Genomic DNA, 117,770 nt, shown 5'->3' with positions numbered 1-117,770 from the left:
AGAGACTCTAAAACTTTTGGTGACCAGGCATTATTTTGATTAGTGCAGTATTTCATTAGAGTTAATGAGGTATAGGGTCGATCGAGGTCGCATGTATATAGGCCTAATTGGGTTTTAGGTAGGAATTAGGGTGGTTAAGGTCAAGTCAAATATTGGTCGACGGTTTAAGTTAAGAATTCAGTTCACTTTATTAGTGTAGGACATTTAATTATTAGCATTTTTCTCATAAGGCCTAAAATTAAAAACTTGTTGCATTGCCCTTTGGGTGCAAAAACATGGGTCGGTCGGTCGGAAAAAGACCAGGAATTGAAAATGCAAGCTCTTATACCAATCATGTGAAAGAAAATGTTTTGAATAAACATAATGATAAAAATGTTGACAGGAAACCGCCTACTAATTGATATATTTGGTAAATTAGTGTATCTCTTGCCTGTTGAGAGATACAAATGCACGCGTCGCGCACGTGTGTGTAGTCCCATATACATCTTTCTGTGTACAGTGATTCTAACTTTATGAAGACTTGGCCAAATTTCTTATCATTTTGATGATTCCAGAACCTTGCAGTACATCTATGCTAGATGATCAACCTTTTCTGATCGATTTCACAATGTTTCTTTCACAATGCAATCGCATGACCATAACTGGTCTTTAGCTTTAACTTTGTTTTTGTCGCCCTCTTTGGGCCGATATTTTTCAGATTTGAATGTTTTGTGTATTTTTTTCGTTCTTTTCCCGCCCTCTTTTGGCTGATATTTCTCAGTTTCTAATGCGTCATCATTCCATTAATATCTTTTCACCTCATAATTATCCATGGATTGCACGAGTGATAATTTTGGAATAATTTCATTTTATGCATTTATATCCCATTTAAACAAACAAAATACATATTTTGTTATTCAGTAGTAAAAAAAAATAATCTAAAAAATCTAACAATTTTTTTTTTTTTTTTTGAATACCGACCGTAGATTTTCAGATTTTTGGGTCGGTCGCAAAGGGCAATGCAACAAGTTGTTATTTTAGGTCTAATTAAGTGTCATAGAACCAAAGATTTTAAACAGTAAGGCCAAATAAAAAAACAAAACATGTTTAGCGTCCTGTTTTTTCGAAAAATAGGAAGGAGGAGGCCCTTTTTTTTTTTTTTTTTTTCTTTCAAAATGGCCACTCAAAATGGCCGCTCGGTTCATTTTCCCTCACAGTCGGGCTATTTTTCAAGATGGCTGCCGACATTTTTTTTTTTTTTTTTTAAATCAGATTTAAATCATAGATCCATTTAGCAGGGTTTTTCATGTTTTTTTCTTTAAAAAAAAAATTCAAAAAAAAAAAAAAAATCAAAAAAAAAAAAAAAATTCAAAAATTTCAAAAAAAAATAAAAAATTAGGAGGCGGCCCCCAAAAAGGAAACGGGCGGGGACGCTAAACATGTTTATTTTTTACATGGCCTAAGTTAACCGGTAGTATATTTGACCCTTCCTGCTATTTGAGCTACTGATTGCAGTTTTAATTGGTAAATATACTTTTTGAAATCATAGACATGCAATAATGTTGTTGTTGCCGACAAATGTATTTTGTAAAGCCTTCATTGAACCTGCTATCAATAGATCCGTGTTAATCAACTTGCCAAAGTGTATAAATGCTCTAAATGACCTGACAGTATTGATGCTTGCCTGACATAGCATCAACTGATATGTCAAGATGGGATGTGATATATCAGATGAACCAAATACATGCAACAAAAAGGTCTGTTTTATACCAGTCTTTGGGTGTTGGTTGGTTATATTATTCATATTGTGTGTTACTTGAAGATTCATGTTTGACAAGTATTTTTTAACCTGATATCTATTGCAGTATAATATATTACAAATTGTAAATTGATATATGAAACGAGATTCAACTTCAATATAAAAAAACATTTGAATAATAAAGAGGGCTCATAGCCTGTTCGAGAAAATAAATAGTTTGAACTCTTGTTTTTAATGTCTTGTTTATGTGTCATCGTTTGTTTTATTGTACATGGACTTTAAACACATATTTTTATGCAAGGTCAAAGCAAAACCATGACATTTTGTCTTCAAAGTCTTCATAATTTCATTTCCTAAAGCAGATTTCGCTTGATAAGCTTATTAAATAGCCAAGCAAACAAAACAACAACAAAATAGAAATAGAAATAACTCACTGATAGATCTGTTGAAGAGATGCATAAGTCATGTCTAATGATACAAGGATATATGTATTCCTTCTGCTGATGGTGGGGGTGTATACATGTATGTTACTCATCATGGGCAGTTTAAACAAATTCCTTTATATTGTTATAGCAGCTTAAACGTGGCGAAGACTTCTTTCTTTCATTCACAATAGCTTTAGTTAAATAAACGTACGCTGACCTACACAGTCATGTATCACTAAATTTGTACAACAGCCTTCTTATCATAACAAGAGAGAAAAACATACTTTTATAATAACTTCTATTTATTATTTGATCCGTCCACGAGACCAAGTAGACCAGCCCTTTTCAATCTGTATTTCCTCCAGATTTCTTTGCCGGGCTTATCCAATGGGTCAGCTCTGTCTCGGAAGATTCTTTCCCTCCCTAGACGCCTACCAACTTCTTCCTGCAGGAGTAGCAGTATCGGTGGCGAATCTAGGGCCACCCCTGCCCCCCCCCCCCAAAAAAAAAAAACAAAAAAAAAACGCCTTTTTGAATTCGGGCCTACGAAGTTGTGTGATCTAATGCAAGTTAACATTTAATATTTCTTTAATCTTAAGTATGTTGAATATTAGTTTAAATCATTTGTATGCGCCTTGAGCATCTCTAGAGATGGATACATGTATGTTGCGCTTTATAAATATTGTTATTATTATTATTATTTCTTCCCATCCGTGATGATTTGTAGAATGAAACAGCTTAGCTAATATCTATATTTGGATCATACCAATAGACGAGCCTCGGAATTGCTCCTAATTCATTAAGGACAAAGAAATCCCATGGTCTGAAGCGGAAGTAAGTGTCATAAGAAACCAAATCACTTGACTGTACAGCTTGTGATACATGTACTAGAAACTCCCTCATTATAACGTGTTATCATCATCCTGACTTGATTTGCCTTAGCTGTGTATCTAACATTTAGTCATGAATTCAATGGTCGTGATCACTCTCATTTTAAGTACCTCAGTGGTCGTCTCCGTGGTCGAATCGGTACGTCATCGGGCCGACATCGATATACCGAGCCGGTAAGCCCATTTAGATAATAATTTTGTGTACATGTTTTCTTAAAAGATTATGTGTGATGAGCTGAGATGTATAAAGAAAGAAGGTTGCCATTTTCTACCTTCCAGTACCACTACTGATTTACTGCTTTTATATTTGTTAGTATAGGGCTAAATCAAAATCCCTTTACATGAGGCAGGCCTACACAATATATTTGTCAATTGCCTCCTGAATAATGTGTGTATGCTTAATACATAATACAGATTCCACACAGCTCCCATAGTCGAAGAGTTAATGCCATACAGATCTATAACTGAAAAGCGTTACTTTCATGTCGTTTCTTAGTATTGACTGATATATGAGTGTTTTTCCCCTTCTTTAATATACGTGTGGACATTTCGATTAAATATTCTAAAAATGTTATCGTACTCTATTCTTTAAATATCTTTTTTCCCTGTTCACCACTGTGCTTTCTAGTGACAATTAGTAATCAAATTTATCCTTAACCCCCCCCCCCCTCTTGGAATAGGCATGTGCATTATAATGTGCCTGTTTTTCTCGTATACTTTATAGCCTCATTTCTTTTTATCATAGTAAAACTTTGTATTGATTTCTAAAAGCGTTCTTAAAATCTGACAGAAATTGCAATTGAGTTGATTCTGTAAATAAATTTCGGCACATTAGCCTAATATTCTGGCAAAAACTCGAATAATTATTGTCATAGCTGGTTAACTTTTTTCTGGTGTGTTTTGTGGCAATCCAGTTTCTTGCAGTAAATAGCATTTTCATATTCGTATTTTTTTCTCGTATAATTGTATAATCCTTCTATTTTATTCCATCTATTGACCCGTGTCTTCCAAAGTGACCATCTTCCAGAATGGGGTCGTCTCATACTCGCATTAAACTGGCCGCCGACAGTCTGTAGTGGATTTGGAAAGGTAAGACATCGCACGGCAGTTGCAAGGCATCTGCACGACGGTTTTGAGTAATTCACCTCAAGTATTCTTGCATGTTAAGGGAGTATTTTTGTGAGGAGGGTGCAGGCTCCTACGAGGGATCGTAAGGAGGTCGTGCGAAACGTATAAATTGGCTAACCATCTGACCACATCTGCAGACACGCAGATACGTGCATAAAAGACGCACGGCGGGTTGTGACCATAGAATTAATGAAATTATATAAACGTACCTCTTTGACACTCTAAACTTGAAGAAAAAATAAGTGAATTGTGAGTATTTGAACAAAAGGTGTAAACAGAGAAATATGATACTGTAATATGAAATGCAAGAGAGAGGTTTTATGGAGCACGAACAAGGAAATGAAATGATAATTAATTAATAATTAATTGTGAAAAGTAATAGTAATTATGGACCAAGTGAGTTATTTTCGGACGGGTAAAATCCGCTCATCATCATTGTGGCACCTATTTTATTGTCATTAATTAACAGGTTTATTATTGATCACATGATGATAATTTCGATTTCATAATCATGAACCGGAATAATTAAAGGGCAATCCAACCTTTGGAATAAGTTAATTTGTATGAAAGCAGAAACATAAGAAAAGCAAACCAGTGAAAGATGAAAGTTTGAAATAAATCAGACCAATGGTAAGAAAGTAATGAATATTTGAAATATGAGATCACTAAATATTTACGAATCTCAAATCGGAAATTTGGTCTGCGAAATGTGACATGACTATTCCCTTTTTTCTTGTACAAAAGTATATTACAAATTCTGTCGTTTTCCTAAGTGCCTTCTCCATAGGGGCACTACCCAAAATATGTTATGGGTAGCATAATATTTATTAAAGGTCCTCTGGAAAAGAAAGACCCCCCTTTTTAAATTGACATTTTAATCATTTTGTGGGAAAGTTTTCAGGCACGCCACAGTGACATTACCGATTCAGCCAATTTGAAGTACCCATACTAATATTGATTAAACTTTCAAAAAGTCGTAACCTTCTTATTTATTGTCCGATTTCATTCAAACTGTCACCTTCCTACTTCTCAAATTTTCTGTTTTCTTACAGTCTGAAGTAGTTGTCTTTTGCTTCAATACTCATCTGTTTTGTATATCTTTTTTCTTTTGTCAGGACTGTCTTGTATCCAAAGTAAAAAACAACTGGACCATTCATGGATTATGGTAAATTATAACGAAACATTTTTTATAATGATTGTTATTATTTACCATGGGTAGCTACGTCAGTGTTAATACTGCTCTTCCTGTGGACCCTGCAGTTGTTAGTATGACCCTATAGTACTGCCAGGTTACCTGCTGTGAAAGGGACAACTGTGGGCAAAAACTCCTTGTCCAAGGATGTAAGCACCGACCAAGGATCGAACCCTGTATTTCTTGTATGAGACTGTTAGAGTTGTACATCCATTAATGGTATTTCCTCCAAGTCTGGTGTCAGCGAATTATGACTTTCTGCACATTGAAACTTTAACTAGCCCTGAATATGTTTCAGGCCAGTATTTTACTATTGGAATGTTCATTCATTCTTGCCGTTGTACTCTCGGCCGGAGCTATAGTTGAATGGGATATGTGCACACAATTCTTCTAAAAAAGTCATCATATCATTAAAACGTATATCAACATGGATTCATGTTTTTTTCTATGATGTTTTGAGAGAAGGCACTCAAAGACTTGGGGGAGGGGGTGGTTCTAAAATTATATGCTTTGACCTAACTGACCTAATAACATATGTAATTATTCAGCTATTCACACTATGATTATGGCTACAGGTAATGAACTCTATCGTTGCCTACAATATTATTTAGAACTAGCATTAAAGGGTGGACCAGTCTTGCTCTGAAAATAAATGCCAATGTACGAGGCAACTTGTTACAACTAGAGGGACACATCGGGAGAGCTATATACCATTTATCACCCCCAGCCTTCCTTCATCATGTTGTGCCCCACCCCTTCCCCTGATAAAAGAAGACCGTAGTAGTCATCGTTTCCCTAATTTGATATGCTTACCTTCAACATGAATGTCATATTTACTATCAAACATGTTACTACAGATTCTGACACGATCGCAAAGACTTTCGAAAAAATTAACCCGAGTCAACTTTAGTAGCCTTGTCCAGCGTTTTTCAACCGGGTGCCGCCTGACATCTCTAGGGGTGCTGCGAGAGAAGTGTTTGCTATATGAACAAAATTCTTTGGAATAGCTTCGATTTCGCGAAAACCAATATTAGAAACCGACAGACTAATTTCATGAGGAAATAGTAATGAATAAAAATAAAATACTGAATTGCGTGAACATTACAATAACGCATTTTGTTATCTGAACATGATCCCTGTTGGTTATGCAAAAATGGTATTCATAATTGTCCTTAGGTTAATTTTTCGAAAGTATTTGCGATCCTGATATTTAATGAATATTAGTCTTGATCGTAAAATCATTTTATGAGTGTCCCAGGTTTAATCTTATACTTTGACGAACTTTGAATTGATCAATTCTATTTCCCTTTTAGGCCGAACCAGGGTTCTTCAGCCAAACCAGTTAACTGCAACAACTCTTGGCATTTCGATCCTAAAGCAATAAAGGTAATGGAAATATTGATTCCTTTTTATTGTATCATAGGCTGTTTATATTCTTCTTCTATCTTTGCCATGCTGCTCCTTTCAAGGTGAAGCAACAGGCGTACATGGCGGGTGCTGGAAGGGGGGGGGGGCTGCAGCCCCTCCACGTTTTTTTTTTTTTGCAGTTCCGATATTCGGCTGCAAAAAAGAGAAACAAAAATATACGCGAAACATTATTTTTTACACGATAAGAGTGATATCTGTGGAAAATGTGTGATCCCCTTTTTGCGGAAGGGTAATCACATGCACCCCTCCTTGATAATATACTGTCAATATGCCAAGTCAAGGGAATAATCTACTTTAATAAAGACTCATCTTTAAAAAATGTATAGTTACAATATCTTCCTATATATATATATATATATATATATATATATATATATATATATAATAATTGAAACAGTTGAAATAAAAATCATTGAGAGAGTTTTCTTCTTCACTATGACAGGTTTCAATTTTCTTCAGAGAGTGAATTAAAAACAAAAAAATACAAACAAATGGAACAAAATATATACCAATAATGCATATGAGCGCATTGCGCTAACATTGCTCTTTGCCTGGTAACAGAATAATCATATTATATTGTTATATTGTTACATCATAGATCGCGAATTAAAAGTTACAAGTTAAAAACAAATTCATTTATATCATTAATGCAACATACATTATGCATGCAGATTCATATAACAAACACATTATTCTCGATGTCGAAATAAGGTTTGTTAAACTCTGGCTGAAATACATTTATGAAATAATTTCACCAAATTCTGGATTTATTCCTTTTGCACATCTTGATATAATTCTGTTTACTCACATTTAGGATTTGAAATTGTTTATCTCTTATGTGCTGACGATGAAGTGTCGTTCTATTAAAATATCTCCCGTCTCTCAGATATTATTGTTTTCCACAACCATTACAATTAGACAAATAAGCAAATTTCTAGATGTGCAAGAATATGTGTCCTTTAATTAAACGTTTTTGTTATTTCCATTACTGTTAACAATAATTGTATCAGTGGTGGGCACGTTTTACACCACTTAGCGAAACATTTGTAAAGTTCCCCCTTGTCTTTGTTCCAATGAGGCTGTGGTCTATGGGCGGCCAAAGGGGCCAATATTAACATTCACAAAAACAAACAAAGATGCATACAAACAAACAAAGAAGCATACAAACAAACAAAGGACAGAGCAAAATAGACAAAGTACCCAGAAGAAGGACCAATTAACAAAGAATAAATCAAAGGTCAGAGCAAAATAGACAAAGTACAGGTCAGAAGAAACAGAGGGCGTTTTGGTTACAGTAAGCAAATAGACATCAGGCACGAAAACGAGAAAGGACAAACTCAAACAGACATCACATCATCGTAGTGGTCAACACTTTTATTCTCTTGTGGCCAAGATGATTATGTACTCAAAGCGTCCAAGTTCACCTTGCAGAACACCATTAGGTCGCTTGGGAGTGACGTCATACAGCCATTTGTATACGTCATCGATAAATTCGTCTCGGTGTTGGACGGGAATCTGAGTGACGGGGTCGAAGAGGCATCGCAGTTGAGCTGGAATGATAACATAGATAATGCTGATGATGATACTGGTAATAATAATGGTATAACAGTAATATGAATAATTATGAAGATGATATTAATACTACTTCTACTACTAGGCCTACTAGTGATAGTAATATAAATAATAATGATAATAATAATAGTAAAAATAATAGTAATAATAATAATAATAATGATAATAATAATAATAATTATAATAATGATAATAATAAGAAATAATGATAATGATAAATGATAATGATAACAAAACAAAAATAAAAGTAATAAGATACTAATTAATAGTATAAACCCAGGGCGCTAAACAGAAGGACACACAATGTCAAATGAATCAGAGAATATTGCAAAGGTCATAAGGATTACAGGTTTAGGGTAAGGTAGGTGTGGGGGGGGGGGGGGTATACTAAAAAAAAGGCCGTTACTTTACATGAGAAGATCGCAAAGAGTTTCGAGAACTGATCTCAAGTATAATTTCGATACCCTATCCCTTTATTAGACATCATGGTAGTATTACGCAATACGTCGTTTTAATGTTCCCACAATGTAAAAGGAAATGGACAAGGCTAATAAAATTACTTAAAGTTAACTTTTCGAAAGTCAATGCGATCACGTTTATACACTGTCGCTCATAAAGGTGGAATATTTTTGTTTTACCCCAATTTACGGAATTATTTTAAAAATAATTTAAAAATAATAGATCTATATAAAAGTATACATTCTCAGATTTTATTGAATAATAATATGCAAATGTGTGTTTTGCGTGACTGCTAAAGCATGTGTATGCTTCTATGCTTATTAATTAGGGGACCTACGCCCTTAAGTCATAAATGACAGTAATGAGGATTAATGCCCCACAAAAGGGCACTTATATAGCACATCGACACGGTTTTGATCCTGGGGCCTCACAGTTACGAGGCCATTGCTTTGTCACTGAACCATGACTGTACGCAGCGGGGGCTAGGGTAGGGGGCAGTTTCCATAAATAAAAAATACCACAGAAAATGCAATAATTTTTCAATAATTTATTGCATTTTACCCCGGTTCCCAACATAAAGAAATCCTCTGTGTGCTCATACCTTGAGCCAAAATACATGGCCATCCAGAGGATTTGTTTATGTTGGGGACCGGGGTAAAATGCAATAAATTATTGAAAATTTATTGCATTTTCTGTTTTTTTTTTATTTATGGAAACTGCCCCCTACCCTAGCCCCCGCTGCGTACAGTCATGGTTCAGTGACAAAGCAATGGCCTCGTAACTGTAAGGCCCCAGGATCAAAACCGTGTCGATGTGCTATATTAGTGCCCTTTTGTGGGGCATTAATCCTCATTACCGTCATTTATGACTTAAGGGCGTAGGTCCCCTATTTGATAAGTATAGTAGCATACACATGCTTTAGCAGTCACGCAAAACACACATTGTCAAATTATTATTCGATAAAATCTGATAATGTATACTATAATCTAGATCTGTTATTTTTAAATAACTTTTTTTATTAATTCCGTAATTGGGGTAAAACAAAAATATTCCACCTTTATGAGCGACAGTGTAAATTAAGAAGAAAATGTTCTCAAGCTTACAATTTTTGACATTGTTACGGGAAATATGAACTGGAATGTTCAAAATGTCTGAAAAAATATCAAACTGTAAAACACTGGTTTCTCTTGTTTCTCTAATGATTCTACTCTTTTGTTTAAAATGGGGGTCCTAGTCACCTTTTAACTTCGTGGCATATACCACAACATACGGTAAAAGTTTTACAATGTATTGAAATTCTAGACACTGCTAGAAAGAACATCTTTTAAACAAGGTCTGCCTGTACAATACAATACACAACAGGCATAGCTCATAAACTGTCATATTTAATGACAAAGTCTGACTGCAATTATTATTATTTTTTAATTAGATATATTCAAGATCCCGTCGTACTTACCCTTTATCCATTGCTCATTCCATTGCACCCATCGTCCGGGGTAAATCTGAACTTTTTGTATGATGAAACCTACTGATCTCATACATTCAAGAAACATTTCACTATCTTCCCTAGGGAAAACATGAGTGTCGTAGTCCTGTCATGGGGAGGGGAGGGGAGGGGGGGGGGGGTGCGGAGTGGGAAGAAATAATTAGAAGGAGCGGTAAAAAAATTAATGAATAATACAACAAAAGAATTATAACAAATCAATGACGGCTGAATACTTCTTGTTGCAGATAATAAACTATGTCAGTGAGAACTTATTGAATAGCAACAACAACAAATTGTAAGCAAATAATAATCAGTAAAAATGAAATAAAAGACTTGCAAACAGAGAAAATCAAATTAATTATCAAAGCTCCTTTTCGCTGTGAACCCGTGTCAGAAAAACCTGTAGCTAATAATGCCTAAAGCTTCTACAGTAATAATAGGTGTATATTTAAAGCCACAACGCAATTCAAATTCAGTAAACAAAAAAATCATTAAAATATAACTTTTGTATGTTATAATTAACACCAAACGGAATAAATAAGAGAAACTGTCTCTTTTGTCTCTTTTTATGAACTATCGTGACTTTGGTTCCATTTTTTCATATATATTTTTGATTGCACAAACCATGAAATGATAAGCTGTACTAATGTTTTACCTTAAGAAATGAACCCCATCGCGGATGATTTCGAATCCACATATCGCCTGTTTCACCGTAGCAACTCGTTTTGCCATGGAGTTGGAATTTAAATGGGAAGCCGAGGATGAATGTTCCACCCGGCTTGAGACAGTGGTAGATATTCTTGAGTGTTCCCTCCTCATCCTTGCACCAGTGCAGTACTGCAAAACAGATAATTTTGTTGAACTTTTCGCTCCAATCGCCATGGTGATCACCGAAAGTCTGCGCGTCATCTTCGAAGTATTGAATATTTGGCGCCGAGTTTTCCCGCCTAGCAAACTCTATCATTCCAGGCGAGATGTCAAATCCTGTTTAAAAAAACCAACAGTTATCTCAATAAATAAGGAGTCTTGTTTTAGGAAACTGAGATGTCTATGCTATGGAAAAGTTTTTGCAGTGACATTGCAGGGGTATTGATCCAGGAGTTCAGACGGAGGAGGAGGGGGGGGGGGCAGTTTTAAAGTTAGCCCAAACAATACTATACATAGGAAATGCTTCTCATGAGTCTCACGACGCAGCACAAAACGTACGACCATTCGGTAAAATGATTGCAATCACTAAAGTCAATTCGACAACTAATGGTCGTTATTTTCCCACTAAAAGACATTTTCAAGCCCTTTCCTTTTGAGGGAATGTCTAAATAAACATTATCTTTCAAATGACATTGAAATTTAACCTTTTCATTTTTGGCCTGCAAATAGGACATAGTACATTTAAAACATACCCCTTTATTCATGAAACTATTAAGTTTTGTGTTTACTAAAACAAAAATTGTTTGACTGTCAACCGATCATCTTGATTGAACTGAATCATCTTGTTTGTATCATTTCCCGAAAGGTTGTTACAACCCGACCTGAAGCTATATGACCCGATGATTCGGAGTATAGGCCATGGTCAGTGAGAAGTGGTTTGTTTGTCGATCTAAAATCTGACCTGAGCGCTGTGTACAAGAAGCCACCACAAGTATTACTAGAACATAGAATATCTATCTTGTTAACTCGGATACATTTTTATAAACTTTACTAGTTAAATAAAGGGAAAGTCCACCCTGTTATTAAAATGATTTGAATGAAAGCAGAAAAGTGAGAGACACAGATTGGTAAGAGTATATCCGATTAAAAATGTTTTGATTTAGTTATGGAAATTGAATTATTTGAAATGAATTGAATTGAATGCTCTACCTCCAGTTTCGTTAAATTCAGATTTTATTATGCCTGATCTTACTGGTTGAATGTAAGCCAGGGCCCTCTTTTACAAAAACTCGTAATTAATAACAAGTTGCAAAAACTGTTAAAATGAAGCTAGTGAAATCCTTGAATTTGATTGGCTGGGAGCGAAGTTTTAATAGAAATGCGACACTGGTTATTGATAACAAGTTTTACAAAAAGGGGCCCAGAACAATATGTGGAAAGCGATGTTACAGAGGGTGCAGTATCAGTTGGGGAGTGCGCGCTAATTTTTTTTTTGGCCGGGGGGGGGGGGGGGGGGGGGAGGGGGCACGTCCCTGTTTTTCTGTACATTTTTGGCGAATTTGGGGCTGATTTCAACACATTTGTTTTTAGCCGGGGGGGGGGGCATTCCCCCTGTGCCCCCTGGATCCGCCACTGAGTATACTTATTTAGTGCATGATTGGTTTTATAGGCTGTTGAAAAGGGAACAAGTGAAGAGGTTTTAGAATAGGAGTGAAATGTCATGACTTTTTGAGTTTGTCGCAAGACGATCATTCACCGTTTTAAACTTTTTGCAATCGGGTTGTACAGTTGGGTAATCTAATAAAGGGTGATGATCTGCAATTTTACAAGTTAGACGTAACAAAGGCATCTGGTGGATTGAGCCAATGTCTGTTTGCTCGATTGTTCCGCAGATCATAATCGTTGGAGCAGAAACATGCCCTTAAACAAATTATATGGAAAAGGACATCCTGTGAAAATTAGGCGTACAGGAGAACGATATCATGGAAAGATATGAGAACTAAAATTGAAAATATGGCATATCGCAGGGCTTGAACACAATATCCTGTTATGAATGGTTAAAGGAAAACAAAAATACTTAGGCCACATTTAAGACATCAGAGTCTCTTGAAAAAAATTATTGGAAGGAAAAGTGAAATGTATACCGTACCAATTAGAGAGAAACCAAGAAATAACTGGGATGGGAACATTAAGACATGGAGTGGAATGGTACTGCAACAGTGTACTAGGATGGCAGAAACAGAGATGTGTGGAAAAAAAATCGCAATCGACTTCGAACTGGGAGAAAATATCTTGATAGATAGATATTATCAACATTATTTTAAGTGTTATCATAATCATCTACATCATCGTCATCTTTATCATTGTAAGAACCAGCTTCTCATCAATAGATTGTATATTCACAGGTAATTGTGTTGTCCATTAATCATATTAGGTTGAAATGACTTCTTTTAGGGCCTTAAATCTCCTATAGGCCTATAACAAATCCAACATTATCCAACTTACCAATAACAGAGTTGACGAGTGGAGATAAATACTTGCACTGCTTCCCAGGGCCGCAGCCGACATCGAGTACGTCATCGGTGATCTCGAAATCGACCAATTTGAAAGCTTCGTCCGGGAACTTGTTCTGCAAATACACAGAGCTGATCGAATCGTATTTAGAGGCTAACTCTGAAGTACTCACATTCATTTTTACCCTTGTTTTATTCTGTACGAGTATAGCTTCAAGAGTTTTGTTATGCTGTGTACGTGTGGATACTATATGAGTTGTGGGCAAATTAACAGAGCGTTTCGACTACCTGATGTAGACTGAGACGTAGATCTGCGCGCATAGCGAATACGTTAAGCATTGTTCTACGTCTATGTTATATACGTAGTGTTTGTAGAGTGAACCATCGATGTAGCGAGAGGGGTGTTTTGGGTGTCCAAGGAGTGTTCATCCCCCCCCCCCCCCCCCCTGTTGAGTTATATTGGAAAATGTGACAGGTAGCCAGCATCAACATCCGCGTTATCTAAACCCCTTCGTTTAAAGGCCCACTGCACTACTGGTAGCTACTTGCGCCCTCTATATAACAAACAATGCCTAATCGGTAACCATTGGTCCCCATGATCCTCTTTTTCTTATGTTAACTAAGAGCTGAGTTGATGAGATAACCACCTGTCCAGTGACCTTGCAGAGCGGTCTAATCCCTCCTGTAAACTACGGCAGATAAGCTTTAATGATGACATAAGTTTGTCATAAATATTTCTACTTCTCATAATCTACTGTGTAGAAACTCCAGAAGGTTATGAGTAAGGAATGGACTAATCTTAGCGGGACTTCGACAGACATAAAGTTTTGGTAAGTAAAAGATGTTCCATTTAATTATTGATGGAATACTATATTCATTCAGAGAGTGAAATGGTGGGGGAAGGGCCTAGGTAATAATGCGTGACCAAATTTTGTCGACATTTTAAAGGGACTTGGTACCATTGTTCAGATGAGAGAAATGGTTCGAAGGTAGTCACGTCAATGCTAAATGTACAATCAAAGATAATATGAAAATTTGAGTGAAAATAAACCATTATTAAGGATAAAAATTGGGAAAAACTTATCTGATCGATTCCTTTATTCTCCCAACTATATTATTACAATTAAATTACATTTTAGGTTAATGTAAATTGTCGTAAAGCAATGAATGGGCTTTATATACCATTCCAGACATTTAAATGTTGACAGATTTTTGAAAGCCTGTCTTTTGTCTGATTTTCATGGGAAAACGGTTGGGAAAATTCAAAAAATTACTATTAGAGTTTGTGGCTCAGTGACGGCTTCAAAGAAAATCATAAATATCTTTGTTGTTTGAGAATTTCGTTCAGGATTTTTTGCATGTTACAGTAGACGGAATAAAATAAACTAACATTTCATACAAAAACTACATTTTTTCATTAACATTCAACAATGTTACCGAGTCACTTTAAACAAGACTGCTGCAGACAGATCTCAATGGAGACAAGCCTTAAGAAAGCATGCAGCAAGCATGACATTTCTAGTAAAAGAAAAATGCGCGTGGCACCCACCCTTATCTTATTCCTTGGTATTTTTGGAAGAGTATTAGCATAGATGCCACGCATTACCCCCAAAATGCCGTCCAAAGTATTTTAAAAAAAAAAACGTTTCGGTGGGTCTCCTTAAAAGGCCTCTAGTTCCGTGTTTTAGAGAACATGTTTTGTATATCTTTATTCTGCATGTTCTGGATTTAAAAAAAAATAGCGACACACATCAATAACTCATAATTTCAGGCAAAAATTTCAGAGGTACAAACTACTAGACTCATAGCGTTAAGAATTGTTTTATGAATATAGTACTTAAAAAATTAATTGGAATCAAATATTGATGTATTAATAAATATGATTCTGTAATCCTCAGCATTGAGTCAACAAAATATTTTCATATTGTGGTACTGTGGTGAAAAAATGGTTTAAAAAAGGAAAAGGTACTTTAGGGGTACTTTTTAAACACCTCTAAAGTGCATTTTTTTTTACATAGGAAAACTGTCCCCTTTTACCTCAGATACGTGTCCCTTTTTAATAGGTGCCCGTTCCACATTCGTATAAGTGCCCCTTAACACCTCTGATAAATGCCCCCTTCACCAATGATAATTGCTCCCCCCCCCCCCACTTTGATAGTCGCCCCACCGCCCCTGTCTTGATTCAATTAAATAACCGTTTTTGTATTAAAGAACAACGAGTCAATTTGTAATTATGAATTATTGGCATTTTCGACAGTCATCTGTAAAAAAAAAAAAATCTTTATATTTGCATACAATTTTGATCTTCTGTAGGAACGGCTTCAAATATATTTTCGAGTGGGCCCTTGGTTTCATTTATTAATTTTCCAATTCTAGTGAGAATTTAAAACTATGAAGCCCTGCCCTGATATACAATAGTTCAAATTCATTATCTGTGCATTCAAATTTACATACTTGTCAGTCGAATCGACATGCTTCTCACTAAATTTGTAAGTGTTATGAAGTCAAAAATGAACGTTGACATTCTTTCAAATTCGGAGCAAAACATTATATTTTAGTAATAAATGCACGTGGCATCCATCCCTATCTTATTCCTTGGTATTTTAGCCTGGATGCCATGCATTACCCCCAATATGCCGTTTTTAAAATAAATAAAACATCACGTCTTGCCTGGTTAACTATCATGAAATAAGCTTTGATCATCGAGAAAATGAACGATGGATAAATGTTCCTGTATGGCATTTAATCACTCAGGAAATATGAATGGATGAAACATGGAACGTGTGCAGTCCAGCTGGCTTCCCTGAACACACAGTACAAGTACTTTGCGCGTGCTCTCAAACTCAAGTCGGAAATAGATGTGTACGGGTAAGTATTATGTAGATGGTCGAACCCATAAACAATAACAATATCAACAAAAAAGACCTAACCGTCAACAAAGACGACACAGAAACGAACAAACCAACTAACACACAGAATACATTAAACCTATTGACGGAGAACTCGTTGATTTGGAATTGGTTTGAAGTCGATTAGGCGGAGTGGATGAGAACTGTAACCGAATGGAATCTATTTGCATGACGATACGGGATAGTAAATAGTTCATAATTATCATTAATGTCTTTATCATCTTTCGTTCAGGTTTCGTTGTTTAAAGGCATCGTTTAACAATGTTAAATCTGAGATGCATGGCCCTACGTCTTATCAGTGTCTGTGATACGGTGTAATATTGAATCCCTAACACAATCGCGCTTCAAAATAATCATGAGGACTTGAGTGCCTCAAAAAAATAAAAATCTTTGAGTGACCGGTTTTACCATACTCGTTTTCTCCAATAGACTGTAGTGTTATAAAAACTGTTAGGAAAACGCAAAATGTGATTTCGATTTCCTATTATTAATATCTTGATAATCAGGCAGGCGATCGGCTTTTAAAAGTCATTGGATTCCTGACTGACCTAAAGGTTTATAATCATGATTGCAACATGAGCTAAATCCAGTATTTTGTTTCAGAATCTAAGGCAATCTTACCGAGTCACTTTAATTAACGATTCAAGTTATCATGAGTATTACTGCGATTTTTGTCATTGATGTTTTCTTAATAAATATTGTTGATGACTGCTCACACCACAGGATGCTTGCTCGAGCTGATATCAGGCCTTCGCGGACTCTCTTCTACCCGTCAGCTTCGGTTCGGTCAGCTATCCAGAAAGGAGTAGGTCATAACATAGGGATATACTGCACCGCTGGTGACAACTATACTGGAAGAGACGGAGATGAAGCGGGGATGAGGGAGGAGGGAACGAGCGCGAAGGTACAGAATGAGGGGTTATTAAAGGGGCAGCGTGGGTGAGAGGGAGAAAGGGGTAGGGAGGGAGGGGTGAAAGGGTGGATGAAGTGATATGGCGGGGAGGAGGGGGTGCAGGGAGGTGAGGGAGGTGAGGGAGGGAGAGGAGGTAGGGAGGGTGACATGGAGGGAGATGGGCCGTATTAAAGGAGGGAGGGAGGTAGGATGGGGAAGGAATAGACATACAAGTAGTAATAGGGGGATAGACGAAGGAAAGGGATGAAGGAAGAATCAAGGAAGGGAATGTGCAGTGAGAGAGAGGGTCTATTTTGACTTATTATTATTGTTTTATCTCATTTTGACAGGCCTTTAACGTATTGGAGGAGGTTCGGATCTGTTATGACTTATCCTTTAACATCGTCGACTGCAAGAAGATGTTCGGATCGCAGTGTAACTTCAAATACAAGATACAGATTCCACCCAAACCATGATCAATTATTTTCGAGCCATTTTTGGACGCCTCTCTACTCTAAAATAGATCTGTTTGGAAATCAGTTTCAATTGGCTGTTTCTATGAGAGGAAAAGTAAATGAACGAATGAATATTACACAACGACAAAGGAGAAACGCACTTTAAAGGTCCACTAAACTACTTGTAGCTACTTGCGCCCTCTATATAACAAACCATGCCTAATCGGTGACCATTGGTCCCCCATGATCCTCTTTTTCTTATGTTAACTGAGAGCTGAGTTGATGAGATAACCACCTGTCCAGTGACCTTGCAGGGCAGTCTAATCCCTCCTGTAAACTATGGCAGATACGCTTTAAAAACTTTCAATTATGTGCACTAGTAAGAGAGAGAGAGAGAGAGAGAGAGGGAGGGAGAGAGAGAGAGAGAGAGAGAGAAAGAAGGGGGGGGGCGAGAGAGAGAGAGAAAGGGAAATATATCTATTTAGAGACATGGAAACAAGTGCCTCTTGCGCCACGCATCTTTGATTGAACGAATGCCCGTTTTTGTTTCTTCAAGATATTATTAAAACTACATTCACTGAGACTTCTGAATCTGAAAAATGATAGATTGCCTTGCTCTCTCGCTTCTGTTCCCTTGGAATTCGTATATTCCCCATCATTAGTCTGTTTGAAATGCGAGAAAAGGTATTCTGACGATGTGTCGCTTTGTATCCTAGCATGTGTAGTTTTGCTCGTAAACAAGAATAAAGTTCACAAAAATAACTTATGTTAATAATTTATGCTAATGTAACATGTATAGTACTGTATTTTTAAAATAAAAAACTGTATAAAGCAATTAAAGGGACAGTTCAGTTCTGTTGCAGAGGGCGCTACACAAAATATTTTTTTGTGAGATAATGAAAAACTGAGTGTCATAATAATATTTAAATGACAAAATCATCTTTGTTTGATCAAAATCGGTTCAGAGACGGCTGAAATATAACGCTGTCTAATACTTGTGTACCCCCACAAATATTAGATATTTTTATTAAAAAAAATTAAAAAAGTTGAAAAAAAAACGAAATAACGCCTTTTAGGTCGTATTTCAGCCAATGCCGATGTTGGGTTTTTTGGTGGCATTTTCGTGTTGATTATAATTATTACACACAACCAGCCGGTCCATGTATTGTTATTTTTGATTAAATGATAAATTAACGGTCACCATGTGTGTTTTTTTAAGTGGAGCTGAATTGATATGTTCGTATAGGCTCAATTTCACATATTTTAGGGTCTAAATTACCTTCAAAGCAAGTTTAGGTTCTAAAAGGGCACTATAAATGTCATAGATAAGAATAAGAGCAATAACCATGCACTTTGAAGGCGTTTGCGGTCTGAAAACAGAACTCAACTATCCCTTTAGATTTGCAAACTTGTATTTGATAAGGTATAGGCCTACTATCGGAGGTTTCGAGAGTGTGCACTTTTTGTTGTTTGCATCAGGCGCTATTTCCCAAGCTACCCTCTTGATTAGTTCTGTATAATCTGAAATATATATATGTATATATATAAACATATCAGTTGTTCTAATTGTTCTGTCTTGTTTCTTTTGTAGAACGTCTCTCATATTCGACATCCTTCCCTTTTCTCTCAGTTATATCTTCACTACGACATCCAACGATTATATTTCTTTATATCACGATTGCAAAGCCTTTCAAGAATTCACATTTTCAAGTTCAAGCTAGTTATTTGGAGGTAATGCAAAACAATTTAACATATTTTTGTTGCTTGACATGACTCATATTTTAATCATAATTAAAAAGACATCTGATGTTATAAGATGATTACTATTTGTTGAAAATTGTTGAAAATGGTAATATTCCTTAAAATCCCAATATTTCTTGATGCGTTTTGGTTATAACGGCCCAGCGCTCACGTCCATCACCTACCTTATGGCACCCAGTCAGATTATAATACCGGAGGGGGGGGGGGGGGGTCATAGAAAACAGAAAGTAATCATTTGAAATTATGCTTTTTTTATATTCATCGAATTGTGAACAAGTTCATTTCGTCCATGTTAATCATCCAGTACCAAATAACCAAGCAAAACTCGAGCTAGATGCAATAAGGGTAAGCTTAAAGACAAATAATCCGGATAATAAGGATCAGAATGATACCACTTCTCCTAGGCCTACTACTACGCCTACTACTACACTACTGCCGTTGATGATTAGGCTGATGATGATAACAAGGATAATAATAATAATAATAATACTGCTACTAATAGTAATCATCATTATCATATTTATCTTGTTCATATTCATAATAATGATTACGATGATAATAATAATGATAATAATAATAATAATACATGTATTAATGATAACAAATAACATTATAATAATTACAAAAATAACATTAGTCAGACCACCAGCAAAAATAATAGTTATAATAAGAATAATAATAAACATAATACCATGCACTGAGAGCGTCTAGTTGAAATTATGGATCGAGGTGGCGGGAATAGCACTATGTCTGTCGCCGAGGAATCCGTAATTTCACGAGTGGCTTTAAATAGTATAGTATTAATGACTGCTTTGAGAGAAATAATTGTTTTTATACGCTCAGTGGAAGGTTACAATTGGGCTATTGCCCTCGGCACGCCTCGGGCAATAGCACAATTCTAACCTTCCGCTGAGCGTATAAAAACAATTATTTCTCGAATATTAAAGCAGTCATTAATACTGCTTTAATATATGCCGAAAACAAAAGAGTCAACTTATGACACCACCTTGGCCTTTCTCTAGTTTATCTGCAAGGTTGTTTTTTATGAGTGTATCTTTGAGAGTAGACTAGAGCTAGATCTAGATTCTAGTCTAAGCAAGATATTTTTACAATTTTGGGGGTGGGCCGGCTCTATGGGGAATAAGGAGAAGAACCTGCGCTTTCATATTACACCTCACTTATTGAGTATCACCTTCAGAATCACGAGCAATATTAGTTTGCAATATTGCAGTGCAAGGCCAGTGCACAATGCCAATGCATATGGATGTGTACAATCTGAATTCCGTGCAATCTCTAGCTAGGGGAAGGATTTTAGCACTACTACTTACTAGAATCTAGGCCTAGACTTTTGAAGAAAAAAATTATGGAGAATTTAACCTACCCTTCTTGGTGCTCTGTCTGCCATGTCCCTGCTGTCAGCAAGTCTTGCATTTGATCATCATCAAGAAGTTGAAATCTTGGGAGAGTTTCTTCAGCCATTTTTGCCTTCGGTTTGAAATCACCGACCAATTCTTCGCACACGTACGGTATCCTCGATCGCTCAAACCAGTTTTTAACATGTGAACCTATGTGTATTTCACCAAGACTGAACTATTGTCCCGGTAACCATGGTAACTGGGATTTTAGAACTATTATTTTAGAACTATTACATGGGTTTGGAATTTTACTGGGAATTTTACAGGAATAGTTTCAGCTTATTATTTTTTTTTTTTAACCATAAAAATGAAACATGTACATACAAATGAGTAACATAGTAAAAATAATACGGTAAAGGACATCCTTAGAAGCAAATTGCTTGTGGTGGGGCCTTAAAAAGAAAAACAAACTATTATACAGTTTAAAAACTTTAAAATGACATGATACACATGCACGCTCACACATATACATACACACGTACATTCAAAATATCCTCCTCTGCTCATACTTGTTTACATAAATCATTAAATAATAACTGTGTACATCGTACTTTAAATCGAGATAGAGTTGTATTTTCCTTGATATCATTACTCAAATTATTTCATTCCTTAATGCCATTTAAATAGAAAGAATTTTGTGCATTTGTCGTACGAACTTTAAATAAATGTAAATCATTTTTCTGACGAGTAGAATACGAGTGAATATCACTATTAATAACAAAGTTAAAGTTTATGAATGCAATTTCGACCAATCGGATGGCTGGATTTCTTAAGTGAGGTATATAATGATTATTATATACCTCTCTTTAGAAATCGGATTGGTCGAAATCGGAGCCATGATTTTAGCGATTCCCAAAGAATTGTTACATTCAGGCAACTTTCCAGCAAATATTTACAGTGTCTCAGATTTTTGTCCCCTTTAGCATATAAAAACAACTATCCCTCCCATAGCAGTCATTATATCTATACAATGAAAAGCGATTAGAAAGGTAGTATTAAAGAGATAGTTGAGTTCTGTTGCAGAGGGCGCTACACAAAATATGTTTTGTGTGAGATATAATGAAAAACTGAGTGTCAAATTTGAAAGAACATAATATTTAAATGACAAAATCATCTTTGTTTGATCAAAGTCGGTTCAGAGACGGCTGAAATATAACGATTTCTAATACTTATGTACCACCACAAATATTAGATATTTTGAAAAATTTGAAAAAACCGTTGAAAAAAAAAAACACGAAATAACGCCCTTTACGTTGTATTTCAGCCAATGCCGATGTTGGCTGTTTTGTTGGCATTTTCGTGTTGCTTATATTACCCACAATTAGCCGGCTCATGTATTGTTATTTTTAATTAGATAAATAATTAACGGTCACCGTGTTTTTTTTTTTTAAGTGAAGCTGAATTGGTATGATCGTATTGGCTAAATTTCACATATTTTGGGGTCTAAAATTATTACCTTCATAGCAATTTCAGGTTCTAAAAGGGCACTATAAATGTCATAGATAAGAATAAGAGCAATAACCATGCACTTTGAAGGCATTCGCGGTCTGAAAACAGAACTCAACTATCCCTTTAAGCGCTATAAAATTGTGACTATTATTATCAATGTTTTAGGTAGTTGGGCTTCAAAGCTTAGGGGGTTCAAGGACTATACTCTATAACACTTTGACATTTTCTAGGTAGTTTGCTGCAATCTTTTTCAAGAAAAAGTTTCAAAATAGCTGAGATAATGTAAGCATTTAATATCTAAAAAACGGATGAAACCAACACATTTTTACATGGGTCGTTGATACCAACATTTGGGCTTCATACTTTGATTACAAAATAAAAACAACTGACAAAATGTTTAAAGCAAATTGCAGACTTCCTCAGAATATTATAACTTTCTAACAGCCTTCAGGGAAAGTGAAATCTCAACTTCGTGAAGGAGGATATGTTTTCTACGGTTATTTTGTTTTCAACAAGGAGAAAACGAACGGTTATCACTCTCATTCTCTTGTTGCCAAAACGTTTATGTACTCATAGCGTCCAATTTCACCTAGTCCAGAATCTGCACGGTCCTTTATAATTTCCCTACACACTTGATTCAAGCCGTCGAAGATGGCGTTATCAACAAACTCATAATTATGCTCACCAGCCCAGCCTGGGGACCTATTTTTTCGCCGGGCGTCCTAATTTAATGATCACGCCATCATTGGCTGGTAGCAAGTAAGTAGGGAGAGGTAGCGTTGTTGTGATGGAGATCAAAATTAAATAGGCCATATTCTGGACTAAATTTCACTGTGCAGAACACCATTAGGTCGCTTGGGAGTGACATCATTTTGTATACGCCCGGTGGGGTCACTCAATGTGACTTCCGGACCGCATGACCGTTACCAAAATCGCGGAAAAAGGGGTCAATTTCAAGCAATGTCCGCGGACAAAATATTCCTCGAAATAAAGAAAATAGGGGGGGGGGGCACAGGTGTCCCCGAAATTGATCAATAGGGGTCAGGAAAAGGGAAAAGAGAAAACCGGGAAGGGAAAAGAGAAAACCGGGAAGAAAAATTCTCGGAGCCGAGTCTTGTCCTTGAAATATGGTAAAATAGGGGTAAATTTGCGAAAGTGTCCTTACAATCTTATAAATAGGGGTATTCCAAAGTACGATTTTGTCCTTGTTTTGACGTAAAAAAGGGGGTTAAATTTCACAAAATATCCTTGAAATTGACCGCAAAAGGGGGTTATATGCATTGGTGGTAACGGTCATACGTGTCACTCTTTGCAGGGGAGTGACCCCACCGGGTGTATACGTCATCGATACATTCGTCTCGGTGTTGGACAGGAATCTGTGTGACGGGGTCGAAGAGGCATCGCAGTTGAGCTGGAATGATAACATAGATAATGCTGACGATGGTACTGGTAATTATAATGGTACAACAGTAATATGAATAATCATGGAGATGATAATGATACTACTACTACTACTACTTCTACTGGTAATAATAATAAATATAATAAAAATGATGATGATGATAATAATAATAATAAATATGATAATGATAACAAAAACTAAAAAAAGTGATAAGATACTAATTAATAGTGGTATAAACTCAAACTCAAACTGTTAATCACGGATTTATCTTGTTTTTGTAATGCTTAAAATGGTAGTATATTCACCTTTTAACTTAGTGGCATATACCACAATATACGGTAAAAGTTTTACAATGTATTGAACTCTAGACACTGCTAGAAATAACATCTTTAAAACAAGGTCTGCCTGTAATATTATGCAACAGGAATAACTCTGAAACTTTTTCATAATTTATGACATAATCTGACTGTAATTGATTTTTCTTTAAATATTCAAGATCCCGCCGTACGTACCCTTTATCCATTGCTCATTCCATTGCACCCATCGTCCGGGGTAAATCTGAACTTTTTGTATGATGAAACCTACTGATCTCATACATTCAAGAAACATTTCACTATCTTCCCTAGGGAAAACATGAGTGTCGTAGTCCTGTCATGAGGGAGGGGAAATAAATAATGAGAAGGAATGGGAAAACAATAAATGAATTTTAAAAAATATATATAAAAAACAATGACGGCTGAATATGCCTTGTTGCAAATGTAATTTAGGAAACCTATTCGTAAGGTAAATACCTTAAACAGCAACTTGTGGAATCGATCAGAAAAGGTTGATCATCTAGCATATAAGTATTGGTGTGTACTGCAAGGTTCGGGAATCATCAAAATGATAAGAAATTTGACCCAGTGTTGGTAAAGTTACAAGCACTGTACACAAAAATATGTATATGGGACAACGCACATGTGCGTTTATCTCTCACAAACCAATAGATAAACTAATTTACCAAATATATCAATTAGTAGGCGGTTTCCCGGCAAAATTGTTATCATCATGTATTAGTCAAAACATATTCTTTCACATGATTGGTAATAAGAGCTTCCATCACTGGCGTACCTATGGGGGGGGGGGGCAGGGGGCAGAGTGCCCCCCCTGACGGGCTCCAGGGGAAAAAAAGAAAAAGGGGAAAGAAAAGAAAAGAAAGGAAAGGAAAGAAAAAGAAAAAAAGAAAAGGGAAGAAAAAAAGGAAAAAAAGAGAAAAAAGGAAAAAAAGAAAAAGGAAAGAAAAAAGGAAGAAGAAGAGAAAAGGAAGAAAAAGAGGAAAGAAAAGGAAAGGAAAAAAATGGGGAAATTAAAAAAAAAAAGACCATGGCCGTACGCACCAGGGGGGGGGGGGGCAGTTGACCCCAGATATTTTGAAAACGTACAGTTTTTTTCCTGAAAATGTAGTGTAGGCCTATACCAAATCCTTCAATTCTACTTTTGAAAATGCAAAAGTACCCTCATGACCAGTTCGGTCGCTCGAACTCCCTTCACTCCTTTTGCTTTTGAGATTCTTCGAAAACTTTTAACGCATCTTTCCCCCTCCCCCACCAGAAAAATATTCCGCATACGGCCCTGAAAAATTAAGACAAATGAAAATAGGAAAATATAAGTGATATAACAAATTCGAAACTCTTCGCTGGCGCGAACTGCTTGGTAGCCTATTTTGTATTAAATGTTTTCACTGGCTCGTCCCCCTGAAAAAAAGAAAAGGATTAGCATTGCCTAGAATACAATTGTGCCTGCCCCGACGGGCCCCGACCTGCAACCATGGCAACAATAACACACAGTGTATGTACCAAATGTTACTAAAAGAGAGTAATTCATTTTTCTCGCTCGCTACACTTGCTCGCGAATAAAATGAATAGATATTGCCTTTGGAAACAATTGTGCCCACCCTTGACCTGCAACAATATCATTAAAAATGGAAGAGTTTTTTCGCCCTCTCGCCAAAAAGGAATTGAATCGCGTTAAACGCGATTGCGTCCATCCTGACCTGCACCAATAAAAACACGTTTATTTATTAATTTCTATTAAAAGAGAATTTTGTTTTTTGCTTGCTCGCTATGCTCGCTCGCCAAAATGGAATTGACACCGCTAACGTGCCCGCCCCAACCTGCAACAACCAGTTAATAATTATGTACCAAACGTTATTCAAAGAAGTTTTGGTGTGCTCGTGCTCGCCAAAACGGAATTAACATCACCTTAGACGTGATTGTGTAAGCCCTGCCCTGCAACAAGAAAATATGAAATTTATGAACCAATTATCATTACAAAAATTTTGCTCGCTCGCTACGCTCGCTCGCCACGCTCGCTCGCCAAAATAGAAATAACACCGCTTTTAATAATCACGTCCCTGACATGGAACAATGAACCCAAGTTTATGTACCATATTTTCCCTATAAAAGAGAAGTGATTTTTTTTCGCTCGCTCGCTACGCTCGCTCGCCAAATTAGAAATAACACCGCTTTTAATAATCACGTCCCTGACATGGAACAATGAACCCAAGTTTTATGTACCATATTTTCCGTATTAAAGAGAAGTGATTTTTTTTCGGTCGCTCGCTACGCTCGCTAGCTCGTGGAATTATGTGCCCACCACTAACCTGCTACAATATCATTAAAACGAGAAATGTAGAGGGTTGCCTGCCCGCCAAAATGGGATTGACATTGTCTTAAACACGATTGTGCCCGACCCCGACCTGCAACAATGAAACGAATTTTATATAGCAATTCATTGAGAGAAAGATGTATTTTGGCTCGCTAGCTAAAATGGGTATAAAATCACCCTAAACACAATATTGTTCCCGCACCCTGCATGGGACAATTGAACCAAGTTTAAGTGGCAATTATTAAAAAAGAAGTGATGAAAAAAAAAATGAAATTAACGTCGCTAACAAGTGAATGTTCCCACCCCCAACTTGCAACAATACCAGTTTATATACCAAACGTTACTTAAAGATTTTTTTTTGCTCGCTCGCTCGCCAGAAGTGAAAATTAGCATCGCCTTTTTTGTTTGTTTCGGTCGCTTGCCCCCCTTGACGGAGTACCCCAGGTACGCCACTGGCTTCCATTTAATTTTTTGAAATCGGGGCGTTTCCAATACTGGTCTTTACCTTTAATAATGTTAAATCTGAGATGCACAGCCCTACGTGTTATCAGTGTCTGTGATATGGTGTAATATTGAGGCCCTAAAAAAAAATCGCGCTTCAAAAAAGTTAAAATCTTTGGGTGACCGGTTTTTACCATACTCGTTTTCCCCAATAGACTGTAGTGTTGTGTAAACCGTTTGGCAAACGCACAATTTGGATTCGATTTCCAATCATAAATATCTTCATAATCAGACAGGCGATCTGACCTAAAGGTTTATAATTATCATTGCAGCATGAGCTAAATCCATGATTTTGTTTCAGAATCTGAGACAAATTTACCGGATTCCTTTAAGTAAATCCCGTTTTAAAGTGAATTGCACAATAATTCGCTCTGTTGATAATTGTTCCGCTGGGCGCGGTCCTGTGGTAAATGTTCAGCAGTAAACAAATACAAATTATTCAAGCCCCCCACTCTCCATCACAAATAATCATCATAAATAACGATGCACAAGTAAAGACTTAGTGCAGATTTGGTCAGATTTATTTCCTAAGCCTTTGCAGGAGCAAATAGGGAATAAAGAGCACGCTCTTGTTTAGATGGAACATTTTCTTTATTACCAAATTGGAAAACGAAAATACAAAAGGGAAGTAGACCAGGCAATGTCCAGTCATACACCCTCGAACCTGATCACATCATCGAGAACTGATATTGATGCGAAGATGTATAATCCGAGCTTATTGAGAAACCGCGCGCATCACAAGTCGAGGTGGTATTAGCGTTTGACGTTCACTACCAAACCAGCATCAACCGCTCTCCATGATTAAACGTCATCCGCATTCTCTCCATTTCAAGAACAGATCTCGTCAATATCACACCGTGCCAGCGTTCAACTCATCTTTAAACAATGAACACCTCATCAGTAGTCAACGCGAGCGATGATGATACCAACATTACAATGTCGACGATGACGACCGACTACGACGACGGCGGTGGGTCCAAACCGTCGTGTCGAATACCTTTCTATTATATTAAGCTCATCATGTTTGCCATTGCGATGTCGATGATGATCGCCACGCTCATCTTGATTCCGTGTCATCGTCGACTTCGTAAGCAACATCATATTTTTCCTTACAACCTCGTACTCTCTGATCTGAGCGGTGCCATCGCAAAGGCATGTTTCGATTGGTTCGCTGGAATCACCCCCCTTAGAGGTAAGACAGTGGATAATTATTGCCTTTCCATGAAGAGAGTTGACTTGGTAATGACAAGGTTGGCCTGTAAATACCGGGGCGGGAAATACCGGATGGTAATTACTGGTTAAAAAAACGCCTAGCAAAGTTAGAAGAAAAAAACGACAGTAACAGGAAATACGCCAAAAACATTATTTTAAAACATTATATAACCTTGGAATGTTTAGATTATTGTACAAGAACAATATTGGACATAAAAAGACAACGAAACATGACTACAGTCATGGTAGGGGGAGGGGATGATTCAACTGCTTGAAATGTTAAATTCCGCGAACGCTATATGGCTTTTAAGATAACATGTTAAAGCTACATGTACAAGAATATCTTGTACAGTGAAAGTGACATATTCCACCGAAGTGAGAAATAATATTTTTTTAAAGTCGATTTTTGCACTCTCGCAAAAACAATGCCTCCTGTTCATCCAAGCGTGAACACATACCACACAAAAAGGATACCAAATTATTTGGGATGAAACACTCTTTCATAAGATGCATGATAATGTACTGTGCATTGATGATTTTTTAAATAATTAGCAATTTTCTAGGTGTAAACTTGTTTTGACTCACACTGTATACCTTAAATGTTAATAAATTCGTAGACATTCTGTCTGATTTATGTAAAACAGATTTAACAAAATATAAGCTATTCGTTTGTTGAGGTAGTTGTTCACACTAGTTGTACGTTTTAGTCACTGTCGCTATTAACTTGCAATCATTTTCTTCCTTTCCAGGCTCATACTTTCATGTTAATCTTCTGGTTAACATCCATCATGGTATCATTTCTAAGCATCGCCTTGGTAACCGGTTACCAATTCATCACCATCCGTGTAGACCCCTTTGGCTCTCGGAACATCATCTCCACACCGCGACTGATCATGACATGTATCGTCACATGGGCATTAGGGTTCACCTGCTCTTCGTCCATTGTCTTCATCGACTTTGATAAGATCTACATCGCTATCCTCTCCTTCTCCTGGTTGACCACCGTCGCCACTGGCCTCTGTTACCTCTTCATCTACCGTTCCGTATCCAGTGTACCTTGCGGCGGCAACATCACCCAAGAACGTAAGGAGGAGAATCAGCGAGTACTCCGCACCTTCGGACTAATCTTTGGGACCACTGTCCTTTGCTTGATCTGTCCCTGGGTATTCTGGACCAGATTTAGTCTAGGTTATACCAGTGGCGGATCCAGGGGGGGGGGGGGGGCCCGGGGGGCCCGGGCCCCCCCCCCCCTTGAGAAAAAAATAATGTAAAATCACGTGATTTTTACCTTTTTGGGGGGTTGGGCCCCCCCCCCCCCTGGCGCTCAAGGGGGGGGGGGGGGGGTGCAAATTGAAATTTTTTTTGAGGGTCAAAAAAAAAAAAAAAAAAATGTGCTCACAAAGTCCGGCCCGAGAATTGTTAAAAAAGGGGTGTATTTGACTTTTCACCCAGAGATTTCTTTAAAAAGGGGGTGTTTTTTCTTTTTTCCTCTCATCTCTTTGGACTCCTGAGAAATTATTCCGAATTTAGGGGGGTACGTTTAGCATTTTTCCTGATTTAGGGGGGTCTCCAAGGCAGGAAAAGCCCGCGAAAAGCCCGCGAAAAGCCCGCGAAAGGGGGGTTCGGAAATGTTGGCAGTCCTCAGATAGGGGGTGCTTTCAAAAAGAGGGAACGAGCATATGCGTACCCTAAATAACACTAAGTGGGGGCCGGGATAGATGCCAGGAAAACATCACTTACGGGGTTCAAATAAACACCCAAAAAAAATCGGATCGCCGCTTCGCGGCTCGTGGACGATGCTCCGCATCGTCATTATTGGTCAACCCCCCCTGAGCAAAAAGCTAGATCCGCCCCTGCCATCTTGGGAAAGAATAGCAAAAAAAAAGTGCAAAATGGTAAAAAGTAATGCCCTGCCTTCTCCATTTTTTAAATTCGGGACGAAAAACACGTTATTTTTGTTATTTGGCCTAATGCTAAAATACAACAACAGAAAACAGAGGAAACAAAACTAGAAAGAAATGGCCTCCAAAGTCTCCGACGTCACTATATCATTAAAACATATAATTTAAACATGACAATGATAATTATAGCTCGATTCATCTGAAAGCTAATACTAATATCAAATTTTAATATTTTTCATTAATGAATAGACATGCAATTGAACTGTGAAAAATAGAAAGAAAGAAGAAAATGGCCTCCAATAAGAGGAGGGCACACGAGAAGAAGAGGGAAAAGAAAAGAAAACTAGAACGAGAAGAACAAGAAGAAGAAGAATAAAGACCAAGGGTATTAAAAAGGAGAAAAGGTTAAATGATAAAAAACAAGAAAATGACTGATGCATAGATAAAAAGACCAAAGTTGAAGGTGGGAAAGCATGAAGATGGGAGGGAGATGACGAGAGGGAATTCGAAGGAGGGAGAATGGGATTCGTTGGTGGCAGAGCAAGAGAGACATGAAGACAGGCATACGGAGAGAAAGGCCGGAGAGACAGAAAGAAAAAGAGAGAAGGCAGAGAGAAATACGGACAGATAGACAGAGACAATGAGATAGAGAGAGAACCAGAGAGATAAGATTTGGGTGCCGTGAGGGATGTTAATAGGTGGATTCTGAACAGAGGCAGTATTTAGAAATATCATGGATTCATGGTAGGCCTAATACTTTGATTTACACCTCTTATAAGGGTCTTGAAAGTTTGAAGTTTGATCAAGTGAGAGTATTATATAATAATTCATGTTTGCGACTGCATTAGTGAATAAACACTGCACGCACGTAAAGTCGCAATGGAATAATAAACGAGACTCGTCGAGTTCATAAGAGATTCCAAAAATCCATTTTTATCTTTCATTTTATAAAGTGGAGTTACTTTTGCTATTTTCATATCCTCTGGAAAAGTATACTCGTCAAGATAGAACTTAGAGGCTTAAATAAAACCTTTGCACCATCTTGTAGGAGTTTAGCTGGAATCATGTCTAACCCAGTACTTTTTAATACATTCAACATACGTAACTCTTTGAAAACAAATTGTTCACTGATTGGTAATAACTCAAAGCTGTTTTCACGTACACCTTCTCTTTCGTAAAAATCACGAATACAATCATTGTCTGCGCTGAAAAAGTCTTTGGAAGGGGGAGTTTGTCTACTAATTTGGCAGCCACATTTGTAAAATGAGAATTGAATTCATCAGCGATGGCCATCTTATCATGACATAATTCCCCATCAATTTTAATGACAGATTCTTGTTCTTTTCGCTTCTTATTTTTTAATCCTAAGCTTTTTAGATTCTGCCAAAGCCTTTTCGAATCTTGTTTATATTCTTCTATCTTGTTTTGTAAGTAACCGAGTTTAGCCTTTTTCACCTCTCTTTGGACCATATTTCTTAATACTCTGTATCTTTTTTTAAAGCGTCTCATCTTTTGGTCTTTTCCTCAATGTTTTGTATACTATATTTCTCTCTTGAATTAGGGACAGAATATCCTTAGTCATTTTCATCTGTACAGTCAGTTATTCCTGACCAATCAACAACAGATAGTTGAAGATTGAAAGACTCTTCTGTATATTTTGTCATGGATCTGATATCATTAGTCCTGTGATGACCTATAGCCAGTCTAATATTTTCCGTGTACAGAAAGTAAAAGAATGGTCGCTAATACCTAGCTCAATGACACCACTTTGACTTATGTTGTTTTCTTCGGTACAACCAACATGATCCAGTAGAGAGGAACATGTAGGTGTAACGTGTGTTGCCTCTTTAATGAGTTGACTAAACCCGTGAAGACTCAACAAGTCAATATATTTTTTAGCCAGTGGCGATTTGTGAAGAAGACAAATATTCATGTCTCCTAAAAGAATTATTTCGTCATCCTTCTTTAATGTATCAAGAATATTGGACAATTTCTCGATAAACAAATTGTTTTTCGGAGGTCGATACAGAACGCCAACAACAATTGGTTTTGATCTTGGTATTAGCAAATTTATTCACAGGGATTCCGTATCTCCAGTACTTATAGCATCCATAATATTAAATGCAATATCAATTCTGATATAGAAACATACACCACCTCCAGAGCCAGAGGATCGATCATGGCGTATGATTTTATATCCGTCTATTTCAATTTCTTCATCATTTATGGAATTGTTTAACCATGTTTCAGTGAAAGCAATAATAGACAGCCTTTTTCTTTAAAAATAATTCTAAGTCCCGATATCTTGTTTAGGATAGACCTCACATTAAGGTGTAAAAAATGAAGACCTTTAACTTTAAACTTTTCTTCAAATTCTTGATAAAGAGAAGTGTTTTCATCTCTGAGGTTTGGCTGAATTATTCTTGCTATCGCTTGCTTTTCAGGTGTAACGCGCGTTACCTTAAAATAGTTTTCTTTTAGTCTATCCTCACTTTGGCTTTCTTTCTCTACACAATCGTCAGTAAATAATGAGTCACAAAAAGATGGCAGACAACATGTTAAACAATTCCACTTCTTATCAGGGCATTCATAACCTGCGGTACTCTGAAAAACTGATAGCTTGACAATTAGTGTGAAACCATTTTTTACAATTAGAACAAAGAAGGCCGTGTTAATTACATTTGACTGGCTTATCACAGTTCCCACAAGGAACTTATATTTCCGACCGTCAACTATAATTTTCGGATCATCACTTGATTTTGTCAAACTTTCATTTAATTCAATACCCTTCTTACAAATTGAAGATATTTCTCCCAGTCTTTCATGTCCATCTTGATCGACTGCGCTGAAATCCAAAGATCTCCCAGAAACAGCTTCGGTGCAGAATTTTACGGGGCTGCTTTTTTCCTCATCAGAATGAAGACTCTGATTTTCTTGGTAGATGGCTTGAAACCGCCTTGCTCCAGGTTGACTGCCTGTGTCTTGATCGGACGACCGTTGAGTCCAGCCCTGGCCTCGTGTTGTCGGTTGGCCTGTCAGCACGGTTGATGAGGCGTTTCATGTTGCCTGCCAAGATTCGTTGACCGGCTCTGTTGAGGTGAACGCCATCACGCCCAGATAATAAGAAGAATTGGTAGTATTAGTACTGGTAGTAGAGTAGGAGCTCGGCACCTCCCCCAGCCCTCCGGGGTCGGAATGACCGCATGCGTGCAAGTTACCAAAAATGTCCGGTAAAGGGGTACTCGTGCGACAAAGTCCAGCCCGAGAATTGTAAAAAAAAAAAGGGGTGTATTTGACTTTTCACCCGGAGATTTCTTTAAAAAGGGGGTGTTCTTCTTTTTTTCTCTCATCTCTTTGACTGTTGGCAGTCCTCAGATAGGGGGTGCTTTCAAAAAGAGGGAACGAGCTAACGCGTACCCTAAATAACACTGAGTGGGGGGGGGGGGGGGGGGCCGGGCGGGGCACCTCCCACTCCGGGAACTCCGGCTCGTAACACAAGAAAAAGGTCTACCGGTATTGACTTTACACACCGGACTTATGCTGAAAGGGGGGGGGGGGGGGGTGCTGGGAACACGCATATATTCGGCGTTTCCTAAATAACACTGAGTGGGGGGGGGGGGGGGGGAGGGGGGTAGTAGTAGAAGAAGAAACTTCATTTGGGTTGCTATCATAGAGATAAGGTTGATATATGGTCTGTAACGTAGCGGGCGTCTTCATCAATTTGTTTTCGAGCCATGGCTTCTCTAATTCTCAGACGCCCCTTGAATACTTTTGTGAACAAGAATGTTCGTTATCAAATTAAACAAAACATCCAGATGACGGTACGTCGTCGTGCAGCTACTGACAGCAAAGCAGCAGCAGATGCACAGAAAATCGAGCAGACATGGATGCAGTATTTCACTAGGTAAATCCATTGAACTTTCCACTGAATTTTATATCTTGGTCCCACGCGTTATGAATTGTGTTTGTTAGGCAAATGTTATTCTTCTTGTTTAGCTCACACAGTCACAGGTACCACGTATCGGCACGGCCGGTATTAGATGGGCGCTGACATTTTGCGCACTAAATTTCACATTTCTGTGCGTGGATACGTTCTTTTTCTCTTCTCATCTCATGCATATTCATTCCCCCCTGAACAACTGTCGAATCGATAACCAGGATTTTTTATTGTACCTCTAGGTTCAGTTAATCAAGCTCGTTCCAAAACTATATTATTTGTCCATATTTGTTTTTGCCAAAATATTCTAAATGCGATCTGAAAATGACCTTATTTGTCACTTTACGACACTTAAAATTCAAGGGTTTTTTTAAGTTGTCATGGCAATAAAATACAATTTTTTTTAATGATCTCATGTATATATTTTGATTGCTCATCATTTTCTCCTCAAATTGATCATTTGGTTTTACAAGTCTCGTTGGGCAGATTTTAAGCTACGAGTCCTCAAAGATAAGGTAATTTTTTCCAATTTCTCCTAATTTCACACCTTTCACCCGAAATCGTAGTACATTATTGAATATGGAGCAAGATACGAGAATTGATAGTTATCATACAATTTATTATGATATTTCTGATGATTTAATTACCTAGTTTTGCAGATTTATAACGTGAAACAAATACTAAACTGAGTTTGAAAATACAACAAAAGCAGCTGATTTATATGGTATTTAGCGTGTACGCGAACACGTGTAGCCCGCTTCGGTCAGGGTAGTGTAACGCCACCCTACCGTTGTGTGAACAATCCCACGTGCAGCTAAATGTGTCTTGCGCACATTTGGAAGCATAAACACAAGTTTAAAAAAATATTAAAAATCGCTCGAATTGAATTTTATCATGACATTTTTAGATTATGTTTCTTTAGAATGTTGTTTTTAGATATGCACATGTCACAAGATTTTTTTCTATTAGATTAAAAGAAAATCAAATATTTCTTGGGCATGGTCAGGGGAAATTTTTTATCGCCTGATGAGTGATGTGTGTTATGTTATTAACTGAAGCTGAGCCAGGTGTAGACCGAAAGCTTCAGTCTCTATCGTCGGTTGTTCCACTGAGACTACGTCTGGCTCCACTAGACCTCCGGTTATAGGTCTATAGTGGAGCCAGACGTAGTCTCAGTGGAACAACCGACGATTATAGAGACTGAAGCTTTCGGTCTACACCTGGCTCAGCTTCAGTTAATAACATAACACACATCACTCATCAGGCGATAAAAAATTTCCCCTGACCATGCTCAAGAAATATTTGATTTTCTTTTAATCTAATAGAAAAAAAATCTTGTGACATGTATATCTAAAAACAACATTCTAAAGAAACATAATCTAAAAATGTCATGGTAAAATTCAATTCGAGCGATTTTTAATATTTTTTAAAACTTGTGTTTATGCTTCCAAATGTGCGCAAGACACATTTATCTGCATGTGGGATTGTTCACACAACGGTAGGGTGGCGTTACACTACACTGACCGAAGCGGGCTACACGTGTTCGCGTACACGCTAAATATATAAATCAGCTGCTTTTGTTGTATTTTCAAACTCAGTTTAGTATTTGTGTCACGTTATAAATCTGCAAAACTAGGTAATTAAATCATCAGAAATATCATAATAAATTGTATGATAACTATCAATTCTCGTATCTTGCTCCATATTCAATAATGTACTACGATTTCGGGTGAAAGGTGTGAAATTAGGAGAAATTGGAAAAAATTACCTTATCTTTGAGGACTCGTAGCTTAAAATCTGCCCAACGAGACTTGTAAAACCAAATGATCAATTTGAGGAGAAAATGATGAGCAATCAAAATATATACATGAGATCATTAAAAAAAATTGTATTTTATTGCCATGACAACTTAAAAAAAACCTTGAATTTTAAGTGTCGTAAAGTGACAAATAAGGTCATTTTCAGATCGCATTTAGAATACTTTGGCAAAAACAAATATGGACAAATAATATAGTTTTGGAACGAGCTTGATTAACTGAACCTAGAGGTACAATCAAAAATCCTGGTTATCGATTCGACAGTTGTTCAGGAGGGAATGAATATGCATGAGATGAGAAGAGAAAAAGAACGTATCCACGCACAGAAATGTGAAATTTAGTGCGCAAAATGTCAGCGCCCTGGTAATGTCGAGACGCGCGTGCATACGGCGAGCCGTGCTGATACATGAGGTAGGCACATTCATGGGGCACTAGAGGGCGCTTTGCGCGCGTACGAAAATCTGAAGGGCCTTGCTGCGGTGGGTCGGCAATAATCAGCCCAAAACTTGGATATGGGAGGGTGGAAGGATATATCTTTTTTATAATGTTATCTGGTCTTACCCTTAACCATCCTATGTTTAATCTATGTAGAAATAACATGCGAGTACGATAAGGGAAACATCGGGCCCATTACTGATGCAACTTTTAAAATATTAGCCTAGAAATGACCACCAAACGGAAAAAATTGACATTTTTTCCCAACAAATCTTCATAAAATCTGATTTATAGACAAGTCACATCTAGGTACACTCATACAAATACGTTTTTCTGAAAATTCAGGTATTATTTTTAAAGTTTCTTTCAAGTATATTTCTGCGCATTGCAGCGCCAATGTTCTTCACTGCTTCAAAATCACCCTTGAATTTTTTTTTTTGCAACGAATTTGTTACGAGGTCCGCGAGTGTTCCCCGTTCCTTGCGTGTTGAAAGTTTGGTAATACATAGTTTACATTGACTCGCGCACGAAAAAATGGTCGAAAACAAAATGTCAAATGAAGAAATAAACAAGCTTTTGTATAGTTATAAGAGTTCTACCGAGGTTTCTTTGTCGATTTAATTTATTATATAGTCTCAATTAGAATTCAGAATTATCTCACTGAAAAGTTAAGAAACCGACGATGTTCTCGATCGTAGTTATTTTCATTTTGCCAGCAGCCGATCTAGCGTTGTTTGGGCAAAAAGCTAGGCCACTGCCTTTCCGAGTCCCGCTAGAATGGCGCGCTGCGGAGCTCCGAAGCTGCGTTGGTATCGCTGCAAACTCTCAGCCGGCTAGCTCCCCAAGACGGACCATTCGCGGTATGGCGAGATTGTGTGTGTGAGGTACGATTTTGGATTCGAGAATGCACGTAATGCAACCGTGCGCGTCATATTCAGCTGTCGAATGTGTACGACCAATTTTACATGTACGATTTTTAGTACAGATACTTGGTCAGTTTTCTTCTTATATCTTTGGTTTTACAACATTTAAAAATATAATTTCTTCAAATTTGCTCCTGACTCGGTTCAGACTAATTGTGTGATGTGTTTTCAAGTCAATTTTTTGAATATATTTTTTTGCATGAATTTGCCTGACACAGGGCACACATACATGTAGGAGCATCACTATCCTGACTGTGTAGTAAAACAGGCAACACTGGCACCAGCACATTAACGCGACACATTTGAAAGCCTGCGGTATGACACTTTCAAATGTCCTACTAATTAATTAAATGGGATCACAAATAAATAAAGAATGGAACTTACAAGTTTCGTTGGTGTAAATTTCCTTGGTTTCCAGACATCTGGCCTACTTGTTTGCTTATAGCCCATCCGCAATTCAGCTAACGTGCGCCATTTTCGGATTTTATGACCTTTGTTTTTAAAGACCGTTCGCGACCGCTTACGTCCGAATATATGCATGTTGATATGGACGCGATCGGTTGTGTACACAGCTCAGCGGTAGGCTATTGCGTACGAGCGTTTTTAGAGTTTGGTATTATATTAAATACATTATACATTTCAGCCCAACTATTAGCCGACAGAGGTGGCGGAGCATTACTATATAATTCCAAAGTATAATATTCAATTTAGCAATTTTGGGGTCTTAATAATAATAATATTAATAATGATACTAATAATAAGCATTTCGAAAGTCTATCTAGAAATTTGTGCGGAATAAGAGGCCTAGGTGCTTTAAACCTGCGATAAAGCAATAAATGAAAACGTCTGCGAGATAAGAAAACTACCCGTCAGATGTTGCGCAAGAGCCACGGGTCACGAGCATCGAAATCTTGGTTTGAGTTCGTTGGTCACGAGTCACGTATGTTTTCACCGGGGCCTAGACAACTCGCCACAAAAACAACCCGCCCCAAGACAGCTCGACACAATACCCTGGACATCTCGCAACAATACCCTGCACAACTTGCTACGGTCGAGTTGTCCAGGGTATTGTGGCGAGATATCCAGGGAGGGTATTGTGTCGAGTTGTTCAGGGGCGAGCTGTCTTTGTGGCGAATTGTAGCGCATGTAGAAGTCAGTGTATGGTATGCGTAAAGTGCGCAGTTTTGATGTCATCGCAATCGAGGAGGGAATCATGCTGCCGTCTCTGTAAAAGAAGGAGGAAAAAGGGCTTTAAAAGTTAGTTTTGAATTCTTTTTTTCTATTATAAAAATAATTTAATAATCTTAAATACTGTAAAATGTAAGACAAATATAACATAACCTATGTCATGTTGTATTTGTCTTACATTTTATGATCTTAATACTAAAAAAAATCCACCCCGTGCATACCACATACATGCAGTGCTAGAGGTCCATACGCATTAGCATGGACTCTCTATGCTTTGCTGGAGTGACACAGGGGTGTCGCAAAGGGGGGGGGGGGGGAGGGGTGCGACACCCCCCTCCCACCTATCAGGATTTTGTGGTAAAATTGCGCTGCCGTCGGGGAAAATGCGAGAGAAAGAAAAAGAAAAGAAAAAAAAAAGAACAAGAAAGAAAAAGGGAGAGAAGAAATTAAGAAAAAGAAAAGGATAATTAAAAAAAGAAAAAAAATATGAGAAAATGAAACAACAAATGGGAAGATGAAAGAGAGGAGAGAGAGAGAGAGAGAGAGGGGGAGGGGGATAAGAGCATGATGATAGAGGAGGGGGTGAGAGTTAGAAAGAGAGAGAGGGGGAGGGGGGGGGGGGGTTGTTGGGTGGAGTTGTCTCGTCGAGGGAGCAAGAAAGATACACTGTCGTACATATAGATATGTTGCTGTGTCGGTATTCTCGCTCTATCCCCGCATACTACATCAATGCAGAAGTTTGAATTACTTGGTGAGATGTATAATGTTGGTCTGCTGGCGAATTTTGTTTATTTATTTATTGATTGATTTATTTATTCCGTTTTTATTTAAACAGGGTAGCCCCCTCAGTAATCAAAGTACTGTTTTCCAGGGGGCCCTGTAAACAAATGCAACATAATATGTAGATACAAACTTCTTGAAGAATATAATTAATATGAACATTATCAAAAACATCCATACATACATTTAGTAACATATAACAGAAAATAAGTAAAGAAGTCTCACGAACTGTGACTTTTATCTGCTGTGATGACTACAACAGAGACTACAACAATTAAATAATTGTATTTTGCTGAAGTTTCACCAGCAATCATTAAAAATCATTGTCAAATGTCATTGTCAACCTTACTATAATTTCAACAAAAGAAAACAGGGGTTCAAAAATTGCCTAATCGAGTATCAAACCCGAGATATTTCTGTTTTAGTGCAATGAGGACAAGCCTTGACTTTTTTGTGATGACATATTGATATCACCAAGCCAGGCTTTAAAGCCCCACTGTCCTACTTGTAGCTACTTGCTCCCTCTATATAGAAAACTTCCCCAATCAGTGCCTGTTGATCCCCCATGATCCTCTGTTTCTTATGTTAGTTGAGAGCTGAGTTAATGAGATAGCCACCTGTCAGTGACCTCGCTGTGTGGTCTAATCCCTTCTGGTCCAGTAGTATTGACGGTCTTTAAAAAAAAAGTGTACAATGTGCACTTGCAAACAATAGCCAGTTCAAGTATCAACGGATAATTGTCGACAGCTGATCACAGTAGCAGTCCCTGCAAGGACAGCATCAAATATAGGCCAATCACATTGGTTCACTGTCGCTCAGATGATGTTACGTCTCACTAATCTATTAAATTAACTAGACATTTCTAACACATTTAGCATAAGAAATTTGTAGGACATACAAGGTATTGGTAATGTACATGTACATGTAATGGAAGCATGAGCTTATAGAGAAAGGCAACTTTGCATAGATTACCAAATTCAAAGAATCAATCTTTCTCATTTTTTTCCCCTTTTCATTCAAACTTTCACCAGTCTTCTTCTAGGAGTATTTTCCTTTCTTTTAATAATAATAATAATAATAGCTCACATTTATAATGTGCCTAAATCTTTGTTTCTAGGCGCAGCACATATTATAACCCGGTCATCGGATTCAGGCTTGCCCGCAACACAATGTATGCATATTTTCCACTCCCTAAGTAGCATTCCAGCCAGTCGCCACTTTACAAGCGCCACTTACTAATCTAACCACATTAACTTTCGCATCCTACCGGGTAACCATTTAACGCCTGGGTGGAGAGTGGCAAATGTAGATCAATGTCTTGCCAAAGGACATTAGTGACTTGAACCGTGGACCTTGTGATCCACAGTCCGGTGACATATCCACTCGACCACGACACCTCTACTACTTATAGAGTAGTTGCCTGTGATGGTTGGATTCTCCTTTGAACTTATCCCCCACAGTTCTGTGTCTCCAGGGATTGATTTATCTAAGCAAGGCTCAATATAGAAAAATACATTTAAGTCCACTCCCTGGAGTGTTACTGTGTCGTGCACACAATCAGATGAGAAAATAACACACCCTCAACTGTAAAACAGAGACAGTCCTTGCCTTTCATTCTAACCCTCGCAAACATGGGTGTATTTTTGGGGGTTGCTCGATCTTTGTGGGATGTGTGCAAGCCTTCAAGGGAGGGAGGAGGACATGAATGATTGAAGAATAAAAAATATATAATAACAGACAGAATCTGGTCTTACACAGCATTTCATTAGAACTAAGAAACATGATCAGCTACCATTTCTGTGTTAAGCTTTATTTTCTCTTTTTCTCTTTTTTCTTTTGCACTATGTACTTGTTTGTGGCTTTATGGATTACTCATCTGACTGTAAAACGCTGATCTTATTATGATGTCATCAATGATCATCAGCACGGTAAGTAATATTGATTCATTTTTCTCTGCTGAAATGACAGATCTATAAATGTGGTTATCTCTTGATTCTATATACCGGTAGTGTTGATTTATGCATTATTCAGTACACAAAAGTATTCATGGACATTGTATATGTCATGATAATGCATATTGACAGTATATTGTCTAACTTCATTTATTAGTCAAGATATCCAGAGTGTTTTTATGAAAAGGAAACCCAACTTGTCCCAAACTCTGAGCAAAATAAACAAGTACATTTCGAGGGGTTAGTGACACAAAGACGTAACTCCATTTTGGCCATTTTTAGACAAAGTGGTTTATGTGTCACTGAGCATTTGGGCCGTAAGGAGTTAAGTCTAAGTTTCACTAGCCATTGACTTCAATGGGGTGTTGGGTGGAGTTAAGTCTTTGTGTTTCCTGAAAAATGGAAATCCCACGTTTTTCTGAACATTTTATTTATCAATTTATTGTAATATATAAGAGCAAAGAAATTTAATCCACTCACCTGTGTGATGCTAGAGCCTCCAATTATTGAAACAAAGCAATTTAAACCAACAATGTAAAAATTGATTTGCAATTGAGAGTGGGATCTATGCATCAACTCAATGAACCATTGATTGAAGTACCTCACTCCCATTTAATTTAATTACACTGTCCTGTCAATTTAGGTAGATTATGGATCAATATCTCATTCAAGGTTTCATAAAATGTTGAAAGATGAATATAGAAACAAATGGAATATCACTTATCTTCTGCTCCCCCCTTTTTTTTAGCATTGTACTTAATGAAATGAAATCACATTATGCACCACTTCTGTGTGCAAACTACTTTTGACATCTCTCATTTAAATTTTAAAACCATTCATGCATAACAGTATCATATCATATTTGGTATCATTTGAAAGAGATCGAATTGAACTTTGACATTTTTAAACAGTACTAATTTATCAGGACATGGTCATTTGCAAACACACAAAAAAAAAAAAAATCATGATTTCTTTTAAAGTAACACACTGTAATTGTATATACATGTACCTATGTTTGATATAAAATATAGGAACTATGATACATAATTATGATGAAGCCTGATTAGGAATGTTATGTAAACCGAGACAAAGTGACTCATTGTCTGTGGCTGCTTTGTGGCTGGTCATCCTCTTCAGTGATCATTCGTGTGAGACATTTCCTTGTAACAAGCACACTTTCTCATGACCTCTTTAGATTGTCACATCATGTCCTCTCATACTTGTAATTTTGTTTTGTTTTTGTTTCGTTTATTTCCCCTTTTATTCCCATTTATTCCATACTTCATGGTTATTGCGAGGGATTTCGAAACAAGGTCAAAGTTATTGGTGATTCAATTGGTTGAAATATGATTCTGATCTTGTAGTTGAATGCATTGGATGTTTTAAGATTATTATCCCTATACAAATTTACGTTTGTATTTTTGTCATAAATGAATCAAAGAAAACATTTAAAGAAATAAATAAACATGTGATCAGAATAAGATAGAGCCAAATCTTACTGCATGCAGTTAATTTTCTTGACATGGGTTTTAAAAAACACTTTGGAAGTCTATTTTCAAGCTGATAGTATTCTCCAATTGACTCCCCCTCTGTCTCTCTTTTTATTGTTGTTGTTGTTGATGTTGTTGTTTTTCTTTGGGGGGGGGGGGAGGGGGATGTAACAGTACTTAAGCAGGATAAAGTGAATCTCCCTGACGTAATCACCCTCGCAAATGGATTCACCCATTCAAACTCTTGAGGTTTGGGAGCTAGACTAATCCGCTTCATGAAAAGAGAGATAGCTGGAGGTGACTTAACAGTCATTGGAATGAGGAAGTACATGTTTAGCTCTTTATACTACTGTGCACGTTTAAAGGTACAGACCAGTTTTGCAGCGTGTCCACACACAAAACAATTTATCCCGAAACTCTATAACGAAACGTCGTATAAAGAATCATCTATAAATTTCACAGTGTCCACACACAAGAAACTTCATATAAATAATCATCGTATAAATTCAAGGATGTCCATAAACAGAAGAAAGTAATCCTGAAACTCTACAGTCTGGTCTCCTTTCGCTCGAGGTCACGTTAAGCCCCGCCCAGTTAGTTACACTAGTTACACTCCCCCTGTCCACACACAACATTTTCGTGATTAGGCGTGATTCTTTATCGAGTTTCAGTTCGAAACGATGCCCAAACCTGCGTTTCGTTATACGACGTATCGTTAGTGAGCGTCCACACACACAATTTCATCGTAAAACTATCGCGAAACGGTATTACTGTCGCGAAACGGTATAGCTAATCACGGAAAATGTTGTGTGTGGACAGGGGTTGGAAACGCCCCCCTCTCAAAAAAATGAAATGGAAGGTCTTATTACTAATCATGTGAAAGAATATATGTTTTGACTGATACGTGAGGATACAAATTTTGCCGGGAAACCACCTACTAATTGATACATTTGGTAAATTATAGTTCATCCTAACATCGTTTATCACATAATATCACCCATAACAACCATCACATCCAGAAGTCACTCTGACAAAATTATACAATATTTTGGGATATAGCCTGCCGAGCTACTAGCATATAGATACAGCATTTATTTCACATAAATTATCAACACTTTCATTTTTCAAAGTATGAAAACAACTTCTAACAAATTCTGTCTGAGAATCATACATATATAATGTTTTTATACCTCTTAACATTTAATCATGTGAAATCATAACTAATTAAACTGTTATGCCCTAACCCTAATTATGCCCGGGTTTAAAAAAACAGAGATAAAACTGAATCAGCACTAAACTCTGAAAAGACCCTATGGCCACCACAACCTAAACTTTGATGCAACAACGTCTCCTATACCTATTATCATTTTTTAGTTCACTCTTTAAAAAGAACTCCATATAATTTTTTTTTTTTAAAACGTGCTAGTGTGCGGTCCTTGGAAAGCTAGAATGACTTCCCTCTACACACCACACCCTTATCTCGCATCCTCTCTTTTCATATTCAAATGAAACACCTTCGACGCAACGGAATTGAATAATTCTGTCACGCATGCCGGAGAACAATTAGTGTTCACCACTTATTGGCCGTATAAACAACATTTGCCAGCTATACGATGTAACGCTGGCAAATACATCTACTGTGCACGTTTAAAGCCCTGGTCCCACCTTACCAGTAACAATGATAATAACTACCTGTATATTTGTAATCGTATATCTTACATGTACATGTTTATGTATTGTACACTCCTTTATTCTTCTTGTAAACAAAATATGAAAGTAGTTTTAAAGTAATTGAGCTAACTGAGCTATTTTTATTAAATGGATGAGAACAAAATCACAATCACTGATACTTTGTTAAAAAGAGTAATTTTTATTCTCCTAATAATTGAATACTAGGGACGTTCTTTCTTTATACATGTAGTTATTGGAAAAGTGGGATCAGGGTTTTGAAAGATTCAGATAGAAATTAGAAACTATTTAAATGTTGTTGTGATATACATGTACGTAGTCTACCGGTAGTAATAATATTTCCTCCTGCAGAGATTAACCTGTTTCAATCTCATAATTGATGCTTTCACCATCTATGGTTACATGTATATGCTTTTTAATTCACCTGCTGGTATCTGTGTAGAATAAATTTGATAAATTGCAGTGGCAGGAAAGAATATGTTCAAGCTTTGGAGTTGGAAATACAATTCAAGATACACACTTTGTAGGAAGACCTAAGATTTCATGAAAAGATATGATGAACAAAGAAAGCAGTAAGGTTGGTCTGAATGAGGAGGAAGCTTAATTAAGACAAAAAGAAATGGAGGGAGGGCATGTCATCATGGCACGAAAGTCAGTAACCCCTCATAAAAGGGAAAATGCTGACTTGATGATGATGATGTAAATAGTAAACTTGTGGAGTAGAATTATGGCTACACCTTTATACCATCTAACCAGAGAGCACGTAGAGAACTCATTTATTAATAGTAATACACATTGTAAATACATGTATGTCAAGATGTGATGTTTGTTCAGAGGTCGGTGGCCCATGAAAAGAACATTGTGTTTACTGAATGGGTAACATTGGAGGTTCATGTTCCGTGTAGAGGAATATCATCCATGACTGACTTGTCTGCAATCGGTTCAGTTCACTTTGACCTTGTCCTAGACGGCATTGTTGTAAAAATACAACAGTATCACTGACGGGTCTAAAGTACATGTAGTCTGCCAGTGTATCATTCATCACAAATATTTTCTTATGTTGATATGAATAAAAAAAAATTTTCTTCTTGGACAGAAGGCTACCACTGATTTTGTTTGCAATTTTGAAGAAAAAAGTATCTGATGTGGCCCTTTTTCAGTTCTAAACATTTCAACAAATGGGTGTGTCACAAGATTAAAAAAATATGTATCCATCTTTAAAAAAAATATATAAAATGTAGCCAATCATTTTCCTTTGCATTATTTTCTAAGATTTATATTTATTCCCCCCCCCCCCACTTTTTTTTTTACAACACAAGGTAGGGATTCATATCACATTGACAACAATAAATAGATTTAACTCAAATACACGTAGGAACATATTTCTTCTCGATTACATGTACTAACTTGTCTCTTCTTCTTCTTTACATGACATCACTACAGCATTTCTGGGGGCCAGGTGAGTAAACACATTTTAATGTTTTGAATCTTTAAGCTCCATCACCTTATTCAATTTTTCGTGATGAATTATATGTTAATGTGAAGGAAAATAAAATAGTTTTCATTTCTTTCACTTTGGTCATTATTCAGTTTTTTTTTTTTATCTGTGTGATCTATTTAATTGGAATACTCTATAGTCTACACATCAATACTAGTTCAAGAAATGTAGAACACATCTTTAAAGATGAAGTTGAGTTTTGGTCATGCGATTGCATTGTGGAAGAAACGGTGTGGAATCGACCAGAAAAGGTTGATCATCTAATATGTGAGAATTTGTGTGTATTGCAAGGTTCTGGAATCATCAAAATGATAAGAAATTTGGCCAAGTCTTGGTAAAGTTACAAACACTGAACACGGAAAGATGTATATGGGACTACACGAACACGTGGCGTAAAAATCCTACCCCCGAGTTTTACGATGTTAATGACATATTTAGAATATGAAGGCATTTGAAGAGCCATGCTTTTCAGGGAACATGTGTTATCTGATGTTCTTCCAAACTTGCATAATAAGAATGATAACGCTCACAAATTATTTTTCACCTCTTCCCAGAACTCAACCTTCTCTTTAATTGATTGAATAGATTGAATGCTAATTATGCAAATAGAAAGAATGTGACATATGAACAATTAATATTGAAATTGAAAATGCATGATAATTGAATCTTCACAAATGCATCATGGTGGAAATGTATAACAGTGAATCATGGAGATATAAATCTAAGCATTACTTAGACATTTAATTTTTTTTTAAAGCCCTTCTGCACTAGTTTGGCATGGACAGATAAGACCTCCTTGCAAGGTTACTGGCAGGGGGATATCTCATCAAATCAGCTCTCAATTAACATAAGAAAAAAGGGCATCGTGGGGGATCAACGGGTACCGCTTTAATAGGCATTGTTGGTTGTATAGAGGGCGCAAGTAGCTATAAGTAGTGCAGTGGGGCTTTAATTGAATGTTGAAGACTCCTGTTGTTTATCTTTTTGTTTAGTTGCGAACTGGGGTATACCTCTAGCAGCCTTGGCTGATATGAAAAGAGATCCTGAGATCATCAGCCCTAGAATGACAGTAGGTGAGTTCAATACTGACAGATTTATTGTCAATGAATTTTCTTTTTTCCCCCTTCAAGTCCCACCACGGCTTTTATGTCTGTAATAATATATATCTGTGAAGCGCTTTGAGAGGGCCTGCGGTCCTAAAAAGCGCTATATAAAAACAAACTATTATTATTATATATGCCCTGATACATGTAATTACACAATTTTCTTGAAAATCTTTTTTGTTGTTGTTGTTTTATCAATGCCATTTTCCTTCTTTACCCTTCTGTTGTGGCCAGCTCTGTGTGTCTATTCTGCTCTCTTCATGCGATTTGCTTACATGGTGCAGCCTCGTAACTGGCTACTGTTTGCCTGTCATGTCACCAACGAGAGTGCTCAACTAGTACAACTCGGCAGATACACCATCTATGCAAGGTAATAATCTATTCATACCTCACATCATCATGTACATGTAGCGTCATTATACTATTCTTAAACTTAGCTTTTACTTCTCATGCAAGGTAATAATCTATTCATACCTCACATCATCATGTACATGTAGCGTCATTATACTATTCTTAAACTTAACTTTTACTTCTCATGCAAGGTAATAATCTATTCATACCTCACATCATCATGTACATGTAGCGTCATTATACTATTCTTAAACTTAACTTTTACTTCTAAGGGAACAACATAAAAACAAAACAACAGAAGGCTGAGATCTAACAACTATAATGCAAATGTATACAAAGTTTCAGTGTCTCCCAAAATACCGTAGCTACTTGGCAAACATGATTAGAGCTTTGAAGTGAAAGTATTGTCAAGAGTATTATATTTGGAAAGAGAGAGGAAATGAAAAGTAATCAAAAGTTCTAAACTACAGGTTTCGTATAAATGTGTGATCCTGTAAAATATTTGTGTCATAAACAAATTATGTTTTAATTACTAACTTTGGACATCAGGTAAACAAAGAATTGACAAGGCCTTTATTATCTAGATGAGAAAGAACTAAATCAGGGGTGATATTGTAAAAGCAACATGATCTTTTTTTTAGGGGAGGGGGGGGGGGGGGGGGTGGGGGGTAGTCCATAACTTAGAATGTAACATTTCTAACTGTTTAAATGCCTTGCACCTCAAAAAGCAGGGCTGTATTCTGAAAACAGTATCTTTTATTTTAGGTTAACATGTAAATTGTCATCACAAACTCAAAATGCGCAGAAGTAATACTAATGTCTCCACAAACACAGCTGGTTTTGCTCAGACATTTAACCAATGACTTGTCCTAAGTTTTTATTTGTTAAATTTTATTTCAATTGATATATTAATTAATATTGTCTTACTAACCATAAAGATAATACTGCTTTCAGAATACCACCCCTGATTTTAGGTCTCTCTCATCTAGATAATAAAGGCATTGTTTACGTGATGTCCAAAGTTAAAAATTAAAACATATCTTACTTATCACACAAATATTTATGGGACCACACATTATACAAAACCTGGAGTTTAGAACTGTTGATTACTTTTCGTTTCCTTCCTCTTTCCAAATAGAATACTCTTGACAATACTTTCACTTCGTTTTGATATTTCACATGTGCTCTTGAAATGATTAATACTTCTATTTTGTTAGTATTACTAATTAAATACCAGCATTGCATATAAACAAGCGATGACATTTAAGCCTCGTTCAGATATGACGCTGCAATACCACAGCAGCTTTTTATGATGATATCAAGTGAGATACTCTTCATGTTTCTGTATCTTATTACAGCTCAGCGAGTAAATCCTTTCATTTACACTTTTAAAAAACCTTGGTGAATTTCTTGTGGTCATAGCTGAACAAGCCTTTAGTGAATGTGACTAGTGTATGTTGCAAATTGCCCTTAGTAAAACTAATAATCGGTTTAAAGTAGATAATAAAGTAGTTGTGATTCCCCTCCCTTAATCTGTATAGCAACATTTTCTTCAAATTGGCAATCAATGCCAATGGTGGATGAATAAACAAGAAAACAAAAGAGAAAACAAAAAAGAAAGAAAAATTGTACTCACCTGTAATCTTTTGTTTTAGTAGATCATGCAATTATTAATTTTCTCTCCTCTTTATATTCTTTTTTTTTTATCTTTCAGGAGTAAAAAGGAGACAAAGTAATGAACAGTGCATTCGTCCCCTGAAGTAAACCATATTTTTAGATACATATTTAATGTTCTGAAGATATTTTATATATTATATATACATGGAATTACACAGGCTACATGTATAGTTTATCATTATAAGATGGCTATTCCAGTGTGGTGGGAAGTTTTAGGAGGTCTCAAAAGTGTCAAATTGAAAAGCAATACAACTGTAGAAGGCATATTTTAACTGTATTTATACATTATTGTGGACTTTATGGTATGTTGTTTGGGATGAAAAAAAATAAATTGTTAAATGGTGACAGCATGGTGAGAAATTGATTTTTGTGTGGAGATGGTGATGTCTTTGTAGGCTGTATTGTACTCAAATTTAAACCTGAGTTTGGGCTTTTAATTGTTGAAAATCCAGGGTAGCAAAGTCTGAGGCTTTAGTTTTACTTTGTTATTTAACTGCTATCTTAGACACAAGATCAGGTTAGATTCAATTAGTAGAGTACAGACCATGGTGTTCACGTCTTTTGCAAGAAAGGAACTTACATTTAGAAATTGGGTTTTAGGTGTTTGAGAAATATTTAATTAACCAGTTGAATACTGAATACCTTCATTGCCATAGGCTTTATACAGTAGCCACCAGGTTCGAGAGTTGATGGGTTAATTGGTGAAAGATAGTGGTACCTGAACAACCATGTGAAACACAAACTGCATTATTGTTTTGGGGGCAGAGAGGTAGAACTATGATAGAGCTGATGGGTATCTCTAGTTCATGTATCTAGATTATGCAAAATATTCTGTCAAATAACACTTTCAAATTCACCAACATCAGCATTATTGTGCATTTGACATGTTCTGGATGTATCTTCAGTTTGAATAATGATTTGCTTAGCTCCCTATCTTGCTTGCTAGCATTGAGAAAGTCTCTTAATAATGAGTTCCTTTTTACCAAAAAAAAAAAGGAATCCTTTTTGAAATAAATCTGTAACTAAAAGCATCTTTTCTCTGTTGATTGCATCGATAATTAGGGCACCAGGGTGTGATTCATTATTCCAGAATGGTTTTAAATTGCATAATTTCTAAGTAAAAGCTCTGTAGGTCTTTGTTTCTTTAGCTAAATGGGGGTAAAAAGGGAACCTGTGTGATTAAAATCAGGAATGAGAATTTCTCCAGCAGCTGCCAAAATATGTCTTTATAGCACAAACAAGGTAATCTCAATTTCTTGAGAAGGTACAAAGATATCAAATGAATGAAGTCAGAAGATAGTGTTCTGCCACGGATGATTAGTCAGTGTTTTTAGCCCGAGATCCAATGGTAGCTGAAGTTTCATGCATTTGTCCGAAACGCCCCCATATTACAAGGTATCAGAATCATAGGAGCATCGGAGCATAGCAATGTCATAATGGATGTTTGAACATGCCAGTGTCAATACAGTTGGAGGCATACATGCAGTGAGTACAAACTTTTTTTTTGTGGGGGGGGGGGGGGGGTTGTGAATCTACATCATAAGACCATGCACATTTTAAGATTATTAGAATTGTTTATTTTATCATGTAATTTATCAAGTAATCTTTATTTTCATTATGTAATTTATCAAGTAATCATCTTAAATTGATTTTATTCTGAAGAAGTGAAAAACATAAAAGCACAACTTATAGACACCCATGATTCCTATGAACTGGTTGACGAAGGATTTCTTAGTCTTTGTATAATTGTGTAAACGGCAGTTCTTAGCCGTTTGGAATGCCAACCCTTTGTATTTTATAATTTTCTCTTTATTTTATTTTCTCACATTTGTTTTCTTTGTTTTCTTTTGTTATAGAAAATATAGTGCACAAACATTTTTTATATTTTTTTATTCAGACTTATTTAAACAAAATGTATTCCTAAGAAGTGTATGGTTTAGACACATGATGTAATTTCATCAACAATGCATATGATTATTACTAAAACTACTTTCACTGTATTTGATGAAGAATTCATTCGTACTGAAGGGGCTACTAGTATATAATCGTTAGCTGAAAAATGATCAATTATGAATCGGCAATTAACTCATGTGTGTGATTGTTCCGCTGGAGTTAACTGGTAATGTTTTTTAAAATGACTGATGGCAATTATGTGACTCAAATTAAATATATTAAAAAAAAGAAAGACGATGTGATCATTACTTATGTCTTATTTGAAATGTTTGTGTAAATCAAAATGACCTGAACGAGGAGTGGAGAGAGAGAGAGAGAGAGAGAGAGAGAGAGAGGGAGAGAGAGAGAAAAAGAGAGAGGGTGAATGCAGGGTGAGAGGAAGATACAGAGAGAGAGAGAGAGAGAGAGAGGGAAAGATTAGGGGGGAAGAGGCAGTGCAAGGGCGAGAGAAAGAAAAAATATATATAGAGAGAGAGAGAGAAAGAATTTAACAAGGCAAGTGACGAATAGAAAACGACACTAAGAAAGTAAAGAATGAGTAAGAGAGAGAGAGAGAGTGCGTGCGTGTGCGTGTGTGTATGTGTCGGATAGACAACGATGATGAGAAGAAATACTCCTCCCGTGTTTATTCGTATTGATGTATATATAGCAAACACCTTAGTACCAAGCACGAATACTCTTCCTCATCGAAACTACATCAGTCATTGATTGACAATCAACACTTCGGTGCTTAAAGGACTACATATAATATACACACAACATTAAAGGTAAACATATAGATACATCGTGCGATCGATACAATCTCTTGTGTCATATATTACAAAACTCCACAAAAAACAAACAATTATTCGTCCACGATACTGCAATTCAATTCGATTCAATTCAATTCAAGTTTTATTCATTAAAATTTATACAAATGGAATCATTCTCGTTTTTTTTTAATAACATAGATAATTGAGTGCAAGAGTAAAGATGACATTAACCAGGAATGACATAAGTTAATGTACTACTGCATGTCTCTTCTGGAATACAATACAGGGATGAAAATAAATTAAATTACTCTTAATACTTTTTACAACATTTTTTCTTCTTCTTTTCAAATAAAGAGGAAAAAGAAAAGAAGGAAAAAATACATGATGATAAAATAATATATACATATATATGTTCAACAACCCCTCCCCACGAGATGACCCCGACAATACGACCCCAAAACGACTGCATGATGTTGAGTAAGGGGGGGGGGGGGCTAGACAATAATTTTGTTGTTGCTTATGCTACATGTACATGTTTCACGTGTGTTTGTCATAACGACCAACAGTTTAGGGCCGACAAACGTACTGAATTATTAAAGCAAGGTTGGAAGTGGGAAGCATATCATCCCTGCCTTCCCTGGTATGTAGTTTAGAACTGTGATGTAGTCGTACAGCTGAAGTTCAATCAAATGACAGAACACGTAGGAAAGATTTAACAAATAATGAAGAGGAAGGATATTAAATAAGGCTACTGTTCAGTTTGAAGTGATTAAAAACCGGATTCTAAATTTCCTTTCCAAATTGAATTCACTCTTCGGTGCAATTTACATTCCCAATGTTCAAACCCTTTAATTTCGTATTTAATCTTGTTTTACCCTGTTTAAATATGATGAAGCTTGATCGAAATTAATCGTTAACAAGGGCACCACTGCAAAGTGATTTTATGAGTACAGTGCCCCCACCCCCCCCCCCCCACTATATAGGAAGAATGGTTTCTCAATAGGAAAGCTTGGCTTTTCCTCCATGATAAACGATTTCCTGATAGAGGAAATGGCAATGAACCAGTGGCAAACTTGGAATAAATTATTGAGGGTGGAGGGAGGGGGGGGGGGGGGGGGGGGGAGGGGTGGGGAGGGGGGGGGGGAGTCACCATGGCGAAAGATAAACTTATGATTATTATGCGCTTTTTAAATATTGTATTATTATTATTATTATTATGTCAGACAGATAAGAGGTGGGTGTTTTTTTTTTTGAAACGGATTTTAATTGGTTTTGATCGGAGATCGCACCTCAACCATTTCCTGTCTTTCATAGAATATCAATTAAATATTTTATTTTGTTTTTCTGTGCTCATTTTGAAATCCTTTACGTTCTTTTCTGTTTTTAAAATGCTCTAAGGATTTAATTTGACTGAAATCACCTAGTATCATACTAAACCACTGGTGTGTTTCTCTTATGTATCTGGGATCATGCTGATTGCATGGCTTTCTGCTTTTGGGTTTTGGACTGTTTTTAATAAGAAACTTATTCTTACAAGTTAAAATCATGAAAAGTCCAAATATCTGGTTTTATGGAAAACACAAAATGATGGACATAGACAATCTGAATATAACAGAGAAAATATTAAAGATGGTTTTTCAATATTATACGAGAAGTGAAAAAGCTTGTGCGCATCCCGGCGAAATTAAACATTAACTCTCAAAGAATTTACTGATGATGTCTAATCCAAACTAATATTTCGACCAAATTCCAGTTTCCTGATAAATGAGTATGACATTGATGGTGATTTTGAGTGCTCACGACCATGTGAAACTGAGAAAGACAAAACGATAAGTACTTATAATTGGACCCTTGAATAAAGGAAGACTATTTAAAGTAACCTCAAAGTCGTAGATCTAGAGCTGACGCGTCGGTGCAATGACAACATATACAATTTTAGGTCATGTCCTCTCATAACATGTACACGTGCGGAACTCTCATATGAGTCAAAGTTCTCGGTAAACAATCCAAAATGATAAACTAATTTCCTTTCCGAGTACGACCCAAACTGCGGAAAAGGCGTTTTTAATTTGTTGGAACCATTTTCAGTGCTGGTGAGCCAACACCGCTAATGACATACACGATTGAGTTCATATACCTTTACCCATTGGCATACGGTGGATTCGTGTATACACTTTGTATTGCTACATGCAGCTAGAGTCTAGAGACGAGATAGACTTATTTTGTCGAAGAGCTCTGTAATTTTGATCCAACTTCTTTCAGACCTTAGACCCGGACACAGCTGAGTGTGTTTGGAGGATTCCTAAGTCCTAAGCTATTGCAGGCAGGTGACTTGGCTATTGTGATTGTCATTCGGGGTAGCGACTACACACGGAAATAACATTGCCGGTTTCTCATCAGATCAAATCTGTCATTTAGGACTAGGCCTCCGATCTTGGAATACATACCTCTCTTCCTCTCCCTCTCTCTCTTGTCGGAGTCAAGAGTATCGTCAAACATGGGTGATAAGTTTTTGAACGAGGGGCTGAAATATTTCTTTCTGGTAAGTTATGAAATAGCTTTGATTTTTATTTGTTGGTGAACTTCAAAGATATATTCAGTGGACTTGGTGGACTTGGTGGTAGAAACAGGCTTCTTTAAGTCACCGTATTTTAATGGCTGGTGTTAAGGTCGATTTTGATGAGGATTCTTCTAAAAGAGATAATCGCGTTGATGGGTATTACAATAAGAGTATACGCGTAACAAGTTTTGAAGAGTTTAGATAATAGTTCTGAAATATAAACTATTCACCAAGATATTTGAGCCATATGTGTTTGTGTTTCTCAATGAAATATGTAGCATACGGTTTTTATACTAGAATTCAAAACTTGACATGGAATAGATCAGGGGCAGATAATTTATGTCACAACTGACATAATGAACGATGTTAGTTTGCGATTCCTGAAAGATAAACCACACTTCATTCCAATTTGAAAAATATAGTTTCATTTACACTAAAGCTATGTACAGTATGATTCATTATGAAAAAGATTATAAACGAGTAGTTTTTCAAATGGATGGCGTCAAGCAGTAATTAGTGCATTCCACACCAAATATAGCATGGAGGCCTGTCAGTTTTACATTGCCTGATAAACATACAGATAAACATACGTTCCGGGATGAAACTTTTTTCTGGCATTGTTAAATATAATGTACGCTCGTTAAAGAGAACTGAGTTCAATAACATGATAAATGTACTCCAAAATCAATATAAATGCATGGATGATCTGCATAAAGGAAATGTACACACATTCAATTTTTTCTTTATAAACTCCCACGGAAGACGTGTTTTTGTTCCCAAGCCGCGGCTTACACAATGCTACCAATTACCATGTTCCACTGACCCGAAAAGCGTTCCAAAATTATCACCGTAATAAATTCCTATCTCCTATTCAACAATAGCCAAGTAGGGCCAAACTAAAGTCAGTTTTACTCAATAACAGAAGTACCCTTGATTTCCAGGCTCTTCTGAGTTTTAAAGCATGTAAGGTGCAAATCTCTGCAACCGTATCACACTAGTTGTTTTTTCTCTTTATGCATCGTTGTATTAAGTGGTTATTAGACATGTTTATTAGTTGTGGCTAAGCGAACAATATTTTGCCTCATCGTCGAAAACTTCAGTTTTTTTTAAAGTAGGTCTACTTAAACATGTCGCACCTGGAAGAAAACTACCAAAAAAAGACGATATAAGTAGAAAAGGAATTGGGCACTTTGGGCAGCAAGCTAGATCAACATGACATAAAGTGAAAATAGCAAAAGAGAGTGAATTAATGCAGACACCAGCTTGCATGGATTGAAGTTTTAGATCTATTATCGATCAAGAGTGCACCAGAATGGCAGGAGATAGAGTGAAATGGAGAGATGTTGCAATCAACCTCCGAACCGGGAGAAGATACTCAGATAGATAGATAGATAGAGATAGATAGATCGATCAAAAGTGGTAAAGAATATCCATGTATCTGATATGTTTTCATCAGTGTAATATAAGGAGGTGGAAGCGGTGGTTAGTTTTTGATAATAGCTTCATTGATTTTTAGATGTAATATCCCACAATTCCACCACAATATGACCCACCATGATAGCGGTGTAAAAATCAGTTCGGTGCACTCTCGGCTTGTGAATACAGTATAGTATGTATGGAGCTAAAAACACTCAGTGGTATATTTATGAGACTAAATTGAGGTGAAAAGTCCTCTGGTTCTTTGTTTTGTGGATTTGTTCAACTCTCTTTTGTCCTGTGACGGATAACAATCGCCCCTGATGTCTAGTTTCCTGCTTGGCTGGGCCTTATTTCCTGCTCCTCGATCGACGGGAGGAAAGGTCCTATCTATGGACAATGCATGACGGCAGTCCTGGTGATGAGCACGTTATTATACAAGACCAGTGATTACGTAATCAGACAATTCGTCATTGATGAGAAAAATCAAGGTCTCCCTTTTATGTCAGTGCCTTGATCGCATTTTGACAGCCGTTTGAAAGGGGGAGGGGGGTTCTTTCAGAAGATTGGTTTCGAAAATTGATCAGAAAGAGATAATAGAAAAGAAGAGAGAGAGAGAGAGAGAGAGGGGATGTTTATATATAAAGAGAGATAGAGAGAGGATATATATATATATATATATATAGAGAGAGAGAGAGAGATAGGATAGATATCGAGAAGAGAGAAATAAATAGGCAATGCCTAGAGAGAAGGTGGAATAAGAAGTAGGCCTACATTGGTTTACAAACTCAACACCCCACAGTAAGCCATGTCAGTAAATACATTTTCAATTTGAAACTTCCCTATAACCCACCTTTTTAAGAAACGTTTTCCCCCCATTCGTCCTAAATTTCCCTTCCTAATCCCAAACAGGACGAAAAAAAGGAAAGAATAACATGTTAAACATTTGACTTTACACCCGACATGACAAAGCAATGAAATATTGACACAGTCAACTGATTGTTTGTTCAAACACAAGGGAAATGTTGTTCTCTGGATAATGAACCATTTTTGTTGTAATTTGACCTTGTTCCGTGGGAGCGCCGCGATGATGATTGTTTAAATTACTCATGCTGCACATACATGAACGTTGTATCCTTCATAAGGAAAATGTAATATTATCATTACTATTTTTATTATTATCATTATTATTATTATCATTATTATCTTAATTATTATTATCTTTATCATAATTGATATTATGATCATCATAATTGTTATCATCGTTAGCAATATTATCGTTGTTTTAACTTTCGGCTACAAAGTAACGGCAACGCAAAGGGAAACGGAAATACGGGGAATGATAGGAGGAAGTTTAATTGTATTTATTTTTCCAGTTATGACGATCCATTGTCTGAGTAAAGTTTATTGTAATGTCGTGCATGTCATGAACAAACAACAAAAAGAGCTAAGTAAATACATTACATGTAAAGAGAAATAAATGAAAAGAACAATCTCTAAGATCGTCAAATAAAATTGTATGTTTAAACCATAATATACAAATTCATCTTATACTAGCGTACAACGGGTGAAGGTGTTAGCATCAATAAAGTTACAACGTACCCAGTGACCTGAAACATTGTGACCTGAAACAATAACACAATTTACAAAAATCATTTACTGACTGAAAACGACTATTGGTGTATGTCGATATACTTATAATTGCACAGTCATGGGACTTGTGTAATCTGAATTGCGTGGGTTTGCCCAATAATTTAGTCTAAATTTATCAACTATAATACGAATCAGAATCCCATGTATAATATGTAGTTGGCTTTGAAGAAACAAAATCCGGATGAAACTAATGAGGAAATTTGTGGAATCATCGCGATTCTGTTACTGTATAAACTTGATAAACGAAAGCCAGGGTTTCCTTTCTAGCGAGGAAGTTCAAAGTACCTATTTAGGTATTGACTTTATAAAAAAAAGAAAAAAAAAAAAAAGATTATCATTAGGTATGTTTACGGCACCTTATCCTGTCAGGTTTACTTTCACAAGCCACTCAGACTTGTAGACACAGTCTGGGGACATGGCGACTCAAAGGCACTACTGAAAAAACAGAAGCAGAACAAAGAGGATGTTTCGGATGTATGTTTAAGTTGTGCCTAAACATATCGCATACATAATTGAGCATCGATTTCATTATGTTTCAAGAAAATTAATGTTTCTACCGACTGTTTTTTTTTCTTTTTTCACGTCCGGTGATATTGTCACTCATATTACTTTGGATCGGATAATACTTTTTATATTGAAAGCGAAAACGAAATAAAAACATAGAAAATCTCTAGAATATGGTCTTTGGAGCATATATTTAGTTTTTTCCTCCAATGTCTGAACGGGAAATCAAAATCAGATTCAAGCTCTATTCATATATATAGTTGATCAAAAATAGTAGTTGTAGAAGTTGATCAAAAATAAATTATGAAAAGTAGATATCTGTACCGTCTACATAATTGTATAGGTTCTATTATTATCTTGGGTTCTGAACACAGCTGGAGGGGGAAAGAGGGGGAGGGGGAGGCTTCTGCGCATGCCTTGAGTTAGCGCCCCATAGTTATTTTAGACAGTTAGGGGTAGTTTTTTAATTTTCAATTCCATTCCTACTTGTGATGCTGGTTGCAGATCAGAATTATTTAGCATTGTGTGCATTATTTAACAGTTACAAACAAAAAACATTCCGGTAAAATAACTTTAGCAGTCACTGTATGTTGCTGAAAGAAACTTCTTTGACCATTATACTAAATCGATTAAATCTATTCGAAGAATGGGACATTGCATTATCTGTAAATCACAATTTCTTTTGCTCGCGTCTTCACCACACTTTACACCCTTTTTTGCAGACTATTTTCTCCTGCATCCTGTTTATGTCATCGGAAGACGATAGACCAATTTTCATTGTTATTTCCACGAAAATAATCGATATCACTTCATTGTCATCCTGTGGGAATACAACGTTTCGAGTACCGGACTTCATTTTAGTCGTGTCATTGCCGGCGTACGTGACAGAATAAGATGTTTGTCTTCAGATGATTAATGTCTCTGATTTGTAGTACATAATTATACAAAGGGGTTTTCACATTATTTCGTGTCAAATTCTTTAGAATATTGTTTTGATTTACGTGTCTGTTTAAATGTGTCTAATGAAGCCGTTGGAACTTTGCTTGTCAGTTGCACAATTAAAAAGAGTTAGAACGTGACATTTTTCTGTTAAAATAAGTAATGATACAGTACTCTATAGCACACAAAGGTTTTCATGTTAAGTGTTAAACGTCTACCTTTTTGTGGTGTTGGTGGTGTTGAGGGGGAGGTGCGGGTGCCATTACACCCATGTACCTCCATTTCCAGTTGAATGAATGAAACTTGAAATCGATTGAACCTGATGTTAATAATTATATTCTCTGTAAAATCATTGAGAATCATTATCCAATATGCCTCCATCCCTCCCCTTTCTCCTCTACCTACATGTATAATATCTTCTTTACTGCTCTCAATTTCCTCAGCTTGACTATCCATGTCAATCAAGTAAATGCATGAAATAATTATATTTATACCAGGAGCGATTTTAGAAGAATAATGGGGTTCTTACTTTCATTTTCTAATTGTGCCTGGCAATTTTATTTTGTGTTAGGGGGGGGGGGGTGGGGGTGGGATTAAGTCTACCCCTCCCCAAAAGATTGCTACCTATTTTTGTAGACAATTTGTTTTGATTTGCTGGTGTTTCGAACACAGGAAGCGCTTTGAGGATTTTGCGCGGCCTACATTACAATACATTTTCTGTGAGGGATATATAGTAATGATATTCATGTATATATAGATTTTATAATTCTATCAATACAGTGTACACATTGATTAAGTAGTTAAAGGCTATATTTTCTGTTCTGTCCGTGGACTTTGTTTTGGAAATGTTATGACCTGGTCAGTTGTCTATGACCAGATGTTATTGATCAAGGTGTCAAATTAAAGAAAGATGATAAGCCATCATAATAATTATGAGTAGCTTTGACTAGTAGTTAATATCACTAATCATCCACCCCCCCTCTCTCTCTCTCTCTCTCTCTCTCTCTCCCTCTCTCTCTCACTTTTTCTCCCATAGCTGCTATGGCTGGCTGCAAACGTTGCATACTGGGTGGTAACGTTTCTTGTATACGAGCAAGGACCACAGTACTTCTACATCAGGCGTATCACCGGGGTAAGATTGACTTTTGCTTCTTATTTGCATCTATAATTATGAGACAGATCTGATTTATTTAATTTTTTAACAATTTAAATTTGCATCTATAATTATGAGACAGATCTGAGTTATTCAACTATTTAACTTTGCATCGATAATTATAAGACAGAGTTATTTAACTTGTTAACTATTTAACTTTGCATCTATAATTATGAGACAGATCTGAGTTATTTAACTTTTTAACTTTGCATCTATAATTATGAGACAGATCTGAGTAACAATTAACTTCTTGAGGGCCATCGATCTAACCTTGTTAGTTAATCTTTTTCTTCTTCTGAAAATCAACATAATAAGTCAAGCAGATTCATAAAGGGTGATACAAATATGGCCATATATGTACCGGTGCATGATGTAGATGTAATATTTTTAATGAAGAAATGAATAGCAGTGAAGGGATTTTTTAAATCATCGAATCGGCGTACGTTTTCCATTTCAGTAAAAACAAACAATCATCATCAATGATGCAATCAGTATAGAATTATAAAAAGTACAACATTCAGATATAAAGACATTGGAAGCGATATTTGAATCAGTAACAGGAACAAGGAAATAAAAAATAAGAATAGAAACATTGTTGAGACGTTAGGTGCTTCAAGTCAAGTTGGACAAAATAAAGAGAAAGATTAACGAGGCATTGAACAATTTCCTTGCCTTTTTTAATTGGAGTCAAGTGAATACATTTATAACAATTAATGTTTATTTGTATATCTCTTATTGATTAATGTTTATTTGTAGATCTCTCATTGATTAATGTGTATTTGTATATCTCTCATTGATTAATGTTTATTTGTACATCTCTCATCGTTTAATGTTTATTTTCTATATCTCTTATTGATTAATGTTTATTTGTATATCTCTCATTGATTAATGTTGATTTGTACATCTCTCATTGATTAATGTTTATTTGTATATCTCTCATTGATTAATGTTTATTTGTATATCTCTCATTGATTAATGTTTATTTGTATATCTCTCATTGATTAATGTTTATTTGTACATCTCTTATTGATTAATGTTTATTTGTAGATCTCTTATTGATTAATGTTTATTTGTAGATCTCTTGTTGATTAATGTTTATTTGTAGATCTCTTGTTGATTAATGTTTATTTGTACATCTCTCATTGATTAATGTTTATTTGTACATCTCTCATTGATTAATGTTGATTTGTACATCTCTCATTGATTAATGTTTATTTGTATATCTCTCATTGATTAATGTTGATTTGTACATCTCTCATTGATTAATGTTGATTTGTACATCTCTCATTGATTAATGTTTATTTGTATATCTCTCATTGATTAATGTTTATTTGTATATCTCTCATTGATTAATGTTGATTTGTACATCTCTCATTGATTAATGTTTATTTGTATATCTCTCATTGATTAATGTTGATTTGTACATCTCTCATTGATTAATGTTTATTTGTATATCTCTCATTGATTAATGTTTATTTGTATATCTCTCATTGATTAATGTTTATTTGTACATCTCTTATTGATTAATGTTTATTTTTTATAACTTTTATTGATTAGGTTGGTCTCTCAATTGCAAAGGCATCAGGAGCAACGTTAAACCTGAACAGTATGATCATCTTACTACCTATCTGTCGTAATCTTATCTCTTTCTTCAGAGGATCATGTGCTACCAACACGGTAAGTTTGGAGTTAACCCATTGCTTACTGGAACCTGGTGGTCCCTGTGTTAAGTCTATGGTGAATTAGATGATTCAGTAGTCAAGGGCTTAATGAGAGGCATAAAAACAACTCAGTGGTGGATCCAACCAACAGCCGAACAATCTCAGCTATACCATACACAACAGAAAGGGAAAAGTAAATGTAAACTTCATATTGGCCTGTAAGAGAGTTTTGAGATAGTTTAACCAGTCTAGTAGGTCCATGGTTTAACGCTTCTGAAAATAAGGGAACAGCGTTTTGTGATGTTGTTGTTCCTGCTTGCGAGCTCATCATGCAAAAATATATATCGATGGATGACACCTACTCTGATTTACCCCTTTTATCTGCTATGAACTCTTTTGACAATAATCCTCATACTCGGCCATGAAATAGGTATAATAATATGGTTAATTATATAGCGCCGGTATCCGTCAGGCTCTGACGCTCATGGCGCTTTACACATATTACCCTGGTCGTAGCCAAGCTGCCAAAGTAACTACCGCAAAGCATATCAGGTACCCATTTACACCTGGGTGGAGAATGACAAATGTAGTTTAACGTCTTGCCAAAGGACATTAATGCCGCGGCGGGACTTGAACCCCGTACCTTGTGATCTGCAGTCGGGTGACCACTAGTTCACTTATCCACTAGACCATTTATGACAATGTTTTTCTTAACTTCTTGAGAAAACAACAACAACAACAACAACAACAACAATCCCATTTATGAGACACCATTTCGACATGTCATTCACAGCTTTGTAGGCGGAGTGTCCGACGTCAGCTTGACAAGAACCTGACCTTTCACAAGACGGTGGCCTACATGATCGTCATCTGGACGATCGTTCACGTGGTCGCCCACGCCTTCAACTTCCGAAACCTCTACAACCACTACCTCTGTGTGACCACGAACAATGATGACTTATGCGATGGCATCTCTGCAATCGGTCGCAAGTTCACAGTTAAACCCGAGGACAATTGGTTGAATCCTATCCAAGGCGCTAAGGTTGGTTTTGATTTTATTGACAGGATTCTCCCTTCTTGAGCTACATCCATTCTACTTATAATATTTCCACCATGACATGGATGAATATACCAGAATAGTAAACAGAAATTAATAGCAATTGACATCGGCATGAAAATAAAATATAATCGTAATTCTTTCAATTTCAGTTTCTATTTATTATCCCGGACACTTCGCTACTGGAACATGTAGAATATAGTTATACCATGGAGCTGTGTTACATTATGGATGTGGGAAAAAATAAGAAAAGAAAAGGTATTTCACTTTTCAAACGCTTCAGAAAGTTTCTGGTAAGGATTGTTCAAATTAAGCTCTGTGTAATTAGAAATATTTTCACCAGTTTTTCCCACTATTTTCTTAAGCTGTAAATTTGTCTGAAGCGTAGAAGCTTTAAGAAGAATTTGGTAATCATAAATAATGAAATAAATCGATCGATTATTGAACATATTTCATCCGTTTCTTACGTCCCCTTTCCCCTTGATCCATAGAACCTTCCGGCAGGACTTGGTCTAATTGAGCAGGCCCTGATCCCAATCGCTGGATGGTCTGGAGCTGTTCTCACCTTAGTCCTTATACTCATGTTCTCTTCTGCTACAGAATTCATCAGGTCAGAATTAGCGATTTATTTCAATACATTTCAATCAATTTAATGCTATTCGGTTCAATTTGTTTTGTGTTATACCATTAAGTTCATTGGATCTCACTAATAATCGCCGTCTTATGTCCCTTTGCACTACCGTATTCATCAAATTATTGCATTTGATTTAAAAAAAAATATATTATAACATATCAAATTCAATTTCATTCATTTTTACATAGGTTATTGATTCATTAGGTTGAGGTCAATGAAATCAATTTTTTTTTACAGTCAATATGTTTTAATTTAAACCGATTAAATTCTTTATTCAGATCTGAAATATAAATTAAGATCATTAAAACTTTTCTCTTCCTTAATAAATGAAAGTAACTGGGCCTAACCTAAAATGAAGGCCATTGGGACAAACTACACATTCGGTCTTAAATTCACAAATTAAATCTTGTAAATCTATATAATTATCTTGCTCCTCATTTTAGGCGTTCTTATTTCGAGACCTTCTGGATCACCCATCACCTCTTCATCGTCTACTTCGCCATGTTGCTTGCCCATGGTGTCGGGTAAGTTGGATATGCCTTTACCCAGGCGCGTACGCAGGGGTGGGGGGGGGAGGGGGGGAGGGGGGTTAACCCCCCTTGAGTTTTTTTTTATAATGTTTTGTGTATGTTTTTGGGAACCCCCCCCCCCCCTTTTGAGTTTTTTTATTTATTTTTTTTTTTAAATAATTTTTTTTTTTTAATTAAAAAAATTATGCCAATGGCTGACCTAAAAAAGTGACCCTACCCCCCCCCCAACGAAACAAAAATGTCAAATTTTCAAATTCCGAGACCCCCCCCCCCCCCCACCTCGCTTATTCATATAAAAATGCAAGCAAATATATAAAAAGGGTATAAATAGTTTAAACAAAGTCAAAGAAACTGTAGATTCTATTAAATAAATGATGATGATAGATTTAAAAAAGAAAGGAAAACGCAGGTCACAAACATTACATTGATTCAGAATCGATTTGCAGGCAAAGTTTCATACCATACTCGATACGAGAAGTCCATCACAAAAACATTATCATGTGATGCTTCTTTTTAATCCTTATCTCTCTTCATTACAAAATGCAATGGTTTTTCTTTCGATCTCCCAGAGGCATCATCCGATCTCAGACGAACCTCGATCGTCATGACGTAGTATTCTGCTCTGAAAACCTTGATCTATGGGGTCCCACTTCTGAGGAGTGTGAGGATCCTGTATTCAAAGATGGATCAGCTGCAGTGAGTACCTCAATCATATCATTTCGCATTTTATAGTCTGTGGCGGATCCTTAGAGGAGGGTGGATGGATAATTCATATGTCCACGGCAAGTGTCCCAATCTTGCATACCTCAAGTACATATTAAAGGGGAAGTCCACCCTGATATTTAGTTGGTTTTAATAGAAGCCAAAAGATGAGAGAAACAGGTCAGTTAAAGTTTGAGCAAAAATCGATTAAAAATAAGTAAGTTATGAATTATTGAAGGTGCAATCAATCACATTGGCAACTCTCATTTGAGATCCACTCCAATTGCCCTGTACTCAAAAGTTTATATTTTCCCTTAAGAAAATGTTCAATCATACATTCACCCTAAATATAATTATTGCAAAAATGTAAACAACCCTTGTATGAAACAATTCTATTCCGTAATCAATAACTAGGAAAATGTAAGTTACGACATGTTCTCTACAGAGCAAATTTGAGAGGAGCTCGCAAAATACGTCACAGTGTTACCAATTAGTGTTTCACTGACGACGACTAAATTAATCACAACTTTCCTATTCTTAGTCGGATATTGCTGAAACTTACACTAATTTGTTTTTTTCTCTTTTTTCTGCTCTTATTAAAAACAAACTCAATATTAGGGTGGACTTCCTCATTAAGTCCACAGAGAAAATGTGCCCCTCGTCAGCACGAAACCTATTTTGTTTTGCTTCTTTGCTTGTTAAAGAATTTGGAGTACAAGAGTATCCCCAAAATGGCAGACGCCTTTTCCAAAATATCTTTCGCACGCGTGCCCCATTAACATAAAGTTGTTTTTCTTATTGTAAATCATTCAATCATTCACTCAACCAGTAACTTAGTCAATCAGTCAATCATTCAATAAATTAATCAATCAAGCAATTAATAAATTGATCATTTAGGAACTAAATGATCTGACCCTAATTATTAATCAACGAACCGATTTGTTAACCTTCCTTCGCAGAGTTATAAGTGGGTGAGTGGTCCGCTTTTCATCTACTTGCTTGAAAGGATGATTCGATTTTGGAGGAGCTGTCAGACCGTTACATTAACCAAGGTAACATTTTATGAATGTGTTATGGTACTTTTTGTGTTTTAATGCTCCTGAATAATCGATATTAATACTATTAACTAAAAAAGGGCCCTACACTTTCATAGCGGTAAAACACACGGTGATTGTTGTTAAATCTTATTTTATATCTAATTTCATGAATAGCTGAATCATAGAGAAAAAAAAACGAAAAAAATATCATATTTTGACTTGTACAAAAGAAAATGCAAAGGGGCAATGTTACGAAAAGAAGCAACAAAAATCAGCAACCCCCAATAATGATAATAAATTCATTAGCCTTTTATCTGGGTCTTATATTTGAAAGGTTATGAACAATTTTCTGTTATATAATTATTTTTTTGTTGGGGGGGGGGGGGGCACGGGCAGGCTGCCCCCCCCCCCCATTTCTTCCAGTGCATACCTTGCTATTCCATTGACTTTGAATACAAAATAACCTTCGAATTCTGGCTTTGAATTACAGGTTGTAAAGCATCAATCGAAGGTGATTGAGCTCCAGATGAAGAAGAAAGGATTCAAGATGGAGGCTGGTCAGTACATCTTTCTCAAATGTCCCTCCATCTCACACGTGCAGTGGCATCCATTTACTCTTACATCGGTGAGTGTCACACAGGATAGTTGCCAATTTGAACATTCCAATCAGTCAATTAGCCTTCTTGTATGCGAATGCAAGATTTCAACAATTCAAACCTAAACAAAACCTCAATACTCGCTTCTCATTATACATTTTCTCTAGACCAGCTATGTCATTTGTATTTACAGTTGTACTGAATTTAATTAATGGATTATTCTTTATTTTATTTTCATAAAATGTAACGTACAGTTTACCAATTCCATTTCACAATATAACAATAAAGGCGTAGGCGATGAGGGGGAGGGGGGGGGGGGAGGGGGAGGGCTGCAGCTTTCTGATTATTTTTTATTTTTTTATATTTTTATAAAATACTAGGTCGATCGTCAACTCATATTCGGGCAGCTACATGTTTAGTGAATGCCCGAATATGTTTATGTTTAATAAATATAACAAAGCCTTTTTTTTCTTCCAGAAACTGGAAAGTTGTGTTTTCGAGCAAATGGCGTCAGTCCCGACCCCTCACAACATTTCGCTCATACGCCTATGCATACAACCATATATCATCCTTATAAATAGTTAATTTGATAACTATTACAGCATTTTTCCCAAATTGTTAACCTTATAACAACATTTCTTGACGGTTTAATTTTATGAGGGTAGCTGGATGAAGGAAAAGGGTAATCTATTTTATAATGAAAGTTTATCGTTTGTCTTTAGGCTCCTGAAGACGATCATTTCAGTGTTCATATCCGTGTTGTTGGTGACTGGACCAGGGACCTGTTCAAAGCAATGGGAGCAGACAAACCAGAACAGCAATCTCAAGAAGAACTAGCCAGGTATTTTACAGAGAAATAAGAATAGTTAAAGCTATATAATAGTTAAGAACAAATTTCGTACTTCCCCTCATTTCGCCCAAAGATAGAGTCTCGTTCTTTCTTTCTACCCTTCTCTTCCCTTATTCTCCCTCTCCTTTTTTTCCATCGCCCTCTGCTCGCTCTCTCTCTCTCTCTTTCTTCCATCGCCCTCTTCTCGCTCTCTCTTTCTTCCATCGCCCTCTTCTCGCTCTCTTTTTCTTCCATCGCCCTCTTCTCGCTCTCTCTCTCTTTATTCCATCGCCCTCTTCTCGCTCTCTCTCTCTTTCTTCCATCGCCCTCTTCTCGCTCTCTTTTTCTTCCATCGCCCTCTTCTCGCTCTCTCTCTCTTTCTTCCATCGCCCTCTTCTCGCTCTCTTTTTCTTCCATCGCCCTCTTCTCGCTCTCTCTCTCTTTCTTCCATCGCCCTCTTCTCGCTCTCTCTTTCTTCCATCGCCCTCTTCTCGCTCTCTTTTTCTTCCATCGCCCTCTTCTCGCTCTCTCTCTCTTTCTTCCATCGCCCTCTTCTCGCTCTCTTTTTCTTCCATCGCCCTCTTCTCGCTCTCTCTCTCTTTCTTCCATCGCCCTCTTCTCGCTCTCTTTTTCTTCCATCGCCCTCTTCTCGCTCTCTCTCTCTTTCTTCCATCGCCCTCTTCTCGCTCTCTCTTTCTTCCATCGCCCTCTTCTCGCTCTCTTTTTCTTCCATCGCCCTCTTCTCGCTCTCTCTCTCTTTATTCCATCGCCCTCTTCTCGCTCTCTTTTTCTTCCATCGCCCTCTTCTCGCTCTCTCTCTCTTTCTTCCATCGCCCTCTTCTCGCTCTCTTTTTCTTCCATCGCCCTCTTCTCGCTCTCTCTCTCTTTCTTCCATCGCCCTCTTCTCGCTCTCTCTTTCTTCCATCGCCCTCTTCTCGCTCTCTTTTTCTTCCATCGCCCTCTTCTCGCTCTCTCTCTCTTTATTCCATCGCCCTCTTCTCGCTCTCTCTCTCTTTCTTCCATCGCCCTCTTCTCGCTCTCTCTTTCTTCCATCGCCCTCTTCTCGCTCTCTTTTTCTTCCATCGCCCTCTTCTCGCTCTCTCTCTCTTTCTTCCATCGCCCTCTTCTCGCTCTCTCTTTCTTCCATCGCCCTCTTCTCGCTCTCTTTTTCTTCCATCGCCCTCTTCTCGCTCTCTCTCTCTTTCTTCCATCGCCCTCTTCTCGCTCTCTTTTTCTTCCATCGCCCTCTTCTCGCTCTCTCTCTCTTTCTTCCATCGCCCTCTTCTCGCTCTCTCTTTCTTCCATCGCCCTCTTCTCGCTCTCTTTTTCTTCCATCGCCCTCTTCTCGCTCTCTCTCTCTTTCTTCCATCGCCCTCTTCTCGCTCTCTCTCTCTTTATTCCATCGCCCTCTTCTCGCTCTCTCTCTCTTTCTTCCATCGCCCTCTTCTCGCTCTCTTTTTCTTCCATCGCCCTCTTCTCGCTCTCTCTCTCTTTCTTCCATCGCCCTCTTCTCGCTCTCTTTTTCTTCCATCGCCCTCTTCTCGCTCTCTCTCTCTCTTTATTCCATCGCCCTCTTCTCGCTCTCTCTCTCTTTCTTCCATCGCCCTCTTCTCGCTCTTTATTCCATCGCCCTCTTCTCGCTCTCTCTCTCTTTCTTCCATCGCCCTCTTCTCGCTCTCTCTCTCTTTCTTCCATCGCCCTCTTCTCGCTCTTTATTCCATCGCCCTCTTCTCGCTCTCTCTCTCTTTCTTCCATCGCCCTCTTCTCGCTCTCTCTCTCTTTCTTCCATCGCCCTCTTCTCGCTCTTTATTCCATCGCCCTCTTCTCGCTCTCTCTCTCTTTCTTCCATCGCCCTCTTCTCGCTCTCTTTTTCTTCCATCGCCCTCTTCTCGCTCTCTCTCTCTTTCTTCCATCGCCCTCTTCTCGCTCTCTTTTTCTTCCATCGCCCTCTTCTCGCTCTCTCTCTCTTTCTTCCATCGCCCTCTTCTCGCTCTCTCTTTCTTCCATCGCCCTCTTCTCGCTCTCTTTTTCTTCCATCGCCCTCTTCTCGCTCTCTCTCTCTTTCTTCCATCGCCCTCTTCTCGCTCTCTCTTTCTTCCATCGCCCTCTTCTCGCTCTCTTTTTCTTCCATCGCCCTCTTCTCGCTCTCTCTCTCTTTCTTCCATCGCCCTCTTCTCGCTCTCTTTTTCTTCCATCGCCCTTTTCTCGCTCTCTCTCTCTTTCTTCCATCGCCCTCTTCTCGCTCTCTCTTTCTTCCATCGCCCTCTTCTCGCTCTCTTTTTCTTCCATCGCCCTCTTCTCGCTCTCTCTCTCTTTCTTCCATCGCCCTCTTCTCGCTCTCTCTCTCTTTATTCCATCGCCCTCTTCTCGCTCTCTCTCTCTTTCTTCCATCGCCCTCTTCTCGCTCTCTTTTTCTTCCATCGCCCTCTTCTCGCTCTCTCTCTCTTTCTTCCATCGCCCTCTTCTCGCTCTCTTTTTCTTCCATCGCCCTCTTCTCGCTCTCTCTCTCTCTTTATTCCATCGCCCTCTTCTCGCTCTCTCTCTCTTTCTTCCATCGCCCTCTTCTCGCTCTTTATTCCATCGCCCTCTTCTCGCTCTCTCTCTCTTTCTTCCATCGCCCTCTTCTCGCTCTTTATTCCATCGCCCTCTTCTCGCTCTCTCTCTCTTTCTTCCATCGCCCTCTTCTCGCTCTTTATTCCATCGCCCTCTTCTCGCTCTCTCTCTCTTTCTTCCATCGCCCTCTTCTCGCTCTCTCTCTCTTTCTTCCATCGCCCTCTTCTCGCTCTTTATTCCATCGCCCTCTTCTCGCTCTCTCTCTCTTTCTTCCATCGCCCTCTTCTCGCTCTTTATTCCATCGCCCTCTTCTCGCTCTCTTTTTCTTACATCGCCCTCTTCTCGCTCTCTCTTTCTTCTTCAATATCTCTCTACATATATACATGTATCTCTCATCATCTCTCATTCGCTACGTGTCTGTGATGCAACTGGCAGAGAAATCTAATTACAGTCGAACCTGTCTATAGCGACCGCCCAAGGGGAACAAAAATGGCCTTTGTAGACAGGTGGTCACTGAAGCAGGTTTGACTGTAATTAGGTAAGAGCGTGCACGATTGTTGTAACTGAGAGTCATTTAATGAGATTATTGACTTCTCGTTTGCTAATTTTTCCCTCCATATTTGTACATTATTAAATTCTTCTTCATAGAGTTGCGGTTGATGGTCCGTTTGGTACAGCTAGTATTGATATCTTCAAGTACGAGGTTGCTATCTGTGTAGGTGCTGGAATCGGCGTAACACCCTTCGCTTCCATCCTCAAATCTATCTGGTACGTTGTTTCTTCATTTTCTACAAAAAAAATCAACATTTTGTTCTTGCTCAGGTATTGGAAGAAAAAATACAAACAAACATTCGTCTACGACATGTTTTTATCTTTAAATACACATAAATGTCATTCTGGATTTAAAAAGATCTTATTTTTATTTATTTATTTTATTTATTATTTTGAAGGTGGGGGGGGGGGGGAGACATATTGGAGATCACTTCGTTTGGAGTGAAATCAACTTTCAAAATAGCCAGTGACACATGTAGTTGATTCCACTCTTAATAATATTAATCAAACCACTTCTTGGAGTTGATTTCTCAATAATTTTATATCAATTTCCCCAAAAGTGATCTCAAATGTTCACTCTTTTGAATTCAGAGAAATAACCATTACCACAATCATCATCATCGTTATAACAAGACTGTGAACAAAGTAATCAGGAATCAAATTTCAACTCTATAACGGGAAAGAGGCATGCCAAATGGTAAAATATTTTATATCGGACTTGTCAATGGTCAACGGAAAAAAGGAAGAAAAGGGATTGGGTAATTGGATACATGATGTTCATGACTTGTTATATCGCCCTCTACAGGCTGAAGAGTGTTAACAACAGCGCCTCTCTGAAGCTGAAGAAGGTGTACTTCTTCTGGATCTGTCCCGATACCAATGCCTTTGAGTGGTTCTCAACTCTTCTCGACTCCATTGACACTCACTTCACTGAACAGGGCAAACCTGACTTCCTGAAATACTACATCTATCTCTCCCGGGGCTGGAACAATACACAGGTAGGTCAAAGTTCACATCAGGACAATTACTCACGGACAAGGACAACTACCACAGACAACTACCCCCGGATAATTACCCTGACATCAATCCCCGTTAAATTGTCTCAATTGCTCTAAGAAAACTTCCTGGTGGGTGACTTTATCAAGCGTATGCTTTTCAAAACATCTTCGAAGAGACCTTTTGAAAAGAGTGAAAGTCCTTTCCCTGTACTTTAGGCATATAAGTGTAAACTTTAGGCATATAAGTGTAAAACTCAGGCGGATAGATATGAACGAAGAAGTTTGTTACACCCATTTTTGGAACAAAAGTGTTAATCACAATTTAGGCTATGTGCTTGACTTACGAGGATTATTACATTTTGGTCTTCAAATATTCAAAATGTGAAGAACGCATCTTTGAAAACAAAAACGAGAAAAAGACCAACGTTTCAGTATCTTAAAAGGACAACATTGATTTTAAATCAAATCCCATTCTCACATTATTCGATTTTAAAGGTCATTTTTTCCGCAGTACGAATTACTCTAAAATCATAACTATCATCAATAACTGTAGAAGTAAAAGAATTCCATGAGACTGCACCTATCATTATGATCTTGCTTCCCAAACATATTAGACTCATTTTCGATTTATGTACTTCTCAAGTTAAACAGCATCTTTAACATGTTAACTCATTACTTCATTTCTCTCTACCAGGCAAAGAACATTTACCTACAAGAGGAGCAAGAGATAGACGCCATCACCGGTCTAAGACAGAAAACCCACTATGGTCGTCCTAAGTGGGACTCCAACTTCAAGATGATTGCAGAGGAGAACCCAAGGTTAGTTATTTTATTATCAATAACCATGGCAACAGTTTCACAAGAAATTACAAACTGATGGATCACAATAACCAGGCGAATGTGTATATTACGATAATTGCATTATAAACCTGAGGTATTCATGGCAAAAGACAAGGCTGTTATCGCTATGGTATTCCTTTAAGATGATGATAGTATGATACAGAGAGAAAGTGTACTAATCCATTGATCTTCAAGCCCAAAACCTGTCAGGGGCGGTTCTAGCGTTTTGCTAAGGGGGTGGGGGGGGGGGGGGGAGGGTCGACCCAATGACGATGCAGAGCGGCGAGGCGATTATTTTGTATTTATCTATTTTTTGTTTTTGTTTGGGGGGTGACCCAATGACGATGCAGACACTGTGTGGGTCTGGACCACATGATGGCATTTTCTATGCACATCGCATTTTCACTTGGCAGCAAAATGGGGGGGGGGGGGGGGTGGTACACACCCATAACCCCCCCCCCCCCCCGCCTGTCACATCATGTATTGCTAACCAAATACTAAATGACATGTTTGGGTAAAAACTAGAGGAAGCACTTTTAAAACGTTCATGTGTTCGAATGTTTTTGCTTTACCTAATATCTTTTGATATTTATTTTTTTATTTTATCTATTTAATTATTCATTATTTCTTAATGTTCCAGGACGAGTATCGGTGTTTTCTTCTGCGGTCCTAAAGCCCTATCATCAGTACTCCATGAGAACGCAAATAAGTTTACCAGCTTGACTCCTGATGGCGCTAAGTTTTTCTACAACAAGGAAAACTTCTAAGCATCAAGAACCAATGGGCATTACGAATGTAGAACTTTTAGACACCATCAGCCAATGAGTGCTACAACAGGGAAACTTCTTAATACCACCAACCAATAAGCGCGACGACGCTATCAGCCAATCAACGCTCTGATTTGTTTTCCAGAACACCGTCAACCAATCAGCGTTACGACATGCAAACTTCTACACACTGTGAACCAATCAGCGCTGCGACTGATAAAAGTCTTTTATCAACGTCAACCAATAAGGGTCATACCTCGAGCACCTTCTACACATTGTATGAATAGGTGCACACTATATCCAACGTTATAATTATCATTTCTTTATCATTCCATTTTCATCATTATAACACAGACATCCCCCTAATCGAGACAATTTGTATAAACAGTCACTATACCATGTATTGTATTTGATTGTAGTTTTATTTCTACGAAATAGAAAAGGTGTCATATTTACAGATTGTGTACTAATATATCTTCAACCGCCATATTTACGCTTAGAATGCGTTGAAAAAGTTGAGGGGAAGAAGATAAGATGTGCATGAATGTGATCTTACTTCAAATACAGTAAAGCCATTTTGAGGTATAAATTAGAACAACGTTCATATCTCCTATAGAAATTGATATAAAATTATAAAGACCAAGGCATATCATTAATAAATTTGTATCGTAGAGCTCAAAGAAATGCAATTTTTTTTTATTTATGTCAAGCTAATAAATTGATATAAATCAATCTGGTGTGATTGAATATTTCAGCATTCCAAACTAAATGGGGCCACTGGGCTTCGAAAAAATGATCTGAAGGTATTTTCATACAATACCAAACTAATTAAAGTACTGTCATGTGTATTTCTCACTCTGATGTTTTTACTATATTGTAGATTAATACCTTGTATGAAACCATTTCGTATTTCAAAGTATAACTTTGCGAATGAAATGAATGACAGAACCCAAAGATAAAGTTTACGTAAAAACTTAAACTTCCTAGAAGTTACCGAGTCCTTTATAAATGACACGAAATGCGCATGATTACTAATCACTGTGGACTGTTAGCCATGGTTGTATAAATTGTCTTAGTGTGTTATGATATGAATGATATAATTATAGTTTCTATTTCCACACTTCAGCTGACGTGTGGGTATTTCATTTTTAATGCACAATGTTAATTTCTTTTTTAATTTGTACGTTGATTTCGTTTTCCATGTGTTATGTGTTAACTACAGCGATGAACAGCACACATCTATTGCTTAAGGACCTTATTTGATTTATTTCAAATAAATATCAGTCCTATTTCAACAATCGGTAGTCTTAGTATTTTCTAACTTTTACTTCCATTGACCAAAGCTCAATATTTGAAGTACTGAGTAGAAGCACTGGTGTTTTTATACTGTAATACTTTTTACATACATAATTATCATACTTCTATCGTAAAGTTTTTTAGTGACCTTATGTAAGATGTTGTATGCATTGATTTGTTGGTGGGTAAAAGGATAGATATAGAAAGGGATTCTATTTTCAAAAAAGTTCAGTTTTATCTTATTGCAAAAGTTTTGTTTATCTCGCTGTTCAAAACTGAAAAGTTGTACATATTATTATCAGCTTTAATTATAAGTGAACTCTGCTAGTACTTTGTAGTTGACCACCATATGTTGATAGAGATACCGAATCGTACTATTAAGTATGGTTGTTACCTCTAACAGGGATACTGTTTCTATATGATATGTCTTAGCCCCAGGGGCGGTCATCAGTGAAGAAAAACTGAGGGGGGGGGATCTTTTGTCAAGGGTAATTCAAAAGAGATGCCGGGAAACCGATCAAGATGCCACGCCCACTATCACCAACGGACCCTCGTCAGGGGAATCCCGAGGCCATCATCTATTTCATCATTTATAGCGTTAACACGTCACTTGCGCATGAAAGAATCAGAGGATTACCTTACATGGAATTCTCCTGAGGGGCGTTTCACAAAGATCTTAAGTTGAACTTATATCTAAGTTGGACTTAAAAATTATGGAAAGCCATTAGCATCTATGAAAATATTTTGTAAAAGTTATATTAAAAGGCATAAAATGTTGATTCAAATCATTCATTTTTTCTATTATGGATCTCAGTAGTATTTAAGTCCAACTTAGAGTTCAATTCGACTTGGGTTCTTTGTGAAACACCCCTCTGCTCAAACTGAAACCGTTTCAGCTTATCAGGGACTATATAGCTTGATGCGAAGTGATGTCAGCACATTACAAGTGTTTTATATTTGTATGGTAAAATGGATGAATAAATAGCACGATATGATTATTACTACATGCAATTGATATTTGACTCTGTTTGGTTTGTATTTGGCTTTTGAATTTTAACTAGCGACTAATGTGTGCATATTAATAATCTTATTCAATTTGTTAATTGAGTGAAGTTGTGTTAAAACAACAAGCCACTCCCGAATTCATTTGTAACTCATTACATAGAAATAGTTCACGGGCACTTGCTAATACATGATAGAGAACCTGAGAAAGAAAGGAAACAAGAAAGAGAGAGAGAGAGAGAGAGAGAGAGGGGGGGGGGAGGGGTGTAAGAAAGGGGGGAGGGGATAAGGTTATGAGGTACGAAGAGAATTGAATATTTCACGAACTGAAGAATACAGTAAGTGAGAGAGAAGAGAAAAGAGATGATTCCAAACAAGGGAAACAGATAAAGAAGAGAGAGGGAAAGAGAGATAGAGCAAAGGGGAGAATAAGGGGACGTACATGTAAGCATAGAGAGGGATAGAGAGATAGAGAGAGAGACAGAGACAGAGAGAGCGAGAGAGTAGTAGCGGGAGAGAAAAAGAGAGAAGCAGGGAGTGAAAGAAAAAGAAACAGAGAGAGAGATCGAGAGAGATTACAAATACGTTGATATAACTTTGTTTCAATATTACTTTATTAAAGCTAATACAAAGTTTTGGTATGCATGGGGTCATGAAGTTCGTTCAGATGAACATATTGTAAGCATAATTATGCGATCCTGTAATATTCAGTGATCGTTGTCGCGGTTGAAATCGAGTCTAAACGTATGAAATTGTTAATAATAAACTATGTTGTACAGCTCCCTCTCAAGGTCAAGATATTAATTAAGCTATAAAACAATGTTTTTTGACTAAAATCGACCGATTAGTTATTTCCGTTTGGAAATCATATATCATAACTACATATTCTGAGATTTTCATGGTCGCAGCTACCATTGAACGACCGTAGGCGCTATTTGAAAGTTATCAAAACTTACCGGGAGCACCGGATAATTTTTATATTCAATTTTTCTCGAAAGCAGAAGTAGTTTAGGGGCCAAATTTTCTAGTGCTTATAATACATCCACTGGAGTATCCAATTATATCAAAATTGTAAAGAATCATTATCCACCCAATTTCAAAATTTCCGAAAAATTTGTATTACCTTTAACAATAATGATTATAAACAAAGGAAGTATTAGTATACAAAAAATACACAGCGGTGAGGGCATTAGTAAGAGTCACCCACACAAGGTACCTTTGGAACAGTCTAACAGGCTTGTTTGGACTGTTTCGAAGCTATCTTGTGTGGGTAATTTTATTAATACCTAAACAAATTGAGGTGTATTATTTGTTTTATAAGATGATGTTTTATTTGTTTTATAAAATAATGTTTTATAACATGATTAGACTAATTACCGGTCATAAGCATTATTTTGATAATGACTGGTCATTATCAAAATTACGCGTTAGGCAAAATAAATGCCTGGTCACGTGTACGCTCTCAGCCAATCATTTGATCAGGATCCACATCATCATCATCATCATCGTCATCATCATCATCATCATATGTACAATTGTATATAATTATATATACTGCTATTGTCTGGCCAATTTTGAGAACTTCTTGTTGTCTCACAATTGTTACTGTAATGCCGTAGACAGTACAGCCAGCGACGTGCAGGGTGATGTATAGTTGTAGATGCATTGAGAGTTATGGGAGATCAGGTTGGATGATACATGGGCTAGCTGTAGTAGTAAGTAGGGTATAACCTGTCTTACTAGAGCACCTGTGAATGATGTTCTAGCTGGTCTTGTACCTTAAATTACTGGAGAACTGTGCAGCAAGACCAGGTTTTTTTTTTCGGTAGGGCTAGTTCGTAGTTTAAGGTGCTTGCTATGTGTCATTATGCCATTCTCTTCATGCTCATGCAAGCTCAACTGAACCATCACCCGAATAGATCTATAACATATGTCATTTGGGATTGAACATTTAACTATAGTATTTGCCAAATGATAAACAATAACGGTCATATTCCTGAAGATCTGAAAAAGATGAGTGCGCAAGTGCGTTTACTCCATGTCAAAGTAATATGGATCAATGCCAACAGATGATATTACATGAATGCGAAATGGATATGTAGAATTTAGAAACAATATAAAAATTATGTGACTGTTGTCTAAATAACATCATTAAGAAAACAAACATATTTTATTTAAACTCTTTATTCATACAAATGCTGTTGAACAAGTATGAATTAAGCATAACAAAATGAAACAGGAACGAGAAGGATGATAAGAAGCGGGAGGAGAAGAAAAGGGAGAAGAGAAAGGACAGAAAGAATTAAAAGAAGAAGAAGAAGAAGAAGAAGAAGAAGAAGAAGAAGAAGAAGAAGAAGGAAAATATTGAGAGAGGAGCATTAGGAAGGAAGAAAAAAAAGAGGGAAAAAAGGGCAACAGGAGAGAGAGAAGAGAAAGAAGGAAAATAGGTGAAGAAAAAGAAGAGAGAGAAGGAGAAAAAGAGGAGGGAATAGGAAGAAAGTGAGGAAGGAGGAGAAGAAGAAGCGAATATATTATTCTGCGACGTATACGAGGAGATAAAAAGAGATACTCAGCCTAAAAAAATAAGAAACTGTGCTGATAACCTATTTACGTTATCTATGAATGAATTTGATTTTTATTTTGTATCGAGTTTCTCACTCTCGCCACTCTCTCTATCTCTCTCTCTCTTTTTCTCTCTCTCTTTCTCTCTCTCCCTCTCTCTCTCTGTCTGTCTCTCCCCTCTCTCTCTCTTTCTCTCTCTTTCTCTCTCTATCTCTCTCTGATCCTTATAGAGAGATTCAAATAGGAATTTGCAAAGGGAAACTTTGATCAAGGTTCAGTCGAGGGTTGGCGGAAGGTGACAGAAATCTGTCCTAGTTTTATGTGGTCTAACATCCCGTCAGCTGTAAGCCCTTTTCGTGTTCTACAGTCAACGAAATAAAAGTACGAAGCACGGAATCATGATTAATGGAGCATGTGATAATGCTTTGATATAAATAGATTTAACCGTGTAAAAAAGCAATAAGCGCATATTCGTGCATGATACGTTTTGTGGTATCTTGGTGGTATGTGATTTTCTTGAGTTACTTCGTTTAGATGATGATGATGGTGATGGTGATGATGATGATGGTGATGATGATGATGATGGGAGTTGGTGACGATCATGATGATAAAGGTTGTGATGGTGGCACTTATTATGATGGCGGTATATAGTGATAATGTTGTTGGTGGTGATGATGATGATGTTGATGATGATAATGATGATGATGAGGGTGGTGCAGATAGTGATGATGATGGGTGGTGGTGATGATGATGGTGGTGATGATGATACCGAAGGAGCTTTTAGGATTTTTAAACTTGTTTTGGTTTTGTTGTTGTTTAAAATTGACATGCTGATGCAGTTTTAAAGCGAATGGAAGGGAGAGTGGGGTGTTTCCCGTGACTTCCTCTGCCTAGGAAGTATATGGCTATAGCATCTGAAAAAAATCTTTCCGTAGCATCTTGTAGGACTTTGGGTCTGAATTGAGAGGTTATCAAAATATATGTCATTGAAATTTGATGAATTTTGAAATTTGACTTTATAGAACTTTCATTATTTTGATGGCCTACTCATTTCTCGCCTCCGTTACTAATTAAAAAGGTTCGGGGGTAGTATCATCAAACATTGGATCATTAAAATAGTGCAATATGTTTCTGGTGCGTAATTATTACATGGCGATTTCTATTTGAGTCATCATACGAATATTTACCTGAGTGAATTCTAGTCCGTAATTCTTCTTAGATAAATGCTTTCAAATTATGTTATCAGACACAAAAATAAGATAAAGTCATTAAAGAAAGAAAGAGAAAGAGAGAGAGAGAGAGAGAGAGAGAGAGGGGGAGGGGAGAGAGAGATGTTGGGGGGGGGGGAGTGATTATATTCATTTAAAAAAAGTGCTTTAGTCAAATTCAGACAATTTGTAATAAACCGAAGAATCCCAAAATTTGAAGGATTTGTCAGTTCTTAAGAAGGTCAATGAATTATAAAGTATAAACGAAGTCTGGCTTGATACAGTCTAACTACATGAGGCCCCTCTATCGGTGAACAACCTGTTTGTAGTACCTAATGACAGGGGGTGACGCATTCTTTCTTGGTTGTCCTTACTTATCTTTTGTGAAGTAAAAAGGAAAAATAAACACAAAAGAAGAAGAACAACTCGAGAAGGTCAACATCGTAAAAGAACGTTATCTATAAAAACAATGAGTCAGCGATTGTTTTAACATTTCCGAGGTACTTTTCTTAGAAAAGGTTTAAAACAAAAAGAAAAGACTTTAAACAGGCCTATCAAAACGAAATAACCTAAGCTCCAACAGCTCCTATTGTAAATGACTCATCATTGGCAGAATTCTCTATTGAGATTCGTTAGTGCATCAGATTACCTTAAGGGATATCTACTTTCAAGAACTTCATAATATTTTGATTTGATTTGATTTGGATTTATATATTTACTTTCCAGAATAATCATACAAATCAATAAACTCAGGCAAGTGTCTCCATGCTTGAATGAAACAAAGTTATAATGAAATAAGAACAAAACACATTCTGCCATAAAATAGAATAACTTTGAATATATGATCTTTTAATACATGTGTACATATTTAACATTATGTGATGTGATATGCTTTTGTTAAACAGTAAATACAACAATACGTAGATCTTTAAAAAGTAAGGACACCCATGCAATGAAAAAACACATATATTTCCTTTAAAACGGCTTGGGAATACTGTATAATAAAGAGATATAAAGGTTTATGGTTATTCGAAGAAAGAAAAAACGATTAAAATAATATTAAGCACGTCCCAGATAATTTTTTTTCCAAAAAATTCGACCTGGTGACGTAAGCCTTAGAAGAAGACACCGGTGGCGTAGTGAGTGCCCGGTGTAGATATGTGGGGAGGGGGGGGGGGGCACCAGACTAACTCGGTTTATAATGAGATAGTTAGTGGCGGAAGAGCTTAACAGAGGGTCGTATGATCTTGTTTTTAAATTGCGTTCCCCATGACTTTCTAGCCATATTTCCCCCAATTCGCTGGGGAGGGGGCATGTACTCCCAGTGCCCCCTTTCCCATACCCCAGTAGCGACACACTGGTAGAAGTCATAGGGGTTGGGTGATAGCTTACACAGTTGTGCTTACTTTATTCGACCACAATTGATAATCAAGCTCTCGTTACAAACAAAGCTCCGGATTTCCCGAGACTTATGTCAGTGACAGAAAATAGCCATGACGCCTACCTCAATTTCCTTTGTATCAGAACGAAGGAGAAGGAGAGAGGGAGAGAGAGAAGAGAGAGAGAGAGAGAGAGAGAGAGAGAAAGGGTTGGTTATGTGGGAGAAATCGTGAAAAAATATCATGGAATAAAAAGGGGTCATAATACTGAATAAAGTGTGACGAATAAAACATAATGCAGGAGATAATATATTGCTAACTTAAAGTAAGCATAGGCATGAAGAAAAAAATTGCCCTACCGATTGTTTTTAGCATGAACCAAAAAATAGATGAAAAATAAATCAATAGGAGAAATAAATGACATGGGAGTTGCCGTAAGAAAGTCGATGAGGCGCGCCTCCTGCATATCCAGCGCTTAAGTGGCGTTGCTGAATCCACCAATTGAGGGGGTACTGGAACGATCCGGAGGGGGAGGGGGGGGGGGCTACTGATGAGGGGATGATGCTGGGCTGTTCTAGATATCTTCTTGTCCCTCTTTCCCCCTTTCTCTTTCTGCCCTTTCTCGCTTCCCTCCTTATTTTTCATCAATCGATGGAGGGGTGGATGCAGTGCCCCGGTTCCCCCGTTAGCTACGACACAGCTGAGCCCTACCCAATCCACTGATACCCATCTGATTCCATTGTCTACGCCAAGCAATGTTGATACTGTATCTGGTAGCTCGATTATGTAGACAAGAATAGATAGGCTAGATGCCTGACTATGCCACAGACACAGCATCCTATCCAAAGCGGAAGGACGCATGCTCCTACAGATGATTGGTCACTGTTATTCCGTTGGAGTCTTGTCGGAAACCAAGGTAGAAATTCAGCTCAATCATCCACGAAATTGGTCTACCACAATAGTTCGCAACTTATAAGGTGCATTGGGAAGTCAGAAGCACTACGCGTACTGTTTTGAAAAGCAGTCATATTTACATGTTTTACTTTATCGGTTGGTGCGATAAAAACTGACTGTGGTACTCCCTCATACTAGTATCTGCTATCACAAACGATACATTGTGAACAAATCTTCACGTTTCTATTTTCTTTAAATTTGCTTCATGATAAGTGATCGAGTTTGCGGTATCCAATCCTAATTTGACACCTTGTCAGTGAAACTGTTTCTTTCCTGTGTGCCCTCAATGACAATGAAGAAGTTTGAATTTTTCGCTCTGTTTCTTGGAATATTGTTTGTGAAAGGGAACAGATCAAGTTGGGTCTCCTACACTGTTTTAGAACATGGGCCTGAAGACCTGACTGTCATCGCAGGCGAGACGGCACGATTCTCCTGCGACCTCAACTTGGCTGCTCGTAAAGATGCAATCTGGTGGCTCTTCGAGACGTCAGATTGCTTCCTCTACATCTCTCGCAATGAAAAACTCCGCAGGACGTGTGGTATCAACATGCATCACTACCGAATCGAGATCGACTCCATCCATCACATCTACACCATCGAAATCGACAACGTATCGGAAGAAGACGCCGGTAAGTACATCTGCAAGAACGAGAGCAGTATCCTTGATTCCGCACTCTTGGTAGTGTTGCCTCGGCTTCCTGACCCGACCCCTGTGACCCCTCTGCCGGGCGACTGCTCAGACGGTGTCTGTTGCGAGGTGTCCTACTACCCGACGGGACTTGCACCATCGACTGAGCTAGAAGCACAAGCAACGTGCATTTGGACACACCAGTACAGCAACATTGACATCCATGTCCATCTCTATTGCGATGGAAACGAGATCAGGGGTACCGACAAGGTCCTACTTGCAGACCGCGCCATCGGTAAGCTTGAGCCTAATCGTCAGACCGGATGCTCCAATTTCACCTGCAATTTGGAGATTGTTGGAGAAAGCAAAGTCAAAGATTCTTGTACCATAAATACGAATGAACCACCAACAGAAGTTGTTTTAAAGGCCGAACCCGAAATAAACTTTGTGGAAGAAGGTTTGAACGCCATCTTTTTCTGTCATATTAATAACGCACATCCAACAAGTGGATCCTTTCGTTGGTACATCATACACTCCCATTTCACGAGTGTAAATTCTATATCCAGCAAGCCGATAACCAGTACTACAGGATATTACGGCAAATTGGAACTCTCATCGGTACGACTAGACGATGATTTTGTAACTGTACAGTGTTATTTCGATCCGGACAGCAGAACTAACTACACATCAAAGAGCAACCCAGCAGTTTTGCGAGTCCTACGACGATCACCCACTCAGGTTTCTTGTTATACTAATACTGAATACTCTCTGCTGGAATGTACAGATCTTCCCGATAACCAGGGTAAAAATGATGGGTTTAAAATATGGCCTTTGTCCATCAAGGAATGGATCTTTATAGGAACAACACTTGTGCTTCTATTTATCGTTGTTTTATTGTGTCGCCCTATTGTGCATAAGCCTTCTCACCATCGGCGTTCGTTAGAACACCGCAGAGAGCGTCGACCTGACAGCGATGTGAATGCGACAGACACGACGAATCCACCTGATACACGCCATCCACGTGAGCGGTACGAATACCTTGCAGAACGTTACTACGACGAGCCATATTCTTTGCTGCGTAATATCCGAAACTTTCCGCGTCGCTTGCGTCATCACGTGATTCATCGTCACTACCTACGTAATGCGCGTCAAGCTGCGCGCCAAAGCAACGCGAGCCAGACCGATTCCGCAAACGTCACATACGGTGCCATAGATCCTAATTCGATCCAGTCTGTACGACTACGTGAGCGCGCAGTGAGTCGACCGAGCGAAACCACTGTCCTACCTGACGACATCAGCCCCAGGAACAGTTCCGATTATGACATCCTCGATGCAAACACTATGGCTGTATTCCACCCATCACCACCGTCATCATCACCACCGTCATCACCACCGGAATCACCTGTGGATGAGCCCTCAGACCCAGAATATGCAACCTCAACTCATCAGAAAGAGGTTTCTGAAACACCTTCCGCACAACGTAGTCGTAGCAACGGACCTTCTACAAGTAAGAAACCCAGGTTAGCTCCTAGACCGCTATCAACGAAACCTAGCACTGAGCCTCCTCAGATACCCAGCATATCAGCAGATGTCGACAGTCATCCAGAAAGTGATACCAAAGACCCGCATTATGTAAATATTAATAATGATTATGCATCTCCGATGGCATCGCCTGTAGAGACAGAACCACAAACGCGTGGAAATAACGATGGATATCTACAGCCGATCCAAGAAAGGACAGATTATCAGACGATATGTTGAATATATCTCTCTCATGTCATTTTATATTCTCTCTCGTACATACACGCAGTACTGTTACTTTCTTCGAGTGATCTCCTCACCATATAGCAAAAAGTAGGGGTGTCAATTTGCAAATGCATCACGGAAATGGTAACCACGGTCGCACATGCAAATACGATGGGAAGAAACTATAATTTGTGTAGCTACAGTTCCGAATGGGTTTCTTGAGGCAGTATTTGTAAACAAAATGTGAAAGAACACTAAAGATAAAGGTGAGTTCTGGTCATCCGATTGCATTGTGAAAGAAAAGGTGTGGAATGGATCAGAAAAAGTTGATCATATAGCATGTAAGTATTGGTGTGTACTGCAAAGTTCTGGAGTCATCAAAATCATAATAAATTTGGCCCAGTCTTGGTAGAGTAACAAGCACTGTACATAAAAAGGTGCATATGGGACTACACAAATGGTGTAGGGGCTACTAACCTTGGTTTCCTAATCTTTCTATGCTCATTACTCAGCCAGTATACATTTTCTACAAAAATTGTTTGGCAAAATGACATTTATTTGCAATCTTGAACATTCAGTGTAATTTTCGTTTGATTCTGTGAGAATTTTTTTTTTAACCAGACCCCTTACTCACCTTTATCTTTAAACAATTACAAGATTCACCTCATAAATTAGTTCGTGTGTAGTACCCTTAACATGTTTTTTCTTCTTCAAATATAATTGTTATGTTTAGATTCTCGTTACAGCATCATGTCCGATCATCATAGCAAGAGAAAAATTATCGTAATACCTAAATGATATATTCAAAAGGACAGACCTTATTTACTAGGGTGATCAATTACCCCGCGATATTGATCATGATGTTTCTGCATACATGCCCAGACATTTGAACAGGTACCTTAATTCTAGCTATATTCTTATTTCATAATGTGAGTTTCTCAATATTTATTACATTTCCATATCATGCGGGCTGAACGTCGGTACCAGGATCGGTGATTCAATATCTAGCTAGCCTCTCAGGGTGTAGATAATCACATCTCTTATACAATTTTTAACGATTGCATAATTTTACATAAAATGATATATCGTGGCCCGTTCGACCTGAATCATATATTTCAAAATTACAATATAACTATTTACAAATTGTAAACAAAATTTATATTAATAACTGTTAATGGAAGATAGTTTATCTAATGCCATTTTTAGGTAATGTTTCAACATTTACGATGTACTGTTTTGTTTTTATTCATAATCTATGTTTTACGTTATATTTTCATGTGTTTTGTGTGCATGGCCCTAAATAGGCAGCCATTTACATGTACATGTATATACAGAGTACAACATGGCGTAATTTCTTTAGTTTCCTAATAAAAGGCTCTGCCCTAATGTAAAATAGTGCGCCCTTAAATGGGATATCATATCGTTACTGCCCTCTCCCCTGTACTATTCTGACTTCCCAATGGTAGTGTTTGATAACAAATATTGCCTGACTGGTGCTTCAAGCCCGCTGAGAAATAGCTAGCTTAATGTATCAAACTTTTCTTTACATTCTATACACTTCTGTTATTTTTTATCGAAGTTAAAGCTCGTGTAAGCCAAAATACTGTTGTAAGACGTAGCCGAATACGTTTTCATCCATTGCCCCCTGTGACGATGCCAACGACTCCACACCGAATACAAACCGATCAATTCCTGGCCATACGAGACAATGTAAAGTTTTGTTCGGTCTGTTGTCGGACTGGTGCCAGGGTCTCGACAGTGTGACTGAGGTATAATTCTGTAAATCTGAGACATGTGTGTCAATAAATCTGGACATCCTCTTCCTCTCCCTTTCTTACACCTTGTTAAACCTAAAGGAACAAAGTGGCACGAAACAAAAGGTTGAACGGATATTTTTGCGATAATTCATATGGCGTATCTCTAGTTTAACACCCATGGTCACACTTTAAAGATCAATGTACATAATATTAATATATCATGATAATTCTGTTTACCAGGGGAAGCCTTAATCACCAGCAATGCTGTTCTTCCCAAGGGCTCTGCAATTATTTCCCCACCGATTGCCAGGTACCCATTTACACCTGGGTGAAGAATGGCAAATGTGAATTAATATCTTGCCAAAGGACGCTGGTATACGTCCGAGCTGGGATTGGAAACCTCAACCTAAGGATAGTCGACCGGAAGCAACACTATATACCACGAGATTCTAATGCAATTACATTGTGAAAGAAACCGCCCTGAAACATTTGGAAGGTTCATTATGTATCACATACGAATTGATCTAGATCTATACTGTTAAGTTTCAGGATTATCAAAATGGAAAGAAATTGACCAAATCTTGTACTGTGGGCACACAGAATTGTGTCCATATAATTCAAAACTACACACGTATGTGTTGAAGGTTGGACGGAAATTCTCGGCTTTTAGTTTTCCCCGCATATTCCGAGTGGGTGGGCATTTGAGGGGCATATCCTTTCAGGGAATATTTCTACCACGATGGTCTTCTAAACTGACAAACTCAAGACTGGGAAAGCTCTCAGAATTATTACTCCACTGTCTCTATAAGGAAAAGAAATGAATCAATGACATTAGTCCTGGGATCAAGATTGTGGTAGTTTAACATTTCGTAAACTAAAGATCTTCAATCTTAAGTTGTATCCGTGTCCGTTCATTTTCAGACAATAATCTGCCTTTCAAAACAGTTTGCAAAATGTGTTTTAAGAGTAAATCATGGAATTAGACAAGAAAATGTAATAATGACTTTTTTGTTGTATATAGGACACATAAATTATATGGTACATGTATAAGCTTATGTACACTTTCAAACTTGCTTTGGAAGTAATTATTCTCGTTGTGGCAATTGATTGTTATCACATGCTTGGTAGTACAATCTTTAATATATATTCTTATACTTGTTACTGATTGACGATTATTTGTGTCTTCATTTGCTTGAGATATAATCTATCTGTATTATAATAAATTATTATTGATCGTCTTTGAACTATATAATTTGGTTGTGTTGGTTTAAGCATATATGTCGTTTATGACCATTAACATCATTAGTTTTGCGGAAGTATCATCACCTATATCGACCCCTGTGAAGTTCAACCTTGTAGAGTGACCTACAAGTGGGAAGAGTGACCTTACGGGAACATGTAAAACTGAATAAACTGTTTTATATCTGATATTATTTACAAAGAGGCATTCCAACAAGTGTTTAGGGGTACGTTTTGCTCTCATGTTACTACTGTTTTTAGGTACCACAAGCTTGAGAATAGAGCGTCAGAACAGGCCTAACATTTTGATAAAATGTCTATTGCAGTCGCTGGCTTCTAATTCAGAATAACTGTACACAACCTAAAAGCCCCTATTACGGGCCTTACAGGCCATTATTCTGTACAACTATACAACTATACAGCCATCAAATGGATGTAAAGTTACATGGTTGTATCGTTGCAGTTTCTTGCGTTCTGATTGGATAATACTATACATCCATTCGATGTCTATACAGTTGTACGAATAATAGCCTGTAAGGCCCTTCATAAGCCCCATCCCATGCCTATAACGAAAAAAAAATGGATGGAAGCTGCAAATACAATCGACGCATGACAGCCCAGTTTTCACACTTCTCATCTCTTTCTCTCTCTCTCTCTCTCTCACACATATACTTTCTTCGCTCCTTTCCTTTATTTCCTCCGTTTCCCTTCTATTTTTTCCTTTTTACCCTCTCCTCTCCTCTCCAAATCAAAGAACATGCTGGAACAACACTGTTACTTCCCTGGTAATAATTTGGGTAGCGGCTATGACAAGGTCTTTCCACAAATTTGATAGTTCTTTCAAAAAGATACCATTAATTCTCGGTTGGTTAGTGAGAGAGGGCATAATTATGTTCGGGAGATGGGAAAGTTAATAATTAAACAGAAGAGTTCGATAGCAAAAGAGGGAGGAGGGAGGGAGGGAGGGAGGGAGAGAGAGAGAAAGACAGAGAGAGAGAGAGAGAGAGTGTGTGTATGTTTGCGTGCGTGTTTGTTTGTGTATGTGTGAGAGCGAGAGAGAGAGAGAGAGAGAGAGAGAGGGGGGAAGTCAGTACATGAAATAAGTGATTAAATTCCAGTGAAAAATTGTCTATTATAATTTCATCCTGATAAGTACACTAATTCAGTATTTACAACAACAAAAAACTCTTTAAGTGATAGGCCGCATAGCCCTTTAAAGATTACTTGGAGAAGAAGAAGAAGAAGAAGAAGAAGAAGAAGAAGAAGAAGAAGAAGAAGAGGAAGAAGAAGGAGAAGATGAGGATAAGGAAGAAGAAGGAAGGAAAGAAAGAAAAGCAAAAGAGGTAGTACTAGATTAACAACCTGAAGAACAATTACAGTTGGATACGTTACTTGTAAGCTGGGTAACATCTATTTGCATTTATTTTTGCTGACCATTCACCTCGGCAGGAACTATGAAAATTACTTTACACATAATATAGTGATCTACTTTTGTACAACACCAACATAAAAATATAATTCCATAGAAGAGTTACGATACTGCTTTTACTTTCTAATACAGGAATATAACATTCTAAAGCAGAAAGAAAAATCCAATGCATAAATGATAAGAAAAATACAAACAAAAATATAAAGAAGCAAACAAATATAAACAAACAAATACATGTATATAAATAAAACAAAAACATTGATCCTTACAAAGGTGTATGCCTCCAGAGATACCTGTGCTTATTTTGATATATTATACACGAGTACGTAGCTTATGTTGTAGCATAATAATATTGAATATCGCTGATTGGTTGGATTGTGATCATTGAATGATCATTTCTGTGTAATGTTTCCACATTAATCAAACATTTACAAGCAAATCATCATGTCTTCTTATTTTCCATTATAAAGCTTAGAAATAGAGTAGCCGAATACACCGTGTATAGTCAATAATAATTATTTGAGAAATATATATATATACAAACAAACACACACAAGAGTACTTGTCGCATCCCATATTACTACATTTTGAATAAGATAACTTAAAATAATGAATATTACATAATCATTACAAAATTAGCTCTCGACACAATACCTGGTACATATAAACATATCAGTATCTTTAGACTAAAGCAATTCAACGAGTGATAATATTTTAGTAGTTAATTTCTGAGTAACTGCATGATTAGAAGTCGTTCAAACTTGGATCATAATGTCTCTTTATTTGTTATTATAAATCTTAGAAATACAGTTACCAAATACACAGTGTATAGACTAACAAAATAATTATTGGAGAGAGATATAGACCAACACACACATACAAATATTTAACTATAGCAAAATTTGAGTACTTGTCGCATCCCTGGTCACTACATTTTGAATAAGGTAACTTAAAAGAAAGAAAGTTACATATTAATATAAAAAATAGCTCTCGACACAATCCTGGTACATATAAACAGTATCATTATCTTTAGACTAAATCAATAAAATAAGTGATAATGTTTTAGTTAGTAATTTCTGAGTATTTGCATAGTTAAAAGTCGTTCAAACTTCGATAAAATAGGATTATCATAATAAGACAAGCTAAGATGTCATACATACAAACCATTTACCCATCATCGAATATCATGCAATAATAACATCTTTTTAAGAAATTGGAAAAACTTCGAGTCGCTTAATATAGTGTACATAGAAAATGAGAGGATTTTTGTTAACAAGATATGTGACAAGGATTCGATGGGGGGGGGGGGGGTGTCTTTACAACCAGTGATAAATAAAGTCATAATGCAAAAGTATTGTTGATTACAGTGATCATTCCAAGACATGTATATGGTACAATATTTATGTTAGTACTTGTAAAGGGATCTGCAGTTATTTATTGGGTTTGCTTCAAAGAGAAATTCGACTTCTGGTAAAGGTGAAAATAATTAATGTGCTTTCTCATGCTTTTAATGTCATTTTGGAAGAATAGCAAAGCGATAATGGGGCATCATTGTAAAATGGAACAATACCAACAGTAAATATGATAATATAAAATCAAGATAGATTTAAATGCTCAGACTTGAATTGCAGAATCTCTTTGAGGAGTTTATCATAACACCAGCATCTACCAGTTACCCATATATACCTGGGTGGAGAGTGGCATTATGCAGATTAATGTCTTGCCAAAGGACGTTAGAGCTAGTCTTGGATTCAAACCCCCAACCCTTAGATCAAGAGTGAAGTGAATGTACCACCAACCACCTCACATCTCACATCACTCCAATTCGTTATTAGCTTCATCATTATCATCTCACCTATGCATCAGACTCAAATGGCCTTTGAATCATTGGAAGGCGATGTCGATGTTTGCACGAAGGCGCATTTAAGTAGATATGCTTATCTGCGAGAACGTTTGGTACTTGATGGCACCCCTCTTCGTCACCACTTGAATGCGGCTTGCAGATAGGGACGGCGTATACGATTTCTTGTGAACAAGGACTTTTGTAGGTTGGATTTTCGTCTGAATTCGGCAGGTAGACAGGCAGAGAGCGACCTGGAACAGTGTTCGGTTCCTCATGATAGCGCCCCTCGCCGGGTGTGCATACTATACTCACTCTGTTATCGCTAAAGGATGTTTCTTGTAATTCAGATACTTGTGTCTTTTCTTGTAATTCAGATACTTGTGTCTTTTTTATACTATGTTTGTCACATTTTCTACAAAGTCGTATGACGACTACGGTGACGACTACGGTGACGACAACGGTGCCGATTATCGCCAACGCTACGAAAAAAGGTGCTTCTGTTGCAGTCAATGTGGTGTTATCCATGGGTGGTATATCTGCAAGATTATTTCATCAATTATAACCAATCATTAACTATTAGGGATCGAACTATTATATCAATTTCATGCTATGGAATACATCTGCTTCGTGTTCGTGAGGACCTCACTTTGATTCAAGTCACGTTGTGTTCTGATTATGCAACATTATGCAACATATTGAGTACGTCTTCATTGGGGCTGAAAATTAATGATAGTAGAGAGAAATTAGGACAATGCAAAGGAAGAGGTGAAGGGAGAGAGTGTGATATTCTGCAGATTTTTGTTTTGTTCTTGTCGTTCGTTTTTCGTAGATTTGCTTGTCTGTTCGTTTGTTTTCTGTTTGTTTGCAGTTTTGTGGAAAAGGAAGAAGCTTGCACGGGCAACATTATGCATACCTGGTTGTTCCTGCGGGACAGTTCGTGGACCGGACGTCGTCTCGGTGGTCGTTGTGACGGAGTTGGTTTGTGTCATTGCTCCAGCTTCCTGAGTTGATTCAGTTTGACCTGTCGGAAAAGTCTCCGCTATCAATATTTAAACAGACGGAAAACCGAGATGAAACATTACGCGATCCATGCAGAATATTCAACTAACAGCGTTATCATACAGGGATCCCCTATCTTTTAACTTACGCTGCAAAGGTGTTTAAAAGTCACTATACAAATAATTTACATTATTTAAAAGAATATTAGAATAGGTTTATAACGGGCTCCCTAATATTCTATACTATTCTAAATATATTCCCTGCTTATTTCCATACTCTTTGTAAGTATGTTTTCTCAAGCTTGCGCACAATCAACTTTAATAAAAGCAATGAAAAACTAATTCTGACAAAATTACCCTTAGGACTTCAGCTGACATCTTATAATAATGAGGGTTCGAATCCCAGCCTGACACTGACACCCTTTGACATTTAGGAAATACATTAGTTTACACTTGACATTCTCACGCAGATGATAATGTTGTGCCTTATATGACTGAGCGCGAGTTACTTTGGTGGTTTTGGTATATTACAAATGGACCTACTCGACTAACAGACTAGGTCATGCTGTCTATTTTAACTTGATTTAGTAACTTACACCTTAATTGTCGCTGTATGACATCAAGCAAATATACATATACAACTGTGTAGGCTTAACTTTATAACTGAAGCACATTATCGTCCAAACACACCTTTTGTTTCCATGTTGACAGACGAAGCTGGAGAGGTCATGGTTACTGTCCCTGCAGAAAATACAGGATATACAATAAAGTGATCAAAACGATCCCTTTTATTATTATTTATTAAATAAAAGCAATTGCAATTTTACTACGTATTTGTATTTCTCATGGAAATCGTCTCCGGATTATGCATCATTGTCATGTTCGCAAATTTCAATTGGTGACGTGCAAGGTAATTGAATTTTGGTTGATTTAGAAAAGTTTTTACGATTCAATTCAATTTTGTAACGATATTATCATCGCATGATTACCAACAGTGCACCATTTAGGGGGCACTACACGATTATGAGGGAGGGGGGGGGGGGGGGTATATACTACTTCTACCTATACTACTTCTATTACTACTACTACTACTACTACTACTACTACTACTACAACTACTACTACTACAACTACTACTACTACTACTACTACTACTACTCCTGATAATTATAATAATAATAATAACATCAACAATAACAACAGAAGGTGTTGTTGTTCTATAGTACATGTAGTTCAGGTACATGTAGTAGTAGTCAGGGGCGGCGATTTCTTTTCATGACCAGGGGGGGGGGGGGGGAGAAAATGCGAGAAACCAGTGGCGTAATGAGCGAAACAAATCCGCATCACTACCACTCTTATATGTTACATGCAGGCCCCGCGGAACGTTTTTCAAAGTGGAGGGGGGGGGGGGTAAAGTATTAATGATCAGGTTGAGCGTAGGGAGCGGAGCGGGTCACTACTCTTTCTTTCTTTCTTTCTATTTCTCTTCAACATAATTTTTCAAGAGAGTGAGGGGATCTGGGGGATCTCGAGCCCCCCGAGCCCCGGCGATCCGCGGACCCGGACATGCGGGCTTCGAGATAAGGATATGTTTTGCCTGACTGTAAATTTGGGAATTTGTCATTTTTCATAAACGCATACAAAAGTATAATTTACAAAAAAGTTAGAAAACGTTTTAGTTTTTTTTTTTTTTTTTTTTTTTGGGGGGGGGGGGGGGGGAGGGAGGGGAGGGGAGCAACTGCCCCAATCCCCCAATCAGTACACCAGTGCGAGGGACGAGGGAGAGTATTGAACGAGAGGGGCGAAGGTGGCGATAGGGACTACCCTCTCACAGGCTTTTGAAGTTTTGTTGTATTACAAAATTGCGTTCCTTAGCAAAACTATAGTATAAAACCAAGCATATTTTTGCATTTTTATTAGTCTCAACGCTGCACTCTTGGGCCCTCCAGACAGGCACGTAGCCAGAGTTTGATGTTTGGGGGGGGGGGGCACATACATGTAATCGATCGAGGTCAAAAAAAGGGGTCTACAAAATTTCAACCGATCCTGGCAATTTTAGGAGGGGGGGCACGTGCCCCCCCCCCCCCGTGGCTACGTGCCTGCCTCCAGAGCCTAAAAGTGTGTTTCAGTCTTAAATAGTCAGGATTTGCTATACATTTTGTCTGCACTTTTTCATATTTTCCGCGGCTCCGTGTGTGGTTTCCTCATTGAGGAGAGGGGACGTGTCCCCCCGCCCCCGGGATCGCCGCCCCTGGTAGTAGTAGTAATTGTAGGAGCAAGGAAGTTTAATTGTACTACCCTGACATCAGCTATCTAGTTGGAGTTACTAAAAGGTTGAATGGCTTTGGTTAGTTGTCCTTAGGGATGGTTGTCTTAGAATGTTGTTCGAATATAAACATTATATGCGTTGTTGGCAATAATAATCCAAACAAAAATGATTAAAAGTCGGGAAAGCACTATTAGTCTTATGCGATAAGATAATCAGGGGCCCGTCTTATACAAAAGTTGCGATTAAGTGCAAGTGCTTTTTTGCAATTGATATCGGTCGCAACTTTACGCATGTAGATAAGAGATAAGAGCCTAGAAACCTGCGCTTGATTTAGATCAACCGCAACTCTTTATAAGACAGGGCCCTGGCGTACCTTGAAGCCTTGCGTCTATAAGAAACCCACGTCCGTTGGCACCCGGGGAGGAGTCTTGGAGACTTATCGCCAACACATAATTCGTCGATGTGGATAAAGAATCGCTACTCAAACCGGTTAGCGAAGCAAGGTGATAAAATGAGTATCGCAAATAAAGGTGGCGGTATACGTCAATCCTTTCATCATCCGAGATTTCCACGTTCTTCAAGACTACTTCTATTTGCTTGTTACGATACAGGTTTGAAAAGAACCAGAAGCAATTCATGGTGATGTTTGAGACTGGGGGCGTGGCGTGGAGAGGCGATGTCACTATCACTCTGGGGAACGATGGGGTCAAAGCAATATATCCACCACACGTTTTATCCAGGGCCATAGGTTGAGTATCTGCGTATGTGAATATGATCGTTTTGAATAGTGGTTTTAACAATTTTGTGCAAAATATAAAGTGTTAAACTTGCTTTAGCGAATGGTGATAAAACAAGTATAAAGAAAGAAAGACGCAGGGACTTTGTGCAAATGATTTCCATGATTTGTTACCATGATTTACTATGATCGTTTTTGCTGTCACACCTGATAGGTTACGGCCACTACAATTTCACAATAATTGAAAGTGGCTTTGTAATTTGTCGTTTATTAAACAATACTAAGTGCTTAGAAACTGTCAGAAAATTGACAAGGACTATTATCATGATTAATGTAGCGTTTTTTTTTAAAATTAGGGGTTTATTAGGTAGCATAAATAGTCTGTATCCATATGAGAACCTAAATTAGTTCACCATAATAATACCTAATAGACGAGCTTCGGAGAGGTAGCCGCGTCCATTAAACAAATTACTATAGTCCCGGTACGTCAGGGTTAGTCCTCCCCTGGAAGAAAAGACCGTCGTCCTGGCATCCAGCTTTCCAGACAAATAAGCAATCTGGTAGTCGCTACTTGAAGGATGATCGTAAATGGATATTCCTACATCAACGGTTGTCTCGAAGTCAAAGAATGTCAGCTGTACTTGACTCCCCAAAGTAGCAGTAATGTGCATCGTACACTGCAAGCGCAAACCAAACTGTGACGGATGGCCGTAGAGTGGGCTGGTGAAGGTGGTGCTTGGGAAAGATTCTGTCAGGGACACTGTACCGCCACACAATCCGTCGATGCTGGAGGTATTGCGATCTGAAAAGTTACATCAAGTAAGAGCAACTAATAATAGTACTTGAGATGGTACAAACTTGATTAGTAAATGGTCCTTTTTAACTTGAAACTGTATTCAAAGACAGCACATTGAAAGGATAACAAATAAAGTTTAAGTATTTTTTTACAAAGTACGAAGTGTGAAGCTTGGTGTAGCAAATGGTGATAAAACACTTATAACGAAAAAAGATGCTGGGACTCCGTACATATGTGTATTTTTGCACCATGATTTTGTTACCATTAATTTGTTATCACAGCTGATAGGTTACATCCACTATAATTTCACAATGACGGAGAGAGGCTTTGTAATCTGTTATAGTATACAACAATATCGAGTGCTTAAAAATCGTCAGAAAATTAACAAGGATTATTATCATGATTAATGTAGACAACAAATAAAAATGTACTAGTTTGAGGTTATCAGGTTCAATAATCCACTAGAGGATATACGAATACAAATAGTTCATCTAAATAATACCTAAAAGACGTGCTTCGTAGAGGTAGCCATGTCCATTAGACAAATTACTATCGTCCCGGTACGTCAGGGTTAGTCCTCCCCTGGAAGAAAAGACCGTCGTCCTGGCATCCAGCTTTCCAGACAAATAAGCAATCTGGTAGTCGCTACTTGAAGGATGATCGTAAATGGATATTCCTACATCAACGGTTGTCTCGAAGTCAAAGAATGTCAGCTGTACTTGACTCCCCAAAGTAGCAATAATGTGCATCGTACACTGCAAGCGCAAACCAAACTGTGACGGATGGCCGTAGAGTGGGCTGGTGAAGGTGGTGCTTGGGAAAGATTCTGTCAGGGACACTGTACCGCCACACAATCCGTCGATGCTGGAGGTATTGCGATCTGAAAAGTTACATCAAGTAAGAGCAACTAATAATAGTACTTGAGATGGTACAAACTTGATTAGCAAATGGTCCTTTTTAACTTGAAACGGTATTCAATGACAGCACATTGAAAGGATTGCAAATAAAGTTTAATTAATTTTTTACAAAGTACGAAGTGTGAAGCTTGCTGTAGCAAATGGTGATAAAACACTTATAACGAAAAAAGATTCAGGGACTCCGTACAAATGTGTATTTTTGCACCATGATTTTCCATGATTTTGTTACCATTAATTTTTTATCACAGCTGATAGGTTACAGCCCCTACAATTTCACAAGGAAGGAGGGAGGCTTTTTAATTTGTTATAGTATACAACAATATTGAGTGCTTAAAATCTGTCAGAAAATGAACAAGCATTCAAGTCATGATTGTTGTAGAAAACAAAAACAGATTTAGTAGTTTGAGGCATTTATCAGACATTTAAAAAAGTCTATCCAATAGAGGATATAAAAAATACAAACAGTTCATCTTAATAATACCAAAAAGACGTGCTTCGTAGAGGTAGCCATGTCCATTAGACAAATCACTATCGTCCTGGTACGTCAGGGTAAGTCCGCCCCTGGAAGAAAAGACCGTCGTCCTGGCATCCAACTTTCCAGACAAATAAGCAATCTGGTAGTCGCTACTTGAAGGATGATCGTAAATGGATATTCCTACATCAACGGTTGTCTCGAAGTCAAAGAATGTCAGCTGTACTTGACTCCCCAAAGTAGCAATAATGTGCATCGTACACTGCAAGCGCAAACCAAACTGTGACGGATGGCCGTAGAGTGGGCTGGTGAAGGTGGTGCTTGGGAAAGATTCTGTCAGGGACACTGTACCGCCACACAATCCGTCGATGCTGGAGGTATTGCGATCTGAAAAGTTACATCAAGTATTAAAGAGCAATTAATAATAGAACTTCAGATGGTACAAACTTGATTAGCAAATGGTCCTTTTTAACTTGAAACTGTATTTAATAACAGCACATTGAAAGGATTACAAATAAAGTTCTATCATTTAAAGGGAGTTTAGCCTGATGAGACAACGTGTCTTTCCTGTGGCCCGACTCGGGGCCAATCAGGTATAATACGACTACGGACGACGCAGCCGCAGCGATTACATGCGTGCAACATACGCGAAACCGAAGCGTGAGTAGAACTTCGGTCTGTTTCGCGAACGCTAGCGCGCTGACCACGTAGAGAGTAAGTCGCTGGCTACCGTTAATCAAGTCCATTCGTTTACGTACAGTTTTCCAAAAGAAGACGTGGATGGCGTTAACCAGTATTTGCCAAGCTACACTCCCTTTAAGTTGCTTAAAAGAAAAATATCATGACCAATGTGAATGGAATGAGGCAGAGAATCTTAGAACTCTATCCCTTTATCCATTTTGATTTCTTTCTTCACAATGATATAATCATGTAAGTATTTTGAAATTTACAACTACATTAATAAATATGAATAAAATATAAATTATATATTTTTTTTCTTTCAATAAGGGATTTTGTAGGGGACGACAATTATGGGCTCATGAATTTCTCTCTCTACCTGTTATTCGAGCATTGGCTGTAAATCCTCGACTCTTTGGAGGCACATCAATAACATCATTGTATTCCAAAATCAAACGACTCTCTGATGAAAGGATGGTTGTCGTAGCATTCAGGACACCATAGCAAGTGAACACAGTGGCACTAGACCCCGATTGTGGCACATCGTAGATGTAGAGTTGTCCACTAACTGCGATGTTTATGTCAAATAATGTTAACTCTATATGCTTATCTGGAGGGCAAGTGATGGTGAGTCGACAGTAAACAGACACGTCAGATGTGATGGGGGTACCATATAGAGGGGTGGCAAACTTTACACTGGGGTTAGTCTCGGTGATGTGCATGATACCTCCACACAAGCCAGGTACGTTGTCCGAAAAAGAATCTTATATAGATACGAAAGGAAAAGAAGGGGAAAATGGTAACAAATTGGAGTAAGATTATAAAACTCCTTGGCTACCAAGCGCCATTTCGACTACATGATTATGTGCGCTATTAAAAGCCCATGAAGGTGATTAGCCCAAACGCCAGTCACTCAGATCAAAGTTTGCTCCTTTCAATATACATCTACGTTCATTTAATTTGCGGTGTTATTCTTGTTATGACGCGTCAATCACAGCGCACGTCGCTGACGCAGTGTTGCGTCAGCGAAGGACGTCTAGTGTGTAAAGGGAATTATAATGAGTGACTCATGGCCGCTAGATGAGACAAAGCTTTCCAAACCTGACCAAGTGCTAATACGACTGAGTTGATTGAGATGACAGGATTAAATCTTTTAATATGTGTTCAAACGAAATCTAGAGATTTAAAGCACCAAGTGGCAATTATTTTGTAGCACATTATTTTGTTTGAAAAAAAAAACACATGCACACCTTGAATTTGTGTTTGAGCCAGGAACCCCGGTCCGTTTGCAGAATCACTATCATCTTCATAAACTAAGGTAAGACCCCCTCGCGATGAGACAATGACTGCATCTCCTTCTTGCAGATCGCCCCGAAAACTGCCAAGCAGGTAAGTTGAAGACATTGAAGACGGGTGGTCGTAGACTCTTACTTGCTCATTGACAGTAGTATTCAGGTCCAGAAAGGTCAGTGTGATTTGCTCTCCAGAGGAACTTTTGATGTGCATGATACAGTCCATGAAGGCATCGGTAACAGCGGATGGGTTTCCGAAGAAGGGGGATGATAAAGTCACGAATTGGGATGCTTCGCTCAGTTCGATAGCGCCTCCGCAGAATCCAAACTCCGTCGACGAAATCTCATCTGATGCGAGAAAAAAAAAGGTTGCAGTAAGATCCAACACGGCCATGACGATGGTCATGCAATTATTCAAACGTTATATATTGCCAATTTATAAATTATATATTGCTAATTTATAAGTTATACAATGCGCATGTAGGTCAATTCGTCAAAATGCGTTGACTTTGCGATGATTTCATTTTAATTCCGAAGATATACGGCCATTTACGGGGTGTGGGTATTAAGAGGCTTCTGGTATAACATTAAGTGACCATACCTTACAAATGCCGGGTCAATAGTAATTGTAGGACCCTGAAGATGAACATCATTGCTGCTTTCCTCGGTCAACAAAATTGTCATCATCCTCATCACCATTATCAGTATTACAATATTAATGTTATTATCATTATTATTATTGTATGATTATTATCATTATTTTTTATTGCTGTTATCATTATCGACTTCATTATTTATACCGAAATTGTAGATCCGAGCTTCCGCGCTGAATCCTTTTCCATTGTATAGACTGCTGACATCGTTCATGACTATGTTCAGTCCGCCTTGTGTAGAAATGATGACGGCACTGCCATTCAAAATACCGTAGAAATGAAAAACTTGATACCGCGATGAAGTAGATGTTGGGTGATCATAGATTATAACTTGCTTGCTTGAAGTGGTTTCAATGTCCCTCAGTGTGAGCCTGATCTGCTGCCTAGATGGTGCTATTATGTACCTCCTACAGATTGTGGTCACATCGGCAACTAGCGGGATGTCGTAAATTGGGGTTGAGAAAGCAACGCGTGGTGTGGAATAAGTCAGTGCCATCACACCGCCACAAAATCCAGCTTGGTAGGACGGCAATTCTTGGAAAGAATTAAATCAAATTAATCAATGTTAATAGATTGACTGAGTTTTCATTATGGCATCATAACGGTTTGAGACTAGACGCAAATTCGTTTTATTTTTGCTAAATCATAATATTTCGCTTCATAATTAAAACGAAACCCCGACACTGTCATAAATACTTCTGCCTTTGTTCGTATAATGCCGCAATCGTGATTCTACTACATGGATCTGATGATAGACGATGACACTTAATATCAAGGCACCAATTTACCTAAATCTATCAATCTAAAGCAAAGCAAGTCCAGTTGAGTTGTTAATAACATTTTATGATTAGGATCCTGTTTGATAATAATAATAGAGTGTGCAAGCATTCCGACATTTCCCCTAACTGCTAGTGGGAATCTATAAATAATGAAATAATGCGTAGTACGGAGGGGACAGGACTTTATTACCGAGAATTCGAGCTTCGGCCGAAAAGCCGGGTCCATTGTAAGCATCACTACGATCTTCAAAGATCACTGTCAGTCCCTCATGTGATGAATAAATGGTTGTTGGTGTCCTAACAGAGCCATACAGGTAGGCAATACGAGCACTAAAGATGGTGGATGTCGGGTGATCATAGACTGATATTCGTTCATTGGTCGTTGTCTCGATATCCAGGAACATCAGCATAATTTGTTTCTCCGGCGGGCTTGTGAAGTGGAATGAACAATCAGCGTGAAGACCGTTGGTTGATGGGTTGTAGTAAAGAGGTGAGGAAAAGGAAATGCTTGTTGTCGAGACTGTCAGGTCAGCCGTTCCACCACAAAACCCGTTTTGGTTGGATAGTAATGGATCTGCAAGATAGTGGTAAGAAAAGGCTACAGATTAGAAGGAGGAGGAGAAGGGATACAGGAGGTGGTCCATGCCACTCAGTGTTTTCATCCAAAGAGGAAAAATGCATCGCTCATATCACGTGGTGGGTATAGAATACTTTAACGGAAGAAGATACAAATGGCAGAGATAATAATCTTTCTCAACAAGGAACAAACTGTTGTTGAGCAACCTATATGCATAATTGAATGGTAACTTATCTGATGATAGTACAGATATTTACAGTACTGGTCGATTTTAATGGATAATTCAGACAGATGCAGGCAGATGCAGACATATGCTTTGACGGCATGCAACGGATTTGAGATTTATTGGTGTATAATATTTATATAAACGGAAAAAGCATCACCTGAAATCGTGACTTCTCCAAGGAACCCTCGCTCAGCGTCGGAACTTACACCATCCTGGAATAGCAGTGTCAGGCCGCCCTCTGACGATAAAAAGACAGCACTCGCATTGAGAGGACCGTACAGTGTTGAGATTAGATAAGTGCTTGATGCAGAGGAAGGGTGGTCGTAAATTCGAAGTCTTGAAATCAAAGTACTCTCAAAGTCATGGACGACGAGTCGAACCTGCTTTCCTGATTCGCTGGTAATGTATATGGTGCAATCGACCTCAACATCACCGGTTGAAGACGTCTTGTATAACGGTGTGGTGAAATTGATTTGAGGCAAAGACTCTGTTAGTTGTATCGCACCTCCACAGAAACCCGGTTCAAAAGATGAAGACAAATCTGCATTGTCGTAGATAAAAATACACTTTTGTAATGTAGTTTCAATATGCTAAATGTAGGAATAAGAAGTGCGATATCTTTACAATGACTTGCAGCTTTATAGCTGATACGAATGATCTATTCAAGCATGTCTCGAGCTGTGAATGTGGCCAATAATTAAATGAGTATTCAGAAATTAATTCAACATATTCCAGTGAGATGAAACATGTTTAATCAAATGTTAAGCTGTAGAGCCTTGAATGACATTCATGTGTTTCATCAAATAATCTTGGAAAATTATGAGTTATTTTTCAATAATAATTATAAGGAGTATTCTATCTCATATCATTGTAGTTACTGAATTCTATATTCAAATTGGTGCATCCCTTGCGGATACTAAACAAAAACAATCATGCATATTTGGTAATCTTTTACTCTTTTGAACTCGTAAACAGCATACAACTCTGTACAAACTGATGTTTTAGCAAGACTTAAAATGGACGTCTAATCTTTATCTTCAAAAGTAACATTGACTACAGATCATATTTCAAATGATGGTTATTCATAATAATTTTTTATAATCAAACAGATCATACCTATAAAGTGAGCTTCAGCATAATATCCCCGCCCATTGTTAGAAAAACGTGTATCATCGTAGACCAAGGTGACTCCACCTCTTGATGAAAGCACGGTAGCAGTGGAGCTAATGATACCGGACACAGTCATTACATTGTACACGTATGACGCAGCCGTAGGATGATCGTAGACAGCCACTAGATCGTCAACATTGCCAGAAGTTTCTATATTTGAAAATACAACCCGAACCTGCTTTCCTAACGGGCTAGTTATGTGGATCGTGCATTTTGAGAAGGCATTGTTTAAGGGATTATTGTAGCTCGGTGAGAAGAATGTGATATTTGGCGATGAGGCAGATAATGTAAACGTTCCTCCACAGAATCCAGGTTGGTTTGATTTAATGGTGTTATTCATCCCATCTGAAACCATACAAAAGGCAAATCACTTGAGCGAATTGGGGCATCATTTGATGACGTAAGACTGCGTCGGGGACTTTCAGGGTTTATGTAGCGCCGTGACGAAGTGACACCGTGAAGGAAGTAATATAAAGACAAACAGTGTAAGCATTGGGTCTACATTACCATATGATAACTGGCTTATGGGCTATTTACCTGATTAGCGCAGGTAATAGACCCAATGCAAACGAAATGATGTCGCGTGCGTAACAGGCCTGATTGTATATTGATATGTAAAGGAATGTAAAGCTTAACGCGTTAACAATGTAATCGAATATGCTATACTGACATGATTGGTAAATACTTGAATATAATTGGATTTCAAATCCTTAAACAAGACTTTTTCTAAACAAACACGTCAACATTTTTCAAAGAGTACTAAAAGTCGCGAAGAAAGTTCTGCGACTACGACATAAAAAACATGTGTAATATGTTATTTTTAATTAATAATTTGTTCCACGATCAGCAAACGGATAAAATCGATAAGATACCTGATCAGTCATACCGCCAAACCATCTCCAAACGATTAAAAACCGACAAATTCTTGGCCATTAGGAGTAATGTATTACTTATTTGATCGGTCTGGGCCTCGTTTCATGCAACAGTTAAGTACAACTTCGCCGACATCCCATTTAGACTCGTGTTAAATTGAATACACGCATTTCATCGGTTTGTCAGCGAATTTGTACTTTTGACTGTTTCGTCATCGATGTGACTGTGATAGTGTTTATGTACATTACATACATTACCTAAGAGTCGCGCCTCAGCTGTAAAACCGGGACCATTAAATGAGTTACTTCCATCGATGTAAACAAGGGAAAGGCCTTCTTCACTGGAGAAGAAAACTACCCTTGCGTTTAAGGAACCCTTCAGACGCGATACCTCGTTAGCCAGCAATGGAGTGGAAGGATGGTCATAGACAACAACTTCTTCTGAGGTAGTTGTCGCAAAGTTGTGGAAGATGAGTTGAATATGATTTCCAGTTGGACCGACAAAGTGCATGGTGCAGTCCATGTTGATATCGGAATATAAGATAGATGGATCATTGTATAATGGCGTGGAGAAGGTGATTGTTGGTGAATCCTCAGTGAGCTTCATGGTTCCTCCGCAAAACCCGGTCTCATTCATGGGTAGACCATCTTTAGTAGAAAAAAAAACATATACACAGATGATCAACATGAAAATAAAACAAAAAACACTATATACATGTGGGATTGTACGACACATGGTCCTGTGACAATTGCTCCACGGTCATTTCGTACCCTAACCGAGTTTCTAACTCCAACCCGGAACCAAATACTATACCTAACCCTAACCCTACCCCTAACAAGAAGCCCGATAGCAGCCCAAAACTTAACCTTATCCTTTTTACCGAAACAAAACTGGAATAAATGCTGGATTGACTCATGTTTAAATGATTTCGAACAGGAGTGATAATCAAAAAGCAAATGATCATTTTAAAGTTCTATGAAACCCGTCGTCCAATAAACCTAGATATGGCCACTGTAAAATGTGTTTGGCTTTACGTGCCTCAGATCTTGTTGTCGTCGTCAGGCATCATGAACCATTGGCAACAAATTTTGAATGAGAGCGATAACAGTCTTGAGGTACATGTAAATACTGTGTCTCAGTTTCATAAAAAAAACTTGTTATCGATAACAAATTAATGCTAAAGTTTAATGACAAATTTGCTCTCAGACATTCAAATGCCTCGATTTCAGTAGCTTACAACAGTTATTATAACTTATTATTGATAACAAGGCCCTGGTTGATATACACCTGTAGAAGCGTACGGTTGATTGAAGTTCGTTGAAGTTCTATAAACCAATGGTCCAGTAAACATAATGCCACAAGACTAAGGAACTTGCCCCTGATGGGGCGTTTAAAGTGAACCTTCGGCCAAATGATAACTCCATATTTCGACTAAGAAGGAAGTGCAATTTTAGCCACTAATAAATCTGTTAATACAAGATTGTTCCTTTTGGCCCCATCATATTGCCTCTTCGCCACTGGCTTTACTTTTCCATGTCGTTGATAACTTCACACATAAACATGATTCCAAATAGTAACATTTTAGAAAAACTAGATAACTGCAATTGGAATGGTGTACCTAGAATGCGTGCTTCAGCAAGGAATCCACGTCCGTTGGATGCAGAGTTGTCATCGTCATAGGTGATTGTCAACCCTCCTGCAGAGGAATACACCGATGATGGCGCCGTAAGAGTACCGAGGAAGAAAGCAATACGAGTTGTCAACGAGGCAGGGTGGTCATACACAGAGATGCTCTGACTGGAAGTTGTCTGGATATTAAGAAAATTCAGTCGTACCTGCTTCCCTTCAGGGCATGTAATATGCATTCTACAATCCACATGAATATCTGCTATGGATGGCTTATCATAAAGGGGTGACGAGAAACTTAACATTGGTGTCGATTGGTCCAGAGCGATCGTTCCACCACAGAATCCAGACTGGCTCGATGAAATGATATCTGCAAAACACAATGAAACCTGGACGCATTGGAATTCGTGTCTTATTCCTTACATTAGTTGTATGGGATATGGATTGATTAGAAGAAACCTTTTTACTAATGTATAAAACTAATGTCAGGTTATCATTTTTGTCCAGCAGTCAAGATATCTAGTTTCTTGTTTCATGTATACACCGTATCAAAAATATTTGCATTTATTACTATAAGCACGAAATTAATAGAACGGACTGTTACAAAATGGCATATGTTATAAAACAAAAACAAATCGAAAACAAAAAGAAGTAACTTCATCTTGAATTGTCTATCCAGAAAAATAGGATATTGGCAGAACAATTCCAATACAGTCTAGCTCAAAGTATTATTGTAATGATCGTTACTTACTAAAGAAGTTTGAAAGGTCGCTGAACAGCCGGTAGACTTTAAAATCGTCTTAAACAGTTTTTTCATGGAGATTCTACGGATAAGGCTATTGAAATGTTTTGTATTTTGGATATCACCCCCCCCCTGCGATATGTGTTGCCGCACGAGGGCTAGTTTTATTTGTAAGGCATGGCCACCTTACCTAATATTCGAGCTACAGCGTGGAATCCCGGCCTATTCCTGGAAATGCTACTGTCATCGTACACGACCGTTAGACCACCTTGCGTCGAGAAGACAGCTACACCTGTCTGTAAGGGTCCGTAGATATAGGCAACCCTGTATTCCACGGATTGGGACGACGGATGATCGTAGACAGTGATCTCCTCGCTCAAAGTTGTATCGATGTCCAGGAAAGTCAACTGGACTTGGCGTTCAGGTGGAGACAAGATGTAGATTAGACTCTTAAAGAGCACGTCATCAGGCGAAGATTGAAAGTAGAGTAGAGAGTAGAAGGACACATTTGGTCTGGTATCCATCAGATTGATAATTCCTCCAGCGAACCCGTGAAGAGTGAACGGGAATTCATCTATGTCTATTATTGTAGTTTCATCGTTTAAACCGGTGACAGACATTATTTCCACAGTCCCAGATAGTAGAGATTGATATTAAAAGGAAGGTTAAGGGAGAAAGGGAATGGGGATAGAGAGAGAGAGATATATATATATATATATCAAATATTTATTTCCATTTAGATCCATTCATAACAAACATTACATTATTCGCTTTCGATTGACATATCAAAATGTAAAACAGACTTCGAAATATTTAAGTCCTCCTGAATACTATAGATTGTAGACAAATTTCACCACGTTTTCTCTCTTGTCCACATGGCAAACATGTTATCACCGATATCAGCATTACACAACTTAACCTATTCTGCTTGTATCATGATCTACAATGACATGCAAGTATCTCCCTGGGCTTAGGCCCGGTCACACATAGTGGACGCGTGGGGGACGCACGGCCCGCGCATTGAAAATTTGCAATTTTTGCAAGTGCGTTGTCTTGCGCCCAACTTTTGTCGAAGCTACATCGAGCTGATACCAAATGCATAGCGTGTTGCTTGCGCGCTGAGCGCATGCAGGGTTCATACAGTGCGCAGACCGTACACAGAGCGCATGTGATAAAAACTTTCACGAATGCACAGCGTGTTGCTAGCGCGCTGGACGAATGGTCCACGCATGCACCGCGTTCTTAACGCTCAGCCAGCGAACGACAGAGGTGGTCACACATAGACGATGGCCCGCGCATTGAAAATCGGAAGAGGTCGTGTGCCTAACGTTTGTCATGATTTTGGAAAAGCTAGCGAGCTGACACGTGTATGTTGGCGCTGGTCTGGCGCGCTCTGCGTGTGTCTGGCGTCCTTTTGGCGTATACATTCATGCGTCATGCGGGGGGGGGGGGGGGGGGGGGAAGAGCATTTTTTTTTGTCCCGGAAATTGGAAAATTCAGTACGCCGAATGATATTTCGTTCAGTAGGTCGGGGGTAAGGTCACCTTTTTTGGTCACCCTTTAGCACACACAAATAATTTGAGGGGGGGGGGTTCCTCCAGAACACACACACAAACACAAAATTGAGCTATATATACTGTATTTTCCATTGGATAGTTATGCCGAAGGCTTAGAGATTATATGTAAGTGTACGTTTCTGATGTAAAACTGGTGTTATACGTGTTGCCATGTGCAGGGGCGTACGCAGGATTTTTTCAAGGGGGGGGGGGGGGGTTTAAAATCTGGCCCAAAATATTTTGCTCCCGAAAATTTGAAAATCGCGCCGGCCGAAAAGTCGCACAGTGGGGGGGGGGGGGGGGGGGGGGGGGGGGGTAAGCGGACACTTTTTTTTTTTTTGGTCTCGAAATTTGAAAATTTGAAAATTTTTTCGTTGGGGGGGGGGGGGTAAGGTCACTTTACGTTAGCCGTGGGCATTATTTTTTTTAAAACAAAGGGGGGGGTTTAGTTTTTTTAGGGAGGTTTGCACACATAAAAATACCAAAGGGGGGGGGGGTTGAACCCCCAACCCCCCCCCCCCCCCCCCCTGCGTACGCCCCTGGCCATGTGCATAGTCAAGACCAGAAATGAGTACTTGTGCGAAGCTTGTGTGTTCACTAAGCAATTCTGTTAAATCGGTGCCTATTGTTTTGTGTCGATTTTCCCGCATGCGATTGTGCTAATTTGACACTGGCAGCAAATGAGGGTTTAATAATACAGAAAGGGAGGAAACAAACCTACCAATAATACTTGCTACTGCCATGAAACCACGACCATTGTACTCGTGGGAGCTGTCCTGATAGATGACAGTCAGCCCCGTCACTGATGAATAAACGGTCATCTTGGTATCTGCATGTACCGATCCGGAGACATAAGCTAAGCGTTGAGAAGTAGAAGGTGGGTATTGGTAGACTAAAATGGCCTCATTGGTCGTTGTTTCTATATCTAGGAACATCAACTGCACTTTCTTCCCTTCTGGACACAGAATGTGGAGTGTAAAGTCGATTTCAGCACTGGCCATTGAAGGGTTGTTGTATAAGTGGGTGATGAAGGTGTGGTTTGGTGAAGAGTCCGTGAGAGCTAAAACGCCACCGCAGAGTCCCTCACTTTCGTTTGGAATTCCATCTTTAAAACAAAAATGAGTAGAAACAAAAGCAGGTACATGTAATGCGAATGAGCACCAAAAAGTAACAAGGTAAAATATTACTTCCACTCTAATGTTACAAAAACAACAGATTTAAAGCCATACTGCACTAGACGTACATGCTAGAAGCACTACTGCAGAATCCCCTCTTGTTATACCAAATTTTATCTCTTTGGTTATACCTCAGGTAAGCTGTAGCAGTATGGTCCGGTAACTTATTGCTATCTTAGCTGCGCTGTTGGTTCTCGCATCGATTCATCTCTCTGCGAAGTAGGACATTGGGTATTGGGTTACGCACTATTGTCTGTCGTCTTACGCCAGCAAAGTGCAAGGTATTCTGGCGGTATTTGGTCTTGCCAAATGGGTCCGGACCCCATTATAATCAGCTCCATGATAAATCGTGATGCAGTCCTCAATGCTAACCAACAAAGGGTGATGAAGAATACAGCAAGAAAAGTTGGAGATCAGTCGTACCACCCTCACTTATTCACAGTTGAGAATCGTGATGGATCTACCTGCTGAAATGAAGCGTCAGATATACCTGTTGGAAAAGGAAGCATTCACACTCAAAAAGGAGCATAACAAATCTACAAGAATAAAATTGCTTGGTGTGAAGCTATGTCTCCAAGTCAGAGAAAGGGGTTCTCAAGCAGGATGGATATATGGGAGCGGCTGACTGATGTTCTTCTTCAGGAATCTGGGTAACTTCTAGACTTAAAAATTAGAAAAGAAAAATCTATCAAAACAATGTAACCCAAGTTTCTCATGCCAAATCAAACTAAACAGAAAGGAACAGGATGAAATCCACTGATCAAAAGTACTATAGAATTCCATTAGCTGTTTATTTCTGTTGTTAATTTGGTAGACATAAGTATAAATAAATGTTATACTATCTGTTTAATTAAGAACTAAAAGTGTATCTATTACAGTTCAGTATGAAGCAAACATTAAAGAAATGCTTGAATGTTCTGTTACTTTGTCTTTTGCATTTGTAAGATAATCTATTATTGTCTTAAATGACTTTGGGCACTGGAAATTAACTCCAGATTTGAATGAGAGGAAATCTTTCATTTCCATTCTTTTGTTTTCAAGTCAAGTTTGGAAATTGCTTATTGGTGCTGTTGTTTCTCATGCTAAATCGATCTAAACAGAAAGGAACAGGTTGAACTCCATTGATCAAGAGTACTATAGACTTTCATGAGCTGTTTATTCCCCTTGTTGGTTTGCTATACTTAAATATATTTAAATATTATGCTATCGATTTAATAAAGAACTAAAAGTGTAACTATTACAGTTCAGTAAGAAGCAAACATTAAAGGGACTTGGTAACATTGCTCAGATGAGAGATAGTGGTGCTAGGGTAGTGACTTCAATGCTAGATGTACAATTAAAGATAATCCGAAAATTTGAGTAAAAACGGACCATTATTCATGGTACAAATTGGGAAAAACTGATCTGATCGATTCCTTAATTCTCCTAACGATATTACTAAAATTTAATTACATTTTAGGTGAATGGAAATCGTCACAAAGCAATACAATGGCTCTACATTCCATTCCAGACATTTTAGTGTTGACAGATTTTGTATAGCCTGTTTTATGTCTTTTTTCTATGGAAAAAACGGTTGGGAAAATTCAAAAATGGTAGGGAGAATATACTGTTAATCACTGTTAGAGGGTGTCGTACAGTGACGCCTTCAAAGAAAACCATAGATATCTTCGTGGTTTGAGAATTTTGTCGGGATTTTGTGCATGTCAGAGGGTAAGTACGGTACAAGGAATATAAAGTAACATTTTATATAAAAATTAAGCCATTTTTTCATCAACCTTCAACAATGTTACCGAGTCACTTTAAAGAAATGCTTGAATGTTCTGTTACTCTGTTTTGTTTTGCATTTGTAAGATAAATCTAGCATTGTCTTAAAGGACTTTGAACCCAATCATGCCAAGAAAATTCCCGTTGTCGAAAAAACCCTTTCATTCTTTTTTGAAGAACAAAAAGCAGAATTCTATATTTTTTAGTCCAACCAACTCATCTGAGATTCTAAAACTTGTTAACAATTTCAAAGAAAAAAGAAGTACGGGTCATGATGAAGTCAGTAACTTTTTATTGAAAAATATTATACACGAAATGGTTCCCCTAGAACACACATTTAATCTTTCCATGTCCCGGGTGCGGTTCCCGCCGTCATGAAATTTGCAAAAGTTGTTCCGACTTTCAAAAAGGGTGACCTTTAAATTCATGTAATTACAGGCCCATATCTCTTTTGTCTTCCATCTCTAAAGTTTTAGAAAATCTTATCTATGATCGCACAGTAGCTTTTTTAGTGAGTAATAATTTATTCTCCGACTCACAGTTTGAGACAAAAAAAATCGACTGTTCATGCTATTTTACATTTCATTAATCATGTTGCTTCTGCAATTGATAACCACTCTCAAACCCTTGGGATGTTTCTGGATTCTTCTGTGTTTTTCTCACATAAAAACCCCAATACACCACTTGAAACCGTAAATCTTGAATTGAAACTTGTTGAACAGTGGATTTGTGCTAACACACTTTCCTTGAACTTAAATAAAACTCAATTTATGCTCTTCTTCAAGTCTATTTCGGGATTGCCTGGCAGTGTTTACATCAATAAACAATTATATACTTAGTTGATTAGTCAAAATTTCTTGGTTTTATCATTGACAATAAACTTTCTTGGAAAGAACACAACTTGTATTCAAGTATAAAAACACTATCAAGGAACATTGGAATAATCAATAAACTAAAAATGTCGTTTCCTAAGTATATTTTGAAAAGTTTGTACTCGACGATTATCTTGCCTTATCTAAATTATAGCATACTTGCATGGGGGAGTTCGTTCTATACCAAGTTGGACAAATGATTGATACTTCAAAAACGCGTCATAAGAATAATCTGCCTCATAATAGGTTAAGCCACACTAATAGTTTATTTTTAGAAAATAAAATATTGAAAGTTCATGACTTGTACAATTTCTTTTTAGGCTATTTTATGTTTCGATTAAATCCCAATGAACTAACTGATGCCATCACGTCGACATTCCAAAAGAATCAACAACTTCATAATTATCCAACCCGGCAGTCTTCCCCTTTTTCACTTACACAAACTAAAAACAAAAAAACATACTTTGATTCAGGCGCGGATCCAGGATTTCTTAGGGGGGGGGGACCCAAATTTGAAATTATGCGAGACAAATATTGGTACGTAATGGTGACACCAACAGTGGCAGAAACGGGTTGTTTTTTTTTTTGGGGGGGGGGTAGGCAAAAAGAATCCCGATCACCCCACTCTTACATGCAGGCCCCGTTGAACGTTTCTGGGCGGGGATTAAAGGGTGGAGCCCCCAAAAGCTCAGGGGAAAAGGCATTTAATTACTGTCAGATGAGCATATTTATATACCTTATTGTGACACTGGCAGGACATAAACTGATGTGGGGTCTAGGGGGCGGAGCCCCCAGAAGCTCAGGGATTTCATACATTAAAATGTTGTCAGATCAGCATATTTTGATACCTTATTTGTGAAACTGGTAGGTCACGAATTGAAGTGGGTTCCAGGGGGCGAAGCCCCCGGGGGCTCAGGGGTTTTGGGCAATAAATAACGGTCAGATGAGCATTTTTTGATACCTTTGATGTTGTATCCACGGGGCTGAGCCCCCAGAGGCTTAGGGGTTGTATACATTAAATTATCGTTGGATGAACATAATTATTTTATATTTTATTTGTGACACCGGCAGGTCACGAATTGGCGTGGGGTCCAGGGGCGGAGCCCCCGCAAGCTCAGGGGTTTTGGGCAACAAATTACGGTCAGATAAGCATATTTTGATACCTTATTTGTGACACTGGCAGGACAAAAATTGGTGTGGGGTCCAGGGGGCGGAGCCCTCAGAAGCTCAGGGGTTTTATACATCAAATGAGCATATTCTATATCTTTTTTGTGACACTGGCAGGTCACGAATTGGTGTGGGGTCCAGGGGCGGAGCCCCCGGAAGCTAGGGGATTTGAGCAATTAATTTCAGTCAGATGAGTATTTTTTTTATACCTTATTTGTGACACTGGCAGGACACAAATAAACGTGGGGTGCAGGAAGCGAAGCCCCCGGAAGCTCAGGGGTTCTGGGCAATAAATTACGGTCAGATGAGCATATTTTGATTCCATATTTGTGACACTGGTAGAACATAAATTGGTGTTGTGTCCAGAGGGAGGAGCCCCATAAGCTCAGGGGTTATATACATTAAATTATCGTCAGATGAGCATATTTTATACCTTTTTTGTGATCTGGTAGGTCACGAATTGATGTGGGGTGCAGGGGGCGAAGCCCCGGAAGCTCAGGGGTTTTCGGCAATAAATAACGGGCAAATGAGCATATTTCGATACCTTATTTGTGACACTAGCAGGACACAGATTGGTGTTGTGTCCAGGGGCCTCCAGAAGATCAGGGGTTTTATACATTAAATTACCGTCAGAAGAGCAAATTTTATACCTCATTTATGAAACTGGCAGGTCACGAATTGGCGTGGGGTCCAGGGGCGTACCCCCGGAAGCTCAAGGGTTTTGGGCAATAAATTACGGGCAGATGAGCATATTTTGATTCCTTATTTGTGACACTGGTAAGACACAGATTGGTTGGGGGTCTATTGGGCGGAGCCACCAGAAGATCAGGGGTTTTATACATTAAATTACCGTCAGATGAGCATATTTTGATACCTTATTTGTGACACTGGCAGGTCAAGAGTTGGCGTGGGCGTCAGATATTTCGTTCAGTGGCTTAGGAGAGAGGGTGGGGGAAGGAACATTGTTATTGCTTTTCTTTAGCACACACACTCTCACACACAAAAAATGTTTCCCCTTTTTTCCTTCTTTCTTCCCCCTTTTTTCCCTTCCCCTTCTTGTTTCCTTCTTTTTCTTTACCAGGGGGGGGGGGGGTGGATCCGCCACTGCCATGATTTATACTGGTCTGGTGTACTGGAACTCCTTGGACATGTCGCTCAAACAGCTGCCAAGTTAAATTACTTTTAAATATCACTTGAAACATAAACTTCTACTTCAGTATGAAAATGCTTAAGATCATCATGATGGAGACCATTGGTATTATCGCTTGTTGGTTGGCTGCACCACACACCCGTTTTTGTTTTTCTTTTGATTTGTTTTTGTTTTATATAGTATGTAATAAATGTATTATGTAATGGGAACCTTAATTACAAGCATAATGCTTCCAAGGATTCCTCCTCATTACTGCGGATTATTGTTAGCATCATTTTTACTGTTGTATCTATCAAATATATGTACATGTTTTGTTACCTTGTATATGCCTTACTTTGTAAATTCTTGTCGTATGCAGTTAATGTGTAAATAAAACCTTTAAATATATATATATATATATATATATATATATATATATATATATATACAGTGCGTCCAAGAAACCGAGAATTATCGATGTTTTATCATAAATTAATCACAATTATAATTAATAAATGACACATATTTGTAAAGCCTTTCGTATTCTTTGTGTATGGCTGATCGTCAACGAAACGGAGTAAAGTCTTTTGTCAAATCTATACATTTCTACGGCAGGCAGCCAGTGGAAATGCAAGCATTAATTTGAAGTTACTGTCCCATTTGCAGGCCAAAAAAATGAAAAGGTTAGATTCCAACGGCATTTGAAAGACAGTACTAATTTAGAACTTCCCTTTTAAAAGGGGGACTTGAAAATGTCTTTTAGTGGTAAAATAACGACTATTAGTTGTCGAATTAGGAGCTATAGAGCCAGTAAGTAATAGTCTGATTTTTCAGACCATTGTACCGAAGGGTTGTACGTTTTATGCTGCGCAAATATTCAATCAGTTTAATTTGGCCATTACAAGAAGTGGGGTACTGATGTAGACAAATGCTCATGTACCCTTTACAGCTTATGTTATGTATGTTAATACCAAAGATGAAAAGGCCAGTCAGTCACTCAATAGTGTCTGACAGTGAAGTCTAGCGAATACACAGGTTTTCTTTCATAATTTGAATATTAGGGCACTGCAAACATTTAAATTTTACAGATAGGATATACATGACATATTCATAATTCCCTCACAGTTCTACAGAATTTGATGTTGGCTGCAAAAGGCACATAGTATCTTTAAACAAACAGAACTTTGTTATTTCTGGCTCACTATTTTTCCTGATTGAGGTGCCATATGAAATTGCAGAAACAGCACTTTCTATAAATGTGATTTTCTCTTTGAAATTCAGATACCGCCCGCCAAATGACTTTTTGGTTCCCTCTCTTCAAATTGATTTTAATCACTCATGCGATAAATATGCATCGTATGAGTTGCATAAAATGAAAGAAGATGATCTAAGCTTTACAAATATGTGTCATTTATTAAATATAATTGTGATTAGTTATGATAAAACATCGATAATTCTCGGTTCCGTTTTTTCTGGGACGCACTGTACAGTGCCGTACTAGGATTCGAACCCTAAACACCGAATTTAGAGTCCAATGCATGGCACTTTACCATGACACCTTCAGCTTCATCACTTAGTTTAAAACTTACCCAAGATACTGACTTCAGCTTGGAACCCACGACCGTGAGAAGAAATGCCATCTGCTGAATACACCAGGGTAAGACCCCCTCGTGAGGACAACACAGTCGATCTTGCTTGCACCGTCCCGTAAAAGGTGGTCACCAAGAACTCTGTATTGCTGGATGATGGATGGTCGTAGATTCGCACGTACTCATTAATCATTTGGGTATCTAGCAGGACTGCTTGGACTTCCTTGCCGGAAGGACTGATGATATATGAGGTGCATTCGGCTTGGTATGACGATGATGCTGCCGTTGGTTTGTCGTAGGCAAGTGAAGAGAAGCCAAACGATGGTCTAGAATCGGTCAGAGTTACCATGCCGCCACAAAGTCCCGGTTGAGTGTCGGGAAGCATAGCAGGATCTGTTGGGATAAGATTACCAAATAGGAAAATACTACGGAATACACATTTTGGTACGTATTATGTAGTCTTATCTAACTCCAAGTCCAGTCTAAGTTAAACCAGAGTTAAATTGACCCTGACTTAGAGTTTTCAATCTAGGACTGCGGTCTAAAATACCGAACCTAACCGCAATTCAACTCTGGTTTAAAGTTCAACACGACTTCAGAATACGGGTCTTTGTCGGTTAAATATAGAACTTGGTAGAAGGTGAAAAAGGCTCATGAAAAAATATTCCATGGCATTTTAAGGTTATGCATGGCATCCATGCTAAAGCAATTACAAAACTACAAAGGACTACAATTGGGCTGGATGCCACGCGCACATTTTTTTGAAAATTACTTTTTTTTTCTGTTAAAATTATAAAAATTTCAATTTTTGTAATTCTTTATTTTTGCCAAAAAATATATTATCCGTCAAAGTTCTTTTTATTTAGATATTGTTAATTATGAGTTTAAAGTTATACACAATGTTGAATTTTGTGTTTTACACTCTTTTACACCTAATTAAACATAAACATGAGATTTACTCAGAATATGGGGTTATAAAAACAAGTTATATTTGAAAGTTTTTTACACACCATAAATATGTCCATTGAAACATCTTTTCTTTATTGAAACTAATAATGCTATACGTTGTTATGCCACACATAGAAAACAAATTATCAGATGATACGTTGGATATGTATTTCATTCAGTGTTGTACCAAATGAATTGATGTTTTTTTTTACTCATAAGATGCGCATTTTGAGGGTAGAACACCATACTAAATCACCAGTTTTACATGTTTTGTGTATGACAATGCTCACACTCACAGGTTTACGCAGCATTAGTCCATGGGCCAAAAAACCGATATGGCCCCTATCCCCTTAGACACGATCTCGAATGAAATGTTTCTATTCTTTAGAACCCTTAGCTACTAGAATCTGCTAAAAGTTGGTGGTGGGTATGACCACTAGGGCTTTTACCATGGTAACGCATCAAAAACATTATGATTTTAGAAAATGTCATGTGTTTGTATTTGAGAAACTTAACAACATAGTTAAAACATGTAAGTAAGATGCATTTTAAGCTTTACATTCATGTTTGAAAATAACTGTTTCTATGGAAACTGAAAAAAAACAAATATTTCTCAAAAAAGGTATACAAGAACATAAAACTAGAACTGCAATCGTATAACCTTATGCAACGATTGACGCCCGCGTTTCTATATGACAGATGAAAGAGCATCTCTCGGGCTATTCAGAGCAATTTCTTAAAAGTCTGTAGCATCTATGATCATAGTAGTCCACAGTCTGGAACAGGGCCTCTGAAATCCTTCCGAGTCGGAAAAAAGTACCGCAATTAGCGCAAATTCATAATACTCATCCCGCTCCTCAGGGTCAGGGCAGGATGCACGCGCGTTCCCTAGAGCATATAAAACAGCCAGGCCTCTCAAAGCAGTCCATACCTCTATAATATTGAAGCCATAAACAAATTGCGCTTCAAAATGATCATCAAGAAGTGCCTCAAAAGAGTAAAAATCTTTGAGTGACCGGTTTTACCATACTCGTTTTTCCAAATAGACTGTGGTGTTATGAAAACCGTTAGGAAAACACAAAATTTGATTTCGATTTCCAATCATAATTATCTTGATAATCAGACAGGCGATCGCCTTGTAAAAATCACGGGGTTCCTGACTGACCTAAAGGTTTATAATTATCATTGCAGCATGAGTTAAATCTAGGATTTTGTTTCAGAATCTGAGATAAAGTTACCAAATTCCTTTAAATACAACCATATGAAGCGCCTAATAAATTTTGGGTATCATTATAATTGTTATCATTTATGAAGGCAAAAATACGAAGGAATAATTAGCGGGATTCGAACTCACTAGTTTAGGATTATCGAACGCTGGCCTTACCGATTGATCCAACAAGGGGTTCAGAACATAGGCGCCGGAACTGGGGAGGGGGGGGGGCAACTGCCCCCTCCCCCCCCCCAGTCAAAAAAGTGGGGAGGCAAATTGCATTTTTGCCCCCCCCCCCCCAAAAAAAAAAAAAAAAAAAAAAAAAAAAAAAAAAAAAAACGCTCCCCCCCCCCCCCCCCCCTGCAAAAAAATAAAAATAGTAAAGGAGTAAACATGGTTTGTATTTTTAATCCAAAAGAACGTAACAGTAATAAAAACCTGAATTAAATCACATATACAATTCCATTCAAAGAAAAAGGAAAGTTCACAGGAATTAAATTTCATAAACATTGCGCATGCCACCTGTACGGTATTTATCAAGGGAGGTCTCTATCATAGCGATACACGCATATCGTGGACATATTGTGCGAGAATGGGAAAGCGTGTCCGTTTTTTTGTTATAGCGGTGAGAAGACTTGAGCCCCTGAACGCTGGCGTACTGATTTTTTTTTTTTTTTTTTTTTTTTTTGGGGGGGGGGGGGGGGGGTGATGTATTTCTTATTCGAAACAAGTGATTTACAAATGTTGATGTTGTGACATGATTTTCCGGCATTTTTTCTCCATTTTTTTTGTAAGTCATACCTTTTTATGCGTTTGTTGGAAAATAAGAAATTCCCAAATTACAGTCAGGCGAAATACGCTTATTTAGAAGCCTTTATATCATGGTCTGCAAAGTGGCTGGGCTCGAGCCCCCCCCCCCCCCTCCTTTTTGAAAAAGTATGTTAAAGAGACAAAGAAAGAAAGACGGAGAAAAAATAAGTGACCTGCCAATGTCACAAATAAGGTATAAAAAATGCTCATCTGACCGTAATTAAATGCTTAAAACCCCAGAGCTTACGGCGGCTCCGCCCCCGGACCCCACCAAGGGACCTAAGGCGGGTCCCTGGATGCTCATCTGACCCTAATTAAATACCTAAAACCCCTTAGGTTCCGGGGGCTCTGCCCCCTGGACCCCACCAATGACCCTAAGGCGGGCCCCTGGATGCTCATCTGACCGTAATTAAATACCTAAAACCCCTGAGCTTCCGGAAGCTCTGCCCCCTGGAACCCCAACAAGGGCCCTAAGGCGGGCCCCTGGATGCTAATCTGACCGTAATTAAATACCTAAAACCCCTGAGCTTCCGGGGCTCTGCCCCCTGGACCCCACCAAGGGCCCTAAGGCGGGCCCCTGGATGCTCATCTGACCGTTATTAAATACCTAAAACCCCTTAGCTTTCGGGGGCTCTGCCCCCTGGACCCCACCAAGGGCCCTAAGGCGGGCCCCTGGATGCTCATCTGACCGTAATTAAATACGTAAAACCCCTTAGCTTCCTGGGGCTCTGCCCCCTGGACCCCACCAATGACCCCAAGGCGGGCCCTTGGATGCTCATCTGACCGTAATTAAATACGTAAAACCCCTTAGCTTCCTGGGGCTCTGCCCCCTGGACCCCACCAATGACCCCAAGGCGGGCCCCTGGATGCTCATCTGACCGTAGTTAAATATTAAAACCTCTGAGCTTCTGGGGGCTTCCCCCCCCCCTTTGGAACACGTAAATTGCCTTACAGAGGGCCCTGGATGCTCATCTCACCGTAATAAAATACCTAAAACCCCTGAGCTTCCAGGGGCTCAGCCCCTTGACCCGTGTAACGTGTAAGACTGGAGGTGATGCAGATTTTTCGTCTGCCCCCCCCCTTCCGAACCTTTTTTCTCATTACGTCACTGCCCCTGGAATGTGAGCCCCCTGGAATGTTTGCCCCCCCCCCCCA

General features: G+C 37.9%; 4 protein-coding genes across 4 annotated transcripts; 3 read left to right on the top strand and 1 right to left on the bottom strand.

Moving 5' to 3' along the window:
* The first annotated feature begins 3,086 nt into the window (after positions 1–3,086).
* Positions 3,087–17,961, top strand: LOC762743 (ribonuclease T2). Its single transcript, XM_001198482.4, has 8 exons — positions 3,087–3,227; positions 4,067–4,142; positions 5,297–5,346; positions 6,687–6,759; positions 14,242–14,309; positions 16,234–16,347; positions 17,112–17,292; positions 17,631–17,961. Exons 1-8 carry the CDS (start codon positions 3,127–3,129, stop codon positions 17,754–17,756), a joined length of 789 nt encoding a protein of 262 aa, XP_001198482.4. The 5' UTR covers positions 3,087–3,126; the 3' UTR covers positions 17,757–17,961.
* On the bottom strand, positions 8,172–13,830 carry LOC105446656 (juvenile hormone acid O-methyltransferase-like). The gene is made up of 4 exons (XM_011683728.2): positions 13,472–13,830; positions 10,974–11,302; positions 10,289–10,424; positions 8,172–8,351 (listed from the first exon to the last, which is right to left on the bottom strand). Exons 1-4 carry the CDS (start codon positions 13,656–13,658, stop codon positions 8,176–8,178), a joined length of 828 nt encoding a protein of 275 aa, XP_011682030.2. The 5' UTR covers positions 13,659–13,830; the 3' UTR covers positions 8,172–8,175.
* Positions 17,962–33,722: 15,761 nt separating the features above from the next.
* LOC578311 (mitochondrial pyruvate carrier 1) lies at positions 33,723–51,050 on the top strand. The gene is made up of 6 exons (XM_003727554.3): positions 33,723–33,926; positions 41,027–41,030; positions 45,677–45,692; positions 46,724–46,804; positions 47,069–47,204; positions 48,900–51,050. Exons 1-6 carry the CDS (start codon positions 33,757–33,759, stop codon positions 48,919–48,921), a joined length of 429 nt encoding a protein of 142 aa, XP_003727602.2. The 5' UTR covers positions 33,723–33,756; the 3' UTR covers positions 48,922–51,050.
* A 2,662-nt stretch (positions 51,051–53,712) lies between these two features.
* On the top strand, positions 53,713–74,859 carry LOC115928144 (cytochrome b-245 heavy chain-like). Its single transcript, XM_030994933.1, has 14 exons — positions 53,713–54,109; positions 59,676–59,771; positions 61,350–61,469; positions 62,247–62,495; positions 63,002–63,120; positions 63,588–63,668; positions 64,244–64,370; positions 65,336–65,428; positions 65,904–66,038; positions 66,732–66,850; positions 70,040–70,159; positions 70,749–70,941; positions 71,636–71,760; positions 72,422–74,859. Exons 1-14 carry the CDS (start codon positions 54,065–54,067, stop codon positions 72,546–72,548), a joined length of 1,749 nt encoding a protein of 582 aa, XP_030850793.1. The 5' UTR covers positions 53,713–54,064; the 3' UTR covers positions 72,549–74,859.
* Positions 74,860–117,770: the final 42,911 nt, after the last annotated feature.

This window comes from Strongylocentrotus purpuratus, unplaced genomic scaffold, assembly GCF_000002235.5.
Source record: "Strongylocentrotus purpuratus isolate Spur 01 unplaced genomic scaffold, Spur_5.0 spur5_scaffold_21, whole genome shotgun sequence".
Lineage (NCBI taxonomy): Eukaryota > Metazoa > Echinodermata > Echinoidea > Camarodonta > Strongylocentrotidae > Strongylocentrotus > Strongylocentrotus purpuratus.
The sequence above is the reverse complement of the archived record's forward strand: the minus strand, read 5'-3'. Positions and strand labels throughout refer to the sequence as shown.

What these genes read in the sequence shown, in the direction of transcription:
- LOC762743 (XM_001198482.4), top strand. Translation starts at nt 3,127, where the DNA reads ATGAATTCAATGGTCGTGATCACTCTCATTTTAAGTACCTCAGTGGTC. An exon ending in TGGACCATTCATGGATTATG is followed by an intron (nt 5,347 to 6,686) that starts GTAAATTATAAC and finishes TTTCCCTTTTAG; the next exon opens with GCCGAACCAGGGTTCTTCAG. An exon ending in TCGGAAATAGATGTGTACGG is followed by an intron (nt 16,348 to 17,111) that starts GTAAGTATTATG and finishes CTCACACCACAG; the next exon opens with GATGCTTGCTCGAGCTGATA.
- LOC105446656 (XM_011683728.2), bottom strand. Translation starts at nt 13,658, where the DNA reads ATGAATGTGAGTACTTCAGAGTTAGCCTCTAAATACGATTCGATCAGC. An exon ending in ACTCGTCAACTCTGTTATTG is followed by an intron (nt 11,303 to 13,471) that starts GTAAGTTGGATA and finishes TTTTTTAAACAG; the next exon opens with GATTTGACATCTCGCCTGGA. An exon ending in GATGGGGTTCATTTCTTAAG is followed by an intron (nt 10,425 to 10,973) that starts GTAAAACATTAG and finishes TCCCCATGACAG; the next exon opens with GACTACGACACTCATGTTTT.
- LOC578311 (XM_003727554.3), top strand. Translation starts at nt 33,757, where the DNA reads ATGGCTTCTCTAATTCTCAGACGCCCCTTGAATACTTTTGTGAACAAG. An exon ending in CAGCCCTAGAATGACAGTAG is followed by an intron (nt 46,805 to 47,068) that starts GTGAGTTCAATA and finishes TGTTGTGGCCAG; the next exon opens with CTCTGTGTGTCTATTCTGCT. An exon ending in AGATACACCATCTATGCAAG is followed by an intron (nt 47,205 to 48,899) that starts GTAATAATCTAT and finishes TTTATCTTTCAG; the next exon opens with GAGTAAAAAGGAGACAAAGT.
- LOC115928144 (XM_030994933.1), top strand. Translation starts at nt 54,065, where the DNA reads ATGGGTGATAAGTTTTTGAACGAGGGGCTGAAATATTTCTTTCTG. An exon ending in AGACCGTTACATTAACCAAG is followed by an intron (nt 65,429 to 65,903) that starts GTAACATTTTAT and finishes TTTGAATTACAG; the next exon opens with GTTGTAAAGCATCAATCGAA. An exon ending in ATTGCAGAGGAGAACCCAAG is followed by an intron (nt 71,761 to 72,421) that starts GTTAGTTATTTT and finishes TTAATGTTCCAG; the next exon opens with GACGAGTATCGGTGTTTTCT.